The sequence below is a fragment of the Mauremys reevesii genome, linkage group 11 (assembly GCF_016161935.1).
Source record: "Mauremys reevesii isolate NIE-2019 linkage group 11, ASM1616193v1, whole genome shotgun sequence".
Lineage (NCBI taxonomy): Eukaryota > Metazoa > Chordata > Testudines > Geoemydidae > Mauremys > Mauremys reevesii.
Genome location: NC_052633.1, coordinates 51614348 through 51749116, shown reverse-complemented (window position 1 = coordinate 51749116; position 134769 = coordinate 51614348). Strand labels below are relative to the sequence as shown.

The following is a 134769-nucleotide window of genomic DNA, read 5'->3' as shown; positions in this document are numbered from 1 at the left end:
ACAGACAACCTGCCAACCTGAAGCATATTCTCACCAGTAACTGCACACCGCACCATAGTAACTCTAACTCAGGAACCAATCCATGCAACAAACCTCGATGCCAACTCTGTCCACATATCTACACCAGCGACACCATCACAGGACCTAACCAGATCAGCCACACCATCACTGGTTCATTCACCTGCACGTCCACTAATGTAATATACGCCATCATATTCCAGCAATGCCCCTCTGCTATGTACATCGGCCAAACTGGACAGTCCCTACGGAAAAGGATAAATGGACACAAATAAGATATTAGGAATGGCAATATACAAAAACCTGTAGGAGAACACTTCAACCTCCCTGGCCACACAATAGCAGATCTTAAGGTAGCCATTCTGCAGCAAAAAAAACTTCAGGACCAGACTTCAAAGAGAAACTGCTGAGCTTCAGTTCATCTACAAATTTGACACCATCAGCTCAGGATTAAACAAAGACTGTGAATGGCTAGCCAACTACAAAAGCAGTTTCTCCTCCCTTGGTTTTCACACCTCAACTGCTAGAAGAGGACCTCATCCTCCCTGATTGAACTAACCTCGTTATCTCTAGCCTGCTTCTTGCTTGCATATATATATACACCTGCCCCTGGAAATGTCCACTACATGCATCCGATGAAGTGGGTATTCACCCATGAAAGCTCATGCTCCAATACGTCTGTTAGTCTATAAGGTGCCACAGGACTCTTTGCTCTTTTACAGATCCAGACTAACACAGCTACCCCTCTGATACCTTTCTCTCCTGTGGCTCAGCAGCAACTGCTCTCCAGGGCTCTCCTTTTCTACTTCCTGTCCCACCCTGGTACTTCCGGTGAGGGGGGCAGGTTTGGCTCCACCCACCCAGGAGAGTGTAGCAGTCTGTCACACTCCAGTTTGGAGGGAGGCCACTCCACATCATTACAGAATGTCAAAGAAGGAGATTTCCCAGATTCTAACCATCAGTGTAACACACATTTCTTGCCATGATCACTTGGAACCTCTAGACCCCAACATGAAATAACAAGATTAGTGTCTATTAGAGATTTGGTGCCTTTTCACCTTGCCGCCATCTTAAAACTAACAGGAATAGGAGATAGAATGCTGGGTACGTTAGGCCAAAATGGCCAAAAAGTGATTTAAACTGATTGTTGCAATTTGGCTCACTGCCTGGATTCATCTGCTCTAAGTAATGATATTCTTATTCCTGGAAGAGTTGTATGTTCCATCTGGATATTGTGGACATGTTAATACTTGCTCAATAACTCCCACCAGTGTCAACATGCACATGATCCCCTAGCCAAGGAGCTGAGTGTGTGGGTGTCTCATGCAAGTCACTGTGTAATTGTGGCCTGAAAAACATGCCTAGTAAATGATGTCTGATTCCTATTATTACACATGGTGTTTACACAATGATTAGGTTACAAAAGGTTACAAAGAGGTGTCATTAGAGGGGGTTTTGGAACAAATTGATAAACTATACAGTAATAAGTAATAGGACCAGTGGGCTTCACCCAAGAGTTCTGAAGAAACTCAAATGTGAAATTGCAGAACTATTAACTGTAGTCTGTAACCTATCATTTAAATCAGCTTCTGTGCCAAATGACTGGAGGATAGCTAATATGACGCCAATTTTTAAAAAGGGCTCCAGAGGTGATCTCTGCAATTACAGGCCAGTAAGCCTGACTTCAGTACGGAGCAAACTGATTGAAACTATAGTAAATAACAAAATTGTCAGACATATAGAAAAACATAATTTGTTTGGGAAGAGTCAACATGGTTTTTGTAAAGGGAAATCATGCCTCACCAATCTGCTAGAATTCTTTGAGGGGGTCAACATGCATGTGGACAACGGGGATCCAGTGGATATTGTGTACTTAGATTTTCAGAAAGCCTTTGACAACGTCCCTCACCAAGACTCTTAAGCAAAGTAAGCTGTCATGAGATAAGAGGGAAGGTCCTCTCATGGACTGGTAATTAGTTAAAAGATAGGAAACATAGCGTAGGAATAAATGGCCAGTTTTCAGAATGGAGAGAGGTAAATAGTGGTGTCCCCCAGGGGTCTGTACTGGGACCAGTCCTATTCAACATATTCATAAATGATTTGGAAAAAGGGGTAAACAGTGGCAAAATTTGAGGTGGCAAAATGAGGTGGCAAAATTTGCAGATGATACAAAACTACTCAAGATAGTTAAGTCCCAGGCAGACTGCGAAGAGCTACAAAAGGATCTCTCAAAACTGGGTGATTGGGCAACAAAATGGCAGATGAAATTCAATGTTGATAAATGCGAAGTATTGCACATTGGAAAACATATTGCCAACTATACATATAAAATGATGGGGTCTAAATTAGCTGTTACCACTCAAGAAAGAGATCTTGGAGTCTTAGTAGACAGTTCTCTGATATACAAGCTGTATAAAACAGATTTCATTTTGCCTCCTTGTATGCAAGTGTGGCTTTTACATTTCATTCAGGAGTCATGATTTAACTGAATGAAATAAATGACTGCTCTAGAGGTGAGAGGAAGACAGAGTTGTAGCCTTGTGGGCTTTGAAATGCAGGCTAACTACACCTCAAATGGGAAAGAGGCACTATATGAACCTCCAGGATCGTTGTTATATGATACTAACTGCTGCCCTGGCAGGTGGATTGGCTATGTCAAAAGTCTTTTCCATCTTTTCATTTGTATGTTTCTATGGAAACAGCTACTGAATGTGAATTGTTCTTCCTGTCTTTTTCTCTTCCTAAAGAGGCCTTGATTGGTGTGAAAGGAGTGACACCTGAGATAAAACTCAGTGCATTGTATCACAGCTCAGCTCTGTTAAAAATATTTTAATAAGAACATGCTTCACCAATCAAAACCTTACAGGCCAAATGCCTGATGTCATTCCTCAGTTAAAATGCTCATTGAGAGGATGACATTTGAAGGAGTTTTGCATAAAAATGGATTAGGAATTTGTGTTATAGTTGTTGGAGATATGAAAGAAAGCTGCTTTGTCAAGTATCCTGAATGGTGTAGAAGTTGCTATTTTAGCCCTACCTGTGCAAAGGGCATTCTAGTGTGAGCTGGAGGTAAGGAGGGAAGTATCAAGGGAGAGGCTGGAGAGAATGATGCTCTTGGATCTTGGCTAGTGGAGCAGCTCCTTAGGGTTTATTACATACTAGTACAATTTAGAGCATCCCCGCGGCCACTCTAAGTTGTGCTGAGTGCTGATTTGTCCCCGAGCCATCGCTTGGATTGGTGAGGGGGACAAAAAGGAGAGAGAGAAGGCCCTTTCCCCATGTCACACTGGAGGATATGGATAATTATTTTCAAAGTTTAATACATTCTGAAGTGTCACTTTCACTTTGTCTCTTCCTCACTCCTAGAGTCCAGGAAGTAAATTGTCATATACACTTCTTTATATTAATTTCAAACATAGCGACAAAGCTTTCAGATCCAAATAATAAATCTGGTCTTAACATAGGAACATCATTATCCTCTACACAGGGTCCTCTATTATACGGACCTAACTGTCTCCAGAAATCCCAGCAGAACTTATTGTCCAAGGGAAAGCCGATTTCCATGACAGTGATTTTAATTCAGTGGACTTTAGCCTTAAGTGCTGTCACTAAGCACCACAGAAGGATGACAAGTTCCATGGTGTTCTCAGTGTCCTCATTTTTATTCAAATGTATCTAACCTAACTGATGAAACTCACATTCTGTATGACTCTCTTGTCATGAAAGGCAGCAATTGCTTCAAGATAAACTCTCACAGAACCTGCCTGAAATGCAGGGTGGAATAAAACTGATCATTTAGGATTGTTGCTAACCAGACTATTGTGACTTCCTTACATCAGGGTTAGAGAGATGAGTCAGAAAATAGGGAAATAAAGAATGGATATGACATCTAGCCTGGGGATTAGAATAGAGGCAGATCATCTGGAGATTTTATGCTGAATAAATCTGAGTAGTGGTGATCTATTTAAGTTTTAACAAGATTGCCCATCACTGTGGTCTCTGAGCAGCCAGAAGGAAATAATGGATTTCAAGAGGGATAGTCTAGTCATGATGTGTGTGGGGAAGGGAAAAGCTCTCCTTGGTCTCTATGGGCCAACATATGAAAGGAAGGGAAAATCATCCCGAACTGTTGAGGTCTTTTCCATAATGGCTCACCCACAACTACATGTACTACCTACGATGGGTCACTTCAGTGGAGTCACACCAGCCCTACAGGATGAAACACCATAGCCACCCATGTCACGTGTGTCTGCTTTTATAGACTGCAATCTCTATTGCAATAACTTTGCATGAAAGACACTACTGAAAAATATATGAGTGTTTATCTCCCTTTTGTCATTCTGTTCAGGCATTCTGACATCTTATTACTCTTATGTAGAGATAAATGAGTTTTTCTTTCTTTTCTTCTTTTTGTACTTGTCTTTCTCTAGTTGCTGTATTTAAAAATCAAGAAAGAAAATATATAAAAAACTGGGTCTAATTACTCTTACTTTTCAGCAGTTCTGCTTTTCCTCTATCGGGCAATGTTCTTTCCTATGCAATGCTGGAAGGTTTTAAGTATTAGCAGTTCTGACTATGCTCCAGTTAACTCCTTTGCAGGAATTAGTAGACAGATGGCTACTTAACCGTAGCTGTTAATGTATGGGCATTATTGTGTAAGCTTTGAATTCTTTGCCCCTCACAACCTGTGGAACATTGAAGCAGAGAATTAAATAGATTCTGTAGTGTATTCAGATGAATCATAAAATAATGAACATTGAGTTAACATCTACTTACGATATGTGCTCCATCTTACTTTGCCTTCACCTATGAAGTATAAGGAATGACCATATGTCTATTTCAGCTTCTAAATGCTGAAAGACTTACAGTGTAACTCTGTAGATATTAAGATTTTAAATAGTAACGTGAGAATGGCAAGTTGGCTACAGTGGGTTAAAAATAGTCTGACGAATGTCTGCTGGAGAGCTATGCTTTCATTGAAAGAAAGGGCCTTTTCTACATGAGGGTTTTCTTCAATGGGTGTAGATGCACTGGAACCAACCTCTAGTGTAAATTCACTGTACCAGTGTGAAGTGTGACTTGCAACAGAGGAGTGCCTTGGTTCTTTTTACACCAGTGCAGCGTATCTGCATTATGAGTTTGCATTTGTGCGGCTACATCATTGCAGCTACCTCAGTGTAGTCAAGGCCTAAGTCAGTAACATTTTTCCTTGTGGAAATGCGCTGCTAGTTGTAAATCAAATCACTAGGGAGAGTTGGTCAAACAAGCCATCTTTAAATTAACACACATTTAAAAAAAGTAGCAGTTGTTAGGAAACTCTTCTGACACTTTGTTTTGGCTGTTCCTAGTGTAGTGACAATTAAAGTGAGGTTATTGGAGTCATCAAGATAATCAGGAAATGCCTCCATGCTGTGCTGCCACTCACAAGCCCACTACTAGCTCCACTAGTTCCTTCTCTTGTAAATGTCCTCAAGTCTTCCTTTTTTTTTAGGGCAGAGGGGTGTGTGTGTGTGTGTGTGTGAGAGAGAGAGGAGGGCTATTGTGGGCTGAGGAGAGCATGAAGGGACAGCAGAAATGGGACTATGGCAGTAGCAGAGAAGGGGGTATGAAAAAGGGGAACCTGAAGCGCAGCAGGGTCAGGGAGGATTCCACCCATCCCTGAGATCAGGGATTTTCAATCTTTTTGTTTCTGAGGCACCCCCTCAACATGCTCTAAAAACTCCACAACAACTGCCACAACAACTGTTTTTCTGCATATCCAGGAGATTAAAAGCTGTGGTAAATTGAGTGTTATACAGTTAAACACACACTCACATACGTAATATAAAAAAAGAAAAGGATAATGTAGGGACAAAAATTAAAAAACCTGAAGGTTATTTTTGTTTTACTTACTCAGTGTGAAACTTGTTGCTGGTGCTGATCCACAGGCTGGGTGGCCCGCTGAGGTGAGTTGGGGGTGGGGGAGGAGGTGGCACGCCGTCCCCAAGCCCCTTCATGCGAGGCTGAAGCCCCAGCCTGAGTCCCACCACCTGGGGCTGAAGCCCAAGTCCTGTTGCCCACAGCTGAAGCTCAAGCCCTGCTGCCCGGAGCTGCTCATGGACTCCTAGGGGGCTGTGGACGCCCAGTTGAAAACTGCTGCCTTAGATATTAAGAATCCTTGGGGATTTATATACACACAAATGCACACACATGCTGTGCGCGCACACACACACTCTAAACCTTAGGAATCCAGCCCTTTATGATCCTTAGTAGCTGTGCTGGGCATGCTCAAAATGACCTCCCCTTAGCAGGAGCCTCAGTAAACTCTGCAGATCCAGATGATCCCAAATAAATTTGGCTCATCTGGTCCAAACAAGCCTCCAATGGCTTGCAGAGAAAAGAGGACCCGTTGTCCCATGACTCTCCTAAGGCTTGTGCAGCCCCTAAGGAGCTTCCTCAGAGTCATGGGGGGATGGTGGGCTACCAGTCTTCTAAGGTGGGTGCACAAGGCTCTTATGGCTAACAGAGGTGTTGGGAGGCCCTGGACAAACCTCACGTGGCCTGAGCCCCATGATGAGCCTCATAAGCATTGCCAGGGTGTTGAAGCATATACCTAGGCATTACCATATTCCTGCCCATCCCAAGAAGTCAGCAAGAAGCATGGGCAATGCCCTCTCTCCTTTTCACACTAGTCCCATATTAGTACTATTGTTAAAACTATGGAAATTCCCAGGAAAAAACCTGTTACATTGAAGTAAAGGTTCAGAGCATACAGCAGTAATTTAAGGGTCAAAATCTTGACAAGAATGTCTAGAAAAACACCCAACTCTCATCCACGAGCTCCTCTGTATCCTGCCTCCACCCGCCTCAAATAGCTAAATAACTATATTAAATAAAACAACTGAAAAAACAAATCAGGCTATTCAGAATTACAGTTAAACTTACAACCCCCCAAACCCCAATACTGGAAATCCTGGGAATTCAATAAAAGTACCTACAGCTGATGGGAATCTCCTGAGGGAATTTTCCCCACAGGGCTTTATCTTTAATGTAGATTACCTTTTCTCTCCATATTTGACTGGCTAGGAGGGTTTACAGTCAAAGGTATTGAACTGATAGGGGGAAAATTCTGGGAGTCTGGAGACCAGGGATGGCCTCTGAGAACCCCCTTGCAAACTCTGGCCAGGGTGTATGGACTATACTGGGGATAGGTCTAGAAGAAGGAGGAGTATGTCGGGGCAGGGTCACAGCACACAGTGCTGCGGAGATTCTGGAAAGCACTGCACCCCATATGGCAGCTCTAGGAGGTTATCATAACCTAGACTTAAACAGGTCCCCAGGGCTGTTTAATTACATTAGGGCCCTGAAGCAGACCAGGATCAGGAGGGAGCAAAGGTGTCTAAAAGATTCCATAGTCACTCCTGCTCTCAGGCTGTTAGTTCTATGAGTTCTAGAGGCGCAGCACAAAAATCTCACCCCTGGATTCATAGATTAAAAGGCCTTAAGGGACTACTGTGATCATCTAGTCTGACCTCCTAACATAGGCCAAAGGACTTCCTTGAATTACTTCCTGTTTGAACTACAGCATATCTTTTAGAAAAAAACATCTAATCTTAATGACAAAAATTCCAGTGAGGGAGAATTCACCACAGCACTTGGTAAATTGTTCCAAAGGTTAATTACCCTCACTGTTAAAATATATGTCTTATTTCTATTCTAAATTTCTCTAGCTTCAACTTCCAGCCACTGGATATTTTTATGCCTGCCTGCTAGACTGAAGAGCCTTCTACTATCAGATTTCTGTTGCTCATATAGGCATTCTTACAGACTGTGATCAAGTCACTCCTTAGACTTCTCTTTGATAAGCTAAATAGTTTGAGCTCCTTAAGTCTATCACAATAAGGCTTTTCTAATCTCTCAATAATTTCTGTGGCTCTTCTCTGAACCTCCTTCAGTTTTTCAACATCCTTGAACTGTGGGCACCAGAACTGGACACAGTATTCCAGTAGCTGTTGTACCAAGTGCCAAATATAGAGGTAATATAACCTCCCTAATCTTGCTTGATATTCCCTTGTTTATACATCCAACGATTGTATTAGTCTTTTTCACCACAGCATCACACTGGGAGTTTATGTTCAGCGGATTATCCACTACAACCCCAAGGACTTTTTCAGAGTCACTGCTTCCCAGGATAGAATCTTCCATCCTTGGTTGCTAGATGCATGAATTTATATTTGGCCATATTGAAATGAATATTGTTTGCTTACATCCATCTTTAACCAATCTCTCTGAATCAGTGATCTGTCCTGCTAACCTTTGTGTCATCTGCCAACTTGATCACTGATGATTTTATATTTTCTTCTGTTCCTGGCTCTGCCACTGAAAAGCTGTGTGATGTTGATTAATCTCTAAGGGCCAGATTCTGTCACCCTCACTCAGGTGGGTAGGACTTTACTCCACTGTTAGCCTCACTGAGTTCAATGTGGCTACTTGTGGAGTGGGGCTCATTGAAAATTTTCCATCTAAACTGTTTGACAGAGTGAAGAGATGTCATCTTTCCATCGAAAATTTTGCTTTTTCATCTAAATATTTTGGCTGAAAGCATTCAGTTTTTGAGGTTTTACTGAAAACGTTAAAGTTTCCATGAGAAATTGTGAGAAAAATGAACATTTTTTCATTTTTATCAAAAATTTCTGCAAAAAATTTGATTTTTGGGACCAGCTCTACCACTTAAAATGAGAAAGTGTGTCCAAATCTGGCCTTTCATTGCTGTGTAATCTATAAAGTGGGGATGTTAATATTTGCCCTCTTGTGAAGCACTTTTAGCTCTACAAATACAGAGTGCCATATAAGACCCTGATGCTGCATATACATATGCCTACGTGCTAAATATTATCACTGTACTTGGTAAAAAAAAGTTTGAAAGTAAATCACCAAATTTTTTACATTAAAAACAATATTATGCCATTGACAGATACCATATGGGAAAGAAACAGGGCTGATAAAAATAGACTAAACACAGCATCTAATTTAATGTGTTGCAAATCTTTTAAGATTTCAAATTAAAAAAAAAAAACAAAAATTACCAACTTCCACTTCTTTTAACTGGATAGTTACAGCTTTGGGCATTTGGCAGATAATGACTAACAGTTTTTATATTCCAACTTTCTCATTTTCATGTTTAGCTCCATGAAGCAACTGCGATAGATGCACATCACTACTAGACAGATTACATCTCTAATGGCTGTAAAAATGCACCATAAAATAATATTTTTTCTAGGTCCAGCATAATCCTCAAAAAAGACTTTGAACAATAATGAAATATTGGAGAGTGGAGATAAGTTCAAAGCAGTTTAAATAATGCTATTAATATTGAATATAATAATGATATAAGGAAATAAAATCCCTCTCAGGTTCTGTTTGTATCACTGAAAGGAAATCAATTTCCTGTGCACAGTATCTTTCTACTACCACTTAACATAGGTGGATGGAAATAAGTTATTGTTAGTGTCTCCCATGAATTTCTTTCTGAAGGACAAGTCTTTTAAAAAATTAAGAGGTCACATGACTGAAGGTTGAATGCATGTTGCTACTTTACTATATAATTACTTTCCCACTCCTCTGCTTAGTCAGCCTGTAGAAAAGATCTGTTACTTCCCTGATGTTAAATATGGATATGCTCTAAAGATTGAATAGATCCAAACTGTGATATCTAATTTGAACTGCTATTTGCAGCTCGCTAGCTCGGATGGTGGAAATTGAATGGGTTTCATTCTAGTTTGTTTTAGGCTTTTATGTATTATTATTTTTAATGAAGAAAAGAGACAATCTTATGTTCTGAGGATCAGCATGTCAAAGCAAAATGGAAGGACACCTGAATCCCTAAGATAACACAGAAAAAAATTATTTAAAAATTACCATTGCTATTTAATTTATTGGGCTTTTGTTTATCATGCAGAAAATATTAGATATAGCCATACTTTTTTATTCACACTATGAGATAATATGTTGTAGAGGTGAGCAAAAGAAAACCTTGATAATAAACAGTGTTATCGCTCTAGGAGGTAAATAGTCTGAAGTGCCAATAAAAACTGTAATTACACTCACAACAGGAAGCTGTATTTAGAGTGACAGCAAGTCTCTCTCTTAAACCCTGTTATGGTAGGCTAAGACTTGAAGGTCTTAATTATATGTATGAGGAGTTTGTGTTCACATCTCTATTAAAATACTAAGAAGACGACTAATTATAACTGGGGCCAGAGTAAATTGGAGTCTATTTAGACAATGAACATTTAGGCATCTTTTTCTTTTGGCCATGATTGCTTTGACTCATTGAAACTCAAGCCATACAGTATCACCAAGCATATTGTTTCTATTGCTTTTGAGACAAAGCAAAATAACACAGAAATATTAAAATGATATCGTCCTCAAGTTCTAAATCTGTTGGGAAGTCTGCTCTATACTAGGGGCTCTCTCGTGGCTAGAATTACAACCTGTCCGCGAGCTGTGGCATTTAAGTGGAAATGAGGAACAGTTTCTCTCTCGTTTCTGTAGAACTAGTATGACATTTTTCTTTTCTAATCACTTTGGGCCAGAACCACAGTTGTCATAGATAGGCAAAGATCAGCTGGCCCCTTTACATGCAGGTAGTGTTTGTTAAAAGGGTGTATTTGACTCCCCTGGAGAATGAAGCTTTCTAATTAGCCCCAGAACAGATACAGCCAGTGCAATTCCTTCCCCCCTGCCCTCGGTCCCCCGACACTGCTTCATCAACATATCTCAGACGTTAACATTGTTATCATGATTCTTAATGTTTAATATTTTGGTAGCACGCAAAGGCCCCAACTGGGATTCGGGCTCTGTTGTGCTGGATGTTGTACAAACACAAAAAAGAAGACAATCCCTGCTTAGAAGAGTTTACTGACTCAAGGTGCAAACACACAAAGGGATGTGGATATAACATACAAGCAACTGAGTATAGTGAAGAATTGGCATGGCTTTGTCAGTTACGTGGATTCTAGTTTCTTTTTTTGTCTTCTTGCTTTAATTGGGGGTGGACAAAAGGAGGAAGGTTTGTTTGCTGAAGTGCATGATTCATGCTCTGCCTTGGTCCCTGTACCTGAGCGTGAGGCTCTGCAGTGATAGAAGATGTGACCACAGTAGATAACAGGAGTGCCTTTATCAAGAACAAAAGCAAACGGTGTCACAACACTCTTCCTACTCACTACTCCAAGCCTCTGAATTCTTTGCACGTATGTTGCTGGAGGCTTCCTTTGTTACAAAACAGAAGAGTGCACAGCTGGACTTATATTGTCACCTAACCTTACATGTACAGAAAATGGGAAATCTTCATTGCTGTGTTTGAAAGATGCATGCAGTCCTTGACTAGTTCTGACCCTGTACACAATGATCTTTTTAAATGGTACCTAGACCAGAGAGAATGTATTCAGTAAGGTAACACTGATAACATTAGTAGAGTGTGTAGGGAATCAGAAGTGGAATAAAAGTGGGTGCTGCAGGTCAAGATTTAACTGCATTAGCAGAGCTATGTGGGGAACCCAAGACAGCTAAAGCAGAGAGTGACACAGCTCAGGACTGAGGTGTATTAGCAATGCTCTATGGGGATCCGAGCAATGAAATAGTTGGGGGTAGGCAGTGTCAAGATACAGCTGCATTAGTAGAGCTGTGTGAGGTGCTCAGGACAGCAAGGTGGTACAGGTCAGGACAAAAGTGCATTAGCAGAAAAGTACAGGGGGGCTTGTTTGTGCAGTGCCTACTCGCACTATGTCTGACTCAGTCTTCTACTGTCATGAGCACAAGTTTTTATTTCACCTTGGTTTAAAAATAAATAAATAAATAAATAAATACAAGCACACTGCTGAATCATGCATTTCCAGTGTAAACACATTTTCAAACTAAGACATTTCTCCTCAGTTGTAAAAAGCAATTGGCTTTTATTTTTCCCCAGATGACAAAGTGTTCTGTAGAAATCTTGGAAGTCACTGCCGGAATCAACCATTTTAACAGTTCCCAATCTTATGGGATTCTATTTATTTCAGTCTTCTTGGGAGGGGATGGGGATGGGAGCAAGCTAGAATTGCAACCCTTTAAACTATAGATTACTGGGATTGTCTGTCTGCCATCGCTGCTCAAAAATGATCCCAAAAGGCAAACTCATGACTCATTGGATTGTTTTCATTGGAGCAGCTCCAGGGAGCAGTGAGGTTTCAAAATAAACATTGTTCAAGATGGAAAAAAAAGGCACGGAGAATTTTCTGAGATTGTGTGTTCTGAGTGACTTACCTTTTACCATTCATTAAATATTCATGCATAGAAACTCTATTTTATACCTACAACTTAAAACACTGAGTGCATTAATTGTATGCTACTTGGCATCATTAATACCTTCAGCGACCAGGTTTCAGTTACAGGAAGTACTGAACCTGGGGGCCTGAAGTTAGGCACTGAATAACTCTGGTCTGATTTTCAGAGGTGCTGAGCACCTACAGCTCCTAAAACCTTACTGTACCATGGTAAAAGATGGATCACTTAGCGCACACACAACCCGAGAAAATCCTCTGTGCCATTTGTTTTCAGCTTGAACAATGTTTTCAGCTTCATGCCAATGACCTCATTGAGAGCTATAGGGGCTCAGCACCTCTGAAAGCCAAGGCCTGGTCACTTAAATGTCTAAATACAGAGGTAGATACCTAATTTAGGCATCCAATATTGAAGGCTCTCTACTCCCATGGCAACCTATTCCCTCGAAGCATTTTCTTTTACTAATGTATAGCCTGAATTTTTCCCTTGTGTGTCCCCCATCCAAACCCAGAGTAAGGGTTCTTATGGGGGATCAAAGTGGGGGATGAGTGAATACAATCCCCAGTGCAACCTGCTAAGCAAATCCACAACTGCAACTACACAATTTGGATAGGCCATCACCTCCACATGAAGTTTGTGGCTAGTGGATCTGAGCAGTTTTCTGATCACATTCCTGTCTCATCCACATGTGCTCCCATGGAAACCTGCTCTGTGGTGCTCAGGGATTGTGGAGTCTATCTGAACAGCTTCTCCTCTTCCTGGCTCCCCTAACATGTCCAGCCATGCTAGTTCAGTTGTGTTTGGCCTCTTCTGAATGTCACCAACCACAAATAATACATTCCTTCCTTGAAGTTATATAACCCCCTTTGTTTCGTTTTTACAATTCCCTATATATATATATAGTTCCCTTTACATGAGCTATACTCCAGTCCTTGCCTCAGTCAGCCAAATCACAGAATGACTGTGTTCACTAATATAGTGCTCTGCTGGAGAAAGGAGAGAGAAGAGCTCCTTGTCCTTCCAGATTCTCATATTAAAATTCTTTCAACTTTTAAAAAGTGTTATCTATAAACTTTCCCTCTTCCCCGTGTAATGAATGTGTGCAACAAAAGACCTAGAACCACACTGTCCTAAACAAGCTTCTACATCCTGAGCTAGATAGCTTCATTTAGCTGACAACAGAATTAGGTTCTGATCCAACCCCAATCAAGGTTACTAGGAGTCTCTCTGTAGGCCAGCAAATAGAAGGTAACATGATCATACATATTGTCTGTGAAGAGGTTTGACATTCCTTCCAGCACAGAGCAGCAATATGCATATACATGCCCTTGTTTCCCGAAAGTTCAGTACCCCAAGTCAACAGTACAACTTTAGTGCCTTCCTTTTTCACCTTATTTTACAATCCAAACCCCAATGCTCCATGAAAATTTCATAATCTAGTTCTGCCCTCCATCCCTTTAGCACTCCGCATGACTTTATGGTATATTTAAAACATAATGTATAACAAATAAATAACTGTTACTTCTTGAAGTTTGTTTTAAGGCATTGTACATGTTAAACACCTCAGGCTAAATTGTGCATTCATCTGCATCCCACTGGCTTCAATGGAGTTGCATGGGATTTAAGTCAGCAGAGACTTTGACCCTATGTGTTTCCTGGTTGCTGTTCGCATGGCTTCAGCCATAGTGTGGACAACATCTAAATTACTATGACCATTTACAGTGCTCCTGGTCCCTCAGTGGTCTACACTACAAAGTAACCTCAGCTTAACTAAATTGCTCAAGGCTGTGAAAAATTCCATGTCCCCCGGCGTAGACGCTACTAGGTTGACAGAAGAATTTTTCCATCAACCTAGCTACTGCCTCAGATGAAGTTGGTTTACTAGAGCAATGGAAGAACTCCTTCCATTGCTACAGTAAGTGTCTATGCTCCAGCTGCAGCTGTGCTGCTATAGCATTTCTAGTGTGGACATATCCTCAGAACTGGGTTTTCAGCTACAGTGCGGTGTGACTTGGGAACGTTTTTAGCAATACAATTAAATTCATTTGTAGTATAACAGCTGTGATAGGAAGGGTACTTTGTTTTCCTTGGCTATTGTCCATGACTGTGAAAACTGGGAGAGTTCCCATTTCTTGTAAAATGATAACTGAATGGGTCAACGTTTACCGTTCATTACCCCAGCGCAACTCCAATGAAGTCAAGATTAATGGTCTTTAATGAGCTGCACAGGGACAACCGAAGGCAGAATTTGGCCTACAATGTATATGTAACAAAATATCAAAACTAGGGAATGTATATATTATGTAATGTAATGGCTGCAATTGTCGAAGTGGGAGTTCAAATATTATAGGGGAGCATTTAGAATAAAAATGCAACTCGGAAGTAATTTTTCCTATAAAATTCCAACTGCAGAGTGTCACTATAATGTTCTATAATGAATGGAGAGGGGGTGTAATTTTAGAAAGCGGCTTTCAAAAGCTGTTCTGGAACACATCTGGATTCTCTTAGGAAAAAGCAAAATCTCATCAGGGACCACTTCAAAGACCATTTCCTCATGGTGGTTAAATTATCTTGTGAGAAACTGCTGTTGCATATACATTGTTACATTATGTATGATTTCTGACTGCTCCTAATATGAACAAACTGCACAATGTTCCATTAATGATTTTCAATTTATATTGAGCCTTAAGTCATATAGACAGCTCGCTTTGTTGGATTTACTTTGAAGATGTATGTTCTAGGAAATTTCACAGCCCTCCTGCCTACTGTCCTGTCTAGAGATTTTGGTAACCAGAATTGATGGACTGGGCTTATAGTAAACATAGTCTCATGTTACTTCTGTAATGGTACTCAGGTGGGTTTCAAATCTTGCATTTTCATGAAAGCAAATAGTAACATTGCCATTTCATACTGTGGATAACTTAAACACTTTGATTGTATACATCTGGATCATGGGATTGTAGTTGTGGTGATATAGTATGCTTGGGTTCCAGGGTCAACATTAAAGGATGCGTCTTTATTTTTCTTTTTACTTCTTTTTTTTCAGGGAGAGTGTACATGGCTTCATTTCTGTGGTAAAGAAAGCAATTCTTGTGCATTTAAGGCTAAGTTCTCACCAGTGCAGGGGAAATGACATGATCTGCTTCTCAAATGGGACAAACGTAAGCTGCAGAAGCTTATTATTCAAGCAAGGAGCAGAAATAACAATAATGGATGGGGGCTATGCATAACAGGCTCCGTCTGGCTATGGAGTGTATGCACATAAAACATATGTCCCACACCTCTTAACTATTGGTAAGATACCATAATATCCCTCCATAGCCACTGCTACAGAATTCTTGTAGAGCCTTATTCCATAGGTTTGGGGATAAGCCAGGTTGGGGGTAGACAACTTTTGCCCTATGACTCTTCCTCCTACACAGTACCAGACAGAATTTGGCCCATAGTGTGTGAAGTGTTTGGGGACAAAAAGTGCTAAAGAAATGCAAGTTAGTGGTGTAGACTTTCAGCTGATAAGCTTTGTAGCTCCATCCTACTATTCTTATTACAAATAGCATCAGCACCTTACTCTCTTGACCTAATTTCAAATCACTTTATGGGGCGAAGTTCAGAGGTGAGTTTAAGTAAATCCAGAGGGAGTCTAGCTTCCTGTAGTCTAACTTCTAACTTCATAAGAACGTAAGAATGGCCATACTGGATCAGACCTCTGTTCCATCTAGCTCATATCCTGTCCCTGACAATGACCAGTGCCAGATGTTTCCTAGGAAATAAACAGAACAGGGCAATTTCAAGTGATCCATCCCCCATCATTGAGTCCCAGATTCTGGCAGTTGAAGGTTTAAGGACACCCGAAGTATGGGGTTACATCCCTGACCATCTTGGCTAATAGCCATTGATGAACCTATCCTCCACAAACTTATCTAATTCTTTCTTTAACCCAGTTATATATTTGCCCTTCACAATACCCCATGGCAATGAGTCCCCCAGGCTGACTGCATTTTGTGAAGAAGTACCCCTAGGTAACCCTTAGTCCCAGTAACCCCTAGTAACTCCTAGTCCCAGTGTTATGTGAAGGGGTAAATAATACTTTACTATTCACTTTCTCCATACAATTCATGATTTTATAGACCTCTATCATATCCCTCCTTAGTCATCTCTTTTCTAAGATGAACAGTTCCAGACTTTTTAATCTCTCTTCATATGGAAGCTGTTCCCATACTCCTAATCATTTTCATTGCCCTTCCCTGCACCGTTTTTTGAGATAACGTGACCAGAACTGTACATTGAGTGGCTGTTTTCAGGGAACTATCCACGATGACTCCCAAGATCTCTTTCTTGAGTGGTAACCCAAGACCCCATCATTTTGTATGTAGAGTTGGGATTATGTTTTCCAATATCCATTACTTTGCACTTATCATTGAATTCCACCTACCATTTTGTTGCCCAGTCACCCAGTTTAGTGAGCTCTCTTGTAACTCTTCATAATCAGCTTTGGACTTAACTATCTTAAGTAATTTTGTATCATCTGCAGATTTTGCCACCTCACTGTTCATCCCCTTTCCAGATCATTTATGAATATGTTGAACATCACAGGTCTCAGTACAGATGCTTGGGGGATAGCACTATTTGCCTCTCTCCATTGTGACACCTGACCATTTATTCCTACTGTTTGTTTTCTATCTTTTAACCAGTAACTGATCCATGAGAGAACCTTCACTCTTATCCCATGACTACTTAGTTATCTTAAAAGCCTGTGGTGAAGGACCTTGTCAATGTCCTTCTGAAAGTCCAAGTACACTATATCAGCTGGATCACCCTTGTCCGCATACCTGTTGACTTTCTTTTACAAAAGCTGTGTTATCTCTACCCCAACATACTTGTGTTCATCTATGTGTCTGACAATTTTGTTTTTTACTATGGTTTCAACCAATTTGCCTGGTATTGGTTAGGCTTACTGGCCTGTAATTGCCAGGATTACCTCTGGAGTCTTTTTTAAAAAAATAGGTATTACATTATCTACCCTCCAGTCATTTAGTACAGAGGGTGATTTAAGCAATAGGTTACATACCACAGTTAGTAGTTCTGCAATTTCATAGGTGAGATCCTTCAACTATCCAGTCCTGGTGACTTATGACAGTTTAATTCGTTAAATTCCATGTCCATATATACATGATCTTATTTTTCATTTCCTCTAGACTTCCATCCACTTATCATAATTTCATTTACATACACCCTTTACACATCATGGCCCCATCATCTGGTGTATTAGGGCAGATTTGCTGACACAAAGCTGTCCATAGCCAGGGTAACCAGCCACCAGAAGATTCTCTCTGAGTAGGCCAAAGCTGAGGATCTGGGTCCACATGCGAATTTGGCCCACTGAGTCTAGCTGAGCATAAGGGGGCTTAAAGGAGCGTATAATTTAGTGTAACTCACATGCTGAGGGGGCAGATGAGAGGACTGCAGCAAGAAAAGCAACTAACAGCATGATCAGGAAAAGCAACAAAGAATCCTGTGGCACCTTATAGACTAACAGACGTTTTGCAGCATGAGCTTTCGTGGGTGAATACCCACTTCTTCGGATCCAGACTAACACGGCTACCCCTCTGATACTTAACAGCATGATGTGAGAGAGATAAATTAAAACAGACCATAACTTCTTTAAACCTGGTTTAAACCTGTTTAAAACACTGTTCTCAGTGGTAGAAGATGACAGAACAAGGAGTAATGGTCTCAAGTTGCAGTGTGGGAGGTTTAGGTTGGATATTAGCAAAAACTATTTCACGAGGAGGGTGGTGAAGCACTGGAATGGGTTACCTAGGGAGGTGGTGGAATCTCCATCCTTAGAGGTTTTTAAGTCCCAGCTTGACAAAGCCCTGGGTGGGATGATTTAGTTGGTGCTGGTCCTGCTTTGAGCAGGGGGTTGGACTAGATGACCTCCTGAGGTCTCTTCCAACCTTAATCTTCTATGAAGTGATTGAGATTCTGCCACAAATGTGGCAGAGGAAAATTGCATGGATTATAATGCTTTTGAGGGCTGTGTTCAGTGATACTAAAGTGACTCAGCAGGTACTGTAAATTATTACATTATTATGAAATCCACCTTGCCCTCATTTACTGAGACATTGGTTTGCAGGAACACTGACTAGAGGATTCCCATTTCTGATTGAGCTAATTGGTACACATTAAGCCACATGTTCTTTTCAAAAGTGAAGTTCTCTTTTCATCTAAAAACTTCTGGGCTCAGTCCTGTAGGCACCCCCAAATCTTACTGATTCCAGGAGGTTCTTGCTGTTTCTCACTGCTTTACAAAGGTCTCTGCTGATTTCAAATGTGGTAGTATGTCAAGGGGAGACTAGTGGTCTTCCATGTAAGAACTAGGTTCTGAGCCATTTTTAAGTGGTCACAATTAGATACTCAGGATGGTAGGTGCTCAGTACTGTGACCTGATCTCCATCACCAGTCAAGGAAGATTTTCTCTTGGCTGGCCCTGCTGAGGGATGGGGTGGGATTTGTACTTCCAGGAAGAACGGGGTGGTGTGGGGGAGTGTCCAGCTGCAGGGGTAGTCAGGTGAGCTGCGTCTGCTTACAGGATGCTGATGTCACCACCTGCTCATATGGTCTGTCCTGAAGATGAATTCAACTGTGCTGTGCTCTCAGGTGCCAGTCACACTCCACACAGCAGTAGCCAGGGCTCACAGCTGAGCCTTCTGAGCGCCATCGGAAGTGTGTCAGTCTCATAATCTGAAGGTCCTAAGCTCAGTCCTCAGAGAAGGCAGCTTTTGCCTCCTGCTGTGGCCATTACCACTTCTAGCTCTCCCTCACCTGTGGTTTCTGGAGTCCAGGATTCCCCTGTTCTAATTGGCATCTGGGGGAAATGCACATATATGCAGTCGACAAACCATTGTGTGAGTTTCTCCCCGATAGCATAGTGGTGAGGATTTGGTGTTTTCACTGGTGTGGCCTGGGTTTAATTCTCACTCAGGAAAGCAGCTTACCTTTGCCAGCTGTCATCTGTAAAGGCTGGCTTTGTCATACCACGACATTTTAAACCCACTTTCTTCTACCTCCCTTTCTCTTGTTTCTCTTCTGCGTTCCCCTGCCACATCCGCCTTTTCAAACTCCAACCTCCAGGGCCCGCTCTTGAGGGGCCTTCCACCTCTCTTCTGTCTCACCCATGCCCTACCATGCCACACGTTTCTTCCTGAAGCTCTTCTGTGCATTGTGCAAAGAGGGCATGTTTCTGCTCCTCCCTGCTTCTCGAGAGGTCAGGATTGTAGGCGCTCAGCGATGCGGACAGAATTTCTTTGCCACTAAGAGAAGGTTTCTTTTGGCTGCCCCTCCTGAGGGATGGGGTGGGGTCTGTACTTCTGGCAAGAGCAGGAGGTGTGGCCACCTGCAAGGGTAGTCAGGTGAGCTTTGTCTGCCTACAGGAGACTACTCCTGTGTTTTGTCCTGCAGCTGAACTTGACTGTTCTGTGCTCTCAGCCACCAGGAAAACTCCAGCTGGCAGTGGCTAAGTACTGTGGCTGAGCTTTTTAGTGCAGTTGGTAGTGTATCCGTCTCATGACCTGAAGGACCTGAATTTGATCTATAGAGAAAGCAGACTGTGTCTTTTGCTATGGGCATTATCCTATATTGCTGTCCCTCACTCATGGTTGCTGGAATATAGTGTTTCCCCCACTCTACTTGGCATCCCAGGGGAATACACATATTAGCAGCTTGCCAAGCAACTGCCCAGGCATCTCCCTTATTATCCAGTGGTCAGGATTTACTGTTTTCACCCCTGTGGCCTTTGCTCCATTCATGGTCATGCTATCTTCTTACCTTTGCTGGCCCTCATCTATGGGGGGCTGGTTTGATCATGCCTTCTGTGTTTTAAAATTAAGATTGTGTTACTTTCTGCAGTTCAAGGCTCTCTTTTATTTCTCTTTGGCATTGCCCTCTCACATCTGCCCTTCCAAACTCCATCCTCCAGGGCCCACTCTCAAAGTGGTAACAGCTTCCAGAAAGTCCCAGTACACTATTTCCACTGTATCACCCTTGTCCACATTTTTGTTTACCACCGCAAAGAATTCTAACAGATTGGTGAAGCAGAATTTCCATTTAACAAAAGCTGTGTTGACTCTTCCCACTCTTCAAATCATGTTCATCTATTTGTCTGATAATTCTCTTCTTTACGATAATTTCAACCATATTGCCTGATACTGAAATTAGGCTTTCCAGCCTGTAATTGCCAGGATCGCCTCTAGAGCTTTTTTTTTTTTTTTTTTTTTTAAAAACTGGCATCACATTAGCTAGCCTCCAGTTATAAGGAACAGAAGCTGATTTAAATGATAGGTTACATACTGCAGTTAAATAAGAAATTTTAGAAATACTGAGTTCCTTCCGAACCTTTGGGTGAATACCATATGGTCCTGGTGCTTTATTACTATTTAATTTTTCAATTTGTTCCCAAACCTCCTCTATTGACCCAAACATCCATTCCAAGACACAAAATGGGACAGTTCCTCAGCTTTGTCACCTAAAAAGAATGGCTCAGGGTGTGGGCATATCCCTCACATATTCTTCAGTGATGACCAAAGCAAAGAATTCATTTAGCTTCTCTGAAAAGGCCTTGTCTTCCTGGAGTGCTCCTTTAGCACCTCAATTGTCCAGTGGCCCACTGATGGCTTGGCAGGCTTCCTGCTTCTGATGTACTAAACATTTTTTTTTGCTGTTAGTTTTGTAGTCTTTTACTAGCTGTTCTTTTTTTGGCCTGCCTAATTATATTTTTACACTTGACTTGGCAGAGTTTATACATCTGTTTAATTTTCTCAGTAGGATTTGACTTCCAATTTTTAAAGGATGCCTTTTTGCCTCTAATCTCCTCTTCTACTCTGTTGTTTAGCCATGGTAGTATGTTTTGGTCCTTTTACTATATTTTTAATTTGGGGGGGGGTATACATTTAATCTAAGCCTCTATTTATGATTTTTTTAAAATTTTCATGCAATTTGAAGGCATTTCACTCTTGTGACTATTCTTTTTAATTTTCTATTTAACTAGTTTCCTCATTTTTGTGTAGTTCCCCTTTGTGAAGTTAAATGCTACTGTGGTGGGGTTCTTTGGTATTCCCCCACCCCGCAAGGATGTTAAATTTAATTATATTATGGTTGTTATTACCAGGTGGTTCATCTATATTCATGTCTTGGACTAGATCCTGTGCTCCACTTAGGACTGAATCAAGAATTGCTTTCCCCCTTGTGGATTTCAGGACTAGCTGCTAGAAGAAGCAGTCATTAATGGTGTCTAGAAAGTTTCTCTCTGCATCTAGTACAGAGGTGACATGCACCCAGTCAATATGGTAATAGTTCAGATCCCCCATCATTACTGAGTTTTCTATTTTTATAGCCTCTCTAATCTCCCTGAACATTTCACAAACAACATCCTGGTCAGATGTTTACTATATTCTTGTTATTCAAGCATACTTCTATCCATAGAGATTCTACGACACAATCTGATTCATTTAAGATTTTTATGATATTTGACTATGCTTTCTTTCATATATAGTGCTCCTCCACCAGCACGACCGACTCTATCATTCCTATATATTTTGTACCCTGGTATTACCGTGCCTCATTGACTATCTAAGGCTAGGTCTACACTGGGCATGGGTGGGGTCGACCTAAGATACGCAACTTCAGCTATGCAAATAGCATAGCTGAAGTCGGCGTATCTTAGGTCGATTTACCTGGCCGTGAGGAGGGCGGTGAGTCGACTGCTGCCACTCCCCCCGTCGACTCCACTTCTGCCTCTCACCACGGTGGAGTTCCGGAGTCAACAGCAGAGTGATCGGGGATCAATTTTATCACGTCTACACTAGATGCGATAAATCAATCCCCGATAGATCGATCACTACCCGCCGATCTGGTGGGTAGTGTAGATGTACCCATAGTTCCATCAAGTTTCTGGTCAAAGTTTCGGTGTCAAAATGAACCCTAACCCTAAGAAATAAAATAAATATACAAAACATGCTCCCATTTTGTGGCTTGGAATGGATGCTTGTGCAATTTTGTTTCTTTCATCAATAATGTCAGACTGAATGAGTGCTTTATCTGGCATAAGTAAACAGCTTGATTTATTTTTTTCAAAACATTAATAGATCTGAGTTAATCCGAAATTCATTCCTGCACATATCGCTTACAGTATTTATCTGAGTTTTGGGTGTCTACTTGTTTGTTTGCAGAACTCTGGATAAATTACTACAGATATTCTTATTCAGAAAGTGAGTTAATCAATCTCATCCTTCATCTTTGGTTGTGCAAAAGGTATATATTTTTGTCATGGTTGAACTAGATCTAAGTCTCTTGCTGTCTTTTAAAAGACCTTCATGTATAGCTGCTTTAGCATCCCAGAAATCAAACTGACAATCTGTCTCGGGAAGCCAATTCAGTCACCATTCTAAAGAGATACCGAGTGACATTTTCAAGTCTAAAGTGTGAGGCTACCCTCAATCTTCTTCATCTGGCACTGATTTCTGCTTTTTCTGGACCTCACTGTTTGAGAGGATAGGGCCTGGGGTAATAAAGTCAATGGCCTAAGAGATAATTGAGGCTGACAGGGTATTTGGGGATTCAAGAGACTTATATGTGACAGGAAGCCAAACAATGTATCCTGTGGGAGTCTGGACACTCAAAACATAGTGCTTATATTTTCCACATTGTAAGTCTCAGACAGATTTTGGCACTGACTTCCCATTTCCTTCCTGTCACTGGTGACAAATTTTGTGGCATTCAAATAAGGATTTCCTTTTTATCATGCATAATGGCTCATCGTTAGGAGACACTCGCTATGATAAAAAACAATTGCTATGGTCTAAACTGAATCATTATTTAAAGAAGGTTGCTACAAAACAGTCAAGGATCTGTGTTAAAATAGCTTCTTTTTGTCTGACGTGATTGATGATATCTTTAAACTATTATCCGTAATCGATATATTTAATTGCTGCAACTGTTGTTAAAATAGTGTCCTCACTGTGCACTATTCATTATTTTCCCATGTTTTGCCCCTCACAAGTCAAGAATGAATTACAGAGTAACGAAATCTGACCCTAAAATTAAGAACACATCTAGACATTACTGGTTAATTTTTAAAAATGTGCACCTAAGTTATATGCCCTAAATGGATAATTATGCAAGTAATTGCAAGAAATTGAATGGACAGTTAGTTACCTGTGTGATTGTACAACTTCATGTGTATACATTGCTGGGGAACTGGAAGTACTAAAATTCCATGAGACTGAGTCTTCTCAAGCTTCTGTATTTCAGTCCAGACATGTCACAAGGTTCTGTTTTCATAAAATTTCCAGGCCCATTTTGCAGACTCAGGAGGTTTGGATCAGCTGAATGCATCCTGGATGCATATCTAATAGACAGTTGCAGTGGCACAAGTGCCAGCAAACAGAGCTGTAAACAGGGGAGTTTGAGTGGGAGTTTGCCGGGGCAGTTTGGGGGAAGACTAGGAGAGGCAGGCAGAGGATCAGGCAGGCTAGTGAAGGGAGTGTGCTGTGTTCTATCAGTGTTTTGGTGCTTGTTGGGGGGTTGGCTTTGCTCTGGGTGGTGGTGTTTTGGTTTGGTTTCTGTTTCCCAGATTTACAGGATTTAGGTGAGAAGGCTATGACAGATAAAGAGGCAGCAGTGGTAGGGACCCAAGCAGTGGAAGACACAATGAAGATGACTGGATGTGGAAGCTGCGGCGTGTACATGATCCTGGAGTGGGTACCTGATCGGAGTTTTGTCTGCATGAAGTGCTGCCTGATCGAGCTGATGGAAGAAAAGATCCGAGGATTGGAGATGCAGGTGGAAACTCTGGTCGAGTTTAGAAGGGGGTTCGAGCGGATGACGGAGCAAAGATATGAGGAGTCTGAATGAAAAAGCTTAGACTTGCAGATGGAAGCAGGACCAAAGAACTCTGAGGGGAGACTGCTGGGTGAGGAAAGTGGATGATGGAAGCATGTGACTAAGAGAACCAGGCAGAGGAAAAGATGGGCCAGTGAAGGAGAAATAGAGCTCAGGAACAGGTTTGCAGAGTTGGAAAATGAAGAAGGGGCACAGCAGGTGGTCGCTGAAGGTGAGAGGACAAGGAAGAAGAGAAGAGCAGCTAGTCCTATAAGAAGAGGGGAAGAGTCAATGGAGATATCAACATGAAACATGAGCCCCAGGAGGATACGGGATGGGTTGCAGAGGATTGCAAGGGTGAATAGAAATCGAGAGGATTTGCAGCCAGAGAGAACAGGGGATAGACCGGAGAATCACACTGTCACCAGGAAAAGGCAGGTCTATGTGATTGGAGACTCCTTACTGAGAAGAATAGACAGGCCTGTAACCAGAGCTGATCCAGAGAACGGAAAGGTGTGCCATCTGCCAGGTGCTAAGATGCAGGATGTGGACCTGAGGCTGAAGAGGATCCTAACGGGAGAGGGAAAGAATCCACTGATTGTCCTTCATGTGGAAATGAATGATACGGCTAGATTCTCACTGGAACGTATCAAGGGAGACTTTGCCAGGCTGGGGAAGACGCTTAAGGAAATCGAGGCTCAGGTGATCTTCAGTGGGATTCTGCCTATTCCTAGAGAAAGGCAACAAAGGTATGACCAGATTATGATGATCAACAGATGGCTCAAGCAGTGGTGCTATAAGGAGGGCTTTGGGATGTATGGCCACTGGGAGGCATTGATGGAGAGAGGACTGTTCTCTCAGGATGGACTTCACCTGAGTAGGGAGGGAAATAGACTTCTAGGATGGAGACTGGCACAACTGATTAAGAGAGCTTTAAACTAGGAATTGGGGGGAGATGGTTGGGAGATGTCCAGGTAATCTCCATCCCGGATTTTAACATTGAGAGGGAGAAAACGAAGTAAGAAAGGATACAGCCGTGGGTCGGAGAGTGGACATATGGAAGAAGGGTAGTGTAGATACCAGTCTAACAGGTGATACTGGTGGTAGAATACCCGATTAGGCACAGACAAAGAATGTGAGCGAAGCCAAACAGCAAGAATTAAGATGTTTGTACACCAGTGCGAGGAGCCTAGGTAACAAAATGGAAGAACTAGAGTTACTGGTGCAGGAAGTGAAACCGGATGTTACAGGGATAACAGAAACATGGTGGAATAGTAGTCATGACTGTAGTACAGGTATTGAAGGGTATGTGCTGCTTAGGAAAGACAGAAATAAAGGCAAACGTGGTGGAGTAGCATTGTATATCAATGATGAGGTAGACTGTAAAGAAATAAGAAGTGATGGAATGGATAAGACAGAGTCTGTCTAGGCAAAAATCACATTGGGGAAGAAAGCTGCTAGAGCCTCCCCTGAGATAGTGCTTGGGGTGTGTTATATACCACAGGGATCTGATTTGGATATGGATAGAGTCTTTTTTAATGTTTTTAATGAAGTAAATATTAATAGGAATTGTGTGACCATGGGAGAGACTTTAACTTCTCAGATATAGACTAGAAGACAGGTGCTAGTAATAATAATAGGGCTCAGATTTTCCTAGATGCGTTAGCTGATGGATTCCTTCACCAAGTAGTTGCTAAACCAACAAGAGGGGATGCCATTTTAGATTTGGTTTTGGTGAGTAGTGAGTACCTCATAGAAGAAATGGTTGTAGGGGACAACCTTAGTTTGAGCGATCATGAGCTAATTCAGTTTAAACTAAATGGAAGGATAAACAAAAATAGATCTGTGAATAGGGTTTTTTATTTCAAAAGGGCTAACTTAAAAAAATTAAGGAAATTAGTTAGGGAAGTGGATTGGACTGAAGAACTTGGGGATCTGAAGGTGGAGGAGGCCTGGAATTACTTCAAGTCAAAGTTGCAGAAACTATCAGACGTCTGCATCCCAAGAAAGGGGAAAAAATTCATAGGTAGGAGTTGTAGACCAAGCATTTCAGAGAGGTAATTAAGAAAAAGCAGAAAGCCTACCTGGAATGGAAAATGGGAGTGACCAGCAAGGAAAGCTACCTTATTGAGGTCAGAACATGTAGGGATAAAGTGAGAAAAGCCAAAAGCCATGTAAAGTTGGACCTTGCAAAGGGAATTAAAACCAATAGTAAAAGCTTCTATAGCCATATCAATAAGAAGAAAACAAAGAAAGAAGTGGGACTGCTAAACACTGAGGATGGAGTGGAGGTTAAGGATAACCTAGGCATGGCCCAATATCTAAACGAATACTTTGGCTCAGTCTTTAATGAGGCTAATGAAGAGCTTAGGGATAATAGTAGGATGACAAATGGGAATGAGGATATGGAGGTAGATATTACCACATCTGAGATAGAAGCCAAACTCGAACAGCTTAATGGCACTAAATCGGGGGGCCCAGATAATCTTCATCCAAGAATATTAAAGGAACTGGCACATGAAATTGCAAGCCCATTAGCAAGAATTTTTAATGAATCTGTAAACTCAGGGGTTGTACCATATGACTGGAGAATTGCTAACATAGTTCCTATCATGTTTGTGGAGAAAAGCTTGAGCCATTAAGCTTGAGCCCTTAAAGGCTCCAAAACCAGAAGTCAAATAAGAAGAACCTCATATTTTAAAAATTACAATTTTTAAACCAAGCATGATTTTTGAATGCTTGGGTTCAGCAATATTGGGTCTGTCTCCATCCTCTGTCCTCCTGGACTCTTTGCATTTAGGAAGCACAAGTATTGTCACTGTTCATGCTACAAAGGGTGTTAAGTTGTCTTGCCATATCCACACCAGTCTAGTCACAATCTGTCTCTCTTGCTGACTCCCATTTTTAAACTCTGAACAAACAGCATAATCTCCATCAGAAAATCTAAAACTGGATGGGAACACTCATTGAAACTATCTAATAGCATTGGAAAAGTTTTGATGAATCAGATTTCGGACAACACTGCACAATTTTCAGACAATCAGTAGATAACACAGAATTTTTAGTCTAATTATATTGAGTCAATGGTTATGTATCCATAACCTGTGCTGTTATATCTTTCTGTATTAAAAAACTGGAAATATGAAATGTAAACCTGGGAAGCCCCTTCATGAGAAGCCATTAAGCTCACTGTGATAAATGATTACCCTTAAATGTTCTAGGACTGTACATATTTTTCAAGAAAGTTTGAAAATTTATATTACAGGCCATTTGTTTTTTCTGTAATAGTGTGTCCTTGTGATGTGACAATGTGCACTTTTCCTTCACATCTGGCTAGAAGACAGTTATGTTGAGTAGAGCTGCATGAAATGTTAGTGACACCAAATCACACAAAAACGTGTCTGGTTTTAGGGTTTGTTACAAACTCACCACTCACACCTTGGTCAGCAAAATGTTTATATACATTTTGAATAACTGAAGCTCATTTTGGAAGTCCTAATTTTGCATTGAAATCAGCCAAAATTCATGGCTTTGACAAGGATCTGGGGAAAAGTTGGTGATTTAGACTGCGTTACCTCTGAATTTTGGTTATTTCATTAAAATCATTAAAGCAAAACCTGAGGGTGCAAAACCAAAGAAAATGTTCTCATGTGTTACTGCAAAGCAAAGCTAATAAATGTCACACAGTTCTAATTATGAGATATTGGCTATTGAGATGAAGGAGATGCAATGCCATATAAGGTTTATCTGATGGTAAAAACTTAGCCTTCGTCTATATCTTAAAGACAAATATTGCTTAGGAACCTCCCTGCATGATGGTGTGGTGGTAGAAGAACCTTTTCTGATAATCTGGGGAGCCCCCAAAAGTAAGGATTGTACTCAGGGATGTGGTACTGAAAAGCTTGTATAGATGAATTCTGTATGAGGCAGATGCTCAAGTGTACTTCAGTCATATTAATTCTGATTATCCATAATGCATATTAAGGGTCTTACAAGAGTAGACTAAACTTCAAGCAACCAATGACCTGTCTAACACACTCTTGGACAAAATTGTTTTTAAATGCTATTTTAATCTAGGCAGTAAAAACCTATAGTCTAATTCTTATGGCATTTTCAACTGATTTGTTGATACAATATCCTAAAGCTTTCAGAGTCCATATGGCTGTGGTATTGTACATACCAGGGATTCCCATCATTCTGTAATCATGTTATGTTGCAAATGATTTATTCATTTAAATACAACAGTGATGGCAAACTATGCTGATATTATATCCTTCTAAGGCACTAAACCAAGCTAGAATACAGTATGTGTTGCATTTATAGTTCATGAGATGTTAATAATACATACTATTTATGGAAAATATATTATGATCAGGCCACAAGAAAATTAGATAACTTTTCCCCTACTGTGATTTATGGTTTAGTCCTATGACATATAAAGAAAACATAAGAATGCATGAAATATTCTGCAGCTGCCAGGTAGTTTTATTTTCCAAAACCTTCTTATTGCTTGTTGTGCTATGTATACTTGGCTCCTCTACAGTCTTTTTGCTGTTTAGCATTAAAATAATGTGATCCAATTTTTCTTGTTGCCACCATTTTCCAAAAGCCCTAATTATGCTTCACGGGATATTGTAAACAGAATTTGTTGTTTTTTCTCATTTGTCAAAGTGACAGCTGCTTAAAATTCATCAGTATCCTTGCATTGCTATAAGGCTTAAGCAACAGAATAGTAAGTGGTCACGCTTTTCTTTCTATGCTGTTGTGGAAGATAAATTTACTGAACACTTGGTTTTGTTCCTAAATCAATTTAAGGTATCAGTTTGCTTTGAATTTTTACTTTTATCTGTAGATAAAAATGTGATAATTTTTCATATGTTCCCTTCTTGATAATGTCTTTGTTGCTTTGATTTTCATGTTGACATTTTCAGGAACAGTTTTAATTTCAGTCTAATTTATTTTGTGAAATGACCTTTCACTGTTTTATGTTTAAAGCACCACCTTTTACCTCTCCCTGTCTGGAGAACGAGGTTGTGGTGAATGAAGTGGAACAGAGAACCAATCAAAAGGCAGAATACTGAAAATGTCAAAGTACAGTGCAACATGGTAAATCAGTCAAGCTTAATTAATACATACTTTATTCCTATGATTAAACCATTGATTTAAAAATAAGTACAACATTAACCCATTCTCTGACCAATAATATTAACTAGAGATTTTTTTTTTATTGCAGTGTCCTCATTTTATGGTTCTTGAATTCCATGGCTCAGAAATAATCGGATCTGGCCCTGCTGTGCTTGGTGCAACACCGGGGTAAGGTGAGACAAAAGTGGCTTTTAATCATCCTTTCTGCTCTCCTGATCCTGGCACTATCGGGGACTGATCCAGTCCCTTGTGTAAGTTAGAACAACCTTTAAGCTGCTCTGATTTACAAACATCTGCCTGAAAAGGGGAAATCTTCATGGACTTGGTCCAGTAGCTTTATTGCTGTTTAGTACTGGTGGAGCAAGGTGGAAGATCTGGGCCCATAGTTTAGGGTTTGCCTGTACCATTTCTACATTACAATTCTGACATTTAATAGTACAGATATGACAGTTAATGTTCACGAGTTACTGTACATATAGAATCATAGAAGATTAGGGTTGGAAGAGACCTCAGGAGGTCATCTAGTCCAACCCCCTGCTCAAAGCAGGACCAACACCAACTAAGTCAGGACCAACACCAACTAAATCAATGTACTTGCTATTGTTTATAAAGAAAAGTCAGTACTTTGGGACAAATTCTACCTCTTCTTTCGTTGGCATGGAGGGGCCTCAGGTGCAGCAAATCTGGTGTGGTTCGATTGTGTGTATGTAGGACTAGGATTTTGATATTAGATAAAGGGGATCTGCTACTTGTATTTACCATGCATCCCCATGCCTCGTGCCCATTGTACACATCCCTGTACAATGAGGTTTGAGGGAGGGGACAGGAGAAGAAAGGAAGAACATAAAGGATCCACACAGCAGGAATAGCAGATACTATTACAACCACAGTACTACCGTGGCAGTGATGGAGTGACTGTGTTACCACCCTAAGGACTGGGGGTAGGATCCACCCCACTATGACTCCTCTAAGTACTAAGTCCAGTTTCCAGGGCGGGGCATAAGAGGCAAGATTTAGCCTTTTGTAACTCTGAGCATGAACAGACGATCCTCTTGCTGTAATTATTAGGAATGGGTGAGCCAGTTTGTGTAAACAAGAACAAGAGCTCAAATCAAAATGAATCTGAACTGAAACTTCTGAGGTTCAAAAGGTTTCAGCCACTGTTGGAAGGAGAGCTACCAGAAACCATGAGGAAAAAAATGCTATTCTAACCTGCCTTAAATCTAGAAGTAATTAGCTCATGTTAATGCACAAACCTCACCCTTATTTGCACAGGCAGTTTCAAACCATGTCAGTCTGGCTGCTTAGGCTAAAGAGGAGGGTTTTCCCCTCATTAAAGTGCAGGCAATTTTGCCAGCACTACCGTCCCATAGGCCTGTAGGAAGGCAGCTTGAATTCAAACTGGGAACGACATGGGAGCTCCAGTGGTGTAGGCTGCTGAAGAGATGAGCTGAATCGATACTTCCCCAACTGCCCTCATGTGGTACAAGTGTGAGAGGGATCCTAAAATATATGTTTTGGACTCTCCTAACCTGCTATTGACCTGTTTCCCAATACAGGGGCAGTTGCAGTTTCCTGAGGTTGCTATAACCTTCCCCCAGTGAACATTTTTCCTTGGGGGCCCTCTACCAATTCAGATCCTGAGGGAATTTGGCTCAGGGTCTGTGAAATGCTTTGAGCATGGCAATTGATCAATATGTGCACAGTATTAAGAGGTATGAAAAGTTTCATCCCTGGTGTTTGGATGTGGCTTATAGAAGCACTGATAAATGTTTGTGGGTTTTTTTTTACTACACTGGACATTATTTCCAAAATGTGCAATGTTATTTTTATAAAATTCAAATGTCTAATATCCAAGTGTTAAAGAAAATTTTGAAAAATTGCATAATGTACTAAAAATGGCAATTACCTAATACCCCTTAGGTCAGTGGTGGGCAAACTGTGGCCCACAGGCCACAGGTGACCCATCAGGGTAATCTGGTGGCAGGCTGCCAGACTGTTGGCTTACATTTGCACGGCCACCCGCAGCTCCCAGTGGCCGGGAACGGTAAACTGCGGCGCTGCGGGCGGCCATGCACATGTAAGCAAATGGTCTGGCAGTCTGCCAGTAGATTACCCTGATGGGTTGCATGCAACCCGTGGGCCGCAGGTTGCCCACCACTGCCTTAGCCCGACTCTGTGCTCCCTGTGCAGTTCCTTGGCTGAAAATGACCTCACTAGAGCAGAACATGCTTGGGCAGCATATTGGAGAGGGAGCTCATACCAAGAGCAGGTCTTTATGTTGTGAGACCTAAATAAAGTCTGTTTTAAGTGTATAACATGGTGAATGTACCATTTGGCCTGGCTACCGGGGTAATCCTGACTCAGCACACACAGGATTTTCAGGTCATCCAGTCAGGGCTGGATTTAGGGGCAGGCGACCCAGGCGACTGCCTGCAGTACTGGTCTTAGGGGGCTCCTGTCTTGGGGGGGCACTGGGTTTGGGATGCTGTTTTTGTTGGTAGCAACAAAAGGGGAAATAGAATGTTTGAAGTAAAACGTTTCAGATATTCCATATGTGGATTCATTTTTCACTAAACCTCCTAGAATTTTCTGGACCTTTGTAGAATCTCATGGAACCTTCCAGACTTTGAGAACTACATTTTCCTTGAACCTCTTGGAATGTTGTCAGCCATGTCTTTGCAGGTATATAAAGGGGTGGCTGCCATTCCCTCAGCCCGGTTGTGGCAAATGCAGCAGAATCTTCTTTAGATTCAGTGTCTCGCTTTGGAGTATTGCAAAGGACATATGTCCTGTTTACAGCATCAACTATCAGGCGGAAGATACTCACAGACAATGTTACAAAGCTGACCCTGAAGCTGCTAAGTGACACTCTCTGGAAGAGCTGCATTGACAGCTTAAGGCCAGTGAGGTACCAAGTGACTGAGGTTTATGACACCCTGATGGAACTGGCATAGTTGAATAAAACTGAGTCTGGAATCCGACACGAGGTGCAAAGCCTGGCAAACCAGATCACCAACTTCAAATTTCTGGTCTCAATTGTAGTTTGCATGATATCCTGTTCCAAATAAACTTTGCAAGCAAGGCATTACAAACTCAGTCAATGAACACCCCGAACGCTACTACTTTGATGAGAAGCTGCCTTGATTTTGTTGTGGCCTAGGGAGACAATGGATTTGAGGATGCCATCACTGCTGCCAGAGAAATGGTGGAAAACTAAGGAGTTGAGCCTGTCTTTAAGGAAATTCATATTAATTGGAAGAAGAGACCTTTTGGTTACAAGGGCAGAGATGAGCTGATGGGAAGCTCAGAAGAAAAATTTAAGAGGAAGTTTTCTTTCCTCGCTCGTTGGCACTGCTCGAGTGTCCGTTGAAGAAAGGTTTGGATGCATGAAGCACTATGAAGAGACCTGGGTTTTTTTGTATGACCTTAGTAAGTTGTCAGCAGACAGGAAAACACCCTTCAACAACTGCACAGACCTTCACTGGATGCTGACACATGGGGAATGTTCGGACGTCAATGACAGAGACCTCTGTCTTGAATTGGACAACAGCCATCACATTTTGCAACATGGGAAGCACTCTCCACACCAAGTTCTCCTATTCATTCATGATGCACAGCTGAAGGACACTTTTCTTAATGTATGGATAGCTTTGAGCATTCTGCTCACGCTGCCAATTGCAGTTGCAAGTGGGGAGTGCAGCTTTTCAAAGCTCAGGCTCATTAAAACATATCTTTGATTGTCAATGGCTGATGAGAGACTGACATTGCTTGAAAATGCCATTGGCCAGTCTCTGATGCTGTGTTTCAGTTTGCGAGGGCAAAGGCAAGAAAAGTGACCTTCTGAACTAAAGGATGAGGTTAACATTCCAAGGCTGTCACCTACTGTAACACTATTTACTGCTGGTCCACCCAAGGTAGGTGCACAGATCAATTTCTCGATGTTAGTACTTTTAAGTTATTCTTAAAATTAAAAAGTTTCTATAAGCTTAGAGGAAACAGTTTTTTATGTGCTTATATATGGCATGAATAGATACAGATTTACAGATCCTAGTGTGCAAGTTTTTCATCTTATATGACAGGGTTAAATCATGCATCCAAATCATGCAAGTCATGAAATGGGCTACAAATGCAATAAAAATAAAGTATTCAAAAGTTTAACAAAATGGAGGGGGGGGGCAAAGACGCTCCTTGCCTGGGGCACCATTTGGTGTAGGACCAGCCCTTCATCCAGTTTAAACAAAGTTCCTGCAATGTATCTTTCAAAAACTATGGTTCGAGACTATCTTCCCCTACTAATGGCAGGAGGCACTTTGTACAGTGTCCATGTTTCTTATCATTTGCTAATTTGAGATCAAAGGGCAAGTGTAAAAATAGGATTCTTGTTTGATGCCATTTGCTTCAGTGTGTGCATATGATGGGGGACAGAGAAAGGAAATTAAAGTTATTCCTTTTTTTCTCCTAGCTTATTTCCTCTGAAAACAAAATGGGCCATCCCTCCACACTTTTTTCCCTTTTTCTCTACAGTTAGTGATACAGGACACAGATTTTCTGGGCCCCCCATGCCCTCTCAGTCAGCAAAGTCAGAAACCCCCTGCATTCTGGTTCTGTACAAAGACCATAACACTGTCCTAGTTAGGTACCTGAGTGTTCCCTGACAATGGGGAATCCCTGGAGGTGTAAAGTTAACATAACTGGCTCTACACTACACTTTTCCAGTTCCTTTGGAGTAGGGAGTGTGCTGGAGGTATGGCTGCAGTCTAGCCAGAGTGCTGCGGTACGCTGATTCTCCAGACATTACTGCTACTACAGATTACATAAACTCCATGGATTGCAGGGAGCACAGTTTGGTCAGACCCAAAGATGGGGCTCTGATCTGGTAGCATTCTACATCCACTTTGCACAAATGTAAATGACAATACAAAGTACCAGGCCGTGGAGAATTAGCCCTTGTGGAAAACTAATGGGAAATGACTAGAGCCAAGTACTTAGAGACAGGCAGTGAAAAAGCTTTTCTAAGGGCAGAAGAATTTGCAGCATGGCAGAATAAATTCCTAATGGAAGAAAGCTATTTTCAGCACTGAAGTTAGATACTGTAGGGGAGGCAGCAGATGTTTGAACAGAACTGATGTGCCTGAATAAGAAAACTTTCCTTAGGGCAATGCATTTTTTTTTAAACTTAAAACATTGCTATTCAAGGCTAAACTAAGGACATAAGATAATAAAAATGTATAACCAGCAAGCCTGAGATTGTCTTATAGGGCTACAGTGGCTTGAATGCCAGAGATATTTATTCACACTACCTAAACTAACTATGCTAAACATTTTTCTTCAGGACATTATTTGACACAACTCTTGGCTAATTCCTTTCCTAAGAAGCAAATTAAATCAGCCTTGTTATTTAATCACTCCCAAAATATTTTGACCCTCAAGGTTCAGTATTGATTAAGGAAACTGATAGCTATTCTTAAACTAGAGATCTACTATCAGCTACTCTTACAAGAGGATTATATTAGCTGTTAATGAGAATTAAAGTGTTACTATAGTATTATAACAGGGCTTTTGGCACTTAAATATCACTGTGATAGTAGGCATTAAAGAAAAGCCTGAGACAGATGATAGTTATTTAACTGCTTTAACTAAGGCATGTTTTTATTAGGGCTGCCAAGTGATTAAAAATTAATCGCGATTAATCGCACTGTTAAATAATAATAGAATACTATTTATTTAAATATTTTGGCTGTTTTCCAATATACTGATTTCAATTACAACACAGAATACAAAGTGCACAGTGCTCAGCTTATATTAATTTTTTTACAAGTATTTGCACTGTAAAAAAAAAGTATTTTCAATTCACCTACTACAAGTACTGTAGTGCAATCTCTTTATCATGAAAGTTGAACTTACAAATGTAGAATTATGTACAAGTCCACTTTGTCCTACTGCTTGTTCAGCCAATTGCTCAGACAAACAAGTTTGTTTACATTTGCGGGAGATAATGCTGTCCACTTCTTGTTTACAGTGTCACCTGAAAGTGAGAACAGACGTTCTCATGGCACTGTTGTAGCCGGTGTCACAAGATATTTATGTGCCAGATGCGCTAAAGATTCATATGTCCCTTCATGCTTCCACCACCATTCCAGGAGACATGTGTCCATGCTGCTGACGGGTTCTACTCGATAACAATCCAAAGCAGTGCAGACCAATGCATGTTCATTTTCATTATCTGAGTCAGATGCCACCAGCAGAAGGTTGATTTTCTTTTTTAGTGGTTAGGGTTCTGTAGTTTCTTTATCATAAGGTGCTCTTTTAAGACTTCTGAAAGCATGCTTCACACCTCATCCACTTCAGAGTCTTAAACCTTGGGTAGAGTGCTATAGCTATTTTTAGAAATCTCACATTGGTACCTTCTTTGTGTTTTGTCAAATCTGCCGTGAAAGTGTTCTTAAATTGAACATGTGCTGGGTCATCACCCAAGACTGCTATAACATGAAATATATGGCAGAATGCAGGTAAAACAGAGCAGGGGACATACAATTCTCCCCCAAGGAATTCAGTCACATTATTTTTTAACAAGCATCATCAACATGGAAGCATGTCTTCTGGAATGGTGGCCAAAGCATGAAGGGCATACGGACGTTTAGCATATCTGGCACATAAATACCTTGCAATGCTAGCTACAAAAGTGCCATGCAAATGCCTGTTCTCACTTTCTGATGACATTGTAAATAAGAAGCAGGCAGCATTATCTCCTGTAAATGTAAACAAATTTGTTTGTCTTAGCGATTGGCTGAACAAGAAGTAGGACTGAGTGGATTTGTAGGCTCTGAAGTTTTACATTGTTTTGTTTTTGAGTGCAGTAATGTCACAAAAAAACCCCTCTATGTTTGTAAGTTGCACTTTGATGACAAAGAGATTTCACTACAGTACTTGTATGAGGTGAATTGAAAAATACTAATTCTTTTATCATTTTTACAGTGCAAATATTTATAATAAAAATATACACTTATTTCAATTACAGAGAATATAAAATATGAAAATATAGAAAAACATCCAAAATATTTAATACATTTCAATTTGTATTTTATTGTTTAACAGTGTGATTAAAACTGCGATTAATCACAATTAATATTTTTAATCGCGATTAATTTTTGAGTTGCGTGAATTAATTGCGATTAATCATGACTTTACATGACTTTATTTTCTAGACTCACAATGTTTTTAAGTAGTAACTGTACAGTCTAACCTCAGAGAGCCCATTAAGTATATCACCCTCATAGAAAACCTATCGGGGTGTAAAGTTAGTCCTTTTGTTTGCAATGGTCAATGTGAGGGGCTAGGTAACAGAAGATATTATGTCTCTGCATCTGGAAAAGCACAGACAAAGGGTACGTCCAGACTACCCACCGTATCGGCGGGTAGCGATCGATTTATCAGGGATCGATATATCGCGTCTATCGATCCCCAAATGCGCTCCCCGTCGACTCCGGAACTCCACCAGGGCGAGCGGCGGTAGCAGAGGCGATGGGGGAGCCACGGCCGTCGATCCCGCACTGTGAGGACAGGAGGTAAGTCACAATAAGATACGTCGACTTCAACTATGGTATTCCCGTAGCTGAAGTTGTGTATCTTACATTGACACCCCCCATAGTGTAGACCAGGCCTGAGGCCCTGTCACAGTATAAAATCGGTTGTAGAAGCTCAGCAATGAAGGCAATCAATTGCCAATAGCCCATCTTTGGAAGAACAAGAAGCAATTTATTCAACTTCCTAAACCTGGATCTGTTCCCTTGGATATGGCTGTTTTCCTCATAATCTGAATATGGTAGTAATACAATTAGAGTAAAATGGAAGTGGCTAAAACATTTAGTATATTTGAAAGTGAATCTCTTTCAGATTTCAGGCTAGCTTGTTATTAACATGCTGTTGCCAAGCCATCCAGCAAAATCATAGAGCCATTGATAGTAGGGCTGGAAGGGACCTTGAGAGTTCATCTAGTCCAGTCTCCTGTGCTAAGGCAGGACCAAATATACCTGACAGGTCCTTATTATATCCTGTTCTTCAAAATCTACAATGATGGGGATTCCACAGCCTCCCTTGTTTCAGTTCTTAACTAATCTTAGAGTTAGAAAGTTTTTCCTAATATCTAACCTAAGTTTCCCTTGCTGCAGATGAAGCCAATTACTAGACCCCTCATCTACAGTGGACATTGAGAACAATCAATCACTCTCCTCTTTATAAGCATCCCTTACCATATTTAAAGATTCTTATCAAGTCCCCCCCTCAGTCTATTTATCAAGTCTAAACATGCCCAGTATTTTCTCCAAACCTTTCCTCCTAGGTTATGCTGTCTAAACTCTTCAGCATTTTTGTTGCTTTCCTCTGGACTCTCTCCAATTTGTTCACATCTTTCTTAAACCATGGCACCCAGAACTGGACATTATGTCCTCCAGCTAATGCCTCACCAATGCTGAGTAGAGTGGGACAGTTACATCCTGTGTCTTACATACAACACTCTTGTTAATACATCCCAAAATATCACATTGTTGGCTCATATTCAATTTGTGATACATTATAACCCCAGATCTTTCTTCTGTAGTTATACCACCTAGCCAGTTATTTTCCATTTTGTACTTGTGCATTTGATTTTTTCCCCCCAAAGTGTAGTACTTGCACCTCTCTTTACTGATTTCATCTTGTTGATTACAGACCAATTCTCCAATTGGTCAAGATTGTTTTGAATTCTAATCTTGTCCTCCAAAGTACTTGCAATCCCTCCTTGCTTGGTGTCATCCACCAATTGCACTCCATTATCCAAGTTATAAACGAAAATATTCACTAGTTCTAAACCCAGGACAGAACTTTCCAGAACCCCACTAGATACCCACTAGAACAGCAAAATATTGATAACTGCAATTCCCTTTTTAATTAAGACTGTGACTGCATGACGTTATTTTGTAATTCTATTTAAAGCAGATCAGCATTACACAGAAGTGCTAATTATTTACTATGGTGGTCTATAAAGTGTAGCATTTTATATGATTTTAACTTTATTTTAGCCTCTGCTGTTTATATAACATTTTGCTTATGATAAGTGACTGGTGTGAGTAATGGAGAGACCCACAGGAATAAGGGAACAATGTATTTTGAAACAAACAAGTGTGAAAGACCTTGGCATTTCCAGTAAAGGCATAATTCATTACATTTTCCGTACTTAAAAACTATGTCTTTTCAGGCTATCTGGCTTTTAAGGGAAACAAAGCAACAGAACCCAATAAACAAAATCTCCATGAGAGAAAAAACAAAAACATTTCTGTCCCTATGTAAGATCCTCCATCTTGAAACAACCTCACAGCACTGTCTGTTAGGCAGATAGGGATCTTTAAAGGTGCACTACATAGAAAACAGAAGCATACAACACTACACCACTGATAGTCAAATCAACACTATCAATACTCAGGTGATAACAGTTGGGTGAGGGCAGGGTCTTGCCATTTCTTAATGAATACCCAACATGAAAGAAAGAGTACAAGAACCTGTGAGGTTTTCCTTGCTGAGTTTTCCCCAGAACATTCTACTGAATGGTGATTTGATGGGTTTGGTCACAGAGATCCCCTTGGGACTGTCACCTGATGTGCTGAAATTACCTCTGAGCCCATTTTCCCTGATGGCTTGGGACTCCAGAACCTTGCCTTGTTGAGCCAGGCATGCTAGTCTGCTGCAATACAGACTCAGTTCTGAACCACGTCCCCAAAGCTGCAGGCTTTAACCAAAAACTGCTCAGCAGGTCATCTCTCTCCAGCACCCATACACCCAGCTCCCAATGGGATCCAAACCCCAAATAAATCCGTTTTACTCTGTATAAAGCTTATACAGGGTAAACTCATAAATTGTCCACCATCTATAACACTGATAGAGAGATATGCACAGCTGTTTGCTCCCCCAGGTATTAATCACTTACTCTGGGTTAATTAATAAACAAAAGTGATTTTATTAAGTATAAAAACTGGATTTAAGTGGTTTTAAGTATATAACAGATGGAACAAAGTAAGTTACCAAGCAAAATAAAACAAAACACGGAAGTCTAAGCCTAATACATTAAGAAACTGAATACAGGTAAATTGCATGCTTTGAGATGTTCCAATAAGCTTCTTTCACAGACTAGACTCCTTCCTACTCTGGCTCAATCCTTTCCCCTGGTACAGCTCTTGTTAGTTCCAGCTCAGGTGGTAACTCGGGGATTTCTCATGATTGGCAGCCCCCTTTGTTCTGTTCCACCCCCTTTTGTAGCTTTGGCACAAGGTGGGAATCTTTTGTCTCTCTGGATCCCCACCCCTCCTCCTAAATGGAAAAGCACTGGGTTTAAGATGGATTCCAGTACCAGGTAACATGGTCACATGTCCTGTGAGACCCCAAGCCTCCATTCTTTCCTCCTGACTCACGGGAGTACAGGAAGGCTTACAAGTAAACAGAGCCATTTACAACCAATTGTCCTGGTCAATGGGAGCCATCAAGATTCTAAACCACCATTAATGGCACACATTTTTATAATTACAATAGAACTTCATATTTCTATCTTCATATTTCTATCTTCAGATACAAGAATGATACATTCATACAAATAGGATGAACACACCCAGTAGATTATAAGCTTTGTAATGATACGTTCCAAGAGACCTTTTGCATAAAGTATATTCCAGTTACATTATATTTACACTCATAAGCATATTTCCATAAACATATGGAATGCAACATCACAGGTGAATTTTGTCCCCTTTGGAACCAGTGGGGTTGTAGTTTCTGTCCAGAAGCCACAGATCAGGCCACGAGGGTCAACTAGCCTGAGAAGTGCCACCCAAAGATGGTTGTGTCCGTTAAACCAGTCTCTGGAAGCAACAGCCAAAGACATCAGGCAGTGAATCAGGGAGACAGTCCATGCTCTCTGCCATGACATTCTTGGAGCAGACCAGGATAGAGTTGGAAAGATGGCTAAGCAATAGAGAAAGGGTGTTGAGTATGTAGAGAAAGAATGTTGTGGCATGATATGGAGAAAGCAGAACAACAGGAAGATAAGCATGAGCATGATGCTTTCTAATTGGGAGTCCTAGTGTAGCAAACCCTATAGCAAGCCCAACTGGCTACCAGATTCCCTCTCTAGCACTAGGTATCTTTGTGCGCCTCCAAGTTACATTAAGATCTGTTGCAGATGGTGCCACTTGGTTTTAGTGTCTTTGGGGTGCCTGATAGATCCACCAATAGCACTGGCCTCATTGAGTATTCTGGACTACTATATTGGTTTGTGAATAGCAGAAATTCTGCTAGTCCTCTCTCAACACAGTGTATCGTTTGTTGGTCCAACACCTAGGTTGTCCCTCTTTTGTCCTTTCTCACCCCTCTTGCCAAGCAATATCTAGATTCTTCTCCTTGCCCAAGATGCTACCCAGTACCTCCAGAGTCTGAAGTGTGAATGCGTTTTAGGATTCTGAATGCCCATCAGAAAGTGTCATACTTGTTCCAAATGATTCCCTGAGCACTGGCGTTCTCTCTCATGTACTTGGCTAGCATCATATCCTTCCAGTCTTGCCAGTTACCATTGTGACCTGTCCCCTATGTGTAAATAGATTATTATGCAACTCAGTACTCCTGCTGTACCTAAGAGAGGCAATGCTTTAATGCCAGCTGCCTTGTCACTCTCTGTGCTCAGACAGACTACTAGTGATTGACCAAATAGTACGCATCTGTGGTCATAACTGCCTGTGAGCATTTATATAGTCATCATGTGTTGTGAGAGTTCTGCAGTGCCTTCTTTTGGGCTCCTTAGCCAGACTGGGCTGAAGCTTTCTGCAACTTTGTGCTAGCCTCATGTAGCATTGGTGGGCCAGTATTATCTTATATTTTCAGAACCATATCTGCCCCAACACTGAGCTTTAAAAAAATCTGCCCGTGCAAACGGAGTGACTTATTTCCCTACTATGCAACCATCTCATCCTCTTTGAAAATGCTGTGTTCAGTTAATATTTGTGACTATATTTTTGCAGTATTTGCCTAGCTCATTCTATTAATTTCTGCTTTCTAAGGTGTGAAAATAATGAATTGATAGATCTAAGAAACACTGCATCAGTCTTGTAAATCCTTTCCATAAATAATGGGATCAGAACTGCCATACTGGATCATATTAGCATCATAGTACTGCTTAGTGGCTGGAAATAAAGATAAGCTAAGTGACAAATATTTGTTTACCAGCCCAGAGCATGGAGATTAGAAAGACTATTTAAGTGATTAAATTAATGTAAAGCAGTTTTGAAGCATTTCAACATACCTATGCTCAAGAAAACAAATATAAGCCATGTAAAAAAGGCCCAGATTTTCTTCACCCTGTTAAATTTATTTTCATAATCAAGTTTTATCTATTTCAAAATGTCAACATCTGCTTCAGAAAGAACATTAATTGGAACCTTGTTGGGAGGTAAGCGAGTGTTGCTAATTCTGTTTTGTGATGGTGTTTTCTACAGCTGTGATCTTTAAAAGGATTGATTGTTGGTAAAAATTCTCCTACAGTTTACAAATAGGAACATTTTCTCCATAAACAAAATTTGAGCATAAAATAGTTGTTGTGACACATATAGCTGTCATTTACACAGATCTTATGTATTTAATATGCAAAAGCAACTTCAGTGGATTGTCATGGAATGAAGCTTTTAAAAAATATCCTGTCATAAAAAAACAACCAATCCAAATTTAGTTAAGGATGCAGAAGGGAAAGAACATAAGAACTACTTAGTACTGCATCACTAGGCTTTTGTAATATACCCTTTTATCTAGTTTTGGAGCGTTGTTTTTCACTGAACATTGTAGAGACTGAGCCAAAGCACTGTCACATTTTGCACATCGCTAGTTGCTATGCTCTGCCTTGGCTGGTCTCTTTTCCAGTGTCAGGGATGGTATGTCAGGAGGAAAAGGAAGTGTCAGTGGTAGCTTTGAGTCTTCAGCAAAATCTGGAATTTTCAAAAATTCCTGTGTCACATTTTCCATCTTCCTGAGAGGATGGTGTGATATCGCCCACTAAGTGAACATAAGCAGTAATTAGTACGTGCTTCTGACATCTCCACTATCAAAAGGCACACATATCAAATAGTGGAGATTTTCAAACAAAATTTTAAGACTGACTGATGCAACCAGATTGGACAGAGTTTAGCTCAGAAGCTGTAGGGAGAGGCAGACATGCTGAGAGAAATTAATAAAAACCTACATTTTTCAAATGATAAGTGGCCAGTGTTAGCGGGCTTGTTACCCTGGTTGTTCCTCTCTCTCATAAGCCACCATGTAGCATTCCAGGAGATGAACCTCCTAGCATTTAGTTTTCCAACAGAGGTGTTGTCAGCTGGACGCTGGCCATTCGGTAGTGGGATTCAGAATGGAGTCAGTAGTGAACCCAGATGGGAAAGATGTTGGGACATTACATGCTCTGGAGCCTGGTTGTTCCTAAGTGAATGCTGTGGGAAGATGATGTAGATTAGTGAGGGTGAGTGCAGGTGATCTGGCAAGGCTGTGGAACATGGCCTATTTGGCAGAGCACCAATGGAGGGAATAGTTGATCTGGAGGAACAAGCACCAGCCTTCCAGTGTTTTTCTCTCTCAAAGAGATCTGAAGTCATCTGACAATAGAGGACATGTTGGGGGACCAGCTCATCTTCCCAGAGACCTGCTCTACTACAGATGTGCCTGTGTGTAATATGACTAAGGAGATGGCCATGCATTTGCCTAGCACATACTTTCAATGTACTTGCTGGAAAGTATAACAGATTGGCTTTACTGGACCTACATAGGACATATGTATTGATTATATGGGTTACATTGATTGAGTGATGTATGTCTTCGTATTAGCAAGTTCACATATCCTTCATGTTTGTGATGGAAGATCTACTAAAAGAGGTGTAGCTTTACAAAAGATAAGTGTTTTAAACTAAATTCTCAACTTATTCAAATGCTACTATATCTGAAACCCAATCTTAAGCCAAATCAATGAGAGTAAATTGCAGCCAAATGGATGTGAAATAATTTATTCTTGTATGCCTGCATGAACTGTAGCCAAAATGGAACTGTCAGGATACTATTATTTGGCAAGTCCTTGTTTCTTCACTTGTTCAGGGTTGTAAATGCAAGTCTTCAAATGAGTTTGTAAGTATAACAACAATCATCTTTGGAGAGGCTAGTTCCTTGAGTCCCATAGTGACTTCATGGAGCCAAGTGATAAAAGTTGGCCAAGGTGCAGCCTAGAGTTTGTTTCACATGTTTCATGCATGTAAGAACCAGACACGTTGTGAGTTCATTGGGCTAGTTGTTTTGAGCTTTGAAAATTCGGATCAAAAGTTGATTTAACAAATACATCAGGACATGTTTAATGTAAAGATGTACAGTTCAGTAAATTATGCTTGGATGTAAATATTGAAATGTATACAATATTTTTATATTGCAAATGTATACTGAATATGGGAACCAATACTGTTTATTCTGTACTGTATAAGAGAACATGCACTCCCAGGTAGAGTCATTTTGGTGACAGGTCCAGAATCTTAGGAGATATCTCAGTAACTTCTGTGGCAAAGTACCTTCTCAGTTTCCCCAGCCTCTGCTGTTTTTAGCCCTGGGGAGACAGGCTTGGGTAATTGCAGTCCCCCTTAGGACTCAGGGGAAGTCTGTTCCCTGTCTTCCCACCAGCCTTATTTAAAGTAATTTTTTCCTGCCTTGTGGGAGAGTGTACTGCTGCTCCTCCTGGGGAGGCTTGCTGCTCCAACACTCCTGGCAGCCAGGCTCAGGCTCAGGCTCAGGCTCCGGCTCCGGCTCCGGCTCCGGCTCCTTTTCTCTCTCTGCTTCCCCCCCCCCTCCTTCCTCCCAGGAAGGGGTTTAAAAAGGTCTCAGGCAGCCCCAAGTTGGAATCACCTGGTCCTAATTACCTTCAGGTAGCTCCCCCTCAGCTGATTCTAATTTGCTACCTTGGTAACCCTTTCTCAGCTGAACCTGATTGACCTGTAGTTGTCTCTCAGTTGATAAGGAGGAGGGCCTTTTAACCCTCTGGGACTGACTCCTACCCCCTCCCCTTGCAACTGTCTGTCCCGAGTTTATCACACTTCTAAAGCCCTTGTTTTTTCTCCTAGGGTGCTGCCTAATCAATGCAGAATGCTTTGAGAGACATCAATTAATGATGGCAGAAGAAACACAGCTTGCAAGTAGAGCTGATCAAAAATTGGAATTTTGTCCCACAGGAAATCCTGATAATTTTGACATTGGGATGAAAAGTCAAGATATTGAATATTTTTCTCTCAGCACAATAAGTTTTGAATTTAATGTTTAAATATTGTCAAAATTAAATGTTTAAATATTCCCAAATTGACGTGTTTCATTTCTGTTTGTCAAACTGAATCAAAAGTTTAGTTTTGAATCAGATCAACATTAATCTGCATTGGCCTGAATAACTATAGTGTTTTTTGGGAGTTGTAGTTTGAGTGCCTCATGCCCCCATTCTCTTCTATGAGGAGACTACATTTCCAGCTGGACTACATTTCCCATGAGCCACTGTGGTCATGGAATTTCCATGGGAGATGTAGTCTGCCTAGGGAGCCCAGACTACAGGACAGAATCGGATAATGAGGCACCCGAATTACAACTCCCATGAGGCTGTCCGCTCTAGTGAATTTGGGTCTGGACTTGGCATTTGGAGACATACATTCTAATTCCAGCTCTGACACAGAGTTGCGTGAACTTTTGTACATCCCTTTCCCCTCCCCATGCCTTAATTTATCCATCAGTAAAATAGGGATAATGATACACCCTCCTTTGTAAAGAGCTTTGAAACCTATGGATGATAAGTTATTTTTTATCGTCATAGGAATAATAATAATAGTTTGGAAAAAAGGTAGAATAAATTAAGAAAGACAGAAAGAAGAGAGTAGAGAAATCCACTAGTTCTAAAATGTGAAAAAAGAGCTCCAGACATTTGAAATAGTCACCATAGCTTTAAAGTCAAATAGCTGTCAACTTGAACTTTCATTAGAAGCAACTGGTGACATTTGGTAACATGAAAGTATATTTTTGTACCAGTCACCAGTGATGTAATGTTACAGGAATGTTCTACCAATCATCACTCTGCACCACCTGAAGCCTATGATTAGAAAAGTCTGGCAGACCCACAGAAAGCCAGTTAGAACTTGAAAGATGCAGAGTGGTGGCTTGGTTTATCTTCCACTCATTAGCAATCTGTCTGGGTGCATCCTTATCCAAATTGCCCCATAAAAAACACACTTTAAACAGATACGCTGCAGGAAATCCAAACCCTTTAATGTGGATCTGAGAAAAAAATTGGGTGAATAGAAAGTTTGCTGAAAAATGCCTGTTTGGGGTGCCAAAACTATTTGTGAATTTATGTCAAATCCAGCAAATAGTTTAGGCCAAACAAAACAAAACACCCTGAAAAACAAAAGTTGTGAAAAATCTCAAAATGACCACTGAACACCCTTTCCCCTGCACCCCCCCCTAAAAAAAAGTCAAAACAAAAACCACGTTGTTTTTCATTCAGCTCTACTCCAATGTACCAGCTCCATGCTTCCCTCTTGTGACATCCTCAATGGAGTGGACATTCCCAGGAGAAGGGGACATGTTGGAGCTGCCCTAGGGGATGGTGTTTCCCAGCTGCTCCAACAGCTTTCTGGGGCTTTGGGCAGCTTGACAGAATTTGAAGTAGCTTTCAGACTGGTCTAATTTATGCAGGTCCCAAGACCAAGGGAACAGAAGTGTGGCTTGAAGTTATTCTTGTCCCACATTGTAGGATGAGCACAGAACAGAGAAACCAAGAAAAGCCTTATCCTGTGTATTTTTCTACACCTGTATGCCCATATCAGGATTAGTCTACACTTAAGAGTTAGGGTGATATAGCCATGTCAGTCAGGGTTGTGAAGAAAACCACACTCCTGTCAGACATAGCTATGTTGACCTAAATCCCAGTATGGAAGAATGCTATGTGGATGGAAGAATGCTTCTGTTGACGTAGTGAATGTTGGTTGGGGATGTGTTGTTCCTACAGTGACAGGCCCTCTACTGTTGGTGTAGGCTGCATATACACTATGGGGTTATGCCAGCAAAGCTATGTCAACAGGAGTGTAACAGGTAAAGACTCTATAATGTAGACAGAGCCTCAGTGAATCCAATCTCCACAAGCTTGTTGTGGAAAAGGGTTTGAGTGGATTAAAGGCCATACAGAGTCCATCCAGATTTTATTTCAATTGACACCAGTACAATAGATTCTGCTTTTACCAAGAGAAATATGACTAAGGACTGCTCTACACTGAAGTGTTACACTGGCATAGCTACATCTGAGGGGCGTAACAAATCCACATCCCTGAGAAATTTAGTTAAGTTGACCTAACCCCCAGTGTAGGTAGTTGTAGGTCAAAGGAAGACTTCTTCTGTCAATCTACCTATCCCATCTCAGGAAGGTGGATTACCCATGCCAATGGGGAAACCCCTCGTTGGTATAGATAGTGTCTACATTGAAGCACTAGCATCAGAGCTGCAGTGGCTGTCTGATTGCGTCACTCACTGCTACACTGAGGTAGGGCTGTAACTTGAAGTCACGTCAAGGCTTCTTCCTTTAGATCAGAGCACCTTCAACCTCCAGCCCGAAATGTGTCTCCCCAGGAGGTTTACAGAGTAGCTAGACGAGAATTCAGGTTCAATATATGAGTATAAAGACAAACAAAAAAAACCCTTGTTTCCTAACTCTGGATGACCAGATTTTCCATCCCTAGTGATTTATTTTGACTGGGATGTCACTTTGAGTTGGCCACTTATGTCATGTATCAGGGGTATCTTGGTCTTCTTTTTAAACTTTGTTTATGAGGTAATTTAGGCCTCTGTAAACTGTACTAGCTTTGTTTTTTCCCCACTAAGGTATGTTAGCTTTTCTTGTCTTTATTGTTTCTACTTGTTGAAAGTATCTGGTTACATATTATTTTAAGAACATCCCATCATCTTGAGTCCCAGAACTGGAAAAATGTATCTTTGGTTCTAATTTGGTAATAATTTTGTTCTAAAAATATAGGGCATGTCTACACTTAAAATGCTGCAACTGTGCTGCTGCAGTGGCACTGCTGTTGTGCTTGAGTGTAGGCATTACCTATGCCGACAGAAGGGATTCTCCCATTGGTATAGGAAATCCACCTCCCTGAGAACTGGTACCTAGGTCAATAGAAGAATTCTTCCATTGACTTAGTATTGACTACACTGGGACTTAACTACACTGCTCAGGAGTGTGGATTTTCACACCCACGACCAACATAGTTAAACAGACCTAATTTTCTAGTATAGATCAGATCATAGTGTGTCTTGGGTATGTCTACACTACAGCCGCACAGCTGCAATGACACAGTGTAGATGCTTCCTACATTGATTGAAGGGTTTTTTCCATTGATATAATTAATCCATCTCTCCAAGAAGGGGAAGCTAGATTGATGGAGAATCCTTCCATTGACCGAGCTCCATTTATACTATGCGTTAGGTCAACTTAATTATGATGCTGAGAGCACAACATTTTTCACAGCCCTGAGTGATGTAGCTAGGTTGACCTGAGTTTTAGGTGTAGACCAGCCACAGCGGATCACAACTCATACACAACTCCCTGAGACACTTGATGGGTTCTTTTGATTTTAAATTTGCTTTTCATTTAGGAGTTATCACCTCCCAGTCTTAAATGGATCTGGGTCTCTAATACATTATGTGTAAGGCGGTGTAGTGGGGTGGTGAGCAGAAGCAGTGGGAAGCCTCAGGCATTAGAGGAGACTGTGTAAGATACCCACCCGGTGAGATGACCTAAACTGATTCAGCAACAAGGAGGTATATTTGCAGATAAGTAATTAAGGTGAGCAGTTTTATTTTGTATGGGAAACACTTGAATATTCAACCAAAGATTTGGACAATGAGAACTAGAGTTCGTAGAAAACCTGAAATTAATTTTTGTTGGGAACGTTTCTTTTGGTGAAAAACACCCCCATTTTTCATCCAACAGCAGCATCATACATTGACATTATTTTCCTGAATGATTCAAAGATAGATTTATAACTATCTGTCATAAGTAGTTAGTTAAGGGTTAAGGTCTACCTGTAAAGGGTTAACACAGACCTGGTGAAACACCTGACCAAAGGACCAATCAGGGAAGAGAATTTGAAAATCCCAGAGAGCGGGAACTTGGGTCTCTGTGTTCTTTGTTCTGAGTTCTTAGCCGTCTGGACCTACACCAGACCAGACGCTTAACCAAGTCTGCTCATCTTGCTGAACTAATTTCTTCTATTCAAGCTAGTGAGTATTAGAAGTACTGGGTAATTTCATATAAGAATCCTGTGTCTGCAATTCTGTGTGTTTGCATTGATTATTCGTAATTTTGCCTGTATTGTTTGTACTGAGGAAAAGGGAGAAATTTCTCCAGGGATTAATAAGATTAGACCCTATGAATGTCTATCTTGGATTCATAGAGATTGTGTATTTTTTTCTCTTCTTTCTTTTATTCTTTTAATAAACTCTTTTAATTTCAGGACTTGGTTAAGTTCCTTACCTGTGGATTCAGGGGAAGGAAGCTAGGCGCCACTCTGGGGAGACAAGAGTTGTCTCCAAGCAGAGAGAGAGCAGGAGAGGGAGGGGGGAAGTGGGCTGCTTCCCTGTGTGTAGAGATTCAAGGGATTTGAATCTGGAAGCTTGGGGACAGGCCGTGTGTCAGACACGTTAACCTGACTGGTGGCAGCGAGAAGGAATCCTACCCTAAGGGTTAGGGTGGGGAGAATACCTCTTTGAACCCACAAGCTCAAAGTGGGGGTGAGATCCCATGACATGGTGGCAGCGGAGTTTCGAACCCATTGTTAGAAGAAATCTTCAGCCAGGTTGGCTGGAGGGAATTGAGTTTCCAGCAGGCTTTGTTGGAAGCAGTTTTTCTTTTGGGTTGCTTGGACAGGCAGCTTGAGGAAAAAGCAGTTTTCTTTCGGGTGGCATAGAAAAGCACCTTGGAGGACAAGAAAGTGTGTGCATTCCTTAGGTGGGGAAGTGCCCTCACAGGTTTGCTGGGAGATAAGGATTCTCAAGACAGAGGTTTTTAGCTCTGGTTGCAAGGAGGTGTGTCCCTCCTTTGTGTGATCAGGATTCCTTGGGTGGGGGGAGTGCTCCTCCGAGCTCATCCCGTCCAACAGGGAAAACAGGTTTGGTGAGGAGAGAAAGCTCCTGAAGCCAGTTTTTTTTTCCTGTGACTTTTGAAATGCAGAAGCCAGGAAGCCAGTGAGATTTTCACTAGTCTTTTCTAGAGACAGAGAGTTTTTTAGATTTTCCCTATTGCTCAGTACAGAACAATAGAGAGTTGCAACACACAATTTGCTATACATAGGATTAATTACCCTTTCTCTACTCAAGTTATCATAAACAGGGAGGGGGTGTCCAGCACCCCAAGGCACAGATATGACGGAAACAAGTGACCAACTAGAGCTTGCTCGATTGCAAATAAAAATCCTGGAAGCCAAAGAGAGAACACAAGATGGCCATGGCAGCCATGGAGGCAGAGCAGAAAGCCAGAGAGGCAGACCACATCAGACAAATGGAATTAAGAGAGAAAGATCTGGAAATCCAGAGGCAGGCTCTGGAAGTAGAACAGGCTAAGCAGCATAATCCACCACCCCATCCACCTACTGATCAAACTTTTGAGAAAATTTCCCGCCTACAGGGCAGGTGAAGATGTTGAGGCCTTTTAGAAAACTTTGAGAGGGCCTGTATTGGATACCGTCTTCCTAAAGACCAATACATGATGGAGCTGAGGTCACAGCTCAGCGGACAATTATCCCTTGTGGCAGCTGAAATGCCTAGAGACCAGATGGACGACTTTCCACTGTTCCTAACCAAGGCCAGACTCAGAATGGGCATCATTCAGAGCCCAGAAATGGAAACCAGAGATGTCATTTCCAGAGCACGCTGCTTACCTGGAAAAACACTATTTCTCATGGATATCAGGATCCAAGGTTAAGGAGCTACCTCCTGATGATGATGGAGCAGTTCCTAGATGGTGTTCCTGAGAACATTAGACGCTACATCCAAGATGGTAAACCAAAAACTCTCACTGAGGCAGGAGAGATTGGAGCCAGATGGATGGCATCAGCTACTGTCAAAGGAGCGAATCACACAAGGTACCCACCGAGACTAAACCTTACCATCGAGGGCCAATCAAGCCCACACCTACAACCCAAGCACAGTCACACCCTACCTCTTCTTCTACCTCACCAGTTTCCAGTAAACCAACACAACCCGTGACCCATCAAGTGGGCGATGTTTTGGATGCAATGAACTGGGGCATATCAGAGCCAAATGCCCAAAGAACCTGAACCGGTCCAACTCCTTGCACCTGGACACCAAGGAAACCCGAATTAGATATCTCTCAAATACCCATATGCTTTAGGGAAACTTTGAGAGTGGACGGAAAGGAAGTTATCGCATGGAGAGACACTGCAGCACATGTGTCAGCTATCCAGGACCCCAAATTCATCAACCCGAAAACCAAAGTGACAGTTCTTCATGTCAAAACCTGTTACCTGTCCAGTACAAGGGCTGGTCAGGGACGTGGACTTTGCTGTCTATGACAATTATTCTGTCCCCATGATACTGGGCAACCACTTGGCCCATCACGTTGAGCCGCCAGAAACAGACTGCTGCACCCATCCCTGTTCCTGAGCCATCCACGAGACCCAGACAGAGGTGGTGGAACCGGATCCCATGCCAACACCTACAGCAGCCATACTACATCCAGTCCCAGAACCGGAACTGGAAGAGCAACCAGCGGCAGTACCAGCGCCAGCACCGCCTGAACTGGAAAAACCAGCAGACAACCCTACCCTAGAGGCTCAGCCGGGCTTGAAATAACACCTCGTGGACCAGCGGAGAGCGGTTCACAGTCAACAGAAACAATCTCATCACCTACATCACTTCCAGAGGAACTGGTGTCTCCGCCTCAAGGGAACAGTTCCAGACAGAGCAGGAAGCCGATGACAGCCTCAAGAAAGCATTCAGTTCCACTAAGACCAAGGACTTTTATACAAGGAAAGTCTTTATGGTGGACACCAGGAGGGCTGGCATCCTCAAAACGATTGCTAGTTCGCCCATGATCATCCCAGTGGCCATGCTGGGGTGAACCAAGCAAAGACAGGTTGGGAAGGTCCTTCGACTGGGAGGATGGGCAAGGTATGCCAAAAGGTAGGAAAACCTCAAGACCAGGTCAAGGCCCCTCCAGCCACTTCCCATAATTGAGGTCCCATTTCAGCGAGTAGCTGTGGATATTATGGGTCCTTTCCCAAAAAGACCCCCAGAGGAAAGCAGTACATACTGACTTTTGTAGACTTTGCTACCAGATGGCGTAGCTCTAGGCAACACCAGGGCTCAAACTGTGTGCCAGGCCTTAACTGACATTTTTACCAGGGTGGGTTGGCCCTCTGAAATTCTTACAGATTCAGGAACAAATTTCCTATCAGGGACCATGAAAGACCTGTGGGAAACTCATGGGGTGCATCATTTACCACCAAACTAATGGCCTAGTGGAAAGGTTTAATGGAACATTGGGGCCATGATCCCAATGAACACTCCAATAATTGGGATCTAGTGTTACAACAGTTGCTGTTTGCCTACAGGGCTGTTCCACATCCCAGTTTAGGATTCTCACCAGTCGAGCTGGTATATGGCAATGAGGTTGGCCATTACAGCTGCTCCAGGGACTAACATTCTGGACTTTGTAAGCAACCTTCAAAACACCCTCCGAGACTCTTGGGCCCTTGCTCGAGAGAACTTAAAAGATGCTCAAAGGTCTGGTATGATCGACATGCCAAGGAGCGGTCCTTCAAGGTAGGAGACCAGGTCATGGTCTTGAAGACAGGCCCATAAGATGGGAAGGACCATACATGGTCCAGGAGCGCCTGGGAGCTGTTAACTACCTCATAACATTCCCTGATTCCTCTTTAAAGCCTAAAGTGTTTCATGTTAACTCTCTAAAGCCCTTTTATCCCAGAGAATTACAGGTCTGTCACTTTACAGTTCAGGAAGGAGATGACACCGAGTGGCCTGAAGGTGTCTAAAGAAATGGTGGTGTGGAAGAGGTGACCCTCACCACAACCCTGCAACGTCTGCAGCGTCAACAGATCAAGGAGCTGTGCACTCATGTTCTCAGCCAACCCAGGACGGACTGAGCAAACCTGCCACTCCATTGACACAGGTAATGCTCACCCAATTAGGACCCCACCCTACAGGGTGTCACCTCATGCCAAAGTTGCTATTAAACAGGAGATTGACAACATGTTGGAGATGGGTATCATCCGCCCTTCTACCAGTGCATGGGCATCTCCAGTGGTTCTGGTTCCCAAACCAGATGGGGAAATACGCTTTGTGTGGGACCCCGAGCTCAATGCTGTAACTAACGTCCAGACAACTATCCAATGCCACGCACTGATGAGCTATTGGCAGTTCATCTCTACCATTGATTTAAGATACTGGCAGGTACCACTAGATGAAGAAAATCTGCCTTCATCACCCATGCAGGGGTGTATGAGTTTACTGTGCTTCCATTCGAATGCACCTGCCACCTTCCAAAGGCTGGTGGATGGTCTACTAGCAGGATTGGAAGACTGTGCAGTTGCATACCTCGATGATGTGGCCATTTTCTCTGATTCATGGCCTGAACACCTAGAACATTTGAAAATGGTTTTAAGCGCATCAGGCAGGCAGGACTAACTGTTAAGGCCAAAAAGTGTCAAATAGGCCAAAACAGAGTGACTTACCTAGGACACCAGGTGGGTCAAGGAACCATCAACCCCCTACAGGCCAAGGTGGAGGCTATCCAACAGTGGCCTGTCCAAAGGTCCAATCCTTCTTAGGTTTGGCCGGATATTACAGGCGGTTTGTACCACACTACAGCCCACTAACTGATCTGACCAGGAAAACCCAGCCAAATGCAGTTAAGTGGACTGATGAGTGTCAGGAAGCCTTTATCCAGCTTAAGGCGATGCTCATGTCTGACCCTGTATTAAGGGCCCCGGACTTTGACAAACCCTTCCTAGTTACCACTGATGCATCTGAACTAATGCAGGAAGGACCGGATCACAACTTCCATCCTGTCGTGTTTCTCAGCAAGAAGCTGTCTGAGAGGAAAGCCACTGGTCCATCAGTGAAAAGAGTGTTACGCCATTGTGTATGCCTGCAGTTCCAGCTACAAACCGATCATGCTGCACTAAAGTGGCTTCATACTAACAAGGGAAACAACAAAAACTTATCAGATGGAGTTTAGCTCTCCAAGACTTTGACTTTGACATTCAACACATTTCAGGAGCTTCCAACAAAGTTGCTGATGCACTCTCGTGACAGTTTCCCAGAATCTAGTGGCTAAAAGTGTTCTTTACATGTTATATGCTTAGTAGTATATGTAATAGTGCATGTGTTTATTACTCTGTTGGTTTTGCAGTTTACACTGTTGGTGATTTATAAGTAGTTAGTTAAGGGTTAAGGTCTACCTGTAAAGGGTTAACACAGACCTGGTGAAACACCTGACCAAAGGACCAATCAGGGAAGAGAATTTGAAAATCCCAGAGAGCGGGAACTTGGGTCTCTGTGTTCTTTGTTCTGAGTTCTTTCTGCTCATCTTGCTGAACTAATTTCTTCTATTCAAGCTAGTGAGTATTAGAAGTACTGGGTAATTTCATATAAGAATCCTGTGTCTGCAATTCTGTGTGTTTGCATTGATTATTTGCCTGTATTGTTTGTACTGAGGAAAAGGGAGAAATTTCTCCAGGGATTAATAAGATTAGACCCTATGAATGTCTATCTTGGATTCATAGAGATTGTGTATTTTTTTCTCTTCTTTCTTTTATTCTTTTAATAAACTCTTTTAATTTCAGGACGGGAGACAAGAGTTGTCTCCAAGCAGAGAGAGAGCAGGAGGGCTGCTTCCTGTGTGTAGAGATTCAAGGGATTTGAATCTGGGTTCCCAGGGGGACAGGCCGTGTGTCAGACACGTTAACCTGACTGGTGGCAGTGAACCCACAAGCTCAAAGTGGGGGTGAGATCCCATGACACTATCATTTTGGGCTTATTAGTCCCCGACTATACTTTTCCTCATTTCCCTCATATTGTAATTTTTGTTCAATCCTAACATCTTAAAAAACCCACTACTTATTGTTTCTTTTTTCTGCACTTATAGTTATCTCCTCAGGGAGCAGAGTTTCTTCCCTTGAATAGTAGGTTTTAGTTAATCCTAATAATAATATAATAGTAATACCTATAAGAGCAGTGTGTACAGTAATTGCTGTCTTCAAGGCACTAATGTAGCTGACAAATTAGATTTTTATAAAGCTTTGTAGCTCACTTATACATGTGTTATAATGTTACTGAAGTTGTATTTATGATTGCTTAACATCAATAACATTATCTAGGACAGGGGTCGCTAATAGGCCAAATCTGGACCGCCAGACGCTTTTGAGCAGGCTGCAAAATTTTATTTACTTATCATTGTTGTTATTTTTTTCTGGAGTATGGACCTGGACTATACCTTGACCAAGAAATTTGGAACTTGACAAAAAAATAATTGATTACACCTGCTCTAGAATATTAGCTCCCTGCTACCGAAGCTTTTTTTAAAAAAATGGATTAATTAATTTCTACTGCACTAAGGATTAATCAGCAGAAATACAAGTTTCACAAACTTCCAATAAAACAATCAAGAATCTTTAGAAAGTATACGTAAATATACTTTCAGAATGTATGTACTGCATTAGGGCCTGATCCGACATTTAGTAAAGACAATGGAAAGACTCCCATTAGCGTCAATAGGATTTAGATCAGGCCCATAATATAGTTACAATAATTGCAGCAGAACTAGCTCAGACCTAGGGTACTTCTACTCCACTAATTATGGTGTAAGTGGTAGGCATATCTATGCCTGGTCTAATCTAGCTAGTATGGGTAACAATAGTAGTGAAGATAGGACAGGCTTCAGTGTGTCCTGGCCACCCCAGTACAAACCCACAAGAAACCCCAGGTACGTGTTGAAGTTAGTCAGTGTTGAAATCCATGCCATTCACATCTTCACTACCATTGTAACTCATGCTAGCTAGATTAAAGCTAGCATAGGTATGCCTAGGTGCTCTACAATTACGCATTAAGTTATGTTATGCCTTAAGTGTAGTCTGTTTAGGAAGCCAAATTCTGTCCTCAATTAAACCTGTGTAAATCCATTGAACTGAACAGTAACTATACAGAATTTGGCTGTCACGTCACTCATTATTTACACTTTGTCAGGATTTCCCCCTCCTTTCAACTAGAGATTTCTAAGGCTTCTAATATATCTACTGATTTCTGTAGGGAATGACTGTAGTGTGCATCTTCATTGTGAAAACAGTATGAAATGGAAATATCCTGTAAAAGTTCAATAGCCACTACCGATCAAGCCCATAGGGCTTTACAACTCCATGTGAGAGCTGTGTTGTGCACAACTGAGAGCTATTTTAGCTCAGATAAATTAATTAAATGAGACAAATATATCTTCATGATCTCATATGATGTTTCTTCCTCTTTACATTTTAGTTTAATTTTTGCATATGTAAAATGAAGCTTTGCAAGAGATGTTGCAGAGTAATGAATGTCAGAGGAGAGTTTTATTATTTATACAGAGCTCTCATGTTTTCTAGAACAATTTCCAGGGTTGTTAGAGGATCTAAGACAAGAATACAAATTAGAGGGATGATACTGTTTAACAATGTCCAGTTAAGGGCCAAATTCTATCTGGCAATACACACTCATGCATGCAAAAAAAAAAAACCCAAACCCATACAGAGCAGAGGAACTTATGCCATAAGTTTCACACCCCTTTTTTGCCCCCTTCAGAAAGCGGTGCATTTTAGGTAGTTTGATGTCACAGTGAAATTCAGTGGGATATGGCCAAAGAGAAATGGGAGTGGTTTGCATATACATGTCTTCATATATTACTTTCTGATTCTTGCAGTTGCCCCTTAGCAAATTTCTTTACACTCAAATTATTCCTACTTTTAGTGGGAATAGACGGTCAGATTGATGCACCCTCTGAGTGACCAGTAACAAAGGAAGGGCTCACATAGCCTCTCCACAACCTCCCCTTTTACAGGGGCTGGCCACAACTGCAGTCATTGTGTTCACCTGAGCAGAGCATGTGCTATACTCCTTTAAAGGGCATAACAGTGGGTGCACTCCCTCTGTGTGCTGAAGAACTCCAGAAGAAATGTGTCTCACTGAGTTCTTGTTGAAGCAGTCCAGTGCTTCATCTAGTGCCTTAAGGATCTGATCCAGCTCCTATTGAAGTCAGCTGGAGTCTATTGCTTGCAATGCAGAAGGACCAGGCAAGAAAAGCACATCTGAGCCCAGAAACAGGGAAGGAGTACTGAGGCATATTTAATGATGATCTTGCAGTGACTATTACAATGTCCCTTTTTGGTGGTCGTGCTTTGGTTCGATGGGGTGGTTAGAATTTGTCCCTATATGAATAAATGAAGGGGAGGGATATTTCAAATCCTAGTTATTGAAAATGTTCAAAAAAGTTTTTGCCACGTCTTTGCACACAGACCCAATTACTTGAATTTAATGCTATACTGGAGGCAGCATTAGAAAAATAGAGGGAGCAATTCTGCACTGACAGCTGGGATGATTAGATGACCTAATTTTTTTAAAGTATGAGATTTAGGTTATTTTATCTGCTTCCACTAGAACAATGTGTGTCCCAGAATTATACTATATCTTTACATATACCCACTCTCACTAAACTGTCCAATACCAGCAAGGCATTTAGCCATACATTGAAGCTGGTGAGTATAACTTCTGCCCTTCATTTAAGATGGATGTGAGAAATAGTTAAGCTCTTTTCTAGCAGATGAAGGCATATGCATGCCCACCTAGGAATTAAAACTCAGTGGGTGAAGGGCTTCAGTGGGTGTTGTTTTGGGTAAGGGTGTGTGAGCGAGACAAGACACGGAGAGGAAGCACATAGAAAGACTGAGAAGGAAGCTACAGACACAACTTGGACAAGCACAGTGTGGTGCTTACTAAAAGTGGCCTGATCTGTAAGCAAAGAAGTTATCCCTCTGTTGTTTGGTTGCTCCCGTGTTCATGGAAATAGGACTCTGTAAATAAACAAGATTACCCCAAAGGTTCCTGCATCCATCATCAATTTCTCCTCCAAACTTAAAGCATCTTGCAGTTGTTTCAAGACATCTAGTAAGATATCTGGATATCAATAATCATTGCTAATATAGGAAAAATATAGGCCTGGTAATCCTCTCATTTACAACAGTTTAATGGAAGTCAGTGGATTTACTCTTGATTTATACTGGTACAAATGAGAAAAAAAAAAGTCAGGCAGAATATCTGGCAAAAAATAAATAAAGGAGAGTTCTGTAACATAGTTCAGATTTTAGGAGGTTCCTTTCTTTTATTTTTTGTCTACCACTGAAGCGACAGAAAGAAAGAATACTGAGAATCACGTAGACCTGATCAGATGCATTCATGCTACGGGCACAGATATTTTTGTACATGAGTTTCATGTATTTTTGCTGCCCCTGAATATGATAAAAGGCATCACTATATTAAAGTAACAGAATAGCTACATTTATAGCAAATAAAAATCTTTCTTCTACAGGTTGACTATGAGTGCAGGCTGTGTGAATTCACTACTTTAGGTGACGTAGGGCTAAACACTATGGGTGAATAATACTGGGACTACTAATAGGTTTATGCAGATTTACCCTGAAATTAGGGTAACCAAGATTCAGATTTCAGGGCGTAAGACTATCATTGCAGTGGGTAGGAAGGAATTTCTCTCTATGGTACACATTGTAATGTTAGCTAGGCACATCACTTTTCCCCTCCCTTCCTTTTCCTCCCTCCACCCCCTTCCTTCCAGTCACAGCTTCTGGGAGAATTACTGTAAGATATTAGATTTGATGGAGCAAGAGTTCAATCTAACGGTAATTTTTTTAATACGTTCAGCTTTGCCATGAAACCTAGACATTGTCAAGCTCTGTTCAAGGGATATTATAATACACTTGCACCTCAGGAAGAGGAAACAGAGCTCTACCTTTTATTCCCACATATTCCATATAATAATGTTTAATACAAATTGGACTTTTGCTACAAAGTCACACTATGCTGCACAGTGAGTCCAAAATAATAGCATTGTTTACTCAGTTGTCAATCATGACTGCACTTCTATCCAGAGCCAACACACATACATTAGAAAAGGCAAACAGAAGAGAAGCCATCTTGAGCCAAGTACAAGTTAATAATTCTAACACTTATACCACTGAAAAGTGAATCAATCAGTTGAGAAGCTCTGCTCCTAAGACCTGTTTGACAGAAATATTGCTTAATGTGAAGTATGCAGACAGTAATGGGATCACATTCTAGACATTCCCTAATGCAAACACGTAAAAGTAGCTCCTTGTGACATTTCTCTCCCCATCCCCTGAAGATTATGAGCAGTGTGAAATATTAACCTTCAGCTTACTTCCAGGAGCACTCAAGTAGCTTAGAGTGTGAGACTCTTTAATGATCACCAGGGGACACAGGAACATGCACAGATGATTTGAGTTCAGCAGAAGATGGCAAAGGCTAGGTGCACTAGCAAATTAGTTCAAAGGCATAACACTTGCCCCTGTAAAACCTGAGAGAGATGGCAATGCCTGTCATCTTCCGCTCCCTGTCACACTGTAGGCCTGATGGAATATGTAATGGTATCTAGTGTCACAGATTTGATCAGTTTCCTTCATTATGCCATGCATTGACAATTTTGTTTTTAATACTATGTGTCAGGGTGTCATTCTGAAAACATGGAATACATAATAGAAACATCCATAAATTATGCATCATTTTGGGTCACATAATCAGCCACAATGCAAGTGATAAGTTGGGTACACTTTGGGTAATTGGGTAGAAGGGTGAGTCTCCATTTGTTTACTAATGGATTTGTTTTGATGCTTCTTGTGTTGGGGGTCACTTACCTCTTGAGCATCTCCTGTACATTGGCAACCTCATTAGGCAGGTCTTCAGTGGTTCAGACCTCCAGTCAAGTTACTTAGTCAAAATGGATGAATTACTTCCCGGGTAACTAAGAGGTCAACTGTCAGCCCTTATCAGGGTCTTTAGCCCCATCTCTGGGCCCTTTTTAATCCAGCTGTTCATGTGGGCTTCTGCAGGAGCCTTATCCCCTTCTCATGGTTTAGGCTACTTTGTCAGTGGCCAGCTGGGGAACCCGAACTCTCCACTACTTCAGGTTCCAACCCAGAGACTCTATAAACAGCAGCCATGTACTACTTCCTTTAATTCCTTCAACTGGCTGAAGAGCCTCTTCTCAGCTGGTGCCTTTACCTCCAGTCATTACCTTAGGGCTAGTGTTTTCCAGTCCTCTCATCCCCAGGTTTAGCAAATGCAGTTTGTCAAGCCCCCTTTGGCTAAAGAGGAGCATCTTTCCTTGCCCCTCTATCCCCAGCCAGGAAGTGACATGCTCAGGCCCTGCAGCAACTTTTAACTGAGCCTGCTGGGCTCTGATTGACTGTCTCTACGACTCTCTAGGCAGGCCTGGAGGACCCATTTTTGGTACTCCTTCCTGGGTGGAGTGTAGTAGGACCACAGGGCCCTCAGCCAGGGGCCAAAGGGCCATGCCACCTAGGGTGACCAGATGTCCTGATTTTATAGGGACAGTTCTGATATTTGAGGCTTTTTTCTTATACAGAAGCCTATTACCCCCCACCCCCATCCCAATTTTTCACACTTGCTGTCTGGTCACCCTATGCACACCCCATCACACTTCTCCATTTGCCTTATGAGCTTCCTTGTAGAGTTCTATTAGCTAGAACCAATTCTAATACATAATCCATAGTGAGAGCCACTTTTACAAAGTAAATCGCTTACCACCTTATATCTTCCTGAATTTGAGAGAGACACCAAAGGAATTTGATCTGTTTCACAATTATTTCTTAAGGAGTGTGTTATCATAGTTAGAGAATGGGAATAAGTGTCAGCGCTTAGATTCTTTTCCCTGCTCTGCACTGGTTGGTTGTGTTTTCTTAAGCAAGTTACTAACGTGCTGTCTGCCTCAGTTTACCCACCTGACAAATGTTTATATATTTTCCTGAACTCCTCATGTTGTATTATTCCTCTCAGCCTGAGGCAGCTCTTGAAAATTGTCCGCACTGAACCAGGTGTTTTGACATGCTTCTTCTATTCTATCTGGCATAAGATTGCGGAAGGTAGCTCATAGTTAGAGTCCACAAAGTCTGGCCTGATTTACAAAGGCGCTGAGTACTCACAGCTCTAATTGACCTTGGTGGGAACTAGTAGTGCTCAACACTTCTGAAAACCAGATTTAGATACCTTCATTTAGCTCCTATTTTGAAACATTTGGCCAATAATAATGGTCTTGGTCAGAATCAAAGGAAAATTCTCTCAGCTTCTGCCAATGGGTGAGGTCAAAAGGAAGATGGAAAAAAGCTGCAAGACTGACAAGTACAGCTTCTATCATCACTGCAGATGCTGCCATTTCTCATGTGGGACCTCGAGCTATTAAAACTGCTTGACATTTTTTGTATGAAACATTTTTTTGTGTTCAAAAATTATAATTTAAAATATGTCATTTTTGCAAAAGTTGACATTGTAGACAGCTTCCCTTTCCACAGGTGTTTGTCAATATTTTAATTGACATTTTGGCAAATACAGCAATATTGACAAATATCTAGTTATAAATAAAAACACATGGTTTTCAGTAAACACCACATTTCTGTAAGGGTTTCAAAAGGATTTTGATACAAGTTGATAACATTTCCATTAAAAAGTTAGTTAAAATATCACTAAACATGGAATTGGGAACATTTCAAACCCTTTAGTTTTAAGATGGAGCTTGATAAGTTTAGGAACGGGATTCTAAGATGTTGCCTGCGGTAGCTGGGGATGGGCCTTGGTGACCCAGGATGTCCCTTCCAGTCCTCTGTTCCTAAGGCCAATATCCCGGTTTCCCTGTGAAATGGAAACAACTTTGAAATTTTGAATTTTGTTGTGAAATTGTTTCCCCGTTTTTCAACCAGCTCTAATGCTGAAATGCTGCTCCTGAGCCTGTCCTGATTAGAGCATTGCCATTCTTTTACTTAAACTGTACCCTTTGCTCGTTTTGAAAGTTGAGAGAACGAAGCAGGTGCTTGGGGCGGCCAATGGGAAGGACCGCAGCCGAATTGCCGCTGAGGAATGAAGCGGCGCGGTTAAGCTGCTGCCTAAGCGCCGCCGATTGCGGCTTTTTTTTTTTTTTTAATTTTCTCTTCTTGGGGCGGCAAAAAAGCCTGAGCCGGACCTGCTTTCAGAAGCCTCTCCTTGATTTTTACATGCCCTGCTTCTGCCCAGTAACCTCCCATTCTAATTCAACAAACCCTACAGCTTTTTTGCATGCACCTTCCATTTTGGAGTGTGGACTGTTGCTATCATGTGTTGATTGTGGGGAGGGAAAAAAATAGCTAATGATTTTCAAGTAGTCAAAAAGCAGAGGTTAGCGTTGTTAGCTGATGCCTATGGGACTGGGCCCCAGTGTGCAAACTTTTAGGCAATTGCAATAGAAAGACATATTTCAGCATGTATTTATTACAAACATTAAGTTACTTCTTGGCTGCTATCCAGAATGTGAACATTCTTTAGCGCTGGGGCTTAGGATGCAATTTAAAATGTGTTCGCTCTAATGCTGGGAATTTGGGACTCCCAATGCCAAAGGCCTAAAAAGAACATTGTTTGTGATCTCATTAGCCCTCTTGCTGAACTCCAGGAATAACTTCATTGAATTTCCCACCAGTATCTTTTTATTTAATAGAGTTGAGAAAAAAACCTGTAGCAGGCATTACATATCAGCCATATACTTAATTATGGCTCTGCTGGATCATATTTATACATACAGCTATGAAACTGTTCTGTTTCCTGGTACTGCACCTTTGAGTCTCTCAGGACACTGCCATCTGCAGAGACCAGCAGCTGTTTTCTGTTAAATTCAGTTCTGACTATTAAAGAGGGGAGCCACAGATACACAGTGCTCCCAGGCAGACTTGACTTTAGCAATTCCTTGTAAGGCAGGAGGCAGTGGACTATTCTTGGATCTTGGAGAATTGTGCCCCAGAAGTGAAGAGTTTCACACAGCTCCATCCAACAGCTCTGAAAAGATACAGTGGGCAGTTCAGTGCATCAAATAGATCAGAGGAGAAAAAGCAGCTTTGAAAAATGCTCAGAAAAAGACATTGTTACATAACTTCCGCCTTAAGGCAATCGTAATTCCACAGTAACTTATTTACAGATGCTATACAAGTTGTATTAGCACCTGCTTAGTGAGCTGGCGTACAGGATATAGTACTGACCATACTGCTGCAATATCCTTTATGCAGGCTGCTCCTGAGAATAGAGGAACTGAAAGAAATAATTCATATAAAGTTCTTAGCCTTTTACTGTGATTTAGGAGTCGATACAAGGCTCTCACTGGAACAGATGCACCATCCTGTGCTGTGATCCATTACTGCTCACAGCTTCCCATTGCATTACATTAAATAGGAACTGCAGGAATTCTGCAGTTTGTGTTGAAGGCTAAGGAGACTGCCCTGAGAATACTGATGTGTACTGCTCATAGCTACTAGCTGGACACAGTGCCCTGTTTATCCCCAGTCCTTTGATTTAATTTGGTTATATCAGTTCTTTGATTTTACACAATTTTGTCCTTAATAAAAAGAGTTTCCAATTTAAAAAAAGAGAAAAGTATTCCAGTGTTAGACTAGATAGTTCTTATATTCTTAAGGGTTATAGAGCATGGGATCAAAAGTTAAAGCTTTAAATTAGGGACTCAGTAGATCAAAAATAAGTTATACTTGGAATGATGAAATGTCATAACTTAATCTTTGGGTCAAATCACCTCTTTTCTCCTCAGGCCATTCCACAGGTCGATGTTTACTTCCTCATATAAATCTAATATGACTTGTCAGAATATATTGCATAGTTTAGACAAGCAACTCATGGATCAGGGATGTATGCATATTGCAACATGTTGCAGAATGGAGACACCTCATTCCAGAGTCTCAATTCACTGCAAGGCTGGGCACTAGGAAAAATTGTGTGTACAATACAGGTAGACATATACCTCAGGGGCACAGTGTCAGTTAAATATGATCATCATTTTGATCATCATAGTGATCTCCTTTGTAAAGTACTTTGAGATCTTCTGTTGAAAGTTGCTATATAAAAGAGCTAGATAGTATTAATATTATTATTGTTTAAGCTGTGACACCACAAAAGCTTAAGTGTATTTAGGAAAAAGTCTGTTGAGGAATTGACCACACACACAACATTAGTGCGTGAACAAGCTAGTTCAGTTTTTGCTTTTTCCAGATGTGATTCACCTAGTAATAAATCCTGTCTTTCCCTGGGTGGCAAGGGAACTGAATGCGGTGGAACCACTTTCTGCTTGGTGAGGGGCAAGAGATATGGAATTGATGGTGGAAGTCTGCAACCCTTCCTCATGACAAAGCATAGCATCATGGGTAGTGGGTGGGTCTGGTGGTGCTGGGAATACATGACCATTCCTAGTATGAGTGCGTGGGGGGGCCAAGTGGAGGCTCCTGAAGAGACAATGGAATGTAACAGATTTTTTAGACAAGGGAAATGCGGTGGATCTAATATATCTTGATTTCAGTAAGGCGTTTGATACGGTACCGCATGAGGAATTACTGGTTAAATTGGAAAAGATGGGGATCGAAATGAAAATCCAGAGGTGGATAAGGAGCTGGTTAAAGGGGAGACTGCAGAGGGTCGTATTGAAGGGGGAACTGTCAGGTTGGAGGGGGGTTACCAGTGGAGTTCCTCAAGGTTCAGTTTTGGGTCCGATTGTATTCAATCTATTTATTGCTGACCTGGGAACCAAGAGTAGGAGTGGGCTGATAAAGTTTGCGGACGGCACCAAGTTGGGAGGTATTGCAAATTCGGAAAAGGATAGGGATATCCTCCAGGGAGATTTGGATGACCTTGTAAACTGGAGTATTAGTAACAGGATGAAATTCAATAGTGAGAAGTGTAAGGTTATGCATTTAGGGATGACTAACAAGAACTTTAGTTATAAGCTGGGGACGCACCAGTTGGAAGTAACGGAGGAGGAGAAGGACCTAGGAGTCCTGGTTGATCGTAGGATGACTATGAGTAGGCAATGTGATGTGGCCGTTAAAAAAGCTAATGCGGTCTTGGGATGCATTAGGCGAGGTATTTCTAGTAGGGATAAGGAGGTGCTAGTCCCGTTATATAAGGCATTGGTGAGACCTCATTTGGAGTATTGTGTGCAGTTTTGGTCTCCCATGTTTAAGAAGGATGAATTCAAACTGGAACGGGTACAAAGAAGGGCTACTAGAATGATCCGAGGAATGGAAAGCCTGTCGTATGAAAGGAGACTTGAGGAGCTCGGTTTGTTTTCCTTAACCAAAAGAAGGATAAGAGGAGATATGATTGCACTCTTTAAATATATCAGAGGGATAAACACCAGGGAAGGAGAGGTATTATTTCAGCTCAGTGCTAATGTGGACACGAGGACAAACGGATATAAATTGTCAGTCAGGAAATTTAGGCTTGAAATTAGACGAAGGTTTCTAACCATCAGAGGAGTGCAATTCTGGAACAGCCTACCGAAGGAAACAGTGGGGGCGAAGCACCTCCATGACTTTAAGATTAAGCTAGATAAGTTTATGGAGGAGATGGTATGATAGGATAACGGGCTTAGTCAATAGGTCAATTAAGTGCCACACTGGTAATTAGTACAATGGGTCAATGATAGGATATTGTTAGCCTTTTTCCAGAGGGTATGGCTGGAGAGTCTTGCCCGCATGCTCGGGGTTCAGCTGACCGCCATATTTGGGGTCGGGAAGGAATTTTCCTCCAGGGTAGATTGGCAGTGGCCCTGGAGGTTTTTCGCCTTCCTCCGAAGCATGGTGCAGGGGTCGCTTGCTTAAGGAGTGGGTGGATCGGCTTATGTGGCCTGCATTTTGCAGGAGGTCAGACTAGATGATCATAATGGTCCCTTCTGATCTCGAATTCTATGATTCTATGATTCTATGACTCCACTGCTGAGGAAGGAGAGATTTCCAGCCTCTGCAAATCTGCTTTGTGCACAGCCTGGTTACTCAGGCTGTATCCTGAGAATTGGATCCAACCTGTAATGGTTATCACTCAGAGTAGGCATCCTATTCTGGTGAGGATAAAGGAACAAGGCAGGTCTGGTAATACAGACAGAATTTTGGTATTCGGATCATATGTTCAGTTTAAAAAAGAAAAACAATCCTCGTCTGGTGCACAGGTTTGCTGGTGTGTGCATGATAAGCTTGGGAAAGGATCAGGAGGCGTGTTTTCTATTTCTTATCATAAAAGATCAGCTCCAGGTTTGATATCAGTTTTCAAAGCAGTGACTAAAGAGGTCTGGCCTCCTATTTTCACTTTGGTTTGAAATCCTGGTTAGAAGTCCCAAGCTGGGGTACAGACAGTGCAAAATGAGATATCGGGCATAGCACTCTTTGCTGTATTGTGAATGCAGGAAAAAGTACAGGCCTGGAAGCTCTGAATTCCTGAGGTTTAATGCTAGCTCAGCCACTCACTGAGTAGACTTGAGCTCACCACTTAATATGTATAGGCCAGGTTTTTGCTATGGTTGTGGCTACTCTGAACTGGTTTGGTCCCCCAGTGCAAGTTACTGCAGCCATGACTCTGCTCTAACTTGTGCCTAGTGCTTATGTCTCGAAGAGGCCCCTCTGACACTGGGGATCATTGTGACAAAGGAATACTCCTGGTATGCTTATTTTCCTTAGGCTATTCCCCCTGAGCCAGCTGCAGGGACAGGAATTGTAGAGAAGCTATAACAGTTAACCAAGGATTTTCCTATGCAGGGGGAATTCTCCAGTGGATGGGTAAGTTTTAGGGTACATTTGCACAAGCAGAGTGACACAAAATTGCCCTTCCAAAACCCAGGATCTAGTGCTGTGTGTCCATGATTTTTTTATCTTCTCTAGTTATATTTAATACTTGCATCACAATGTCACTGCTAGTTTGATCATCAATATCTAAGTGCATAATTTGGAGATCATAGCACTGACCTTATTGGAGTGCACTGAGGATTCAATAATTCATGTCTGCACAACACTTTGAACATAAAATGTGCTAGACAAATACTAAGTATCATTATTATTGTAGGAAATACCTTTTTTTGAGACATGGCAATTTCCCCTACCCATTTCTTGCATCTATTCTTTCATTCAGCATATTCTTTTGCTCCATTTTTTCTAAAAATGAGAAAAATGTGCCAGATCCAGAACTGGTGAAACTAAAGCCATATGAGTAAAAAAAACCAAAGAAAACACACTAATGCTTGGGGAAATGGGTCAGCATACTGCAACACATTTTCACCTTACAACATTTTTTTTAACTGAACAGTTCTGTAGCTTACATGGCATAAATACTTTCTCTCAGAGAAGACATTTAGATCTCCGAGGTAGCATAAATACATACAACTTGACAGTTCCTGTGATACAATAACTTAGTATCTTTTTTTATTCAACAGCAGAATAAACAGTCACTAGTGGCCTACTCAGATTGCCTGCCCATAGCTTAGAAATGGCTCAAGGTTGCAGAGATGTACACAGCTCCTTTACCTCTAGCTTTCTGAGTGGCTGCAAAAGAACACAAAGGTTTGGGTTCATGTACAAATTCTGCCTAGGAGTCTCTCTACAATCCACTTCTCCCTGGAGTCATAAACTCCACATAAAAAGATGTCTTCCAGTGGTTTGCACCAGAGTGGGAGTTGACTGCCTCCATTCACAAAGAGCTACTGCAGCAGGCTACAATTTAGCTGGGGTTGGAACCTGCCCTTTTGGCCGTGTTGAGTTTTAGTCAACTCTCTCATGTGGCCATTGGCCATATAGATGCCTACACAAGGGTACCAGGGACCTTTGGAGTGTAGGGGAGGAGAGGACTTGTCTGCCAGGTAAGACTCAGGATGCATGAGCATCCATTAAAGTTTTACAGGATTTTTACAAGAGTGAACCTACAATGCCTATCAACCAGAGCTTTTTAGTTTTTAGATTTTAAGCTGTGCAAAGAAGTGGTGGGCAGGAAGCAATAGGATAATGAGCACACAAGAGTACAATTTGCCCCCTCCCCACAACGTATTTATTTTGGATCAAAAGTCTAGAAACTAATATCCACAGCCACCTTTAAGAACAACGGGCCATATTGTTCAGTCCTGACTGATAAAACTATCTGCGATTTCTATGGAAGTTTTGCTTGAGTAAAGACAGAAGAACTCGGCTCAGAATTACCAGCTAATACAAATGAGTACCTTTTATGAGCGCGCAGATCAAATCTATCCCAGGTGTAACTTTATGGACTACAGTAGAATTACGCAAGAGATTTAATGGGCTTCAGTGATCATTTAAATACCTGAGGCCTTGTCTAAATTAGAGCTTTAGTTGTGGTTGACATCAATAGTTCTCTCTATCTTGACCCTAACTCACCTTCTGGACAAACACAAAATTCCCTCATCTTGTATAGGTTGAAATACTAGTCATTGCAGGTACATAAGGATTTTGGTACCCAAATTAGGATTCCATGTAAAAAAAAATGAATCCAGTTTAGATCATTCATAACACATACTCCAGTGTTATGATGAGTGACGTTCCCCACTCACTCAATACATTGGAATCCGCTTGCAGGGTTTTTAGGTATAGTTAAGTGGGAAAAAACAAAACAGGGTTACAGGGAAATTCCAGTAATAAAACCAGTAATTTTCTTTTTTAAAAGTGTCCCCCATTTTACACATGTGCTTGGGAAAATTACTGTATTTAACAAAAAAACAATTTAAAAACAACAGTCAAGCAAAGCCCAGCATCTAAAAGTTTAACCAAGAAAGCCAGTTTAAAGTGTTTGAAAAAATGAAGAGCAAAAGGCAGAATTTAATAAATATGGGACCAACAGTAGTTAGGCAAAAAATACATCTTTGGGCTAAAAGGATTTGAAGTTTAATCTTTTCTTTTTTAGAGTGTAATGAGATGGAAAGAGACTGCCTTTAAGCAGGAGCAAGCACCGCTCCCTCAAATCCACCACATCCAAGCCTGGATTTTCTTCCCACTTATGAGATAGCGATGGGCTTCTTAGACAGTGGGTTGCTTCTGAGAATAAGAGGATGCTGAGTTGGTCTGAAACAGTGCTACAAAGGAACTTTAAAAGCACTTTATAAGAGAAATAGTTCTGCAAAAAGAGATTACACTATAAGAAGATACCGCTGTATCTGGAAATGGCCAAATGATGATTTATTCCAGATGAAGATTTACCCCTTAGTCCAATAAAATTCAGTATCCATATTGAATTTTCTCTGTTGCCCAGGATTTTGTTTCATGATCTGTACACATACTGTCATAAGCAGCAGAATGTGGCTTGGTACATTTAGTCCCATCTAATTTTAATTTGCAGTGTGGCAACATCATTGTTATTTAATGTTTATATTGGAGTAGCACCTAAAGGCCACAACCAGGCTGGGCCCCATTGGGCTGGACTCTCTATAAACTTATAATAAATGGTGGTCCCTGGCCCATGTTGCTTACAGTCTGAGAGACAAGGCACAAGAGGTGAATAAAACACAGAAGCTGGTGAGTTTGGGAGGGATGGAATAGGATGTGTAAATATTTAACGGGTCAAAAGTAGAGATCACAGCTGTCCATTTGCCGAACCATTATCAGGTGCATGTGGTGTTGTAGCTGTGCCGGTCCTAGGACATTAGAGAGACACAATGGGTGAGGAAGTATTCTTATTGGACCACCTTCTGTTGGTCAGAGACACGAATTTACAGATTTATGTAAGCCTGAAAGCTTGTCTCTAGCCAACAGAAGTTGGTCCAATAAAAGAAGCTACCTCACACACCTTGACTCTCCATTATCAGTAATTTTTTGTATGCATTATGGAAGAGGTGAATTTTGAGGAGTGTGTAATTATCACATTTATCTTAACATTTTCTACTAAGTGCCTTTTGGGTGGCATTTTAACTCCAACTATTGAAAGTTAAACCCATAAACCATATGTAATAAATTGCAGGCAGAAAGCAAATTATGGGTATGTGATCTCGCACACTTTAATGAGGCCTCCCAAGGCATAATCATTTCTAGCTTTCTTGGACAACACATGAGGAATACATATTGCCATTGTGATTAAAAGTTTCAATAGAGCTAGGATTTGCCAGCATGAATCTGCAATTTCCCAAAGCTATCTTAAGGTGGCAGGGTTGTAATCTGCTAGAGTTTGAGTCTTAGGGTTGACTTTTGCAATCCATAAGCAACAACTGTGTTTAATAAAAAAGATAATTTTTCTTGAAAAGCAGGCTGAGCCTTATAGGAGAAAAATACAAAAGCAAATTAGGCCAAATTAATTAAAACTGCGCTGGCATTGAAATATTCAGGTCATTAAGAATTTGTGACTACTCTTGAATTATTCAGGGTTAGCAAATAACTGGATCATGAGTGATCGTCCAGAAGTTGGGCTCAGATATCAGTCTGTGTGTGGTCCCAACATTTAGAAGAGCATATGCATTTCAAAATGCTAGTCATTATTTCACCAGCGCTTAAATATTGTGACAGGATGAAGGCTAAATTTCATTGAGAACATAACTTAATTGAAGTTTTATAACACTACTTGCTAAAACAAGTAGTTTTGCTAATGCAAAGAACACATTTTAAATAGGGCAAATGGCTAACAGCTAAGAATTGTTTACAAGACCATGACTACTGGTAGGGACTGATGAAATAATAAACCAGAGACCCCAAGGTGCCATTAGAGTCTTGTTCATCAATGATGATTTGAATGTAGGACAGTAATACATGGATTTAACTTTGGGGTTTGATACCTCCTCTTTCCTTCCATTGTATTTTGTTCTCTGCCCTTCCACGTCCTTTCCCTCTACTTTTTACTGCTTCCCTTTATTTCTGCAAGCCACACCACCAATTGGATATCAAAACCTCACCAGAGTAGCCCAGTCCAAAATGCCACTCGAATGGTTTTAACTTCTACTTTAAAAAAAAATCAAGTGGGAGCAATAACCCCGGTGAGGTAGATAAGATATGTATTTTTAGATGAAGGAACTGAATCAAGGGAAGATGAAGTGCCATGGCCAAAACTGCAGAATTAGGTAATGTAAAAAAATCAGCATATACTGTAACTCAGTTTATTGGCTCCCTTCCCAGTCTGTTGCTCAGTCCACTAAATAAGATTATAATGTACATGTACCTGAACTAAATTTCAGTGCCAAGAATAAGGAGGTGGGAGAGATAAAAACATTCTTTTAAAATTTATCAGAGTCCAAAATTAGTTATAAATTATACAACTGCAACTAAAATGGAATTATTTCCTGTTCTTCATCCTTCCAAAAGTGTAACTCTTAAAATATATTACAAATATCTGTAACAGTCTGCTACCTTAAAGAAACTATGGGTTAGTTCTTCACTGGTATAAATTGGGGTAGCTGTGCTGGCTTACACCAATGGAAAATCTGGCCCAGTAAGTGGCTGAGGATGCATGCATCCACTAGCATTAAATACTCTGTGATAGAGTCACTATCATATTTTCTGCTTTATCAAATCTTGTGATTGTTTTGCTTAAATTCAGTGACTGCGGAGGATAGGAAACTCTTTACACCATTTTGTGATGAACTATTGTAGAGTTATTATTAATTTGTAAGGACATTTAAAATCAGAATCCATTGCAAACCCCTTCAGATGGTTCAAGCAAAAATGAGAAGCAGAGGAGAATGAACAAAATTATAAACCAGTTAAAATATAGATTTTCTTTAAACAAAAAGGTCAATTTTTCACCCTTTATGTACCCAGGCATCCTCCCATGCCAGATCCAAATGGAACAAAGAGGCTGCCGCAGGCCCCAGGATCAGACCCATCATTCTATATATAGAGCACCAATAAAATGAAGATACATCTGGCAGGAGAAGTCTACACAGAAGTCTATCTTGTGGAGGATAAAGGGGAAGACGGAAATTTTGACCAATGGCTCATCCCTGTAGTTACAAAACATGTCAGTGGATCTTTTAATTTACACACAAAGCAAAGAAGAGCTGGTTTTTAAAGGGTAAATAAACCTTAAAAGTGTGAAGGACTGAGTCAAATCTGCTGAGGTTTGAATTTGTGGTCTGAGACCCCCTAGGTAATTAAAACCTGAACTTACAGCACTAAGCCATCTCCTGCTGTACTGAGCTTGCAGGTTCAGAGGAGGAAGTATGAATTTGTGGACTATTGAACAGTTTGACTTTTTCCAGTGTATAACTATTACGAAAACACATTAAATAATTTTGTGCAGAATCTTATCTGCTGTGATTATTTGCAGTGTTCAGTTTCTCATTTTCAGCAATAGTGTGGCTGGTGATTTCAACCACTCATGGTTTTGGCCTCTCTCAAAAGACTTTTGCAAGGTACCGCTGTTTGTTTACATGCCAATATATTGCTTGGTTACTGCATTTATATGTACAACATTCCTAAGAGCAGCAACATTGGTCTGCATTTACTGCTGACATACTTATAAGAACCTAGAGAGCCACAGAAAAGTTGCAGGACATATTCAAATGAGGGAAATAAGGTACAAGCCCTATTTAAAGTGTTTATCATGGGTGCATGTATCACTGTACAACTGCATTGCCAGTAAGCTGCAAATCTTATGAACACCCATGCCAGTGTTGCCTGTTTTCATCACATGAACTCCTGCATCTATATAGCATAACAGAGAAGAAACACCTATGAGTCATGTGGCCACATTTCAAGGCTCAATACCCTACTTGAACTATACAGATTATTGGACAAAGATAGTATGGAGATTTGTGTTGTCATTTACCTCAGGAAGTAGTTAAGATTATTTGTCAGTGGTACGTACATGGTACACAAATGGCAAAGTGACAATCCTCTCCAGACAGGTACTCATATCTATCCAGATTCTTTGGGTCAACCTATGCTTAGAGAGGCAAAATTGGAAGACATATCAACATTCTAAATGTCACCTCTTACATTTCTTGGATTGCACCTGAATTGAAGTTCGCCTATGAATGTAGGTATCTTTCCCTGTTTTTAATTTCATTAGTGATGCCTTCTTGAGATGCTATCCAAATATCACAGATGAGGTACAAACATCCCAATTACTTGAGCACAATTGATTGTGTATTTCAGTTCTGATCTTTGGCATTTTTCATGATTATGTAGCTCCACTGGCTTGAAGCAATCAGGCATAGAACTATCAGGACATTGACAGACGGGCTTCATCAGTCCCCTGCTGTGACCACCAACTTTCTGTATATTAATCAGAAAAATATAGCTTGCTGATTGCCATTTAAATTACAAAGATATATTTGTCTTGTGGTCCTCCGTGATATTTTGATGTGATCTAAGATCACAACTTCTTAAAAGGAGCTTTAGTACTATTATATATTTCCCAATGGTCTCATATACTCTTAAAACTGTAATTAAATGTTTTTTACGATATCTGCCCACATTATGACTAGTCTGCTTGTGTTGTAATGAACCTATCAACCCATACAACAGAATCTGAGACTGAAAGCACAAGCCCTTGCTACTTCAGCTAAAGAAATAACTCCCTCTAATGTCTGGACCGAAGCTCAGTCTGGCTCATTAACTGAGTACTCTAGTTCAGATGCTAAAGACTCAGGGTTTTAGATCCAGAAGTCCTAGGTGTCAGCCCCACTGACATTTTGGGGTGGGGGCGGGGGAGGCCCTCATCATACTACATACAGAAAGTCAAGACTTCCATAAGGTGCAGATATTCATATTTTAAAGTTGCCCTGCAGAATTTACACAATTCTATACATCTTACATTTGAATGAACTATTTGCTAAAAGTACCCCTTTCATGGCTTTGCTTGAGAGTGCACAGTCAATATTTAGGAAAAATATTGCTAAAACCTGTAACTGGGTTTGCCTATGCAGCCCCCATTGTGGCTCTTCAGGGCCCAACTCACTCAGCCACAGGTCTACAATGGAAGGGCACAGTCTCTCATGGGTCTGATCTAGCAGAGTTTCAGCCCTCTGGCCAAGGCACACTTCAGTCTTACCCTTTAAAGGGTGTTAAAGTCCAAAATAAGTCTGGAAAAGCCACAACTCAAAACAGCATTTTCCATCAAATCTTTAACAGGATTCCAACCTTCTATTCAGGCCCTGTCTTCAAATAAATCTTACTCCAGCCAGTCTCACAGAGTTTGGTTGGCTCTTCTACCAGGAGGCTCAGCCAACTGGCAAAGTACCACAGTCTCTGGCCTGCAGCCAACCCTCATCAGAAAAAGCGGAGCTTGCTTTCCTTACTAATCAGCCCCAAGCTGGGCTAGGTCTCCTCCTTTTAATGCCTCATACCTGCTGCAGGTGTAGTAGGGTGGGGTCAATTGGGTCCACAGGCTTTTATTAACCCTCTCTTTGTCAGTGTGGAGGCTGTCTACCTCATCAGAGTATCCTGTAGTATAATGATAATATTGCTATCCTTAGTGAAGGAAGCAACACTGGTATCACAGATAGTGTGGTAACTTAGTAAATGTTGACTTTTAATGGTAACCACTATTACTATGGGCAACCAATGACAAGAGAATATGGGTGTGCAGAAGGAATGCATTATTTTCAAGATGCCACAGGGAAAATAAATGGGAATAAGACCATATAACATATTCAAAGCATTAATCTATGCTACTTTTGCAATAGAGACCAACTGACCTCAGAGTACAGGATGGTTTGTGTTGTATTTTCCTGCCTTTTCAAAAACGTCTTCAGGGCTCTGTTTGGTGATAACTTTTGTAGCTTGACCCTGAAAGGGTACTTGTAAGGCTTAGCAACATTACTTGTGATAAATGCTAGGAGTGTGTGAGAGAAGGAGGAGGCCAAGCTACAGAGGAAGGACTTCTCCTTGACTGACTCATAGCCTGTCCTGTATTCTTCATGTCCTGTTTCTCTTCAAAATGTCGGTAACTTGCTGCACCCTGAACAAATGTTCTTTCAGCATTATTTCATGGTTCTTTTTAGGAGGCTTCTGGGGCAGTTGTTTCCTTATGCACAACCTCTGTCCCATTACTGAAGGCCCACATCTCCAGCTAGTTTAAATTGCTGTAGATCCATCACCTTCAGTGGAATTATGCAAATTTATTCAACTGAGGATTTGGCATAATGTTTTTATACATAAATGGCAGTTGTGTTGATGCTGCTGTTCTTTAGAAGTTGAGTAAGTAGAAACTCTCATGATTTTCAGTGGGGTGTGTGGATGTAGTTGGTCTGGTTCTTCTTTCTCCCACTCAAATCTAGCACTAGCTGCACAATGTTTATTTTAAGCATTTCTTCTTGAGTTCATGTTCCCCTCCCACTGCGTCCCTTATTCCCACTGCACCATGTAGGCTCACAATGACAGTGAGATGAAAATAGCAGCAAAAGTTACACCTTATGCCAGAAATTCAGATTTTTAGCAACCATGGAAATGTGTGGAGTTGATACAACAGAATATAAAATTCACTGTGCTGAACATGATTGATTTTATTTTTATGGGTGTGTGAAGTAAGGACCAGGCTGGATTGTTGACAAAGTCAGGGAAGAGAAAGACAGGGCATGGTTTGACACAAAACAGTGTGTTCTTTGTCACTGCTCTGCATTCAAAAAGAGTCTAAGGTTTAGGAAAGATAAGAAGAGGCATGGGATGACCAGATAACCCTGGTAAGTTGAGATAAGACAAATGCAGGGTGGGTTTGGGTTATTTTTTTATTTTGTAGAGTATTAGTCACAGTGTTATGGTGTGGAATTCACACTCTATGGGAATAGGGAGTATTTTACACTTTCCAAGTTTTCCCTACTCCCTTCTAACTGTCAGACTGAAATAATAATTTCCTTTCCTTCTATCAGTAATTCCTGTTCTGCTTCTCAGAATATGAGAAGAAATAAAACAAACATGCAACTAGGCATTTAAAACTCTAAACAACCTGTCAAACATGTAGTAAACTAACCTCACCCCTACAGATATGTTTGTAGGAGCAGTACTCAAAATTGTAACACTGCCTGTCAAAACAAGGACAAACTTCAGAGCTTTTAGAGCTTGATGTGGATAAACCTCCAAAAAGTGCAGAATCTAATCTGAGCTAGCTACACCCATAGAGGTGCCCAGTAGGCCCCATGGACCTACATAATAGGCCCCTTGACAGAACCACACTCCTGACAAACCACCATGCTCATGACAAGGGGTTTCCTTCTGGCTGAGGTCAAATGGCCTGCAAACCTCCTACCTTCCATAATTTTGAGGGCAGATGGCAGGTTCATTATCTGCTCCAGAGACTTCCCCCTGTCTTCATATGTTTCCTGGGGTGTCCTACATTTCTCTCCTTTTTGGCAAACAGGAGGAGGCCACAGAGGAGGGTAGCTCCTTCACCCACTCCTAGGAATAAACAAATCAACTAATCATTGACAGCATAACTCAAGTATTGTCTACACAATATTCTGCATCCAAAAATGACCAAATATTTCAGCAGAGATTTGATTATTAGAGATTCAAGTCTCCCCCACCTGCCTGTCATCTGCTGCTGAGCAGAACAGACATAAGCTAGGAGCACTGTTCAGTACCCTTAATTATCCTTGTCTGTCCCAGCAAGCAGGCAACCTTTGAACTACAGTTGGCTGGGCACTCCTCCTCCTGACATCCAATCAAGCAGAGAGGAAAACTGCCCCCCCGCCCCCCCAGCTGCCTTTACCCTTATCATGGAGCGAATGGGAAAAAGACAGGGCATCCATGCTTGGGAAACCAACCCACCATTAGGAGAAGTGATAGAAAAAATAATTAAAATCCTGGCCAGGATAAAGAGAGGGGACAAGTGATGAAAGCCTGACCTCCTGGGCAGTGTGGGGAAGAGGTGGGAAAGAGAACACCATATACTGGTTTAAGTTGGTAGTTAACCAAAGGTTGACAAGCTGGAGCAGCTTGATGAACTTACAGAGAAGATGGTGGTGATAGGTGAGGTGGGCTGAGGAGGAGTTGTCAGCCTGACTTCCTCTAGTTCTCATACCCCTTTCACATTGAAAAGTGCCAAAATGATTTCATTGCCATGAAATGAGAACGAGTCACCGCAGGCCCATTAGGAGAGGGACCTCAGCATGTTGCAAAAAGCTTTACTCTCTATGAACATAATGTAGCAGTCATCCCCCATCAGAAAAATGTGGCCTAATCTACTCTGCATGCTTCATTGTATCAGTTAGATGGTAGTTTGCAAGTACTTGTTTGTGCTTGGTTGATAATCAGGTGAAGTTTGGGAAGAATGTAACACCTAACATCTGTGTTTGCTCAACAGCTAAAGTATTTGGTATTTGTTCAGACAAGTGACAATTCCTACAAGTTATGTTAAAGATGCTCCATCTTTCTGCTTAAATATAAACCATAAGTTACAGGGGGGCTGATCCATTGAAATCAATGGGAGTTTTGTCATCAAGGGGACCAAAAGTTGGCCCTGTGACTATATCCTGTGATTACAAAAAAATTGACTGCATGATCTAAGAAGAATCTGAAGAAGAGCTCTGTGCAAGCTCAGAAGCTTATCTCTCTTCAACAGAAGTTGGTCCAATAAAAGATATTTACGTCATCCACCTTGGTGCTTTCATATTCTGGGCCCAACACAGCTACAATAACACTGCAAATATGCATGATCTAATGCAGTAAGGCACAGTTTTTTAAGTGGGTGCATGCACATGTGTGTGACAAATGCATGTCAAGGTTGCATGCTCATTTTGAGAGGGGTTATACATGTAAGCAGGATGTTGCAAAATTGCAAGAACAAAACTCACTGACTTCTATGCTCAGGCCCTTTACCTGTATCTCTGTAATAGGACCTTTCTTCCATTTCTGTGTACCAAGTTATATAACTAAATTATGTCACCTCCCCCATCCCTCCCTTTGCAGATGTATTGCCTGAGCTTCCCTTTCAAAGCATAAGTTCTCTTAGGTTTTACTGCTGCTTCTTCAAGTTCTGTTTCCTACTGTACTTCATATGGCAGCTTTCTGAGCCCATACAGTCTAGCACCTAACTTCTTATCCAAACGGGGGTCCCAAAGCTTCTTTAAAATATGTGTAAAGTCAGTTACATTTAGTGGAATTTATACAAATATATTCATAATTTTGTAACTAATTGAATTAATTAGAAAGAATTTACAAAGTTTGGACAACCAGAAAACCAATCCAAATTCAAAACTAATTTGCTTACAATCTCTATTTGCAAATGTTAATATTTGTAGGCTTTCCTGGTCTTTCCAATTGAGACTACAGTGATTCAAAATAATCAAAAAATCCCATGCATTTTGAAAAAAGGTTTGGCTTTAGCTGAACAATGTGTCAGCTCTCATGGAAGTCAATGGGAGTTGCATGTGCTCAGCACCTCAGTACATGATCACTATGAAGCAAGATAGCAATATTTCCTCCCATTTGCTTCTAGGGCTGATTCCTGCTCCTGTTTAAGTCAATGACAAAACTCCCATTGACGTCAAATGGGACCAGATCAAGTTCCATATATTGTAATGTAATTTTTTGACTATCTCTTAATATGTTAAGTATCAGAGGGGTAGCCGTGTTAGTCTGGATCTGTAAAAGCAGCAAAGAGTCCTGTGGCACCTTATAAATTAACAGACATTTTGGAGCATGAGCTTTTGTGGGTGAATACCCACTTCGTCGGATGTTGTCATTTATGTAATATGTAATAATGTAATATGTTGTCATTTATAATGTTAAAAGAAAAATAAAATAGGTAGGGACAGCATTATAAATATCTTCCTGAGGCTAATTGTGGTGTATCAGTGAGATCAAGTGGCAGCTTGCATATGTTTTAGAAAATCTGAGTTCAAAGACATGTAAGCACCCAATAAAATTTATTAAACCTGTTTTTAAACAACACCATCTGTCAAACATCTCTTAAATACTAGTGCTATGTCTCCATTATCACGGGAGATGGATACATCTGGAGTACCCAGAAGGGGTTTCACTTTTTGTGGCTACTTTTAATGTTACATTTTAGAATTACTTTAATGATTACAAATCCTAATAATCCACCTTGTGCTTCTGGATAACACTAAGTTATAAACAAGTTGAACATCCTGCCTTTATATTGGAACAGGTGAGGAACTACAATCATTGTGCTTCAACCTGCCCAAATTAAATTACTCATCTGAACAGCAGCTACATCTCTGTGAACATGATATCTTTGTCCTGCATTAATTACCCTGGAAAGTAATGCCTCTCCACCATTAGCCTTATGGCCCATTAATATAACACTGCATGATGCAGCATTATAATCTCTCCAATTAGTCACAGTATGGCCAGAACCCGAGTTGGGGTAAATCAACATAGCTCCATTAACTTCACTGGAACTACACAATTTAAACTATCTGAAGATCCTCCCCCATGTGATTTTTTTCATCCTTTGAGGTTAAAGGGCCATATTTTGAAAAGTATGTATGCACCTGAAGATGCAAATAGGCACTTAGTGGGATCTTCTAAAGTGTGTAGGTACTTAACTCCCGTTGAAATAAATCCTTAGTTTTATCCTGCTGTGCTCCCTGCTGACAGTGTCCTTTCAAATTGCTTTGTCCTTCTCTTTGTGATCTGTTTTGTTTCCTCCATTTTTTTTCAGTAACTTCAGTTGCTGCCATTTGAATTTATCCAAGTTCTTCTCAAGATAGAAAACCAGTTTGCACTTCACACTCATCCAGCCCCCTTGGACTTCACACAGAAACAGGGATGTTGTACATATTTTGCACTAAGAACGAGGAGTACTTGTGGCACCTTAGAGACTAACAAATTTATTTGGGCATAAGCTTTTGTGGGCTAAAACCCACTTCATCAGATGCATGGAGTGGAAAATACAGTAGGAAGATGTATATATATACACACAGAGAACATGAAAAGATGGGGGTTGCCATACCAACTCTAAGGAGACAAATCAATTAAGGTGGGCTATTATCAGCAGTAGGAAAAAAAACTTTTGTAGTGATAATGAGGATGGCCCATTTCAAACAGTTGACAAGAAGATGTGAGTAACAGTAGGGGGAAAAATTAGCATGGGGAAATAGTTTTTAGTTTGTGTAATGACCCATCCACTCGCAGTCTTTATTCAAGCCTAATTAATGGTGTCCAGTTTGCAAATTAATTCCAGTTCTGCAGTTTCTCGTTGGAGTCTGTTTTTGACCAGGGAGGTTGAAGTGTTCTCCAACTGGTTTTTGAATATTATAATTCTCGATGTCTGATTTGTGGCCATTTATTCTTTTGTGTAGAGACTGTCCGGTTTGGCCAATGTACATGGCAGAGGGGCATTGCTGGCACATGATGGCATATATCACATTGGTATGTGTTCTCCCACACCACACATTGCACTGGAGAGCCCAATTTGATTCTTATTATTTCAGGCGATGTCATCTCCTTTTCATTGCTCCTGTCAGGGTCTGGTAGGCATTCTAAAATTAATATGTTTGTTGTTCAATAGGGGTCTGAGCCAATGCCCACTGAAGTCAATGGACAGGCTCATATTGAATTTAATAGGCATTGACTCAGAGCCTAAGTGTGCTGGCTAATACCTATACCTACCTAACCTGCCTTCTCATTTGCAATCACTAAAAAATGTTTAGCTGTTCTACCAGCTTCCACTCAGATATTCTAAACAAAGCCTGTAGCAAAAATTTAAAATCAGATGTAGAAACATTGAACTCATTGCTCTAGTGTTTGTTTTCAGTCCCTTATAGTGCACAGTCTATAAAGCTTCAAACCCTGCGGCAATAATTTACTCAGGAACTCACCCATTTGTTTTCTTCCCATTCATTGCTACCTGTGTAGTTGTTTGACTTATTGTTGTTAAACTCTAATCTATGCTAGTCATTGATCTGCAAGCATCCATCTCTTCCAGATTAATTACACTGAGGATTTATAGCAATTGGTTTCTCTGGGGTCCAAACTACAATGTATATTACACATTAGAACTGGTCAAAATTTGCTGTTGAAATAATAGCTTTTTGACAAAATGGAAAGTTTGGTGAGAAAATTGTTTTCATCAACTTTTTCTTTTCTTTTTTGAGAAAACCTGAACATTTTTGATGAAAGGGAACAATCAAAAATCATATTCAGTCAACATTTTTTTGTGGGGAAAAAAATTTCTTGACCAGATTTTATTTATATATATATACACACACATACCCACAAAAGCTTTCTCCAGTTTCTTCATTGTCAGACAGTCTGTTTTTGTTATTCTTTCTATAGATTGGCTGCATCTATGAAATGGTTTCCATATGTTCTGTGGATAAAAACCAGTGCACTGTTGATCAATATGCTTGAAACTAGACAAACTGAAGGAATAATTGGACTGAAAGTTAAGACATTATTGCTTTTATTTTGCAGTTTTGTGGTTGTAAAGTCACTTTATAAATATGTTAGCTTTTGTTTTCTGATACACCATCCATTGTCTATGGGCTTCCTTAATGGCTAATGTGTTCACGGGATGTAGAAGAATTTTACTATTTTCAACAACCAAGTCCCACGAGGCATTTTAAATTGCTGGTGGTGAGTAAGCAATGATGTTTGATGCACAGAGAATACATGAGGCTATTTGTAAATTGGTTATATTCAGTTTAAGCACATAGTGAAAGTTTGGGTGCTTACCCAATCTGCAAAATCTCACAAGAGCAAACACATCAAATATTACCTGGAAAACCTAATTTCAAGTAAAAGGCAAAATAAAGTGTAGATGAAAAATATAGAAAATGGAGAACAATCGGGTGATAAAGCAAAACATTTCTGTACCTCAGATAGAACAGTTCATCCAATACGGCCTCTAATGTTGCTAAGGCCACAAAGACCAATGGCAATCCACTAAATCATGCGGGTTACAAAAGTTATATTTTTTGCTTAGGTGAGGCCACTGTAGTGCTACTGCTTTGCATAGGATCACTTGCAATGGGATGAATTAATCCACTCTGGGGAGTGGAGATCTTGTGTGGACTCAGTCATGTAAAATGTGAAAACTGCCTGAAAGCTGCAAGTCTGATAGATGGAAAGTGAAGGGGAACTCTGAGAATGGCCAGCTGTTGTGTTTATGTGTTGAAAAAGTTTCAGACACAAGTTATTGGGCTCGGTGCAGCACAGTGGATTAAAACAGACTGTGCTATAGTCAGCTAATGATTCCTTCTGACCTTAAAAGTCCATGAGTCATTTAAAAGTGTCATTAACAACCTGTCCTTAAAGATGACCTGCAAATATATTTATTTATAAAATATTATGGATATATACAGTTTTTAATGGCATCATACAAATCATATCCTCAAATACTATTTATGGAGTTAATTAATAAATATTTCTAGTGGGAGAATAAAGCTAATAGGTCTAATGAAGGGAGAAAAGGGGTGTTCTTGGGTGAAATTAAAAATGAGATGGGAGAGTTGATGAAGTGGAGAGATACAGGTAGGGTTATGTGCTGAATGCCGTGGGGAGGGGAATTTAGCAGATAACTGATTTTAAACTTTCTTTGTTTTGTTTTCAGCTCCCTTGAATTCACCAATTAGCCCTTCAGGTTGAACCTGAGCATACAATTCACTGATGCTGCTACAAGCATCACACAATCCATTGGCTTAGCAGTTGTATGAGTTACTTTTTAAAATCTTTGGCCTGGTTTTGTACAAAGTTTTAAAAACAATAATTATAATTTTGCAGTGGCTCCTCAGAGACTTCAGTTTCTCCATTGTTTCTGTAGCTGTCTTGCAGTGAAGATATACACGTAAACAGTGTTCAGGTTTTCTAAATAAATCAAAGCACACAATTTTCTTGTACAGTCTAATAAAATTAAATATGTCAGGAACCCAGCAACAAACACATGGATATAAAGAGATGTTCAAGAAATATTTGATAATTGAAGTAAATAACAAGTTGTACATAAAAGCCAACATCTTTAGCTTACAAAGATATGTTCTGGGATCTGAAATGCTTAAGGTATTTGCAAACAAACATGTTGTTAAAAGCATTTACTCAACTCATTACTGCATTACCCAAATATTTCTGTTTTGTTATTTCAGAGGGAAAAAGCCCTATCTTCTGTTGAATACATTAACCAAAGCTACATAATGGTTCATTTTTATTTTAAAGGGGAATCTTCTTTTAAAAAAAGAAATAGAGCTCATGGCTGCTAGCAACTCTCCACATATCTGAAGCAGTGTTCAAGGTGAACAAACTCTTCCCACTATTGGTGGACATGGAACTCTATATTAGACATTCTATGGGCCCATTCTCCTAGGACATGCTCAGAAGAGCCTTTACTCTTCTACAGAGCCTTTTATCAGAAATCCAACAATGCTTTACAAACAATAACGAACACCAACACCCTTGTGAAATAGGAATTATCCCCATTTTACAGCTTGGGGAAACAGAGGCACTGGGGGTTTATATGATTTGCCTCAATCTTACAGTAAGTCAGTGACAGAGCCAGTTTTAGAACCCAGATACCATGACTCCCTATCCAGGGAATGCAACTCCTCTAATGTAGAGCTGCTGTTTCAAAGTGCAAAGCCAGTTCCTGCTGCAAATCATAGAGATCAAGAGATTCTGGAGAAGTATTTAACTTCCATGGAGAACTACACTGTAGGAAATAGCTTTCCTTATCTAATATCAAAGATAAATTGGCTCCTTGGCTGGACAGTGAAGCAATTTAAAGGCCTTGCAGGCACACGGGACCTGATTCTGCACTGCGTTACATTTACCATAGTCATTTACACCTGTGCAAAGTGAGTGTAAGTGGGCATACCATGCTACCACATGTCCCACAGGCCCCTCTTAGGGAACTGGGCTATTCCACTAAGAAAAGAGGGGACAGAAACTGGGCTGAAAAGGTGCATTGGGACCATGGCTCAAGTAGCTTCCTTGCTGTGGCTCTGGGTTTGCTATACAGCCTGGGGTGGAAAATTCTGCCACCTTCCTCATCTGCCCAGTTCAGTTGCTCAGCTAAGTCTGGGTCTGAGGATTTTTCCTTAACGCATCAGCTGGGTAACTTGGTCTAAGAGTCCCATTTCATTAATCTGTCAAGAGAAGGCTAAATGGCTTTTACACCATTTCCGTAGTTTATTCTGGGTAGCCTGGCAGAAATAGAGTAAAAGCGTATTGCATTATTGAAGAGCTGATTTATTTTAACCATAAAAATACTTTCTTCATGAAATAACCATGGGAGTCTCTTATCATGATTCTTTAGATTCCCTCATCATCACTAAGGGCTTTAAATGTAATCAGATTCTGTGTTGTTATTTCAGTTCATGTTACATCTATTTCCCTCCTATTTATTTATATAAATATATGCATATCTATGCGCGCACACAGACACACATATATCAGCACATTAGCAACAAATAAAGCTTCTGAGCAATTAACTCCAAGGTCAAGCACAGGTTTGCTATATGCTAGAATTACAACAATGATTTAAGGTAGCCATAAAAACCAAATATGATTCAAACCAATTACCATTTAGCTCCGTTTTGTGTTTTCCCTGATGTTGTCCTCTAACTTGATTAAATGTTTTAATCGAAAAACTCGAGTAAGATTGAGTTTCACAATTTCTTTTTGTCTTGTAGTTAATGATCATTTTCAGTCTTCTTTTTTTGTGGGCTATAGCTAATTGCGTAAAAAGGCCTTAAATATTGAATGTCAGTATTTTTTAAACTCTGATCAAATCTAGGTTGTTTTATCATTATCAATAATCCATTATACCTAGCTCTGAAAATCCAAACAGGTAGAAATAGATGCCACGCCTACCATTTTGAGAACAAACAAACACCTGGACAAATGGTAAATAAACCCCCCTGTACTTTGAATTTCTAAATGAGAAAGGACCCTATTCCCTGTCAGTTCTCATCTTCACATCTCTTACACAAATCGAACTTTATTCTTCTCTCACATTGGCTCTGCAACCATGTAACTTCATTGACGTACTCCTGATTTATATCGGTGTAAGTGAGAGGAGAATCAGGTCCATTGCTAATGTCAGCACCCTGCTCACCCAGTGCGGACAATGATGCAACAAAGTGTCTCTTCTCCAATTTGGCTTAAACTCCACCATTATTCAGAGAGATGTCATCCCTCTTCCTAGTCTAGTCTAGTCTATATTAATTCTGACTAAGCACAGAAGAAATGTAATGCAGCCTGAGATGTTCATAACATTCCAGATAGCTGAATATAGCGTTAGCAATGGTTGATTGCAAAATGGATCATAAGATTTTCTGGTTTAAATTATGGGCTCTACAATGCTCCTATTCTATACCCAGTATTTCCTGTAATAACACATGTGGACTGAACATATATCCCTCTGAGTGTATAACTCAACCTCCCTGAGCAATGAAGAGCCTGGCAATGGCATACAGACTGGTTTGGGCAAAGACAAAAAATCGCATGAACTTCACCCAAATTTGGAATGAATCCCAAGCCTCATTCAGATTTTAAAATCTGCTGGCTGACTATGGCCTTCAAATCTTGCCTCACTCACCAACAGAAGTTGGTCCAATAAAAGATATTACCTCACCCGCTTTGTCTCTTCAAATCTCAACACGTTCAGAGGTTTCAGTTGGAATTTGGGAGTGTGGGATACATAAAGCATTCAGGGAGACCCAGGAATGTGCAGTTGGAATACAGCAGCTGACCACTGGTAGGTGGAAGACATAGATCTCTGAGGTGGACTCCTGGACCCACTGAAGTCAGTGAGTTTTGACATCAACTTCAGTGGGTCCAGGATCCCCTGGACTCCACTATCTTTTCAGGTCCCTCCATCTACCCACTTGGCCCACCTGCTGATCTTGTGGGCCAAAAGGAGAATGCCTGGACTCTATATCTCCACTGGAGCTGCAGAATATTCATGCTGAATTGTTCCTCTCCATCTGCATTCATGCAGCAGGGAAACATATGGGCCTCTGTTATGTACCTTGTTTTGAATAAGAGTGATATTAAAATTCAAAAATCCCAAACAATACCCCTTTGATGTGTCCAGCATTGCATGCCAGCTGCTGCTATACTAAAGTTGCTACCAGCATAAATCTCAGTCAGATGTAATTTTCTCACTGGTAACACCTTAAAGCCCCAGCCCCTCATTAACTGCACTAAAAAGCTTTAGCATTTCCTTTTCACATTGCAAACTGCCAGGCAAATATCTTTTGCTAACAGCACAAATCAATTCATTTTAATGTCGCCATAATTGATTTTAGCTCATTAGGAGAGCTTTTGCCCTAATTTGATAAGGAAGTGTGAAAGTATTTGTCCCAACAGCAGGTTTGTTATTTGTCGAGATATTAGGAGAGTGTTAATTAGACACAGTTCTTCTGTCATGTTGATGGTTTTTAAGAGTATTCACTGTACAGAATGAATAGAATGTGAGACTATGCCTGGTTCTTGGTGTGGTTTGTCAGATTAAGTTAATTGCTGTGGAGGAAGGGGAGTGTGGCATATATGGATATGAGCAGCAGATAGCAGCAACCCCCCTTTTGTTTTGGTCATACAAATGTATTAAATCTGAGGGATAGTTTCTTCGTTTCTCCAGGCATAATCAGGAGAGGAGGGAAAGAGGACAGTGTACATTTTATTTTGGATTAGTTAGATGTGTGTCTGGCCACATAAAATATTAAATCTGTCACAACATATATGGAATCTAAAATTCCACCACTAGGTGAAGCATCCTGTGAAACCAAAATAAATTTTTTCAGGGCATATGCTCACCTTGCATGAATCAGGAAGGAATTTTTCTCCTACTTTATTTCCCAATGGGCAAGGAGGAGTGAAATAGTTTTCACTTTCCTCTGAAGTACTAACAGAGCCAGGATACCATATCTGATGGAGAAATGGTTTGATCCGGCATGGCAAATTCTACATTCTTAGATCCAAAGAGATTGTCAAAGAAAGGTTTTCATTTTCCATTGAAAGTGTTTCATTAACTCTTGCTGACAGTTCCACAGAGTGGCACTTCCCCCTCTCTTCTGAGACGCTCCCAATAAATAGGGCTATACAGAGCAAGGAAAGGAGGGGAAGTCAGTCTATGAGCTGGGTTTGTTAACTCGTTTATGTTTTTATTTTGAGCTATGTGCTTAAGGCCGAGTAGTGGAGCCCAGTCGAGGGGCTGTGGGACAGAATGCTTAACTCCAATTAACTCAAGAATCTGCACAAGGTCACAGCCTCTCCTCCAGGCTCCGGAGAGGAGTCATGATCAAGGCCCTCTGCATCTCCCTAATGTGCGGTTTGACCATGTCTGTCCCACCATATTATTAATACCTTATTCCACATTCCAGTGCAGCGAGTCACTACAGAGCTCTGTTCTGTGGTGGGTGGGGGTTTCAGCTTTGTAGGTGTTCTCCACTGCTTGGAACAATTTGAAATATTTCACCCCTGCTGTACCTGAGGTCTTGTGCACTTGCTTAAGGAGTCATAAATTTTCAGTGTATATCTATGGGCAGAATCCAGATCTGTTAGCATATATTTTAAGTAACAGTTTGGTCAGTCCCATCAGCAGGTGGAAAAGCTTGTCTTTATTCTCTATCTTCAGAACCAAAGCTATACTCTGTATGCACATGTCTGTGTAAATTTCATAAAGCCATATGAAGGAGGGGATGAGTAGTTTAGTTACAGGCACACACACACCGAACACATAAACAGCTTGAAAACTCCTCCTGAACACAAATGAAATTTTTGCAGCTGGTGCGGGATTGCAGTTTTCAAGATATGACACAAATTAATGGTGAGGCCTGGAATACAGATTGCTCACAGATGGTAATGGAGGCAGGAAGAGTATTGGGACACAAAGTAGTCAAGATGAGGGCACGAAGAAAAAGAATGCTGCAGTCTCAAAAACCTAAATAAAAGTTGATTTAATTTGAGACTAGTAGAGATGGCAGACCCGAATCTTGTCTCACTTCAACCAATTTTACACTGGCCTAACTCTGTGAAGTTAGTCCTGATTTACACCATTGTTAACTGAGAGTATGGTTATTTCTTTAGACTTCCTCTATAAAGGTTAAGTAGATGTTTCTCATGGTAATTCTTTTCTTTTAAAATATGTAGCTAAGATAAGACTGTCTATGACAATAACGTGTTCTATGGGTTTCCTAAGAAAATATATTTATGGGACAAATTATTCATACAAGTTTTTATTAAATATTTATTTTAAATGGGTCATGAACCCAATTCTTCCTTTGTACGTTGTCATTTTCTTCAGTTCATAATGAACACATTCTGTACTTAGACACAAAGCCAAAGAAAAACATGATGACATCCATCATTCCATCGCTCACTGTAAAGTGCCTTGTACTAAAACTCTTGATCGATTCATGCTGGACTATAAATACAACTTTTAGTAACATGTTGGAGCCAGCTCAGAATGACAGCTTTGTGCACTGACCCGAAACATCTCTTTTAACATGCTTATTTGTTTTTCTTTTCAAATAGTTTTATAACCACAAATAGAGAAGGACGTAAGCCACAAAATTCATATCTGAATTCAGATCCAAATCCAAACTTACACATAGTTCAGGTGTGTTCATATTTGGTTTTCTGGCTGTACCTATTACAAAGGTAGACCCCAATCACAAAATTTGGATCCATATTTTCCTACTATTATTGTAGGCCATAGAATCAGGTGTTCTGGTGTGGGCCCAGCTCTAGCACATTGTGACAGTGCTTTAACTACGAAATACAGGCAACAAGTGGAAAGAAATGTGCACAATTTTTTTTTGTTTAAATAGACTTTATTTCATCTGGCTTTTCACTTCAGGAACATCTCTTAGAAGAACAGAGCTACTGAAAGGAATGTCCTGCACACCCAATATGCTATAAGTTGATTACACATCAGCCTTATAAATACTCAGTGAATTTTTTCATTTAACAGATAAAACAATATATCTGATAAAGAAAATATAAGATGAGCACTCAGGGGACATATTACACAAGGTGACAGTTCTACATTTACAAATGTATTATGTTTAGTTTCAAATAAGACAAATGGTATTATAGATTCAAAGGCCAGAAGAGAATATGATAATCTAGTCTGACCTCCTGTATTACATAGCCCATAGAACTTCCACAAAATCATTCCTAGAGTGTATCTGTTAGAAAAAAACATCCAATCTTGATTTAAAAATTGTCAGTGATGGAGAATCCACCACAACCTTTGGTAAATTGTTTGAATGGTTAATTAACCTTACCTCACTGTTAAAAATGTATGCCTTATTTCCAGTCTGAATTTGTCTAGCTTCAGCTTCCAGTTAATGGATTGTATTACTCGTTTGTCTGCTAGATTGAAGAGCTCATTATTAAAAATGTGTTCCCCATGTAGATACTTATTGACTTATAGACTATAGTCACCTTTAACTTTCTCTTTGTTTAGCTCAATAGATTGAGCTCTTTGAGTCTATCACTATAAGGCATGTTTTATAGTCCATTGTTGTGCCCTGTTCTCTGAATCCTCTCCAATTTACCAACCTCCCATTTGAATTGTCGGCACCAAAACTGGACACACTAGTCCAACAGTGGTCACACCAATGCCAAATATAGAGGTAAAATAACCTCTCTACTCATACTTGAGATTCCCTTGTTTATGCATCCCAGGATCACATGAGTTTGTTTGGCCACAGCCTCTCATGTTGAATGATTATCCACCAGGACCCTCAAATCTTTTTCAGAGTCATTGCTTCCCTCTGCATCCTGTAAGTATAGCCTGCATTCTTTGTTCCTTGATATATACATTTACATTTAGCCATATTTAAGTGTGTATTGTTTCCTTTTGTCCAGTTTACAAAGTGATCCAGATCACCCTGAATCAGTGACCTGTCCTCTTCATTATTTAGCATTTCTCAATTTTTGTATCATTTTCAGACTTTATCAGTGATGGTTTGAGGTTTTCTCCCAGGTCATTGACAAAAATGTTAAACAGTATAGGGACAAGAACAAATCCCTTCAGGATCCCACTCGGAGCACACAAGCTCAACAATGATTCTGTGTTTACAATTACATTTTGAGACCTATCATTTAGCCAGTTTTGAATCCATTAATACATATCAGGTTAAGTTTATAACATTCTAGTTTTTAAATCAAAATGTCGTACAGTAGTAAGTCAAAAACTTTACAGAAGTCTATGACATCAGCACTATTACAAACTTGTACTCTGAATTTAGAAAAAGATATCAAATTAGGTTGACAGAATCTATTTACCATAAACCTGTGTTGATTTGCATGAATTACATTACCTTCCTTTAATTCTTTATTAATTGAATCCTGTATCAGCCACTTCATTATCTTGCCCAGGATCAATGTCAGGCTGACAGGCCTATAACTACCTGGATCATCCCATTTTCCCTTTTAAAAATGGGCTCAACATTAGCTTTCTTCCAGTCTGCTGGAACTTCCCTAGTGCTCCAAGACTTGAAATTCAGCGTTAACACTACAAGCTCCTCAGCCAGCTCTTTAATGCAAGCTATCTGGACCTGCTGATTTTAAAATGTCCAACTTTAGTAGTTTCTGTTTAACATTCTCCAGAGCTATTAGTGGAATGGAAAGAGTGTCATCACCATATGATGATACTATGTCATCTGTTTTTCCTCAGATACAGAACAAAATATTTATTGAACACTTCTGCCTTTTCTGCATTATTATTAAGAATTCTACCATCTCCATCTAGTAATGGACCAATAGCATTATCAAGATTATTTTTGTTTCTAATATATTTTAAAACACTCCTTGTTATTGTCCTAAACTCTGTTAGCCATCTATCAGAGGGGTAGCCGTGTTAGTCTGGTTCTGTAGAAGCAGCAAAGAATCCTGTGGCACCTTCTAGACTAACAGACGTTTTGCAGCATGAGCTTTCGTGGGTGAATATAAATCAGAAGTTAGGAATTGCAGAAAATTGATAAGGGAAACTAAGAAACATAACAAGAAATCTATGGCTAACAGAAGCAGCAAAGAATCCTGTGGCACCTTATAGACTAACAGACGTTTTGCAGCATGAGCTTTCGTGGGTGAATACCCACTTCTTCTTGCATCCGAAGAAGTGGGTATTCACCCAAAGTGTTCTGAAATGATTTGCATTTAGCATGTTTTGCAGCATGCTGCAAAACACATGCTGCAAATCACATTTTTCTGATTTGTGAAGTTGACCCCATTAAATACCAACTTTATATATTACTGGTCTGGACTTTATTCTGCTTGCACATTATAAATGTGATTCATGATCACTTGTACCTAAGCTACCATTAATAAACTTTTTTTTCTGAATTGTGCAATAAAATAATAATAATAATAATAATAATAATAATGAATAATAAACATTACTATCTTTAAACTTAAATACTTAATGAAATTATCAGACCTTTCCAGCATCTATTTCCTATTTCTTTCCTGCCTCTGGTAACTTGACCCAAAACCTTATCCTAGCATCCCAAAAGTGTTTGGTAAAATGTTAGTTCATAGAAATCAGTGATGGAAAGATCCGTTGGTTCGTTTGTTCACTTGCAGCAGTGCTGGATTATTCCCCATAGTATATACTCCAGTGTTCTGTTTAATCTAATTTTAAATCTCAGTAAATGGGTCTTCCACGCTTTGTGCAAGATATCACATCCTTGCTATTAGTAGTAGAGGGTACATACTTTTGCACCCACTTGTTACTGTGTTCTCCTTCTTTGACCTCCTTTACTATTCAGGGTATACTGTATTTGACAGAGAAAATGATAGCTGTATTTCGTGAGTATTGCTATTAGCTTGATTAACTGAAGTAACTGCTGGAAGGAGATTTATGCTAATTTTGTCAATCACTCTATGTGAAAGCTAGTATTAGAGAAAAAAATAAGTTTTTCCTAGACTCTCCACGTCTAGGCTTTCCACTGAGCTGAGTAAACTGATGGATCTTTATAAATAATAAGGTCAATTATTTCTATTACTCATTTAGGCAGTGGGAAGGAGGTTAAGAAGCCTACATAGACAAGTAGTGAATTCCCTTGCAAAAAGAGAGGCTACCCATAATTTATAGTGGTTGTGAGGAACCAAATTGTTTTAGTGGAGTGTGTCTGATACATTCAAAATTGTTCTTTTAAAATCCACTCCCAGTCCCATAATCTAAAAGTGAAAAAACAAAACTTTAAATAGCATAGGTCCTGGCTACCTTATGAATTCAGATGGAGATGAATTTTCTAAGTCTTGCTTTATACCAGACTATTAAAATGGCAGCTTCTTAGCTTAATGTCCATCTTAGTTATCCTCTCATTCTATTTCAGATACCTTTATAATAAAATCAGTTTGAAAAATATGTTTCCTTTCAGAAATAACTAATAACATTCCCATCTTAAACAGTATGAGACAAGCTAAAAGTCACCCTTAAAAGCAAAAGACTATAAGCTTCTCTTGCACATGCAGAGTCAGAATCAGCACCCACTAAAACACAATCATAATTAGGAGAGACAAGCTGGGGTCAAGATGTGAGTGCTGTGGAAGGAGTTTTCCTAGTATGTTTATTTACCTGTTGATCAAACTGCATTGCTACTGATCCAAAAATATTGCTACTACTTTGGATCATGTTAATCTCCTTAAAAAACTGATTACAATTATTTTAATAATCCCAGAACAGATTTAGTTATAAAAGCAAATATTTTAGACACTTTTTTGGCTTAATTTCATGAGTTTAACACTTCATGCTGATAATATGTTAGACTTCTACTGGCATATTATATAAAGAAGAGTCAAATTGATGATCTCACAACAGTTTTACATCAGCATAACTCCTTTGACATCCAGTGGAGTGACTCCTGATTCTCACTGGTGCAAGTGAGATCATCATGCATCATTTAACTTTGGTATCTGAAGTACTAGCGTAACTAAGGCAGGTCTACACTATGGGGCTCAGTTGAACTAAGTTATGCAACTCCAGCTACGTGAATAATGTAGCTGGAGTCGACATAGCTTAGATCGTCCTTTTGCGGTTGACTTACCTTACGCTTCTCGTTCCAGTGGAGTACCAGAGTCGATGGGACAGCCATCGGTGGTAGATTTAGCGGGTCTTCACCAACTAAATTGATCCTTGATGGATTGATTGCTGCATGTCAAGCCTCCAGTAAGTGGAGGCAAGACCTTAGTGTAACACATTCTGTTGAACTATCAAGTCCATATTTCAAAAAGGATGTTTCATTTAATAAAATGTATCTAAAAATACGATCTGCAGTAAAACAACTTGACTTCAGTTTCTTTCTTCACTTATTTTAATATAGCTATCTGCCTGCCCTACCCATAGGAAACACAAGCAGACAGAAGATTTTTAGAGCCACACGTATTTAGGAATGGAGAAGAACAGTATATGGTAGAAACATCATCAAAGAGAAGGGAGAGGCACCCATTGACAGGGTCAAACTAAGTCTGCTACCCAAAGGCTCCTAGTTATGATTGTACAGATGGGGCATGTCTGCACCAGCATTTACTGCATGGCGAGCTAGGGTGTAAATCTACAGCACTCCAGCGTGCTGTGCACTAATCTACTGGTACACACTAAAAGTTCCCTAGTGTGCTTTGACTTTTTGAAAGTGAATGTAGCAGGCTCGCTACCCAGCACAAGCCTCCTGGTTCTTATCTGTGACCATCTCAACAGTTTGTAAGAAACAAAACACATTTTTCAACATTTCTCATGTGCAATTCCAACCTGTTTTTGTTTGTTTGTTTGTTTTTTTGCAGCTTCTTCCTCAACTGGATGTAATGGGAGCTGTAGACATGCAGACTCACCCCTACGGCGCCTCCTGCTGGTTGTCCTCAGGAATTAGCTCACTGCCAGCCAGGAGCGCCCTCTGCAGGCCTGTGATCCGCCTGTCTTCTGGCCCCCATGTCCCTCCCTGGACCCTGGTGCCCCTTTAACTGAGGTGCTGCTCAATGGCAGTACCCCACAAATCTGGGTCTCCCCTCCCTGGGGAACCCCCAACCCACTATCCCCACTTCACCTCAGTTTTGGTGAGTGCCCAGTCTCCATATAGCCCCTGTTCACTAGGCAGACTGCAGTATCAGTCACTCATCATAGGCGAAGGGGTTTAGGCTGGCTGCCTTTGCCTACCCCTGGGCTGCCCTCTGCAACCCCCACTACAGGACCTTGGTTGCAACCATGTTCTATATGGTTCCCGATTATATCAATAATGTCACACCTGTCTCTAGCTCCCTACAGCCAGGCCCATCTCCCTCTCCAGGCAGAGGAAGACTGCCTGGGCCTCTGGCTCAGAGCCTTTTATATGGGCCAGCTGGGCCTGACTGGGGCATGGCCACAGTTGAGCCTACTTTCCCCAATCAGCCCAGGCTTCTTGCCCCAGCCACAGCCCTCTCCTGGGCTGTTTCAAGCCCCATAGGGCAGGAGCGGGTAATCACTCTGCTACAGGAGCACACCAATGGGCTCGATTCTTCAGGCACACATCGCTCCAGTAGTGTGTGTAAAGACCATATACATTAGAAAAGCCCTTTTGAAAGAGCAAATGCTCCCTCAGAGATAGAGCTTCACATGTTTATTATCCTGTCAAGGCTTTTAAGATACTGATGTGTGCCCAATTTTCCTCAAATGAAAGCATATGCATGTTTTTTTAGAATGTAAATTTCTTCTAATTCTACAGTGGTAATCTAAAGGAAAGAAGAGCCTGCAGCTGTCCTTGTCCCACTTTTCGACTCCTGAATATTTGTTCCAGGCAAGGCCAGAGAATATTTCTATCCACTTATTGATCGGTGTAAATCTTATTAAGAGGTTCAGCAGGTTCAGGCATGCCTTAAAAATATGTTTGTATATTTCCCTTGGTGGCTTTTGCCTCTTTCTTCCAGTTTCTCGATTAAGTTTTAATCTAAAAATAAATGCTGCTTAAAAACCTACCTTGTATTTTTTTACAGTGATGCTTGAATTAAAGTGAAGCGAAAGCCTGGGTTAAATATGATCACCCAAGATAATGCCATCTGTGAAATAGGGGAGATGAATTATTTAACCCTAAAAGTGAATTTAACTTGTAGACTGTCAACCCTGGAGGCGAAATCCTCTTTTATCTGAAGAACAGGCATCACATGGGCAGTGCATCACCTTTCTTTATATTGCACCACCAGTATGCAACAGGTTGCTGTTAGGGGTAAGAGGATCATTCAGCCTTTAGGATTGTTCATTTTTCCATCCTCTGGCTGAGTCTATCAATAAACATGGCAATTCGTGACAATTGTGATGCTTGTTCTTGCATTGTGGAGACTTAGGACCAGATCTTCAGCCTCGCTCTGGCCCTTTTGCAGTACTCCAGTGGAAAGCTGGCACAACCAGTCATCTTGGGATTCTCCCAGCAGCGGGGGACCCCTAAGCAGCACAGACCCACTATGGCTGGTTTCTACATCACCTACAGATCCTCCAGCAAGAGGGATATTTTGGCAGATGGCCAGATGAAAGGGGGTGTGGTTGGAGTGCTGCTGAGCTCTGATGATCCTTGATTTGTGTATCAACTCTCCTGGTGCCACAGCAGTCCCGAGGCTGCTGTAAGCTACATCAGGGCTGGGGTAGAACCAGACCCTAGGGTCAGGGAGCTCCTAAATAGCTTCTTGCAGCAGCTTTCCAGTTTATCTGAGCCCAGGGTTTAAATCATCTTGAGATCTTTTCAGCATCAAGTCATTGCACACAGGAAATCAAAGAGTCATAAAGTAATAATGGGTCAGATTTGAACAGGTGGCAGAAGTTAATGATGAACTATACAAAATATTAAGAGTGCATTTTACACCTTAGGATGTACACACATAAAGGGACACATGAGCACGGATTTGCATTGTGTCTGATTGAAGACCACAACTGTAGAAAATACCATTCTTCAGGAAAAACTGCCCCCTATTGAAATGGTAAAGAACAGCTCTCACATATCACTCAGCTGGACTGGTATAATGGTAGAATCAAAAGTTATTATTTATTGAATGCCAAGGGTGTATATCAGGGGTAGGCAACCTATGGCATGTGTGCCAAAGGTGGCATGTGAGCTGATTTTCAGTGACACTCACACTCCCCAGGTCCCGGCCACTGGTCTGGGGGCCTCTGCATTTTAATTTAATTTTAAGTGAAGCTTCTTAAACATTTTAAAAACCTTATTTACTTTACATACAACAATAGTTTAGTTATATATTATAGCCGTATAGAAAGAGACCTTCTAAAAATGTTAATATGTATTACTGGCATGAGAAACCTCAAATTAAAGTGAATAAATGAAGACTCGGCACACCACTTCTGGAAGGTTGCCAACCCCTGGGGTACATAATGGTGTACAAACATAGGTGTCAAAGGACTAGATTCTCTGCTGCACTATCCACCAATTGTGACTGGTGGGAGGGGAGGTTTCAGAAAGGAGCTGTTTGCTGCTGTCTTATTCTACTGCTGGTTCTATGCTGGCCATCACCTCAGTATACTTCAGAGCAGGCTTAGTGCTACTAAGCACTGTTCCCCCAGGAGCTATTTAGTCAATGGAGAATAGCTGGAAGGCAGAAGCTGAGGACTGCAGAGTGGGCAGCTTAAAAGTCAGATTTCTCAGTTTTGCACCAGCTATGCCAGTTCAACATGACATGTGGAGATCCACTAGCTTTCCTGCCCCATTTTGTTGCCAGGGTGGCATAAAGGGACCAGGTCATCAAAGAAGGATGTTCTTGTGGTTTAGATCAGAAGAATGGAAGTCAGTATTTTGTCAGCCCAGCCAAGAACTTCCTCTGTGTCCTGAGGAAGTCATTTAATCTTTCCGTGTACTTTCCAAACTTCTCTTCTTTTTAGTAGCTGAACAAAACTGTAGGACCCAGTTGTACTTCATAACTTTTCAAACTGTATGAATGTAGTAACAACCCTTTTCTGTGGGTTGACAATATATAAAATATTTGTGAAGTGCTTTGAGATCCTTGTACAGAAGACACTATGCAGTCAAAGTATTATATTACTTACATCATGTTCCTGTCCATGCACAGTATAGTGTAAAAGGAAAATTCTCCATCCATATATGAATAGGCAGATACTAGTAGCTACAAATGAAGCATTCTGGGCAAAATTCAGCTTATTTTACTTCTTACCGTAGATGGCAAAGACTTTCACATGTGGTTATGGCAATAGCCACACCATGACAAGGCTGATCCTCAAATTGCATAATGTGTCTCCCTTCACTGAGTTATGAACTACAAGCAGACATTAAACCCTTCCTATATGGCTCAGAGAATAAATAATAGGTTGTAGGTTCCCCCTTTATGCTACTAATTCAAATCCAGCCCAGGTCAGCAGTGACAGAAAGTTGTTACAATCAGATGGCTTTTCGGGGGCAATAATCAGTGCCTCTGTTCACAGACTTAGCACAGAGGCCAAGGACTGTGAAAGCTAAACTACCCTCTCTTTTTTTATCTTATAGGTGGTCATTATATGCCATGGTTGTAAAGGCTGAGGTACACTGGCTTCCAGATGCATGAGGAAAAATACACTGCTAGTCTATGTAATATGTCCGTTCTGTGGCTAGAAACAGTACTTCAGTCGTTAGTGCTTTTGATCCAATGGCTTTTACCAGCACCAAATTCACTTTGAGAAAAAAATTAAAAATTAATTCTAATTTCTTCAGTTTCCTGCATTCAAAAAAAATAAAGGCTTAACGCTTAAATCCTACTTCAGTCCATGTAAAGTCAATGTTTGCCTGGCCTCTTTCCAAACATTCTACTTTTCTATTACAATTTCAGCCAAATAAGCCATCAAAGAAAGGTTCTTCATTTCCTGATTCTAAAATATATTTTTATCTTGATGGTTACACCCAGTAGTTGTAACACTAAATCATTCTGACTAGGAATCTCTACAAGAGAATGAACATCATTTTGAGTCTCTGCCTAAATGTGGAACAATAATTGATATGTTCCTTTTCCGCTCCTTCTCCTCTTCTCTTTAGTGCTTTGAACAAAGCTCTAGGGGTCAGATTCTCAGCTGATATAAATCAGCATAGCCATTGTTTATCTACATCAGCTGAGGTTCTTGCCTTCCTTCTGAAAAGAAGATATTTTCCATTGTATTGCAGCTGAGAAAGATCTCTCATTTCAAAGCAGCACTCGGCAGACACATACTGGTACTTCTGGGACAACCATGTGAAGAAAAAAACAATAAATATGATAAATTATCAGACAATCTTAATGAAGAGATCCTCCCACACTCCACTGAACCATTGCTGACACCGGTCACCATAATTGGTATGTCAGATTGTATAACCAGGACTGGGAAAGCTGAATGTATGAAAATCTTTCTGTTCTCATCTGTACTGAAGCAGTGCAGAACCACTGATTTGGCAGCTGCAATGGGAAATAAAGGAGAGCTAAAATTTCTCAGATTAAGACGAAGGAACAAAGGGCCAAATATTTAAAGGTATTTAGATGCCTAAGGATGCATTAAAATGGGAGTTAGACACTGAAATGCTTTTGAAAATCACAGTAGGCACTTATCTGCATCTTTCGGGTGTCTCAATACCTTTAAAACAATACCTTTAAAAATCTGGCCCAACATGCCTAAATAAAAATTAGTTTTACTTTAATTAAAAATCTAATTAAAGAATTTACAGGCCATCAATCACCTAAAATAGACTGTTTTTAAATCAAGGCAGACCATCTGTGTCTAGTATGTGAAAGAAAGTCCTTCACTTTGCAATCCGAATTTTCTACATAGTTATACAATACAATCTACAGAATATATTTTTGTATAGCACAAGGACACTGGACCACAATTCTTGAAATGCTAAAATCATCCTCTTCCGTCTGGTAAATGGATTATATTATTGGCTGGCTGTGTATCATTCTTAGCTGTACCCAATGAAGCTCTTTCCTAGGCACATGAAGAGGACTGTCTGGATATGATCTGTAAGTGTAAAACGGCCGTTCGTAAAATCAATACTCTTATAAGGTAGTTCCATCATCACAATTTAGAGGCCTGATTGAGCATTAGGTACCAAGCTTTGAGCAAATCTTATTTATGCAGGACTCATTCATTTGTTGCAGCAAGTGGTAAACACCAGGGGGAAAGTATTGCAACCAAATTAAACCCATTATGATAGCAGACCAAGCCGACATCCTAGGCCACCTGGCATCTGGCTTGGGGATTTGAAAAGCCAAATATACACTCCTGCATTAAAGACTTTGTCATCAAAGAACAGCAGAGAATAAAACTATTAGAAGATTACTCCCGTTCAGCTCTACAGTGTAGTAGAAGTGTTTGCCTAACTTTCAGAACCTCATGTCCCAAATGAAAAATATTATATAATAATAATTTATTAATTTGGATTACTGCAGCTCCTGGAAGTCCTGATCAGGATCAGAGGCCCAGTTGCTAGGTGCTGCACAGACATAGTGCCTGATTCACCACCACTGTGTGAATCTAGTTTTGTTCTATGTATGTCAATTACAATGGCATAAAACTAGACCAATACACTGGTGAACCAATCTCACAGTGTAAGAGACAGTCCCTGCCCTCATGAACTTACAGTTTAATTTACCAAGACTCTTCATAACATTGGACTTTTCCCATCTTGTTGCCTGAAATATTCATGACCTCTTTATTGGTGTAGCTTCATTGAAGTCAATGGAGCTATACTACTTTATACCAACTGAGACTCTGGGTTAAAAAAGGTAGATGCCTGATCTTACTTACAGTGGTTGTACACTGATGTAATACCAATAACTTAGAGAAGTTACTCTTGGTTTATACCAGTGTAACTCAAAGGAGAATAAAGCCCAGTGAACATGAAGTCTCCTACTATGGAAGAGGAAACACAACTCAGATAATACAAATAATAGGGGAAGGGAGTAATCAATGAACTACACGCCTAACATTATTCAAGTTTCATTTAATTGTCTCTCTTAATCCTATTTCCATCACCAAATATTAAGTAATTGGCACAGGGAAGGTATGGAACTGAGAATATTGGCAATGAGGGGTTCAATGGATACCATCCTTTGGATACCACAGGAATTCTCTCTGGAGACGTTTCCACAAGCTGGCAAAGTTTAAGAACTATTATAACTCCTGAAGCACTATCTGAAAGTGAAGACTGAAAAAACTGAGATGCCGCATTTGCTTGTAAAATTAAATTTTGAGAGATTGAACTTCCAGTCCCATGCACCACTGATAAGATTTGCAATCACAACCACCATAGTAAGCAGTGCAGTTTTAGATCTTAATACTATCAGACACATAGTTACTTCCATGGGTGCCTGCCAGCCAAGTGAAGCAGAAAACAAAAAGAGACACCTCGAACAGCCTTGAAAGCTAACCTGGCATATGATGTAGGATCAATAATTAGAATTGGCAGAGTGCTTTTTTGAAAGTGACAGCAGCAGCAATGGAGTCAATTTTTAATCAGTCAACATCACTTTGGTATGCAAGAGAGTATTACAGTGAAAGGATAATCACTGTATCTTATTTTATGTGTGGTGTTGATTTCTGTGTGCACTGTTCCTTTACCAATGAATACATGACAAATAGGACACAGTAAATATGAATTGTTTAACAGCAGAACTGATCATTTGCTACCTCAGGCAATCACATTTCTGTGAATTTTTAACTTGAATTTGACAACAACTGACAAATTATGCTTTACAACAAGTTAAAACACATACAGGAATGAAACACTTTCTATTTATAGTGTTGTTTTTTCTGATGGTGGGAAGGAAGGAGAGTGGGTAAGAGCAAGACTATCTGAAACTGGAAAAATGGGGACATTTTCAGCTAGAAAATTGGCTTAGCTCCCATTGACTTTAGTGGAGCTATGCTGATTTACGCCAGTTAGGAATCTGGCCTATGGAGGAATGTGTAAACTCAGTGTAACAATTCGGTGTTGCAGTATCAAGTAGAAAGAGAAAGATGTTTTTGAAAAATTATAGATCCTGCCAATTCTTATTCAATAATAACATTAAAGAATCTGTAGTTGGGAGATAATTCTGGGTCTGTGGGTGGGAAAAAAAACCTGTCATGTTTTCTGCATTTAATTTCTATTTCAGAGAGTGTTTAACTCTGTCACCAACTACCAAGGTGTTCAGAAGGAAGATTTGTGTCTGTGGCAGTTATGGAATCTGAATGTGTGACTAAAGCTTTGGAAACTCATTTTCCAATGAACCAACTACACTGATACACTTCTACAACTGGGAATGCATTTAATCAGACCACAGTGGTCTAATTAGTTAGACCCATGCTGCCTCTTTCCCTCTTTCTCTCCCTGACTCTGGGCATGGTATTTCCTAATAAGGATAAAAGAACCATTATTATCTGGGTGATCTATAGAACATGCTTTAAAATTATTAATTGGTAAAATGTAAAGCTAATTCCAGGTTACTCGAATATTTTCCCCACACAAAAGCCTTATTGTCATGGCGCTGGTATTAGCTATGGTTACCATCAGGACTAGAGATGGTCTGTTACTAATCTCAATAACTAACACAAATCTGGAGAACTGCTTAGAGAACATGCTTGCTTTTTCACAAAAAGGTGAAATGTGCTCGGCTTTTGAACGTCGATGGCCAATTTAATTCAAAACTGAAGGGGTAAAAAATCCCACATACAAACTGTGGAGGTTTGGTTATGAGCCCTGTTTGTTTGTTTGACAACAACATGGTTTCCAATACAGCTGGTGCAAAATTGTGACAACTGTTTAATGTGGGCTTAAAACTGCAAGCACCATTAACTGCCTCCATCCATACCTGAACTCATTTAGAAGCCTAATTGCTTGATTTCAACATTGCAGGCACATTTGTGCTTATATATTATCATAATTGCTGTTCTGCACCCACTGTGTTGAAAATTGCAGCTACAGAATTTAAATTCATTCATACATTCTCTCATCTCTCTCTTACCACTAGTCCAACTTAGGCCATGGCTCACCTCCCCCTTTAAAAATGCCATCGAGACTGATATATGGTTGCAGTGTTTGGAATGTTTGTTCCTTTTGCAGAACAAGTCTGCTGCTGGATCCTGTGTCTGTAGTAATTTGAATTGCCTGCTTGCTCACTCAGCAGCATGGTTTTCATGCTTTTTTTAGGCTCCTTCTTCTGTGCAGGTCTAATCAGTGCAGTCAGGCATGTGATGAAGAGCCAGTCACTCACGCAAACAGTTCACAGCACCTCTCAGACCATGTCAGCGTATGAAAAAAGCTGGAATATTTAAAAATATAGATTTACAATTTTGTTAAATACATAAGTAGGAAATGGACTCTCTCGGGTGTTTCTGAACTGGCTAATATACAAGGGTTTTAGAGTAAGGGAACAATCAGTCACCATAGTTCAGGCCTTGGATCTTCTGCAGCACTTTCACGGTTCTTATGTCATGGACTCTCAGACACACAACTCATAATGTTCATTGCACTATTCCCTTTGGCTACTTTGCTTTAGATGATGCCAGACCAAGAAATCACCGGTACTTGTCTGGAGGAGACGGCACACACTGACCAAATACACATTAGAACAAGGGCAAGGTATTTCAGATACACCTTCAAGGGAAATGTATACAAACTATCTCTGTTGCTCTTGTGCCTGTCTGGCTACTGCGAGAGAGTATTTTCAAGTTCTAAGCCATGCCTTATTATGCTAACAACCATCTGTGTTAATGACTGAGAGTCTGAAACAGCTAGGAGATAGATGGTCTGCCTTTTCTGCTCTTACCTTTGACTAGGTCCAAAATATGTCTCTCATGCCCACCAGGGTACATTGCATTTACCATGCAGCTCTACATGTCTGTTATTAATAAGGTTATAGTCTATTCATTGGTTGCTCTGGAAAAGTGCAAACTGGTTATATAAGTTCAGCTAAAGTCAGCCTTTATTGTTCAATTTGTCAGGGTCTGTCATAGTCGTCCTTTCACAAGAGCCATTTTAAAAAAAATCTTTAATCAAAAAACAAAACATACTTTTGTGAAAAATATTCATTTTGGTCTGAAAGGTATTTTCCATTGACAAAAATTTTGATCAGCTCTGTTATATACAGTATCATCTTCTCCATCTCAACTAATATTTTCTAAGATCCTCCGTGAAATAGCTGATTCTGTTTGATGGCCTATGTGTAATATATTTGGTGGTGCAATCCAATTCCCAATGGACTCATGTTCACATGATGATAAGATTGATATTCACTGACTTCTTTATGACAGTCAACTTAGAGGCAGTTCCTTTATGGCAGGGAAATAGTGTGGGGGAGGATTGTACTACGCTATAGGACCATAGAGCTTGCCATGCAGCATCAGATCAGTGGTCCATCTAATCCAGTATCCTGCCTCCAGCAGTGGATGGTACCAGATGCTTTCCAGGAAAAAGCAAAAACAAACAAACAAACAAAAAGACACCACCACCAAAACCAACGCTACCCTCCAGGGAAATTTCTTCTTAATCTTCAATAATTAGAGGTTGGTTTATGCTCTGAAGCATGAGGTTTTACATCCCTTCCAAACTCTTATTTATTTATTTGTTTGTTTGTTTATTTATTTAATATTTACTGTCCATTCAATGGATATTTTTCTTCCATATCAGTGCCAGTGTCACTAAAAATCCTGCTAAATAGAACCAGTTAAAAAAAAATCATCACAGAAAAGTCTTTCTGCTGGGGGGTAATGTGGCCTAGTGGCTAGAATGCATGACTAAGACTCAGGAGTCCTGCGTTCTATTCCCAGTGCTGTTTCTGGCTCTGTAACGTGACATTGGGCAAATCATATGGCCCTCTCAGTGCCCTAGTTTCTCCTTCTGTAAAATGGGGATCATGATACAGAGCTCACTTTGAGAGCTACTGATGAACAGTGCTATATAAGAACTAGGAAGTATTATGCATTCATTTTTTTTAAGCATTTCAGAATTTGACATTTTTTTAAGCAGGTCTGCCACCAGCCTGCTGGCTTCAATAATATCTTGTCGCCATACATTTCACCGGCTGATTAAGAATTGTGTGAAAAAGTATTTTCTTTTAACCATTCAGAATAGTCACCTTTCAACACCATTGAATGGCCATGGGTTCGTGTATTATGAGAAAGGGTGAACAGTTCTTCCTCTACCTTCTCTATACTGTTCTTTATTTCACATACTTTCACACTACCCATTTTCTACCTGTTCTGTGAATAAAAGACAGGACTTCATTTTATGGGCTGTCAGTCAGGCACATCTATAAATATGAGAACCGTATCCATAGTGGATCCACAACTGGGGACTGTGATGAGGTAATTAGTTTATCTGGAAACACAAGGCAGCCTCTGCAACAAATTTCATTAGTTCTTGTTTACTATATAATAGCTCTTGATCTCAGTTCATTCAGTGAACAAAGGAAAGGGATATTGAACACCTTAATAGGGTTTGTTTATGTCACTGGTAAGGGTTGAAACACTTCAGTGATGTAACTCAGCATCCCATCTTAGTAGCTATATGGTTAGCAGTAGGGTATAAGGTAGTTCACCCAAATGAGTAGCAGTCTGTGGGGAACTGCACTTTTAAGAGGCTCTGGTAAGAGCAGGATCTAAGTGATCACTCAACACAACACAATCTATTAATGGGTGGAAGCTAGAGATTATTATTTTATCATTTGAGTGTGCTCTGCATTCCACAGGACAAAGAAGTCACAACTCCTGTCCCAAGCAGCCTTAAAACTTAACAGAGGAACAGCACCCACTCCACTGGGAGGAAGGCTCTACCTGAGAAAGGTTTGGGAGTTTGCTTTTTGTATATAATGAGTGAGCAAGAGTATTTTTAACAGATATGGTTAGTGCTTCTTAGCTTCATGGAAGGAGTGAGATTGGAAGAGGCATTTGAAAGAATATGGGGTGTGTACCTACTGTGCTGGGGTAGTGAGATAATTCTAGGCTTGGGGAGGCAGAATGAAGTGAGTCATCGAGAGAAGAAAGAGAAAATGACATGAAAGAGGCTGCCAGTGACGCGGGGAGGGGGAAATGGGAAGAAATGCAAGCAGAAATGTGGGAAGGTGCAGGACAGTGCAGAGCTTTGAATCAAGGACAGGAGTCTGGAACTGGACACAGAAGGCAAGAGGGGCAAGTGAAGTACACTGCAAAAATCAGATCTAGAATGGGATTCTGAATACCGCAGAGTTTGTGTGCTGCTAGGGCCCAGGGCTTTGGGTTTGGCTTGTTGTAGGCAATAGAGGCCAGCAGAAAATATGGATCCAGGTTCAGAATCTGGATGAGGGTGGGCAGATCACACTTGACATGGTGTTGGCAGAGAGGCCAGTGCTGAAATAGAAGTGACTCATTCATTCTTACTCTAGGTAAGGGGGTGTGGATTGGTGAAGCATTGTGGGAAACCTGGTTTGCTCGTGCTGTTCTCATGTTCTAGATAAATACAGGGATTCAGCTCCCAGTGATGAATGAGTTCAATACAAGGGGTAATAATAACAAGGAATAAGTACATAGTTCTATATTACAAATTTCATCCAAGGGTCTCAAAGAGCTCTAATAAATAGGATTTTTTCATTTCCATTTCACAGATGGGGAAACTGAGGGAAAGTTAAGTGTTAAGTGAGTCTCCTAGGGTCACACAGCAAGTAAATGGAAGAGCCAGAAATAAAAAGCAGGGCCAGATCCTGAGCTGGTGTAACTCAGGTTAGCACCATTCACTCCAATACTGTAATGCCAATTTACAGCAGCTGGGAGGATCAGGGCTCACCTTCTTGCCCATTCCACTGGGAAAATGCATGAACAACTTCACTTCAAACAACACAGATAAACACCACTGTCAGACGGGAGGTGTGGTGTCTGGGCAGCCAGCAGCAGTGGGGAGGGTAATGTGAAAACACAGTATTAAATGTTTCTGAAGTAATAACCTCATCTGCCCCAACCATCTAAAAAAGGTGCCTTTTCACTGCCTAACATTTAAATATTGCAAGCGTAAATAATGAGAAAAGTATGGGATGGAGTATTGGTCACACAGTCTTGCTGTATTCTCCCTTACTTTCTCTCTGGAGAGCAATGACAGGACCCAGGTGGCAAGCTGCTGAGGATATTTCCCAGAAGCTATATATCTCAGTCCCTGTTTTTGGCACTGACCTTAGACATTGGCTCTGTCACATGATGAGCTGCTGATGAGCTGTCTGGGTTGCCTTGCCCTCCCTGGACACCATTTTCTTTCAGGTTGCATTTGAGTACAGAAATTTATTGTGTCAACATGAGGAATGTGAACCTTTAACAAAGGAATTCCTCTTTGCTGTGGAATAAAAAACTACTTTGAAATGCTGGATGCCACGGCAGAAAGTTTTAAATGGTTGTAGTTGAAAATGTCCAACAGATGCAGGGGTTGAAGATATTTTTGATTAATTCATTCTACATGATTCAGATATTTAACAGAAAAGTTCAGTTATTACTTGTTAAAATTCCAGAGAGGTGTGACATATTTAGGTGAGGGGAAGGTCGGAAGTCTACTCTATAAAATTGCTTGATGCCAGCAAAGTTCTTTTTTTTTCCCTTAAAAAATGGGACACTTTTATTTTATAGAAGGTTGTGCTAGGTAAAAACAGCAAAAGGAAATTGACTTACCTACATTTTTAAGCTTCTGTTTATCCAAACTGCAATCTGCATTGTCAGGAAAAAAATTAGTGTTGTTTCCAGAGATTTAGATGTATAGCTTATATTAGCAGTAAAATGAGGTGAGCAAATAATATCTCATGTACTCTTTGCAATGTCTTTCCTTATACCTGTATTTTATAAATAAATACTATAATTCTGCAGCCTGTGAAATTATTGCATCTTTTTTTCCTTGAGCTACCATATAGTTAGGAGTGTGCGTGTCCTTGAGCCAGGTAGTTTTATAATAAACATAAAAAAAGACAACTTACTGGTCAATAAATAAAAAGGTCCTGAATAAAATTATACTGGTATATTCAATATGCAACCCACATTAGGTTAACATTTCAATTTCTATCTAATCATTTTTCTAACATGAGGAGCACTGTTTAGGACCCCCAATCTTGCAGGGCACTTAAGTATGTGCTTACCTTTAAGCATATGAGTAATCCCATTGAAGTCAATCAGTGTACTCGTATGCTTACATCTAAGCAAGTGCTTAAATGCTTTGCTGGATTAGGGGCTAAGTATGTTTAAAACCACCCCAAACATATTTGCTATTGACCCTTAAAAAGATTCAAAACAAATTCCCCTCCACGGTGTCCAATACCTGTCCAACCAATTCTTCAATCAGGCACACTGCACCAGTAGATGCTCAAAGACTACAGTGCTGAGGGCCATATACATGGTAGATGGTGCTTCTCCTAGTTGCCTTTTATCTACTGTGGTAATCTTGAAAAATAAAGAAATAAATCAAATCACTTGTGGAGCTGTTCATAATTTTTCCTTTTGTCATAATGGGGATTTCACAGAGTCATTGACTTTTCTGTTTCATGTTATATTTCTGAGTTTAATCAGAAACTAACACAAAGGAAGTGGAAATAGGGCACAGGTTGAAATTGAATGGAACCTGTTCTAGGATGTTTTTCCTGTGGGGATGATACTGTTTGTAGCTAGTTTTCTTTCCTTCCTTTCTAATAGTAATAGGATATTTTTGTAAAATGGAACAAGACACTTCTGCTTGTGAAAATTGCTGTCATGTGATATGGGTTCTGCAAGTATCACTGGTAAAAATATGAAATATTTTTGTGCTGATATAAATGACACAGCTCCACTACTCACATGGGCAGAAGGGTTCTTTTGACCTCCCTCCCTGTATTATTAAGTGACACATTTTAAATAAAAATACAGCTAATACTGACCATGAACTCTGTCACATATACTGACTGCTTCTGATGGCATCAAAATAACTTGCATGGAGTGTACATTAGACATAGGTGAACTGGTGTGGAAAATTTAAAAATCTCCACTCTTGTGTGCTCCTCCCATTTAATGATTCAGGCTTGAACTAAACCTTATTTTAGGATTCTGTGGCTAAATTTCCTTTAACATCTGGTTTCCAGCACAGAATCAGAAATCATTATTAAATAATAACAAATAACTACCTGAAGGGGGTCCCAAAGAGGATGGAGCTCAGCTGTTCTCAGTGGTGGCAGATGACAGAACAAGGAGCAATGGTCTCAAGTTGCATTGGGGGAGGTCTAGGTTGGATATTAGGAAAAACTATTTCACTAGGAGAGTGGTGAAGCACTGGAATGGGTTACCTAGGGAGGTGGTGGAATCTCCATCCTTAGAGGTTTTTACGGTCAGGCTTGACAAAGCCCTGGCTGGGATGATTTAGTTGGGTTTGGTCCTGCTTTGAGCAGGTGGTTGGACTAGATGACCTTCTGAGGTCTCTTCCAACCCTAATCTTCTATGATTCTATGATTCTAAATAATAACAAAATAATAATTTGTAGTGAGGTAGCACCTAGGAACCCCAGTATTGGAACCATTGGGCTAGGTGCTGTACAAGCACGGAACAAAAAGATGGTCCCTGACCCAAGAGTTTACAGTTTAAGTAAGAAAATGTTGAAATACTACAAGAAAGGGCCTTGTCATTGTCTTTCCACCCATGAATAGAAACAGAAGTGCCAAAAACCTTGTGAAGAAGCCACGTCTCATAAAATGACCAATTTAATATGTCAGACACTTGGAGGTTCAGGTATTTCATATCTGCAGCCAAACCAAGCTCTGTAATGTCTGATATTTGCCCTTCTCAGCTGTGTACATGCGTAAGTCAAAATTTGAAAAGCTGTTGGTGGTTAGTCCAAAAAATATCTCCGGACACAGACTGTAAAGAGCAAGGAGACTGTGTAATTTAATAGACCGCAAGGAATGAAAATCATTCCTATCAACTGTGCCAAGGGAAGCCTCATTAAACACACTAAAAGTGAAACAAAGAATGACTCCATTACCGAGACAATGTGTAGAGTCATTGTGAAATGCAATTGAAACATTGGTTAAAATAACTAAAATGAAAATAAAGCAAAAATAAAAATCCCCTCCCTACTAACATGGTATACAATTGGTTTTATTGCTATAAATGAAAACCAGGAGGATGAAAGAAATGAGCGAGTTAGTAAACACATAGACAAAATAAAAAAAAATGAAAAGGAGTGATGTGTTGTGAAATTCCAGCCAGCCAGCTAATGAATAGTTTTTTGCAATAACCTCAAGAAGTTAAACCAGGGGTCAGCAACCTTTCAGAAGTGGTCTGCCAAGTCTGCATTTATTGACTCTAATTTAAGGTTTCGCGTGCCGGTAATACATTTTAACGTTTTTAGAAGGTCTCTCTCTAGTGTCCATAAACTATTGTATGTAATGTAAACAAGTTTTTTTAAAATGTTTAAGAAGCTTCATTTAAAATTAAATTAAAATGCAGATCTTATCAGTTTAGCACAGTGGTTCTTAACCTAGGGTGCACGCACCCCCTGGGGCAGGGCCGGTGCAAGGATATTTTGCACCCTAGGCGAAACTTCCAACTTGCTCCCTGCCTCCCACCGCACATCGGTTCTATGAGGGGCAAATCCCAATGAGCCTTTATAGGCCCCAGGGTCCAGCCTGCCCAGGGGCCAGCTATGCCCAGGGGCTGCTCCCCAGACCAGGTTCCCCCGTCCCCGCCCCCTGAACTCCCCTGGAGGGTGCACAGCCCCCCCCACGGCGAGCCCTCTGCACTCCACCCAGGTGGCCCCTGCCCCGAGTCCACTCACTGGCTTTGCCAGGCTTGGGCCGCTGCAGTAGCTTGGCAGGGAGGAGCCGCCTTCCGGAGGCACGGGAGAGCCAGAGCATCCCGCTTGTGGCAGCAGAGAGCCCCAGCCATGGAGGAGGGGGCAGCAGTCCTGCAAAGATGGCGACGCCGCTAGCGGGGAGCAGCTGTGCACCCCCACCCCTCCTGCCCAGGCTGCGGCCCGGCGCCCCCTCGGGGTCTCTTGCAGGCTGCAGTGGATGTATGTGGGCGCCAGCCCCCATGCGCCCACTGGCTCCCCCCTCGCCTAGGGTTACCATATTTCAACAATCAAAAAAGAGGGGAGAGCCCTGCCCTAGCCCCACTCCCATCCACTCCCTCCCTCCCACTTCCCTCCCCGATTGCCCCGTCAGAACCCTCAAACTCCCCTGCTCCTTGTCCCCTGACTTCCCCCTCCTGAGACCCCCCGACCCTAACTGCCCCCCTAGAACCCTACCCCCTACCTGTCCCCTGACTGCCCCAAACCTTATCCACACCCCCACCCCCAGACAGACCCCCGGGACTCCCACGCCCCATCCAACCACTCCCCACCCCCTGACAGGACCCCCAGAACTCCCGAACCATCCAACCCTCCCTCTGCTCCCTGACTTCCCCCTGGGACTCCCCTTACCAGGCCCATGCTGGTCAGATGCTGGCTCCACGTGGAGGCAAAACTCCACGTGGAGTCCTGAGGCAGCGGGAGGGGGGGAACTGCGAGAAGGGCAGCGGTGGCTCACACTTCTGGGAGCCACAGAACCCGAGCGCGGTGAGGAGGGAGTCAGGGGGCGCGCCTGCCTGGGCTGCGGCCCAGTGGCCCCCCCAGGAGGGCTCCTGCAGTGGATGCATGTGGATGGTGGTCTCCGTGCATCCCCCAGCTCCCTCCTCACTGTGCTCGGGCTCTGCGGCTCCCGAGAGTGTGAGTTGCCACCCCTCCCGCAGCAGGCTCAGGGCCCCGCGCCCTGGCGGCTCACACTCCCGGGAGCTGCAGAACCCAAGCGCGGTGAGGGGGGAGCAGGGAGGCACGCCTGTGGCTGGTCTGGGTTCCCGGCCGCCGGCCCCGCTCAGCCTCTGCTGGCCTGGGGTTTCGTTCACTCAGCTGGCTGCGCGCTGAGCGGGGCCGGTGGCTGGGACTCCGGCTGGCAGCCGCGTGCCAGGCAAAATCGGCTTGCATGCCAAAGGTAGCACATGTGCCGTAGGTTGCCGACCCCTGAGTTAAATTCGGTATTCAAGTAGCAAACACAACACACTGAAAGGCTATTTTGGTAACATGCCCCAGCTACCTATTAGTGTCATCCTGAATAAGGCTCAGCGTTTTCGATGCAACTCTCTGGTGCATAGTCTTCTTATTACAAGATATTGGGAATCATAGGGCAGGCCAGGTTTGCATACAAGACAACATTTCAAAGCAGGTTTTTTTCCCCATTCTGATTTTTAAAAAATCCTGAAAATCTTTTCCTTTTAACTGCTTCTTTCAAGGCCTTGTGATGCCAAATTCTCCTGTGTTTTGATACTGATTCTGTTATGACCTATAAATGTCAAGATCAAAAAGAAATAAATGCACAATCAGCCTTGTGCAGATTTGATGTCAGAGTTGTTTTAACTTAGCACAGAAGACAATGTGAAGGAAAGTGCCGTTTAAAGAAGAGAACCTGGCAATATACTTGTGGGAGGTTACTAAGGGAACCAAGAGACATTGTAAAAGAAAAATAACATTATTTGGGGAATTGAAAAGGCAATGAAAGGTAAACGGGAAATAGCCATGTTAGAGAGATGACAAATGAAGGGAAAGAGACAGACAGTATGACAAGAAGTGAGGGAATAAAAATAGCTAGAGATAAGAGAAAGGAAGAAACCCAGTTAAATACAGATACTTTTTAATGGGGATTAAAAAGTATCTGAGCCTGCTTCTATGGAGCCTATGGAGCCTGAGCCTGCTTCTATGGAAACCAGTGAGAATTCATATTGACCTCAGTGGAAACAGTACCAAGACCCAGTATATCTGTAAGCACCTGTGCATGAATTAAATCCGATGCTGATTGGGGCTGAGCATTCTGTGATCCCAGTGAAGCCATTAAGAGTAAAGGCTGATGAACATCTGCCAAGAGGCACCTTGCATACCTGAATTCTAAGATTTAAGGTGTGGACTAAATATTTACTTTCCGACTTTATTTTATCTTCCAGTGAAATGGAGTGACAATAGCAAGCTATGTTTTTTATCCAGACCATTAACAGAGTATATATTAGACTGTATTTGACTCCTCTGACATAAAAGTTTGTAAGTGATATTGATACACCACGTCAAGAAAGCTGGTTGCTTTCAGTGAATTAACAGGGACTTGTAGAAGTCCAGTGTGGTTGTTTGGTTCAGATATGGTTCTTTCTGAATGATACTTTCCAGTGTTCCATATTAAAAACCAGTGGCAGACAGCCACCAAGAATGTCTGTAACCATATTGCATGCTAAATGTTACTCTGCAATTTTTTCTGGGACAAGGGCTAAAGATAGGAGAGAACCCTCTGTTTTGATTAAACCAAACATAGGAACATAAGAATTGCCATGTTGAATCACAGTAATTAGCAAGTCCTGTATCTTGTCTCTGACAGTGGCCACGAACAGATCCTTCAAAGGAAGGTGCAAAAAATAACATAGTGGAAACGTATGGAATAACTTGCTCTTATGAGAAGCTTTCACCTAAGTACTTTGTAGCTGAGTTATGCCTTGACCCATGAAGGCTTCTATACCTACTAAACAAACAAACAGCTGTTTCTGTTCTGTCGACTATAACCATGAATGTTCCCATTATCCATAGCAGTATCCAATCCTCTATTGAATCATACTAGGCTCTTGGCCTTAGTGATGTATTGTAGCAATAAGCTTGACAAATCAATTCTGTATTATGTAAAATAGTACTGGAAATGTACCATTAGGTCCTAGGTCACTATCCAGATTGGTTGGCAAAAATGTACTCTATTTTTTATGTCTGCTTGCATAGTCTATGCAAGTCTTTATACTGTATGTTTTATTTTTCTTCCAAGCTTTATGCTACAGTGCTCCCAGGTCACGTAAGGATTTAGGAAGGAATCCATCCCTGCACCATTGTTGAGACAGGTGCAGGTATAGAGGTGGGGGAGGAGTGCCCATGAATCCCATCAATCCTAAGGCTTTCAGGGTCATGTGGCCCACTGGTTGTGTTAGGCTGCAGCTGCCCCTATTGATCTTGTAGCAGCTAGGAAAAGTCAAGGATGCAAGGATGCCTACCTCTTCCTGTCCTCCCTTCCCCAACTCCTACCCACCCTGCTCAATGAGAGCTTCTGTGAGTCCAACAGAGGCCCCCTGCACCCTGAAAAGGGGAAAGTAGAGGTGAAGTGGCACAGATCTGCTTTGTGGCCTCCACGTTGTGCACAATAGACATAGGACAACCATCAATCAGTTTCATAGGCCGTATTCTACTCTCACACCAATTTTACACCATTGTGCTAAACTGACTTCAATGTAGTTACCCATGATTTACACAGGTGTAGGGCTGAACAGGATTAGGCCCAATGACTTCCAGGCCACTATTATAAAACGGTATGTAAAATTAGGAATTAGAACATTATGTATCACATATATTGTCAGGGTCCTTGTGAATCCAGAATAGAACAGCCATTCACTAATATATAGCAAAACGTTGCTAATAGCCACAAAGGACTGGGAGATCCATTGTAGATTACTGTGTGTTTTGCAAAATGAGCGAATAATGGGACAAACAATTTGAAAAATCAAGGACATTACAAACTCTTGGGTTTTTTGTTTTAAAAAGTAGCTTCGTCCCTTCAGAGCCAGCTTATTCTTAATGATTGTTATTCTCCTCTGAAAAAAATACCACTAGTAGGAGCCAAAAAAGTTGCAATCATTAAATAACTCTTTTTCTCCCATTAGACTCAAAGGGAAATGGAGTAAAGCCTTTTTTTAAAAAGTAAAATAAATAAATAAATAAGCAACTCTTCATTTTCTCCCAGCATGGCTTATCTGCAACTTTATTCTCCCATTGGTGTTCACACAGTCCAGTTACTGTTAATGAGAGTTACAGATGTACAGTGAGAAAAACTAGACTCCCAAGTGTAGTTTTTAATGGTTCTCTGCTTAGCATCCAAGAAATATGTGCTAGAACAGCAATGGAAATTATATCTGCAGATATTGTTCTTCCCGTTAAACAATCACCGAGGTGTCACAGCCTCAAACCAAATTTACACCCCAGGCGATGGTGAGCTAATCAGATAGTATAAACTGAGCAGATCAGGCTGGCTGAATATTCGGATGGGAATTTTTCATGAAACAGCCAGTTTCTGCAGGGAGGGTGGTGGTAATTCACTGTATGGCACTTCTACCTGTGAATCAGTATTGATCCAAGTCCACCATGATATTAGCAGGGAATTGTGTTGTGGCACAGAGCTGTGTTGTTTTGAAGAAGCAAAAACACAGATCCTGATCACCTGGAATTATTAATGAACCCATGTCACTGGTTGCAAGAGTAAAGGTGTCCTAGCCAAGTTCCAGCATGGGTGGTTATGTTCCGTATACCTATAGTCCCACAGTTTCAATAGATATGGCACAGTCACCTTCTTTAACTTTCATAAACTGTTGTGTGTGGTCGCGTGCTGTTAAACAGCTGCTGCATTCCACCTCAGAGGTAGCTGCATTGCAGTGGTGTGACCTGGTTTAGTATATGCATATTTTATGGATTACCTGACTCCCACTGGAGTCATTTGGAGCTTTGGGAAATCAATAAGACTGCTTATGCTAACCAGCCCTACATTTGGTAATGTTTGCTGCTTCTCTCCCTAGGCCCCAGTCTGCATCCTTGCATCCACACAGCATGACTTTGACTTCAGTGGCCCCTATGTGGGTCCACAGGTCTACCTGCATAGTTCTCACTATGGAATTTGGCCCTTTGTTTGCAATATGATTTCAGACCCTTTAACATGTGATCTAGATTTTTTTCATGTTAATAATGAAAATACATTGACTATGAATTCTAAATCTCTACCAAATAGAGATTTACAGAAGAGTGCAGAGTTGTGAGTATGCATCAAGTGAACAGTTCAAATAAATGTAATATTTAACAGTCATGAAATCTCTTGTATAAAATATTTATTAAAATGCACTGTAATCTTTCAATTTATTGTTTAATTTTTATGTAATGTTTTCTTCTTTCAATATTTTGGCATATCGCAGGAGTATCCATCAGAAATTAGCATGGCCGTGAGCTGGAGCTTAGTGATGTAGCCTTTTGTCACTGGGGGGAAAAGAAAAGCAAGGCAGACAGTGAATATTTAAACATTAATTTCTACTGAATCATGTTAGGTATCCAAAAAAGAATAGAGAGTGAGTAGACAGAGTACTGAGCAGAGCATGCCTCCAGATGGGTGTCTGCAGGATTTGTTAACTTGCTGTGGGGTATGGATGAACCAGTATAGAAATATTGGACTGATGGCTACCGGTGTCGTATGCCTGTAGCTGCCCCCATTGATCTGAGTGCAAGTTTTGGCACTGAATTCAACAGGAGATGGATCAAGGCCACAGGCTAGCTTATGCATACTAGAAATATTAAAAAGCATAATGAATTTTATTTTTAAATTGACTTGGATTAGCCAGCACATATAGTGTATTTAATGGGATGAAGGGTGCATATGGGAAGTCATACAGCTATCTTACCCTTGGCTGACTAAAGTCACTATAATGAGCGGTGTGCGATTCAAAGCTATATCCTCAGTCAGGGTCTTCATACTGTGGTCCATTAAAGACGCCCAGCGAATGTGGTCACAGAAACAGTGTGCTGAAACGTCCATTTCATTTTCGTCTTGTTCCCTTTAATGACATACACTTTTGATGCATTTTGTCTTGTTTAATAAATTTGCGCAGCAATGTCCAAGCATGTCAGAAGAATAGTAACCCGTTAGAAAGTATAAACTGCTTGGTTAGAGTAGCACTGGCAATTGCTGTCCTGTGGAAAAGCACTCCTTCCAAATCTCTTGCTGAATTTTAAAATGTCCTTTAGGAATGATGTCACTTTTTTACTCATAAGTCATTAGACAGATAGGCACAATTCTCACTTACTTTTATAGCATTCTGGCAGGATAAAAATACCTTAAAGTGGGTCAATTACATTTGCACCCACTTAATTATCCTCAACTTTAAGACACCTTCCCAATGACAGAGTGAATTAAATGGACCGTAAATGAGAATGAAACCCAAGTGAGCCTTAGGCTATGTCTACACTATAGCCTATGTCATCAAAATGTATGTCATTCAGAGTGTGAATATTCCTCCCCCTGAGTGACATAAGTTACACCGACATAAGCGCTAGTTTGCACAGCACCTTGTTGGCAGGAGAGTTTCTCCCACCGACATAGCTTATGCTGCTTGCAGGGGTGGTTTTTTTATGCCAACAAGAGAGCTCTCTCCCACTGCATAGAGCATCTTCACCAGACATGCTTCAGCAGCACAGCTGTATTGGTACAGCTGCAGCGCTGTATGTGTAGTTGTGGCCTGAGTCTCCTCTCACTGGCACTAGTTTTACCATTGTAACTACACTGAAGTCAGTGGAATTATTCCTGATTTACACCAATGTGAGGGAAGAATCAGACCCATGTATACTTTAGTTTCTTCATTTCTCCTTTCCTAACAACAGAGCTACAGGGATGTGTGGAAGAGGAAGTGGTTCATGTACTTGGAGTGGGAGAGGAGCTGGTCCCCGTAACATCGTCTTTATTAACATCCACACTGAGAATCGGTGTTTTAAATGTGTGTTTACTCAGAAATTATGTGATATCCTCTCTTTGAAGCTATCTGGGGCATGCTGTTAACACCCATTTTCACTGTTTTACATACAATAGCCCTGAGGTATAACTCTGTGTAATGCTTCCTGAAAAGACAGAATTGTGAGGCTTGTGCTTCAGCAAAAAGTGGCTCTGAGGTATAGGAAGAAGAGTGCAATAGTTATAAATAAATATTGCTCAGCATTCCTCTATCCATTAGACACTCACTTGAGTAGTCCCATGTGAGACAATGGCGTTACTCACGTGAGTAAGGACTACTGGTATGAGTATGGGTTTGCATAATTATCCCCCTAAAGATTCTGAGGTCCTTGGACACTACGGAAATGGAGGCCATATAAGTAGTAATAAGCATTTATACCATGATACTATGCAAAGGCCCCAATATGGGTTGGAGTTTCTTTGTGCTGGGTGCTGTACAAACACAGATAAGAGATAATCCCAACCCTAAAGGGTTCACAATCTAAAAGGCACAAAACAGATGAGAAAGAAGGGATCAAGCATATATTGTACAAGAGAATGAATCTGGCGAAGAACTGACACCACTTCCTTCCCCAGTCCTGAAGAAGAGCTCTGTGTAGCTTGAAAGCGTGTACCATTCACCAACCATTTGATCCACTTAAAGATATTACCTCACCTACTCATGTTTTGTTGTTTTTTAAACAGAAGTAGGGGAAGGGCGAGGGGGAATAGCAGGAAGGAGGAAGTTAGTATTGGTAAGAAAGTAGGAAAATAAAGGAAGAGGAAGCGGGAGACTCACAACTAATCACCTGCCTACCCATAACCAGCAGACAAGCGCTTCTAGCCATTCATTGCAGAGTTGAGTCTTAGGGACTGGGACTATGCTGTGCCTACGCTATGGCTGTGTAAAACCACCAGTCTCTAGAGCTAAAAATTCTGGTATCTCCTATGAGTTTCTTTCTTTCTTTCTTTCTTTCTTAGAAAAAATATATAAATTAGGGCTGCCAATGAACAACAAACTGGAGCAGAGAGCTTCTTTAGGGAGTGGGGATAATTTTCCATTTCATGCTAATTGTCTCTGTTTTTATTTTCACTCTGTGCTGTTTTGCTACAGTATCTCAGGTATGTATAGTTATATACAGGCCTTCATAACACCTGATACAGAAGCCAAAAAAGGCACCAGCATTTGTTTTCCTTAACAAGTCACCTACAAGCAATAGTGTGGATGAAATTTTAAGTATATAAAAACTATTAAATGTAATGACGTGGTTTCCACAGCAACTGCACCTTAGCTCCCTTGCCACATACTACATAGTATTTTTATTGTTTTATCTGGATTTAAGTTTAATACATTAATTTATATCTGCAATGTGACAATGTGTCTCCTTCATGGTGCCTGGTGCATGGAGACTTCCACTGCAGTGTATTTAAGATGCTTAAATTATCTTTATAGAAAACCTTCACTGAGGACCAAAGGATATAGGCTTGATCCTACTTCCACTGAAGTCAGTGGCTGGGATCCCATTGACTTCAGCACAATGAGGTCCCTAACTAGTTGCTTGAGTCTTGTTTATTGATGTACAGTTGACTGCTTTCTGCTCATCTATGAAGAATTTGAAGCTTTCTTGTGATTTTCCAGCAGTGTACATTTCAAGATAGATTCACCAAATCTTGTAAAAGAGTTTTACAAATATATATTATACTCTTTTCAGTGTTGCATAGGGTTTTTTAAGCTGATTGGGTTATTAATTATCTATCTAATGAATAATATTAAATGGGGCTTAATGAGTGTCTCTTGATTAGGATTATCCGCTTAGATTTCTGCATGAATGGCTATGCCTTTATAGCTTCTTTATTCCTCCAAGCTAGAATTCATAACACACAAATCTGGAATGAAGTCATTGTTACTGCAAAATCCTTTCTGAAATAGTTCTCACCTCACTTATTTCAGAAATAACCCCCCAGGAAAGCTATAGCAACTGGAAAGTTCCTGCTATTCAAACTTTCTTTATATAAATGCCACAGTGTAGTAAAAGCTAAACAAACATAAAACAAAAACTCTGAGTAGTATGGTGGGTAATGCGCTGTGGGGCCTATTATGCAAACACATACACACATGAAGAGTACCTACTTGAGTAACTCTATTGAATTGCATGGGACTAGGCAAGTACTTTTCAGGACTGGGTCCCTTATCAATAGCTAGTACACTTATACTTGCCCTCTTTTAATACCATGAGTGTTAAACAAGTGTGCTGACTGTTCCAAGCGCCTTAGTGGAATGATTCAGTTGTCCCCATTTTACTAATGCAGAAGTAAGACACAGAGAGACTAAGGGCCAGATTTTTAAAGGTATTGAAGTGCTTAAAAATGCAGATAGGTTCCTAACAGGATTTTCAAAAGTGCCTAGGTGCCTAATGGAAATTAGGCATCTATGTGCTTTTCAAACTGTCACTAGGCACTTACTTTTATTTTTAAATACTTAAATACTTGGCCGGGCCTCACTGAAAACTTAACCTGGGCTTTTATCCAGGTTTAAACCTAATCCCCCAAACCAAGGTTTTTATGGGATTTGAATTTAGGCCTACTTGCCCAGCTCAGGGTATAGTTGGAGTCCAGATTCCACTGTATGGCAGGCTCAGACTCACCTAAGTTGTCATGTGGATACAGCTTTTAACTGGGTTTTGATAGTCCTCCAGTGCCATCGCACAATTCCCCGGTCTTCATTTTCCAGCCCTTCTATCTATTCTCTTCCCTCTTTTACTGCAGAGGCTACCTTCCCAAGTGACTAGGGTCACACAGGAAGTCTGACAGAGCCAGGACTCTAACTTCAGTTTTCCCACCTCCTGGGTTAGTACTATCCTTCTCTTTATTACAGCAGCTACTAGAGCAGGTCAGAAAACAAAATTGTTTCCCATGAGAAACTTGGAAAATTTTAATTTTGAAGTGACATTTCAAGACAAAATTAAAATTGTCATTTTGTTTTCACTTAAAATGTCATTTTGTTTCTCTTTTGGTGGGAATAAAAGCCAAAAGAAAATGACATTTTAAGTGGAAATGAAATGAAAACTCTCATTTCCAATCAACACTCCAATTTATAATATCATTGTTTCAATTTATTCAAGCCAAAAATCTGAAGTGAAACATCTTAAGTTAAAACAAAAATTGTTCATTTGATATTTCCTACATGGAAATCAAATTTTCATCAGAAATGACATTTTCCCATGAAAAAACTTGGTTTCAATAAACCAGTATTTTTCAGCAGGAAATATTTCTGCATGAAAAATTTCAACCAGCTCTACTAATAACAACAGCCAGTGGTGTGAAAACTTCCCCTCACAATGCCCTCCCTCTGGGCCTCAATTTTGACCTGCAGGAACTACCTCATGTGTCTCATTCAAGGCCCAATGAATTCAGTAGCAGTCTTTCCACTGATGACAATGGGCTTGGATCAGGCCCTCTATACCCACTACCCATACCTTGTTCATGCTTTGGCTTCTCCATTGAGACTCTTTTCAATCTGTTCTGATCAAGATAGAGATAATTGTGACACAAGTCCACTAAGATATGGACTGAGACCACTCTCGTATCTGATACAGACAAACTCCAGTGCCTTCAGATGCTAATGACTTTGACCCACTGACCTTGTAGCCACATTTATTCCTATGTGACCTTCAGATATTTTCCCCGCTTGACTCTACATACTGCTGCTACTATTTTTTGGTCAGTTCCCAGCTAGAAACTTTCTTGTGGTTTCTGATAAGCTTGAACCAATATTTTGCATTAATACAAGTGTTTTGTCCCTCCCTGGCAGTTGCATTTGAACCGAGGAACCTACTTTCCTGAAGCTGTAGACAGGGGTGGCTCTAGCTTTTTCGCTGCCCCAAGACTGGCAGTCAGGCAGCCTTCGGTGGCTTGCCTGCGGGAGGTCCCCGGTCCCATGGATTCCGTGGCTTGCTTGCGGGAGGTCCACCGGTCCCTTGGCTTTGGCGTACCCGCCGCCGAATTGCCGCCGAATGTGTGGGACTGGCGGACCTCCCACAGGCAAGCTGCCGAAGGCTGCCTGACTACCGCCCTCGCAGGGACCGACAGGGTGCCCCCCGCAGCTTGCCGCCCCAGGCATGCACTTGGAGTGCTGGTGCCTGGAGCTGTCCTGGCTGTAGACCTCTGGTGAGATTATTTATGATTCCAAGTAAGATTATGAATTTATTTATTATCCTGTTTTATTTTTGGTAGGCACAAAGAGAAAATAATCAGTATGCAACAATCAAATAACAATCAAGAATGTGCACAGGCTCAGTCTACAGTCATGCATTAATACTTAAATACACATTTATATTTCTGGATCTCACTGTAAACTAAAGCAAAAAAACCCAACAACAACATTCCTCTTGACTCAACATGAAAGGAGAATTTCTCTCTCTCTCAGCAGGAAAAACCACATGGAGGCCATTTCCTGAAATATCTAAAACTGCAGCTCCAAAAATGATAGCATTTGAAATTGGGCTGCTTGGCTACTCTTTTCTTTGTAGCTAAAATTTGTTTTAAAGTTAAAAATACTTAATATTCTAGGATGATAGTTTGCCAAACTCATGCTGATTTGGCATCTGAACTCCCACTGTAATATATGTTTATTGATGTTTACTAGGAGTCTCATTGAGTAAACTCTGCTATTTATATTTTCTGAAAAAGATCCTTTGTGAGTGAGGTACTGGGTACCTGCCATCTTTAAGGATCTAATTCTGCCACTTCTACTCACACTGAGTGGTAACTTAGGTCTATTTTATTCTATATAGATTCTTACACTGTGCTTATCACTGTAGTATCTATGGCCCCACTGATTTCAACTACTTCTGGAGCTGAGTGCCATTCTGCATTCAGGCCCCACTTCAGCAAATCATCTAAGTGAATGCTTAACTTTAATCACTTGCCTGAAGTCCATCCCTATTCAGCAAAGCACTTAAGTCCCATTGCCTTGAGTGTGATTTAAGCATGTGTTTTTTGCTTAATTGGGGGTAGAATCCAGCCCTATGGTATGAAGCCTACTGGGATATGTCACATTTTATTGGTCATTATGGCTCTATTAGATTTAGTCAGAAGTTTTATCTACAATTCCTGTAGTGCTTGATTGTTGGAAGTTTGATACAGATGCAGGTAACCATCATGAGCTTTCTTTCACACCTCTATGTGAGATAGGGAACTCAGGCATTTAATAGGGGCAGGGAAGGTTACAGCTGGTGATGGAAGAGGGCACATGCCGCATTTGCTGAAAGACAGAGCTGCATACACTCCTCTGGGAGCTCCAGGACAAATTCTGGCTGAATTCCAGCTGCAAAGTGCCCCAGCTCTAGCTGTAATTGTGCCTTAAAAAGGCACAGTTTGTAACTTGGGTTTAAGATATTTTAAGTAGGTTAGGAGAGTTTTTGGCATCTTCAGGACTTAAAGCACTTTCTGACCTTTTATCTTTAAAGAACATGGTACTAAATGCCATGGAGAGTTATTCAGTCTGATGTAGTGTGTCTTTTACAATATTTTAAGATATTGCAATGTATTGCATTAAGTTTCCTTGCTTCAAATTTGGGATTTGCCTAATGAACTGGATATTTTTCTTGTTCCCTGGGTAAAGAGGGGTAGCGGATTTCCTGTCCTCATAATTTCACAATTCTGTCCTGATAATTTTAGTTTCTGAATGAATTGATAATCAAGCAATATGGTTTGAAGTAAAGGATATTTCCTTAGTTAATTATGCCGCTTGTAACTCTGGGTTTGGCCTATAAAATCAGAACAGAACAAAAACCACTGATCAGATATGATCTTCACTTTGGATACATATGGCTGGTGTCTCTATGCAATTAGAGATAATCTGAAAGTACACAATTTATTCCGTCTGATTCTTTTATGTTTCCATGCGCATTCAAATGTTGTAAGCAATACTTCTCCACCTTTTCTGTCCTTGTGCACTTTTGCTAAAAAGCCAGTAAAATATGTTATTTTTTAAAAAGTAGACAATTTCCAGATGATCACAGAGTTCAGTTTAGCTGTCCCCTGTTTCTAATTTATTATGAATAGGATAAAATTGTATTTGAGGTTTTCTTTGCTGTGTTCAGTTCTCCCCTCCCCACTGCCCCCTCCCCCCTACCTCCCCCCGAAGGTTTTGGGAAAACCTGCAAGTGTCCATTTCCTCTCCTCCACTTCAAATTAATGTCAGTGTCCTCATCTACAATCAGACAAAGTTGTTAAAAGTAGTATATCAAGCTCATTGAAGAAGTAAGACATATATCACATTACTAAGCCTTTAAAATGCAGGCAATCTATCACTTTATATGAACCTTTGTGAAAGGAAAAAGTTGTCCTAATTCCATCTGTGATTGAAGTATTGAAAGCAAACCAAGATTGAAGAACTGCAATATCTTCCAAAATGGGTATAAAATTGTACACTAAGTAGATGGCATTACCTATTATTGTGTTCTCTGAAAAGTCTCTAAAATGATGGCATATTCTTTGACATTTGAATTTGAAGATTAAGTCTGATTGAAAAGCAGACAATGAGGTTCAGAAATGCACAGTGTCTGAAGATTCTCAATATTTTTCAGTGTATCACAGTACTTTTTCTAATTACTTTAATCAATGCCTCAGAGGAATGATTGACGTCAGTTGCTGGAAATCTTTATGAAAGATATCTTAATGTATGATTTCTTTCATGTTGTTGTTGAGAATATAACTCTTCTTTCATAATGCTAAATGCCACTTCCAGAGACAGATACATTTATACTTGTTGAATGCAGTATTAGCAACTTTCTTTCCTTTTGTCTCCCAGATCCAGATGTAAGAAGAATGATGTTAAAGGACAGAATTATTGTCTGAGATTTTTCACGTGTGCTATGACTTTTGGTTATGCTAAATTAAGTAGCAACTTCAAAAGTCGCTACTTCAAAAAGTAAATGCTTCTTTAAATTATCTGTTATAAATCTTGGTCCCAAGCTATTAATTAGTCAAATAATATAGAACAAAATATCTATTGTAGAACTCGCACTAATGATCACCTGCAATAGGTAATCTCTTCTCTAAAAAGGCAATTTTAAAGTATTTCGAAAGTTTCTGATACCATTTTATTCAACAACAGCCACTACTATTAAGCAGCATATTTGCAGTTCTCCTAGATGGGTATTTTAGATTTCAGTCTAACCTAACACCAATGTGAAATAAAAACAATTCTAATACAAAAAATACCATCCTCAGTTTCATCTGCTAAACCCCACTGATCTTACTGGGTTGCAGCACACATACCCTAAACACTTGGAAATTCTAAAATGGAATTATAATATGAAGCTGTCATAGGCTGGACCAGATTCCTTGCTGCACTTCATGAGAGGTGCAACACAAAAAGGCGAGGGGGCAAAGGTGGATCTGAGCTACCTTTGCTTTGCCAGGATTCTGGGTTGCTGCAGGAGCCAAAACAACCCCTCAAGTTAGTTAGAGAAATCCTTGGAGTGCTCTAATTTACAGCAGCCGCTCCATGGCTATCTATGGACTGCACTGTCCCCAGTATCCCTGTAGTACTGTGCTATGGAGATGCCTCCTCCCACCTCTGAGATGCCTACTACAGTAGGGCCTGTGCACTAGCTCTACACAATGCAGCAGGTAAACTTTTCCCCACACTGTTATGGAATTTTTATAGCTTCTATATGCAGCTGGAGTACTGAATTGGGGCCACGTCTGGAGACAGCATTGGCCCCTCTGTCAGGTGCCATATGTCCATTTCTAAATAACGTAGGGATGTTGGTTCCTCCTGTCTTATATTTACCATGTTTGTAACACCAGCTTCACATTCACCTAATTCAGATCTAATCTATAACAATTAAACACTCTGGGATTGCAATTGGCATAATTTCCAAATGTAATCTGCTGCCATAATTTTATTAAATGGTTTTCTTCTGTAGACAAGTCATCCCACCCTCACTCTTGCACACATTTGACTGAGAGATGGAGTAAGGCAAAGAGGCATGGTTCCTGCTCTCATGTCCAGAAGACACATTTAACTTTAGATAATCCAAATCACTATGCATACTACAGTTTTTCCTTGGAATTCTTTTAACTTTCCAATAAGCTATTTAGTGCCTGATCCATGGAAGTCAATAGGAGTTTCTCCACTGCTTCAATAGGCTGCAGAGCAGGCCTAGATCCCATTGCTGGCACTAATTTCATTAGTGGGATCCATGAGGTTGACAGAGCTCAAAAGTCCCCCCTGTGAACTTTGCAGAGTTCCACTATTTCTTTAAGAGAACATTTTGTAGGGATTTCTGTAAGGGGAATCGAGTGGATGTTCTGTCCTCCTAGCTCAATGAGATCTGTCTCCTAGTTTTTAAAACTAGCAAATACCCACTTAAGTGAAGTATAGAGAAATGTGGTAAAAGTCTATAATTATTCCCCCTTGGACTCAGGCACTGTGCTCATTTTCACCAGTATGAATCCAGAGTAACTCCACTGAACTCAGTTTCGTCCTTAATCTGATTTATTTTCACAGATTTTAAGGCTAGAAGGGACCATTACATCATCTAGTCTGACCTGTTGTATAACACAGGTCATAGATTTTTACCAGTTATCCCTGTACTGAGCCCAATAACTAGTGCTTGACTAAAGTATATTTTCCAGAAAGGCATTTGGTCTTGATCTGGAGACATCAGAATGTGAAAACTCCACCACTTTCTTTGGTAGTTTGTTCTAATAGTTAATCACATTCATTGTTAAAAATTTCTGCCTCATTCCCAATTTTGAATTTCTCTGGCTTTAAATTCCAGCCATTGGTTCTTGTTATGTCTTTCTCTGCTAGATTAAAGAACCCTTTAGTACCTAGTATTTTCTACCTGTGGAGATACTATACGCAGTGATCAAGTCACCTTTTGATCTTTGTCATAAAATAAACAGACAGGGCTCTTCAATTCTCTTACTGGAAGAAGAATGAATCAATTTTGTAGTTTTTTGCTGCATCCTCTTCAATTTTTCAACCTTTTAAATTTTGTTTTACATTTCACAAATCCCTTCATTTTCAAGACTTCCTAGTAAACTATATATATATATATAGAGAGAGAGAGAGAGAGAGAGAGAACTAATTAAAAAGGGCCCTGTAGGTAGATAGAGAAATCTGTAATAACTCCACTGAAATCAGAGGTTGGTGAATGTAAAACAAAATTAATCAGACTAAGGGCAAAGCTGATTTAAGTGGAGCTAATCTATCTAGCTATCTAATCTTTTTAATAGTATTTGGGCCAAATTTTGGCTTTTGATACAAGCACCCATCTTCAAATTAACTTCACCAATAACTTCACATCCTTATGTGAGGGAAGAATTTGGCAAAGAGAATTGCGAATATGTGCTTTTCAGCCCTGAAGCTCTGGGTAAGTTCAAAAGCTTGTCTCTCTCACCAAAGGAAGTAGGTTCAATGAAAGATATTCTCACCCACCTTGTCTCTATAGTGTCCTGGAACGAACACAGCTACAGCAGCACTGAATACAACAAATTTCTGTTCAATGACATTTGTGAATTGCGCTCCAATCCATCACCTAGTTTTGTCCTCTTGGCCCCCACAACCTTTCCTTACTCTAACTGGTATTTGTTTTCTAAGGGATCCTTAAAGTTCCATGTCCCAAGCTGTCATCTCTGGTTTTGTTACCTCTCTTTCTTCTAGCAGTATGATCCTTCTGTTTCTTCTCTTCCTATAGTGGACTCCAACATACTTTTGCCATAAAAGTGCCCACTCAAATAGCACTTAACCTTTCAGACTCTATCCTGGGCACATTAAAGCTGAAACTGTCAAAGTGCACCTATTATTGGTCCGTGGAAAAGAGTTTTTATAGTTCAAAAGAACAGTCAGACTCAAAGGAAGACCTGGAAGTACAACACAGGATACCTACCACTTGCAATAAAATCCACAGTGCTTTAAAGGACACTTTGGTAGATGACTTTAAATACACATATTAGGTACATAACAGAAAAATACAAGCATGTACAATAAAGCAGTTTCTCATGTACCCCTCTCTGCAGTTTTATAGGCACTTCTCCATTTTTTTTAAATGTCAGACTTTTAAGAGTTTACTGCTCTGGGCTCCTCCTTATCAGTGCTCAGCTGCCCTCCTGTAAATTACTGATAGTCTCCAGATAGTACATTGTGAGCAGCTCTGAGTCCCAGCAGTGCTGAGGACAAAATCCATTTCCCCAGTGCCCAGCACAAGTAGCTGGGAAAGGCTAAGGGTATCTTCTCTGCGGGCTGGGAAGGAAGGAATTCTAGGAAGGCTGTGGAATAGCTGTAGAGACATTTCATGGAGGCTTCTTCAACCCAATAGCTCTAGTAGATCTTTGGAGCCCCAGCATGCCTATATCAGAGGGGTGTCTGGTAGATGGGTCAAGAAAATCCACACAGCAGAATCTCCATTCTTTCCCCTGGCTTTCTGCCGTATGCCTCTATGTGCTTCCATGTAAGAAGTCCCTATAGGTCTGGACTCCATGCTGTGCAAGTAGTGAGCTCCCTTAGCTTCCTCATATCCAGCCCCCTTCCACAGTGTGACCACACTGGCTTTGCTACCGGTGCCCCTCTATAGTCTTGGAGTTCAGGGCTGGATTTGCCTTATGAATTAGGTGGGTCTTTAGTCTCTCTTGCACTGGAAATCATGTCACCCTAACTTTTATTTTTAGGTAGGATAGAAGGAGAGCCACAGTCTCAGCTGGTGTAAATCAGTGTAGCTCCATGGATAATGCAAACAGCAGTATTAGAGACAAAGGATGCTCACGTAACTCTTTTGGCATCAGCAGAGTGGCATCCATTGCTACAGATGAATTTGGCTTGAAGTTGTAAGAGGCTGTGATGTGCTTCTGTATAATGTGGCTCACTGTTAGCCCTTAAAGCAAAAAATAATCTTTAAAACTAAAACAAAGCACAATTTACAGTTGGCAGGAATGTTAATCCTCTCAGCACAAATATGCATGGTATTTGCCCTAATGCAGCATATGTACTTGAGCTCCGGACTTCTCCACGGTAAGAAATTTCTGAGGTATGGGTCTTATTAGGAAAGACCACAAGCAAAATGGCATGAAACTTTGTGAGCTATGGTCCAACTTTTACAAGTTATTACCAATAACATTTTTTGGCACTTGAAAAGGCAGCTTTGCTTTTTTTTACTTGAAATAAAATTTTAGTGACATGCCCAGAATCTTATTGTTATGGGTAGGTCTTTGCAGATTCCATGCAGACAAATTTTAGAAGCAGGCAGCTTCTATAAATACACATTAATTACCTTTTATTTTTCATTTTTTTTCTGTTAGCAGCCTACAGGAAAATAGCACTGTTAATTATTCAAATTCTATTTTTTTTAGCTAAGCACAAGAGCACCTGGAAGATGGGAGTCTAGCAGTTTAGTACCAGTGTGAAAAAGTTTAGTTTCAGTGGTTGAATGCTTTTGCATGTTTTCAGTCAATTCATTACAACTTTTCCACTCTAAAGAAAAAAAAGTCATGTGTAATAGAAAGAAAGATATCCTAAATGCAGCACATCTGTAATTCTTGTCCTATAAAATCTACATGAATTATAGCTGATTTTCCCCTATAATAGCATTTTGTTTCTTTTAAGCTACAGGTATGTCGTAAAACTAAGTTAAATGCATGATTGGTCTCCTTGGAATTTTATTATCACAATGTGAACATTGTTCCTCCAAACACACAGACATCTGCATACCATACCACAGGAGGTAACTATATGCCAAGTTAAATGACCATAATAACATCTGCATTTATTTGAGGGATTAAATTTTAGCACTGATTCAGGAAAACACATAGTTTTATAAGCTGATAAGTAGTAAAAAAGATTATTGTATGAAAAATATTTACAACATTTCTATAGTAGATGTCAACTCAGGAGGTTATAAAGACTGAAGTATTTTAGTGCTTTTCTAAAGGAAAGTACCCCTCAGAGTACTTTGGAGGACAGAATAAAGATCACTTACAAATCTCTTGTAAAGATGAGATTGTTGTCATCTGTAGCATCAACTGTTGTGCCTTAAATTTGTCTGCATGGGGACCTCCAAGAAAGTTCATCTGAATTAACTGAAGGTGCAAAGTTGAAATGTGTTAAACTACATTTCACTCACATAAACATCTTCATTCAGAATTAAAATTGCCTTAATTTGGTTTAGCGTCATTCACTTCCAAAGTAGATGAAACTAAACTATATTAAGGCTACTTTAATTCAGAGGCTAAAAGTTGCTAAAAAGTTAGGTTGACCCAGCTATGTCATTCGGGTATGAAAAATCCACACCACTGAGTGGCATAGTTGAGCCAACCTACCCCACATTGTAGATAGCACTAGGTTGACGAAGAATTCTTCTGTTGACCTAGCTACCACCCCTGCAGGATGGTGGATTACCTGCACTGATGGGAGAAACTCTCCTGTCACATAGGTGGTGTCTTTACTGAAGCACTACAGTGGTGCAGCTGCAGAGCTACAGTTGTGCCACTGTAGCATTTCAAGTGTAGACAAGCCTTGATTAACTACATCTACATAGGGATTTAATGCAGTTTAACTAATGTACTTCAAATTCACACCTGTAGTGGATTTGGATTAATTTTCCCGGATGTCCCCATGTAAACACACACTTAATTTCTTTTAAAGGAACTCTGCCAAGTAATTTTCATAGTTGCAATTTTGCTTTTCCATTATTTGTTAGACTATCTTAGAATTTTTGACAGTTATTTTTCTGCATCTGTATTTTTTCAGTTAAGCTCCCCAAAACTTTAATCTGCTCATCTGCTCATGATATGAGCTTTGTAGAGTTTCACGTTGTCTTATACAATGAAAACGTGGGCCAACTTTACCAAGGTTTTGATCATTCTGAGCTGAGTTTCAAGCTAATGTGGTTTGAGTTACACATGGAAGTGTGTTGAATTATGATGTTGAGAGGAAGCCCTGTGAAACTTGATAGGTTTGACCTGATAGCAAGTAGAAATCAGCATCCTTGGCTCTGATTTTACCTGAATATTTGGGTCAAATCAGAATTAAACTTCTGGATTTTGGAACCTAAACTGATTATTTTCATGCACCCCAGTCTTCATTTCAGCTGAAATTAACCAGGGTCTTTGTGTGGCTTGTTTTCATGTTTGTGTATTGCCACCATCAGCAAGGATCTCACTCCAGCTCTGGGAATAGCATTTATAATTTAACTTGGAAACTCTGTTGATTTGACTGGCTGACATAAAAAAAACCTCTACATAAACAATGGCTAAAAATAGCAGCTAAAACTCGGCAACACCTTGATAGAGATATAACCCACAAAATTTTGACTAATTTCTGAATTTAAATTGGTCCTAATATTTCCAATGAAATCTGAAACCAGATGTGTGTTATGTTGCTTTGGGTTTCATTGCTAACATTTTGGGCCCCTTTGTTTTTTCATTCCTGTGTAGATTCATACTAGAAGCATAGATACATAGGTGTTCATATAGGTAGCATTAGAGATTCACAGGTATACAAATAATCACTGTCTGCCATGGACAATGCCAACAGTCCAAATTATGTGCTTGTAATTCAAGCCAAAGTTCCATATATCTGAATAAAAGCTGCAGGATTTGTCCTAAATACTGGGATATGGAATAAAATATTTATATGTGTAATATGTTGACTAAAGCTAGTTGGAAATATTTATGATTGGAATTTCCTGATTCATTGAACACTAAGTGTTTGGTGGATATGATTCAGTTTTTGACAGAACCTGCCTGATTTCCTACCAGATTTCATGGCAGGCTGCTGGGGAGTCCAGGCTTCTAAACTACTCCACACTCGGTGTGTCATTTCTTTCTCAGAGAATTTCACGTTCTTTGGGTTTCATTCCAAATCAGAACGCCACCACATTTCAAAATATTGAAATCCTCCACAAAACGGAATTACCTTTCTCCACCCAGCTCTAATGCTGACATAAGGAGAGCTCATATCATCTTCCACATGATATGGGTGTGTGTTCTGGGTCCAACCAATTTATATATAAAGACTCCATTATGGATTGGAATAGGGACTATAAAAAATAATAATACGTTACACATAGGCACTCTAGCATCTTCCAATTAAGGCTATCAAAACACTTTAAAACGTTAGTCAATTAAGTCTCACAGCACACCTCAGAGGCAGTTGAGTATTATTATCCCTCTTTGATAGATATGGAAACAGGCAGACTAGAACCATTAAATGTATCTATCTAGACATTTTTATTGTCTCATGTCCATAGTAACTGAGCACTGAATAGTGTGCACACGAACAACTTATCCAGAGCCACATAAACCAGTGGCTGTACAAGGGATGGAAAGCAAAACTCCTGACGTCCGGTCCTGTGCTCCAACAACTATGATTACCCTTCTGCCTTATAAAATATAAATGATCTAACTCCCTTTGTAAGGTGCCCATTATTGTAGTATCTAAGGTCACAATAATCCAAAGTAATTTGGAAGGCATTGTATAATGAATAACAAGCTTGAAAACATGAACAATTCACACATTATAATGATACCTCCTCCTCCCTGCCCTTATCCCCCATCCCCCCGCAAAAAAGAGCTTGAGAGGTAATAAATTATGTTTCACTGGAGGCACCTTGAAAATGTTACAATCTGTCATCAGATGCTACTGGTGTGGTGCTCTGCTCTGTTCAATGTTGATAACAGTCGGCTCTGTGTGTGTGTTCCCTCTGTGTGCTGCCCCGGCTCTGCGCAGATAGCTGACACACACAGCAGACCCCCGAGAGAACCCCAATGACCACAGACTCCGATAAGGGATGAAGGCACCCAGCTGGGTTTATTCCACAGATCAGATATCTACAGTTCTGCTAGTACATATGTGCTCCCTGACAATGGACCAGCTCAGTCAGTGGCAGGACTTTCCACTGTCCCCTGGGCCAGACAAAGATATCCACTCAGAGGTGCATTCTTATACACAGGTACAAACAAGTTACACATTACTCCTGATGTATTGAGGTGCAACCCCGCTACGTAGCAAGGTACAACCCCTCTATGCAGTAAGGTGCTGCCTCTCACCTTGTACATGTTGGTTCGAACAAAACAACTCTATCCATCATATTACCCTTTTGCCCCTGTCCTTGTTATCTGTGTGGAATGTATTGGAGTGTTCTGGTATCTCCAGTACCTTTTACGTATGTGTATTTTTGCAACATCAGCCCTTTCATTGCCAGCTTCTGCGAGCAGGGCCTGCCTCTGGCTCACAGCTTAACTTTGCTTTATGTTAGCAAAGTGTTAACCATTACTTTAGTTCAGGCCTTAGGCCTCATACCGGGCCTCTGATAAGGATTTATGTTTCAGGGCCTCATCTTACTACACAGTCTAAGAAGAGAATGATGCACATCAGTTTTCACAGATGATTCTGTCCTTTTGGGCTTTTACTTGCCTCCTTAATTTAAGACTGAAGAGGTATTATACAGGATTGAAATTTAAATTAAAACATAAAGAAAATGGAAGGATTCTTGTCAGTTTGGCACAGCGAGAAGCTCGGAAGAGCCTCACCTGTGCTTGTCTGAGTTGGGCATTGTGACGTTCCGGGGCTTGGGGGGCAATCTAGACCAGTGATGGGTTATGTCACCACTTGCCTTGCAACTCTGCTTTGCTGTTGTAGCTTCCAGCCTGGGACACTCACAGCCAACCTACCAGCATGCAGGTTACACCCTGAAGTGTCTGTGGACTTAGACAGCTTTGGTTCAGTGGCTCTGATCCCAGCAGCTTGTCTACAGCCTCACAGCCCCATTCTGGCTCTTGCCAGCCTGAGTTACAACCAGTCAGGTGACCCCAGCACACTCCCAGGTTTTATTTCACTGTGCTTGAACAGTGTGAGTGTGTTTGGGTTTCAGACACAAAGGAAAAATATGTGTAAACCTCACATCACAATTTGGGAAGGGATCATTCAGCATGAAAGAACAGTTCCCATTTCTATCAATGTTTTCTTTCAAAGTCACTGTTTAGTGATTATTGTGGGTCAAACCTGCAGCTCTTTGTACTCGGCACTAAGGGCAATGCTAGTCCTATGCTTCAACAATCCTGAGGCTGGTCAGGCCAGTACAGAAGTGACACAGAGGTTCTGCAGCCTCTCTGAAGCTGAAACTCATGAGCTGCCTGAGGATCAGGGAGATCATAAAAGTGCTACTCGATCCTCAAGATATCTCTTCCCAGATCCTACCCCCCTTTCCTTTCACTATAGGGGCCACTGGCTTGCATTGATATTGCAAAGCTTCCTCAGGATAAGAGGAGAGACTCAAAAAACAAGGAGGCAAATAAAAATAACTCAAGTATTATTTTTTTCAAGTTCATGATTTTTAAGCCAATCTCATGATTTCTGAAGCCCTGGGGCTAACTGTATTGGTGTTTCTGTGTGCTGCTCAACTCGTTTACTATCTCCTTGGCTGTCATCCTCCCAGCCTCAGCTGGGATGTGGAAAGCACCATCTGCCCTGATGTTACTACCTGCTTCTTCCTACACCTCAGCAGGGGAGGCACAGAAATATCTGCAGGCCAGAGCTCTGAAATTACATAGCATCAAAGTGATGGTTGCAAAGGGGATTCCTCCTCTCCTCACATGATTTTATTTCTTTCCTTGGCTGGTTGCATGGGGGCCTCATGTTATCCTCATGATTTAATGACATGTTTCCTGGCCATTCCTTATTCAGCATAAAATGTGCTTTAAAGACCTAATTCTCCTCTTAACCCCCAGCTTAATTCCTCTGACTTCATTAGAATTACCTCGGATTTGTACTGGTGTCAAGGACAGCGGTCCCCCAAGAGTCTGTTGCAGAGAGAAATGAGTGCATGTTTTTCTAATTATGCACTTCAACTTTTCTAATCTTTCTGCATTGCACGTGATGCCTAGGGAAACAGAAATGTGAAACAGGTCTGAGCTCCACTAGACTGTAGATACCAATGTCACAGCACTCTACAAAGCTTTCTTTACCAATGCTTTTGCCAAACTGCTGTTTATCAAGGGATAAAGCCGGAAATTGCTCAGACTGCTATAAACTTGTTATTGTTTTCAAGGAAGGGGATTAATTGACTATTTGCACAATGAGCCGGATAAATCAAGCATGACAGACAACGTTCAAACCAAATGAATACTTCATATTTTTAAATGACTGTCGCATGGCAGAGCTACAACACTAAGATTATTGCCCTGCTTCCTGCTCTCCATCCCTTGTTCCTCAATTCCTCACCTGTATCAGCCTTGTATTGAACTACAGAGACACCATGATAAAACTATTATCTTTTCCCCAATCCTGGCCCCACTGACTTCACTGAGAGCAGAACTGGGCTCAGTATCTTCATGGAGCATAAAGAGAGAACCCACTAGTATATACTATGATAGACCCACGCCAGTTGGATACACTAGAGTAGCAGAAGGCAGATATACTGGCTACTGGATAAACAGTTTTTTGTTCCCTGACTGACCAGAGCAGGGGCTGCTCCAGGCTAATGAGAACACTTGACTCCAATTAACCTGCAAAGAGTCAGGTGAGGCCATTAAGCTAATGTGACCACCTGACTCTAATTAAGGCCCCTCTGATACTATAAAAGGGCTCTCAGGCAGAAGAGAGCCAGAGGAGAGGAAGTGTGGCTGAAGGGTTGGTTAATGAAGACACCCCAGGTCATTGGTAAGGGAGCCCTAAGGTAAGGGAGAAGCAGGAGAGCTGTGGGGAAGTGGCCCAGGGAAATGTAGCAACTCTGGCAATGAAAGGTTGGCTGCCAACAGCTGCTACCATTAGGGTCACTGGGTCAGAACCTGGAGTAGAGGGTGGGCCCAGCTTCCCCTCAATCCACCACTACAGAAACATCTCCTGGGCGGGAAGACAGGCCCCTGTCAGGACAGAAGGCTAAACTGTTTTGGTGTGAGGTTGTAGAAACAACAGAGACTGTGGGAGTTTTCTCACCAACCTCCTTGCTGGCTTATGATGAAAAGGGCTCAGTAGACTGTAACCCTGGCCCTAGAGAGAGAAGGGCTACGTGAAGGGTGCAGTGAGCCTCTGAGGCCAGCATAAACTGCCTGGAAGCACAGGACCCATTGGGACAAGGATGGAGCTCTGCCACAATACATAATACCTATCTATCTCACTGTGTGTGTGTGTGTGTGTGCATATATACACACACACTGGCCTTGCTCTTCTACAGTTCTTTCAGTTCAAAGATCTCAAAGCACTTTACAGGCACTCATTAATTAACTCTCTCTCAATGCTTCTACAAAATAACAAATACCTCTCTTCATATTAGCAAACTGAGGCACATGCACAGAGGTTAGTAGATTTGCTGATGGTCACACAAGGAAGTAAGAAGCAAAGCTAGGAATAGAATCCAGCAGTCCAGACTCTCTGCCCTGTAACTGCTCAGCAATTTTTCCAATAGCTGTAGTGAGATAATGTTTGCTATAAATAAAATCTCGTATTTTCCTGTCATGAAAAAGATCTTTTCATAAATACTCTACTAGGCTGCTCAGAGTGTATATGCATAAGATAGGTACCTTCCACCTTAAATTAAAAAATGGATAGTATCTAACAAAGTATTATTTCAAGAACCCTGGCTCATGATTTTTTTTTATTGCCATCTGTCTCTATTGCCTAATCCACTTGGCTCAGCACCATTGTGGCATAAAATAATGAGCAGTTATGGTTTTATCTACACATTAAATACTACTAATATAGTATAATATTATCATCTGGCATATGCATGAAAGGGACCTCCTCCCAATATTTTTTCTTTTACCACTCCCAGTCTGCAAATCCAATAAGGCTGACATTCCTTTTAACTCATTAGGGTTGGACTAACTCTCTGGA

The 134769-nt window shown here is 40.8% G+C and overlaps 2 long non-coding RNA genes across 2 annotated transcripts; one reads left to right on the top strand and one right to left on the bottom strand.

Annotated features, from left to right (window-relative positions):
* Positions 1-29281: 29281 nt before the first annotated feature.
* On the top strand, positions 29282-44552 carry LOC120374577. The gene is made up of 3 exons (XR_005586156.1): positions 29282-29301; positions 29429-29513; positions 44496-44552. It is a non-coding gene; the product is annotated as an uncharacterized LOC120374577 (long non-coding RNA).
* A 16651-nt stretch (positions 44553-61203) lies between these two features.
* On the bottom strand, positions 61204-73797 carry LOC120375158. The gene is made up of 3 exons (XR_005586475.1): positions 73650-73797; positions 62377-62595; positions 61204-61425 (listed from the first exon to the last, which is right to left on the bottom strand). It is a non-coding gene; the product is annotated as an uncharacterized LOC120375158 (long non-coding RNA).
* Between the last annotated feature and the right edge of the window lie 60972 nt (positions 73798-134769).